Raw genomic sequence first — 121,896 nt, 5'->3', positions numbered from 1 at the left:
TGTAATGGTTGAGTAGACAGGGGATGTTACGTATGGGAGACTGTTAAATTATTTTAATAACGTGTCTTGGGACTGACTATGGTTCTGGATGGATGTTTGTCTCTGCTTTTGCCTGCTGAATTTCTTGTCAATGACATTGTATGGTGATGAATTCGAAGTGTCATATTTCCTTACAACAAGATTTCTTCCTTTGACACAGCACCTATACATGAAAGTATACTTTTGTAATGATAATTTTGATGAGAAGGGTTAGCTTATGATCTCAGGGACGAAATAAATCATCACATAAGTACAAAAATGACATCTTTCATGAAGACATTCAAAGGCCTCACGCTGAGTACTTTCATTTATACTACTAAAGCTTAAAGTTAAATTCTTGTCTGTTGATCAGAGGCTCATTTACCTTTTAAGTTTGAAAGAACATCCCCACAGATCACCGATGTGTTTCAAAAACATGGCTCTATTGCACACTTTCTCCTCATCACAACAGTAATGATGCTCATTAATCATAGCCTTGTTTCACATAAACTTGAGATGCAGCAATTAGTGATGAGTCACGGCACTCATTTACTCTCAGCCTCCGAGGATCCACAGTGCAGCAGATTAGGCATCGTCTATTGACCAATGAAAGGCCAGGAAAGGCTGCTGTATGTGGAGTCAGAAATATAAAAGCGCAGTGGCTTCAACATTCATGTTTTGCGAATGCTTCCCTCCACACATTGACTCATTCATGGGATCCCGGAAAGAAGATCAAAAGAATCTTATGAAAGCTGCGGGAGGGCTTGATCCTTCAGCTTGTCTCTTGACGTAACTCGCCTTTTTAGGGGCAAAAACATACAGTACATGCTAAATAAGAAGCTTTTCAAAAGTCAAGCCAAGTCCAGTGGCCATTCACTGTGGACCAGACGTGGGCTCAGTGCGGGCCATGGGCCACATGCAGCCCTTTGCCTCTATTCAGTTCAAGGTTAAGCCATAAAAGCAATTGTACTTTTTTCCAGTACCATTTGAATTCTTAATACAACTCAATTACTTTTATTTTCTCCTTATTTTATGTCCCTTTTTCTATCCACATAGTTTGTGATAATTATACTGAAATGTGAATTATTTTATTGTACTTTTATTTTTTGAAATATTGTAGTTACTTATAGAGTTACTATAGAAATATTATAGAAATAAATAGGATATTATTATTATTTAATCCTCCAATCAATATTAATGTCTGTAAAACCAAACAGTATATAATCAAATATCACATTTAAAGCGCAGAATGGTATGGTGTAACGTTTTTTCAGATTAACCCTTTGTTTTTCCAGCAACATTTTATTTAATTTTAATGTATTTTTTGATAATTAAATTACATTTTCTTAAATGAATTTTCTTTTGTCCTTTCTTTTGACTGGAATGCGCAATACAGGATTCACAGGATAAAATGTGGACCCTTACGAAAATGTCACTGCCCAGAACGATATTTCTCCAGGACTTATGGGAAGAATTTGAAAGCCAAAAGGGGCCATTTATTATTTTTGATATGTACAAAAGCAACAAGCCCTGCAGTCCTGTGGATTACACTTCATTGTGTTCATTGGTGAAGTAAAGATCGACTGTACTGCTCAAACGGTATCTCTCTGAAGTGTTTTGACATCAATAGTGAGATTTGACAAGGCAGGACAAGTATAGCTATGGATTTCACAACTAAATATGAACACAATCAAAAGCTGTGTAATTTACTCTTTTCCTTTACTACATTTTTAGTTTAGGCTAGCAATTAAGGACATAGGTTTTTGGGATCAAAATAGCAGCATTCGAGATGGTTAGTGTAGCAGTCTCCATTCACCTCTCTCTCCTCCATTTTAAGTGGTGCACCACATGCTGCCGCTGTAAGGGATGGCGTAATGAAGTTGTAGATGAGAATCGAAATGCCAGCTTGTGCTGAGTGAAGCTTAAATTGGTGCATCAGCCAGTAAAAGCCAGAGTAAATAACATGAGTCATGCTGCCCAAAGCTCAAAGTTGTGTTCCATCCCTGCCGACAGGCTCCAAACAGGGAGCTGTGATGCCAGATTTCAGTGTGGGGGATCATGATAAGTCAAGCACTGGATTACTCGACCACCACCGCAGCAGTGTTTGTATGTGTCTCTACTGTGTGTGAACACATTCTCTGTGTTTTCATGCTGGGACTAGGGATGAAAACATGATATGGTTTCTGGCACAAATTACTAATTTTTTTTTTGTCCATTTGAAGCAGCTGTGTACATTTTGAACGTGTTGCTTGTGTTCAGCAGGTATTGTGTGCTTCGCAGTGCTTCAACTTGATGTCACAGAGTTTCTAAAGGCTGACAGCTCTATAACTATAATGAACAAACTGATAGAAAGAAGAGCAGAATGGAAAAGCAGTTTGTAAGACCACCTTTTCTCTGTCTACTTGACACTTGTGTTGACACTTATGACCCAACTATCAGTAGAACAATGCTATTGTGCTTGGCTGACCTGTATAACAATGTTTCGGGGCAGAAATTTCAGGCTATTGTTAATTAAATATGAGCTTCCTCATCATGACACATTGTTTGAGGTTCGTTGAAGGAGACAGAGTACATATTTGAGCACTGATTTGAAGGCTTTTATTTTGGTGACATGCTAAAATGTGAATACAAGTAGTCAGATGCAAAGTGAAGCCTGGTCTCATGAGACTGGAAACAGTTGTCCTCTTTATACTGGTATTAACATCCAATTAGATTCCATATTCTTGTCAACGTGTACATGGAAAAAAGAGAAGAGTTTGACCACAGAATTTGACCAAAACGTTAATAGTCACTGGCAGCCAAATATGGTTCCTCGAATTGTTGCTGTTATGGTCGGTACATATGTGTTAGATTGTGACCAAACAACTGCCATTACTCAGCAGTTGCATCAGTTCCATGTAGACACTGTTGGTCATCTCCTCATGTACCTTGAGAAAGAAAACTATCTGGATTAATACTCCGCTAGCTCTTGTCATATAGGTTAAATTACCATTTTCCACAGAAATTGCCAACGTGTGAACAGAATAGGAAGAGATTCAGTTATGCATAAGGCTTGTGAGAACAAATCTACCTTTAAATAAGCAACTGCAAACTACATTTACATTAATGGCATCATAACGCTGTTACAAGATGTCTGGTAGTGTTGTAGTCTAGGTCCAAGGGTTGTCAAGACCATGTCGAGACAAGAGCTTACTGTGATCAAGGCCAAGTACTATAGACAAGCATAAATCTGTTGGTCATATAGACATGCACATTTATTTCTACCTGCAAAAGAAACGCATATGAAAGTTCTCGGCTCGGTTTGGGCTTGGTCTTGGCCTCGCCCTCCTCTCCAGTCTTTGTATACGCTGGTCAGTCTTGACTACAACACTACGGTCTCCACGTCAAACATCATTAACAACAAGACAGTACATCATAATGAAGATCTTGAGCAACTCTTGTATTAAATATGACTAAAACATCAAGCCAGTGAATGACTAAACCATCACAGGGCAATATTAATTTGGAATAGAAGGATTCAAGGTTCATATGGAAATATATTTTGTTGAAACGGTAAGGCCAACTTTAAAAACTATTTCCACTGTAGCAAAGTTAACAGCACAGTCAATTTCGAACACTTCCAAGTTTCTGTGGAAGACAAGTATTGATTCTTTCAAAGTTTAACGAGAGGGAACAAAGACTGAGCGACAATAAACCCTCTCTCGCTGTGCACAATAATATAAGCTGCGCTACGCATCACACTTATTCACACAGTTCTTTGGAAAAATCAACCACCGGAGATACAAGTTGGGCTCTTTCACGCTTTCTAAAAGTGAAATGATATTCTGGGGAGGACCCCCACAGTGCTGCTGTTGTTGTTGACTTTTGGAGGCATATTTTGCCCAGCAACTTTATCCAGATGACTCACCCAGCTGCAGTTACGCATGACCAGCTGAAAAAAAAAACTGGAGGAGTAAGGTGGAGCGAGCAGATGGAAGCAGTCAGATAAAAGGTGTTTGCTTGTCTGGGGTGGGCATTGAGACACTTGGACAGGGCCACATGCAGTCGTGCACCGGGACCATGCCGAGCTCCAGGCTCCTCAGCGGGCTGCTCCTCTCCGCCCTCCTGCTGCTCAGTGCCGCCGCGGAGCCGCAGCTGATGGACGAGGAGTCCGAGGAGGAGCTGAGCCCGAGAGCACTTCGGGACTTTTACCCGAAAGGACCAAACTTGACGAGTGAGAAGCAGCTGGTAAGAGCCGAAACTCTGACATGAGCTGAACTTTTTTTTACGAGTAAAACGGTAACTTCTATACCATTTGAATCTCTCTTGAATTAATCTTCGATTTGTACCTTTTTGAAAGCAAATGTACACATCACTGTTCAGTTTTAAAAAGACATTGATAATGTTAGACTGATTACTAAAAGGACTAAATTAAAACAACTCAATTATTCTATTCTGACAACGGAATTTCCTCCAAATAATTATAGTTATAATAATACTGACATGCGTTGCCTTGTACGACGTTTTAATTTATATTACGGAGTACCATCGTGTTTGTTATTCATAAAAAAATCACACAATAATGACATTGTTGCGGAATAAAAACCATCGAATTGCATATTTACGGGGCAATTGTTAAAAACAGATATTGGTAATTGCGAAAGAAAAAGTGTACCTGAAAGTCTCATGGTGCGTTTTGTGTCCCTTTGCAGCTCGGTGCGCTCCAAGAAGTCCTCGAAAAACTGCAGACCAAGAAACTGCCAATGTGGGAGAAGAAATTTGGACAAGTCCCAACGGTACTTTATGAATCGCTAAGAAGCATTTTGCCATTCTGATTTTGTGAAAGACTCAACCCTGTGTTTCCTCTCAGTGTGACGTTGGAGAACAGTGCGCGGTGCGGAAAGGCGCGCGGATCGGGAAGATGTGCGACTGTCCCCGCGGAGCTTTCTGCAACTTCTTCCTTCTCAAGTGCTTATGAGCCCAGATGTAGCGTTTTAATTATTTATTTACTTTTTTGGACGAGCGCTGTGGTATAGATGGGATGACTAACTGCAGAAAGAGTTGATGTAAATAAGTAGTGACCATGTCTGGCACCACACTAAACACTCACTGCCAATAAAGACGTTGTGCAATACGCACTGCAATACACACATGCACACACCCCCAAAATAATTTCAACTCTTGTCTGCCATTTGTGTATACATTAAAAAAAAATAAAACAACAGGTTTTGTAAAGCAGTCGAGTGACATCCTCTTCTTCCGGCCCTCTTTGAATGGAGATTTTCTGGAGAACATCATCTCATTTCACTTGAAGATTGGGGTGTTAAGAGTTGGCAAAAAACTCTTAATACCCCCAACCTGGCCTGGTGCTATTTGCACACAACCAAAACATGTGTAGTGAAATGACCACTGCTGATATTAAACTGAATCATGATGTAATCGCTGTTTTAGAGTTGTTAGTCTTAATATATATTTAGTTTATGCTTGATGAAGATAGTTTGGTTTTCACTGAAAGAGGCTAGAAAGGGCATGATCAGAGAGGGACAGCTCATGTGAGAGGAAGTTACACTGGAGACACATGTTGGATGAAGAATGTCAGAAATGAAAGTGCCTGACAAGAGGAAAAGACGAAGGCAACCAAGGAGGTTCACGGATGTGGTGAAGGTGGACATGAAGAGGGGTTCGTATAGAGGATGCATAAGGGAACTTCAGGTGGATGAGACTGCCCATCTGCGGCAACCCCTGAGTGGCAAATATAGAAATATTTACCCTGCACATCTGCAAATAATTTGCCTTAACAATTACATATGTGGTGACTTGAATCATGAGGTACATATATGAAGAGCATGAGAGCCATTACAAAGTACAAGTAAAGTGTCAGATTTGTCTTCCAAGTTTGAGTCATAAGTTTAGGGAACATATGAGAGTTCATAGGTTTCAAAAGCCAGTGTGATACAAGGTTGTCTAACTAGTGTTTCATACATGGATTTGACTGGACTCCATTAGTCCGACCCTTACTTCAAACAAAAGTGATCAGTATAGGGCCCGACGTCATTGCACTCCACCCCTACCTGGCCTTTCTTCATGATGAAAACAAGCCTCATGGCAAATGAACAAAGCATAAACAATTTAGCGTGCCCTCTTGAAAACTCAAAGTGAAACAGGAAGTGACAGGTTTGAACAGGAGTTAGGTAAGCTGCTTGTTTGGGTTTGATAAGGAAGAATGATGCAGACCTGACGTCAGGCTCCAGTCTGGCAAGCTGAAAAGAGATTGAAATAACTTGCTGTGGCTGCCAAAATGACACGAGGCAGCTGACACAGGAACTGAAGCTCAAATTGCACAACAGAAATTTTAATTGGTGTAAATAAAGAATCTCATCCTTCCTTCAACACATAACATCATGCACGAGTGTTGCGTTCATTTAATTTCACCAGTAACTGCATTATTTTGTGAAGTTTGTCCCCCCCACCCTTCCCGATGTCCTCCAGCTTTTCTATTTCTATTTGCTTAAAATCTATAGGAATTGATTTGGTCTATGACTATAAAGAAGTGTAATTCCATTTACATTTTTCTGTTTGAGACTTTCCAATAAAGAGCATGTGTCAGTCTAGTGTGTAAAACTGTGCTAAGCTTTGCCTCTTTAAATCAGTATAGCAACATATTCACACTGCATAGACAACATTTGGCCTCAATGTTGAGAAGTGAAGATGAATGGGTGGAAGGCTGCCATTACATTTCACCCAATACTACCCTGGATTTACTTTATCTACTAGTATCTAATCCTAAAGATCATTTATAGTTAAATGAAATGAGCTCAAAAACCATCCATCAACCAAAATTAAAGAATGGCAAGAAAAGGTATTTAAAATTTAGTTGTTTTGTAGAATATAAATAAAAATTAATGAAATTCTAATTACACCATGAGTGTAAGTGTTGTGCACGAGTGCGAGTGGTGACCAGCAGCAAAGAGACTCGACAATGAGAATACGATTAAACAATTAATTCACGCAGTAACACAAGAGCAGCCAGAAGAACCGAGGGCTTCACCAAACCAGGAGCAAAACGGAATCGAGGAATAAATCTGGCAACAGAGAGCAAACAAGAATCAGAACAGACATGGGATCACACAGCTGTCAATCACTCGTGGAGTACAAATAAGTTCAGCAACAGAAAATACACAATGATCAGAAACTCAATGTCAATAAAATATTAAGTCTAGTAAAATGCAATAGAAAGTAGCGTGGTGGTCAAAACTCACGGCTGGGAAAAGGGGAGGAAATGCATCAAACAAACTGAGAAAACAAGAACATAGCGAGGGAAAACTGACAGCGCCTGGCAGACCCTTCGGTTCTGCCAGCTTAACACTAAGGCAAAACAGACCAAGACTCAACAAGAAAGAGCCAAGTTACAATCGAGTATAAGAGCAGGCGAGTTGATTGCACCCCCAGTCTCAGGTGTTTACCATTAGCAGATCAAGCTCAGGCGGACATAGATGGGAGAACTCAGGAAGTGTACCAACAAAATAAAAGTGGATCTATGAGAATGCCGCTATATTAGTTTCCCTATTCCTATACAGGCATACAGAGGCACTTAGCATTCTTTTTACTTTATTTATGTCTTAACTCATCTTTTTATTTTACATGTGAAGCACAATAAATCCTGCTAAATTGTGGACTACTCATTAAAAGATATTATAACAAAACAAAAGGCATCCATTGAGAAGGACTGCTGTTTATAAAAGGAAACTCCTCCTCACAAGGAGTACAACTTCCCCAAAGTTTGGTTACCTGAGCTGAGGCACACATGGGGACAGGTCTCAACTGAAACATGACTTGCGCCCACTAGTGCCCACTACCAGAAACAGAACGAGAAGTTTGGATTGGACATTTTGTTACAATTTGTTACGATAGGTATGGGTGAATGGTCGCATGTGGCCACACTTTGCCCATCTGTGGTCTCTGGGAATCAGATGGTGATCTAGAACGTGACCAAGGGATAATCTTGTTCTGTGTCCCGTTGTCAACAATTCCTAGTATTTTCATAAAAAATTGTTCAAAACCTTTTCCTGTTTTGGTTGAAAAGAAAAGGCAAAAAGACGTCTGAACACACAAAGTGGTGCTCTGAAAGTTAACTCCATGAAAAGTCAAAAGTTGTGAATCCTCCCTTCAAGCGGGTGTTTCCATTAACTTAACTGCTAAAAAACGAGGGTAACGAAGTCACAACTAGTACAGCACAATTGTACTCTAGAAGGAGTCGTTCATTACGAAACTTTGTTGCACCTTGACAAGATAAGCCCATCGGAGAGTAGTGGATAATTGCTACCTTCAAGATTCAAAGTAAAAAGTGGCAGTTGAACAGACTTGCACTGGCTTCACTTTGAATAAAAGATAGAGCATAGTGGGTTTGACATCACTTAAATTCTATATTTGATCCAACATCTATTAATAATTTAGGAATGTTGTGTGTGGGTGTGTTTGCCAAGTCAACAGGGAAGATTGTTCCGTCAATCACACAAACCGCACATCGGGAGAAAACTTGCTATCATCATTAATATTTCACAGGTGAAGGATTCTCTTGAGGTCCGACACCTGAAGGAAAGACCACAATCTCCACTCCCCACTGACTGCTAGGATCAGGGGTGTGGAAATGACTTCTCACAGTATCTAATCTCTAACCGGGAAACTTCCGAACCAATACACACTTCGTGTCCGCGAGGACTCATTCTATAGAGAGGCTGAATTCATGGTGGCAAAACATCAGTAGTGGCATTCTGATTTGCACATTAGGCAGGAGGTTGTGGATCACGATATCTCCCACAGTTTTATCAAATCCCAGCACTTACTCTAGCGACTGATTCATAGGGCAACAAGAAGGCAGTGACATTTGGCCGACTTGACTTCAAGGAGGGCCGTACTTTCTCATGACACCAAGGATTTGCGGTGGAACTCCACAGAGAATCTACCTCCAGTAGCGCTGCCAGTGCTGGTGTGTGGCCTGGCTTATTGCCAGAGCAGCCTTTGCTAGCACATCCGCTGTGAGTGGATGACACTCAGGTGAGACGTGACAGATGGAGGTTGACGACTGCAGACTGAGGCTCGGGGATTATTGATGTGGTGATGGATGGAGGCGCAGATGACAAATGACCTCTTCTGAAATAAAGAGCACTCGCCTGGAGACACTGGTGGATATTCACTGCTCGATACATCAGCTCCCTGGTGTTCTCCAGGCTGTGAGGCTGATGCATTACATGTGATCACACATGGGTCTGTGTGCAGCTGCCACTGTGGCCATTATTTGCATTCATTTATTGGACCATCCAAAGTGTCTCTGTTTCTGGGAAAAGTTGGCAAAGGAAAGCAGACAACTTACATCATGCACACCAGTTGAGATCAGCAAACATAGTCATAACTAAGGATGTGATGCGTGAGCCATGTATGCACCTCCTGGATGTGAAGTCCATTGTGATCCTTTAGTTTGATGTCAGGACCCGTTCAAGATTCAAGTCCAATGTTCCAGTTTCAGCCCCACGTGTAAACTGACTGGGGAACAGTCAGATGTCCACCGTCTCTCACATCCCCAATGTATCACTCATGGGCCTTCTTTTCTTGGAAGGACTGGTCTTGGAGAGACACTTCTTCACATAGAGAGCAACTTGTTGAGGTGGTTAAGGGGAAAGTTTTGACCATGCAATTATGCATAACAAGGGGCTGTTTTGCCCCTTGCACCCATTGCAAAGATCCAGTGGCATGCAATGGCATGGTCGATTATTATTAAAATGAAAAAAAGCTGAAGGCTTTCAAATTATTTGTTTGCAAAACTGTGGCAACCCGAGCTCAGTAGGATCAATATTAAAGTCATGATAATTGTGGTATTCATATATTTCATGAAAAAAGTGGTATATTTGATGACATTATACATATGAAAGTGAGTAATGGCTGGTTAGGATATCATTGTCTGGCCTAACAATACACCTGTGTTGTTTCAAGGTGTAATAGTTCCACATGAGCCTTCCTTATATTCACACAAATCCCTTGTTTAAAAGACACCCTGTTTAGTGAGTGTGAAAATCACTGAATATCCATCAGACATCAGCGATCAATGAAAAAAAAGAACTAAATGAAGACCATAAATAACATAACAAAAATATTTCACCACTCCTCACCACTTTAAACACAACTAAAACCAAAACACAGTGTAAATAGAATTATTGGCTGTTTTTGAAACAAAAACAAGGGAGGTAGAAACAGGACTTGACAGTGTGACTGTGAGGGCCGCAGTTCAAATGTAAATCACTGTATATTAGTGTAAAACCATTGACGCTTCAACTGCCCCAAACCAATATGGGCACCTGAGAGTTCAACGTGTGAACAAGGGAGCCCTCCAGTGGTACATCAACATCAGTGGTACCTCGTTTGTCTTCGTCACATGTGTAATGGAGTGAATGAGGGAGCTCACTCATCTGAACGTACACATTATCAGCAAAACAAAAAACAGATCAGTTTCATTTCAGTTTGATCAAGTGAAGCCGTTGGATCTCTAATGTCTAAAGTACTTAGTTTTGATGTAAAATCTTGATGTATAGCTTATGACACATTGCTAACAATAGATGTTTTAGTTCAGTTTCATTAAAAGCACATTACGGTCTATAGCATCATGAGCTCGGTCTCTGTTGATAACCCTCATAATTCAGTACAAGAGGCGTAAACAAACATCTGTTAGATAAGTTAGGTTTTCAATTGCAGTGTCAATCTGAAGTGTGCTGCCATGTTTTTTACGTGGCAAGCAAGAGGAAAAACAAAATCAATATCCTCTAAAAGCAGCCGCGTAGAGTGTAAAGGGCATTTATTTTAATACAGTAACACAAATTGAAGAGAAAAAAAATGTTTCAAGTCAAAATTGATTTCTTTTGTTTATTAATAAAAGGGGCAAACAGGACCAGAATTGTAAACACACAAAATTGAAACCAGGTAACGTCAACACAGGGAGGAAAAGTCTAAGCAAAACTACTGCATCTCAGCAGTGGCATTATGGCGAGTGTGTTCGCTGGTCAAGAGATGAAGAACCTCAGCAGGAGATAGTTTCACATAACCAGTCATGGAATGAGGATTCTTGTAGATTTCGCAGTGCAGGAATCTGTTGTAACAAGTCAACATTGTTGCACCACATGAGTGAAGCGCTTCAACGCTGCTTTGTGGGAGACAATAAAGGTGTTAGACAACCACTCCTGTTAAGAAAGGCAACTAATATTATTAACCAAATCAATATATTCAACAATGAAATGAACATTGAACTTAAAACACTACTGTATTAAAGAAAACTGGCACAACTTACAAATGAGCTTGTTTTAGAGTCAGTTAAAACATTGATTGAAAAACGAATAAGCAATGTGTAATAAACTTGAGGGAACAGTTGCAACACTGAAGAGTGTCGGAACATTTTTAAATCAGGAGAGCTCACATCATTTGTATGTAATTCTTCTTTCAGCAAGGCAATCGCCTCAATTCAGAGTAAACAGAAATTGTGAAAGAAACATTTATTCAGAAACTATGGAAGATGACAAAACAGGACGATTAGAACCCAGATTTGAACCTGTAAATGGACCTAAAAATTACCTGAAGAACTTTACGGAGTTTGACTCCCAAGTCCTGTTAAGTTGCAGCCTGGTCCCGATTATATGCAGCAGCGTCAACACTACAACTTCACTCACATGACATTACATTTCTGTTTGTGTGACATACAAACAACTATTTTCCAGCCGTTGTCCTAAAAAGGGTAGCTGAGAGCAGGAGGAAAGCCCTGAGTCCGAGGTTGTTCATCCAGCAGAATTAAATCCTCTACATCCCTTTCTTTGTAGCGCCGCCTGGCGATCTTTACTGTTACTTTTCTTCCCTGAAACACTTTCAGAGCTTCTTTGGAAGCCATTGCCCTAGCTGCAGCTTCATCCCGTCCGTATCCAGTGCCCATGTAGACAGTCTGGCAGCGGATCTCGCAAACGTGCCCTTCTTTTTGAGCACAGCCTGCGGGCAAGCCTTTGATATCCTTGAGTGGCACAAACACACAGGTCAGGGTCTGTTTACAGGACTCCACACAGCTACGAAGTATTTCAAAGTGGTCCAAGTTTGGACCGAAGCCGCCTGCCGACACCAGCTTCCAGGCTACAGATTTATAAAGGCGGTTGAAAAAAGGCTGGTGCTCCGCCGGAGCTTGAGGGGTGGGTCCAGATTTTCGTGTGCTGGCTCTGCCTGCAGGTCGACCCTCAGACTCATTAGATCTGCTTTTTTTCACGTAGCTGTCAGCATCAGCCTCTGGAAACGAAAAGGACAACAAACTTAACAACGGAAACCACACATGGAATAAGCAGCTAATGAGGAAACCAACTGCAGGTGTGGGAGTGAAAATATGGACGTCATTACAGTAAAAGCTGCGACAACAGCACAAACAAGCGTCGAGCTAACAAGAAAGAGCACACACATCTCCACAAACAGAATGGACAGAAAGTCAAGCGTGGCTTTATAAGATAACCCATCATTAGCTGTGCTAGTGTGCTTCTAGTCCAGTCCATATTAGAGTTGAAAGTGATGTTGTACACAGTGGGATTTTACACCCAGGACAACTTCAGTGTTTTTCCTCACAACTGACAAATCCTGAATAGCTTTTAACAAATAATGTAATCCACTTTCACCAGGGACCGAATTTTTTTAAGTTATTGCTGTAGACGTAATGTGAGGTCCAGCGAAAACATTTCTTCCCTTACCATATGTGGCCGCCCGTTTTTCTCTGACCACGGCTCCATCTTTTGTTGTTCTGTAAACTGGAGCATCCTTGACAACGATGCCTTCACCCATTGCCTTTAGCTTTTCCATAACAGTGGAGGGGTAACTTGGATGGGCAGAGAAGAGAATGTCAGTCAAATTATAACAACTGAAGAAACCAATGACAAGTCCCAGAATTGTTTCAAAAGTAAAGCTCATGGTTTTGTGAGCACAACTGGCAGAATAATAGTGATAGTTTAATTTTCAGCAACACGTGAAATACACAATGCCTTTAATTTGTTAATTAAACAATAATTTTTATGACACTGGCGTTAAAGAAACAGTATCCGGCTTACGGAAAAACAAAAAATACAGTAGTGCCTTGGTTTTTGAACATCTCGGAATTCGAACAAAAATCTCTAGATTTTTTTGCTTCAGATTTCGAACGAAAATCCAAAACTCAGACGCCCCCGAAAAAACATAACGTGCGTGGACCGATCAGCTGACCCACAACGCGCTTTGTTATTGTGTATAACGCAGCCTCTGTATGCAGACGTGTCCCGTTAGCTACATTTGTTTTTCTTCATATTGAGGTGTAAAACCTTTCCTGTCTCCGCACTGGACCGTGGTAGAGTGTCACAGGGGAGGTGCTCGCTCTCAACACCTCCGAGGCTGGAGCACACACTCCAGGGTTTGATGTCCTGTTGTGGGCTGGAGCTGGGACAGGGATGAGGCGAGTCTGGGACAGAGCGTTACTTGGTTTATGACTTTGTCACAGCCAAACTGCACAGAAGCGCACATTCAGAGCTGGACACGCACCGGACACCTCTTCACTTCTGGAGAGACGTCACTCACTCGGCAACCCCTCCCACATGCAGCGGCCAGCCTATTTTAAGGCTTAAGGCTTTTCTTTTTCCATTAATTGTAATGGGAAAAATCGATTCAGACTTCGAAAAAAATCGCTTCTGGAACGGATTGTGGTCGAGAACCAAGGTACCACTGTACTTGACATCTTAAAAATATAAAAGTTTTGCATATAGTAACACCACACTGTTTGCAGATATAGATTTGCATTGAGTAATGTGATCTACCTGCTTCCCAGGAAGACATGATTGGCCCAGGCTGTGGACATAGAAAGCAGCATGTCCAAACTTCTGTCACAGACTCCTGGCTTCACAGAAGGGTAAGCCTCCATATTTTTCAGGATAAACTCCCTCCGAGCACGCCAGTGTTTGCTGCTCTCACTGTAGGTCCTGAAGGTTTCCACCCACTTGGCCACCTCTGGATTCTGTTCTAGGTACTCTGCAACTGTGTCCTGTTGACTCCTCTCACCCGCCATCCCTGGGGAAACAAAACATGTAAATGAATTTGGCAATAAACATAAACAAAAATATGTACAATAGGACAAACAGCTTGTTTCTTGAGAACACAACTCATCAGAAAGTACTGGTAGTTGGAATTGATGACATGCTTGTCATATTTTTTATATTTAGGACAGCACTCCAATGGAAAAAAAATCAACATTAAACATATATTTAAGGACCCATTCCTGATATTGTATCAAATTGTGATTTGCAGTGCCATATGCATTTGAGCACAGCTCCAACATGTCACTATTGATCTGAAACAATTCCTCTGCAGCATTACATCACATCATCGTCTCCAGAACACATCAAAAGAGCAATTTTGTATTCAAGTTTTTATAACAAATGTACACATGCAGTGACCATCTCATCTCTCTCATCAGTGAACAAAATTAACCCATTACGTATTTATCCATAAATAATTTCACAGATTTAACTTTACCAAGAGACTCTCACACCAGAGAGTTTTTGTACACACATAGCATACAGAAGCACAGGGAGGGGGGGCTTCACCCTATCTAAACAATCACATGGCTGAGACACATTGTTGTACATTTTGGACGTTGAAGTGGGCGTCTATCGATGTTGAAGTTTTGTGGTTGTGTATAAGTGTAATAAGTGAAATGTGAAATGAAAGTAAAAGCAAAAAGTCGTCCGTTCTCGTCACTTATTTGTTTCGATGCTGGCAGCTGACTGTCCACACTGTGGAGGTGTGACCCACGACTGGATGTAAACTCTTTACAAAATGCATTCCACTGACACAACACACACGGAACCACAATCCTATCAAGAGTATATTCGAGTGTGTTTTTGAGTATCAGATATGAATGCATTTGAGGGTGCATTGTTATATGTACTAAGACATGGTATCCAAATATGAACAATGTTATATTAAGGTGACTAACTGTTCAAGTTAACTCGTGGTTTTGTTGCTTAGTAATTTGTCTTCTGTTAGTGAAGTGGTCAGTAGTCGTGAAAAGGAAAATACAAACAGAAATCGGAGAGAAATAGTCGAGGACTTTGGAAGTCTCGTCTAAGTACAGTCGCGTACATCTTTTCACATTTTGTAAAAGGCAACATATTTACCAAAAACACATCTAACAACAGTTTTAGTAACTGTCGAGCCTTTTCCGACAATGGGTTCAAACTATTGGGCATTTTGAAGGCGGCTTTGCTCAAGCGTACTCATGTCTGCTTGTGTTAGCATCCTGGCCATTTAACAAGTTTCGATACATATTAGTTAGCTGCGACACATTAGCCACGCGGATATCGCGTACACAATATACAGCGACAAAGCTCCTACGACGGAATAAAAACCAAAGCCTAGCAAATAAACATCCCATTACTAATGGTTAACAAGTGATTGTAGGAAATAAAAAAGGCACAAAACACTGACCCGTCTCCGTTGCGAGGTGTTGCTAGCTACTACATGACAGAGTGATGACGACAGATTGAAGGCGTTTTGAGTTTTGATTTAAAAACTACATTTCCCTTTGAACAATAGACTTGCAGTATATGCGAATGAACGTTTGCGTCAAATTCATTCGATAGCTGATGTAAACACAAACCACCTATTTATTATAGCGTTGAACATAAGATAATGGTAGATCAGATCTTCCAACAGTAAAACTAGCACAATATACCCATCGTCCTCTCTGCTCTGTGACGTCAATGGCCTGCGACACTTCCCGCGGCTGTTTTGACGTTTCAATAAGATGTTTAAATTCTGTGTTTTTGGACTTAAAACTGGTCAATATTAAGTAAAATGATCCACGAATTATTGCTAGCATTGAGTGGTTACCCCGGCGCAATTTTCACGTGGAACAAGCAAAATGGTTTGCAGGTAAAGATGTAAACGCTGTAGTGCACCGCATCTCTCGTGCAACTTAATTCTGTTCAGATTAGTTCAGTTTAAAGCATATACCTGTTTCTACACAGACGAGAAAGGCAATAATATTATAGTTTGACGCTAGCATATCCATTAGTAATGTGAGGCTCGTTTCTAGTTTGTTAAAGAGATTGAATTGTGTAGAGCGTGCGTTGTTAACCATAAGCTCTGTTCTACCCAGGTTTCCCAGGACCTGCCATTTCTTCACCCCAGTGAAACCAGTGTCCTGAATCGACAATGCAAACTTGGCACTGATTACATACGGTTTACCGAGTTCATAGACCAGCACACAGGGCATGTCCTTCAACAGGTAAGTGCCTTTGTTGAGCATCATCATACACAGATTTCTGCATACTTACATTATGTTCAAGTATTGTAAGTCCTTGTTCTGGGGAGTTCCCTGTAAAAATCTATTGGTTTCAGAACAAATTATTCTTCAGTTTACATCCCGCCGACAGCTGAATGAATGAAATCACATATCCATCCATTAACATATTATGAACAAAATTTGTTATGAAAGAACTATTCATGAGGTGTAATTTAAAATTCAGTAGCAGCAGAGGTCTTGAACAGCCACCAATGCTCATGAGTAGCTACTGTACAAGCCTGTTATAACTATATGTTTTCATACTTTGCATACTTGCAAACAATAAGTTGTTTTTTTTTAAATAATGAATTCATGTTCATGTAGTGTAGTAAAATACTGGTGTGATCGTTTGTGTCATTATGATGACAAAATGTGGTGAGACTTTTTTTTTCAACATTTGTTTTGTAAAATTTATATATATATATATATATATATATATATATATATATATATATACAGTGCATAATACTGTTAATCAAACCCCAAGTATAAATTGGCAAATGTGCTAGTTGGTGACCTTGACATTTGATTTAATGAGTGAATTCAGTGTATTATTTTGTTTTTAGGAGCATCACTCCAACCAGCCCAACCAGACAGGACTCCATGGCACTTACTTGAGTGCGTTTTGCACAGGACTGGACTCCATGCTGCAGCCGTACAGACAAGCCCTGCTCGACTTGGAGCAGGAAGTTAGTCACTTTAAATGAATGCAATTTAAAAAGGCATTGAATGTTATTCTTATTTCACCGGTTTACTTTTCAGTTCCTTGGAGATCCACATCTAACAATATCCCACGTGAACTACAAACTCGATCAGGTAAGTGTAATATTTGCTCTGCATTTTTACAATTAATATTAATGGACTGCTTTGTGCTTTTTTTCTTTTTCTAGTTTCAGCTGCTTTTTCCGTCTGTGATGGTGGTGGTAGAGACAATAAAATCACAGAAAGTAAGCTGAATGTTTACTGACTTATTGCACCACTCATTTCAGTCTTCATTTCAAATATTAATCTGCACTACATTAGTGTGAAATAATAGTGAAATTAATTTTGAGAGCAGAAAGTTGAAAGCATATGGACACAGTGATATCTTGACTTTGCCGTTTCAGATCCATGGTTGTCAGATCATGGAAACGGTGTACAAGCACAGTTGTGGTGGACTTCCTCCTGTCCGCATGGCCTTGGAGAAGTAAGTCCAACTAGTACAGACCTGGGCAAAGTGCGGCCTGGGGTCCAAATGTGGCCCTTTGACTGTATTTATCCGTCCCTCCTGGAGTCAGAGTAAAACTATAAAACTGACATTGTTGTTGTCTCTGACATTTTTGTCTTATGCATTGTTTTTTTTTATTTCTTGTCCCTTAAAATACATCAGAATTGAAAGTAGATTTTGAAATGAATGACAATCTTTAAATGGAATGTGGTTTAAATTAAATATAAGACAACAAACCAACATTTTCTGTGTCTTCATTTTTAAAGTGTAACTTCATAATCACACATGATTGCATCACTTGATTATATTTTACATTTTTTTTACCCTCCTCTCTTTGGGTTTGACGGCCCCTCTCAACGGTCACATTATATAATCAGGCCCCTATGCACATTAAATAGCCCACCTCTGAACTAGTAGATCCAAGTTGCGTGAGAAGATCTTGCAATTGGTTAAGAAATGTGCTTTTTACTTTTGATGTTACTGTGTTTCAGTTTGAGTGCATTTTGGGTTTTTTTCTTCTTGTTCATTAGTTTATTCTTTATCTACTGTCACTGAAATTTCATCTAAGGATAAAATGGCATCAAATCTGTCTTTAACATGGTGGTAGCATACTTGTACTGTATACTACAATAGATATCCAAACACAAGCGCATTAAACAGATGCTTGCCCACCAAGTTAATTTTAATACTTTCAATCTTCTCACTATTAGTTCTGTGCTTAACAGGATCCTGGCTGTGTGCCATGGTGTTATGTACAAACAGCTGGCGGCTTGGATGCTTCATGGATTGTTGCTGGACCAGAGCGAGGAGTTTTTTATAAAACAAGGTCCCAGTGGAGGAGGTGGTGCAGCTAACCAGGAGGAGGAAGAGGAGGATCTTGGTCTCGGAGGCTTTAGCGGAAAGCAGCTGAGGGAGTTGCAGGACTTGGTGAGAATCGCACGGCTAAACAGCAGTCAGGGCTCTGTCTGAATTCTTTCTGCCTGTGTTCACAGAGGCTGATCGAGGAGGAGAAGATGCTGGCTCCTTCTCTGCAGCAGTTCTCCTTGCGGACCGAGATGTTACCGTCGTACATCCCCATACGTGTGGCTGAGAAAATCCTTTTTGTGGGCGAGTCAGTGCAGATGTTTGAAAACCACAACCATGGTCCATCTCGAGCTGGTAGTCTATCGCTCATGCAGTGGCAGGTTCTCCGTAACACGACAAAAGCACATTGTTGTTTTCTGCCTTTCAGGCTCCATACTCAAGCACCAGGAGGACATGTTTGCTGCTGAGCTTCATAAACTCAAACAGCAACCTCATTTCAGTCTTTCAGATTTTGAAAATCTGATTGATCATATCCGCAGCACCGTGGCAGAGGTGAGCTGGCAGTGTGCTACCTATAGAAGATGTTGAGAAAATCTTATTTTTTTTTCCTCTGTTCTTTCTAGCATCTTTGGACTTTGATGGTGGAGGAGTCAAATCTTCTCGAGCAGCTGAAGGTTTTTTCCCGTTGTTTTTTTCTCCAAGTCCAAAAGATTTCAGCCTAACTGTGGTCGTACTTCCTTCCATTATTAAAGATTATTAAAGATTTCTACTTGCTGGGACGCGGTGAGCTCTACCAGGTCTTCATTGACTTGGCACAACACATGCTGAAGACACCGCCATCAGCTGTCACAGAGCACGGTTAGTACAAATGTTGAAGTTTGTTAACGGTGTGATAAAGTGTACTGCTTTATCATCACTTTCAGTGAGTATTCAACGTACCTCACTAGTAGTTTTCTGATTGGAAAGGTGAGGCAAATAAAGGTGAATTAAGCATGATATATATTGTAGTTTCTGATGTTTGTTTGGCAGATGTGAATGTGGCATTTCAGCAGGCAGCTCACAAAGTTCTGCTGGACGATGACAATCTGCTGCCTTTGCTTCATCTCACTGTCGACTATCAGGGCAAAGAAAAAGGTGAGTCACTGGAGTAGTGCGTTTATATGGTTGAAGTGCGAGTACAGCGTGATGTGGCGCTTTAATATCGCCACATATAAGATGATATGAGCATGGTTTTGGGGTGTGACGCTAACGTCAACGTGTAGCGCCATCTGGTGGTTTTATCACCAAGTGTCTCCCAAACGACATGCAGGGACATATATCCAAGAGAGGAAGTCGTTCTCATGCAGATGCATGTTCTTTAAAATCTATAATGAAATGACACTCTCTTAATAGAAACAACAGGTGCCAGAGATGGAGCAACTCCACCACAAGACACATCCCCGCGTGAGGTCCCCCTCACTGGCTGGGCCACGCTGGGTCTCATCTACAAGGTCCAATGGCCACTCCACATCCTCTTCACCCCTGCTGTTCTGGAGAAGTCCGTACTTTGTCCAACTGTTTTAATGAGAGGTTACTTCCCACTAATTCTGTGTTCTAACCGTCCACCCCGCTGTGTTTAGGTACAACGTTGTGTTCAGGTACCTGCTGAGTGTGAGGCGAGTGCAACTGCAGCTGCAGCACTGCTGGGCCCTGCAGATGCAGAGGAAACATCTGAAGTTCAGTCAGACAGACATTATTCTCTGGAGGCTGAGGAACCATATGGCATTTTTGATTGACAACCTCCAGTACTACTTACAGGTGATTCCTCGGCATGGTCCGTTTCCTTAAACTCATAACAAACATTTATTTCTCCTATTCAAAAGAAACTTCCTAAAGGGCTCACATTATCTCACCATTTACTGTGGGGCATTAGGCCTCTTTTCACTGTCTTTTTTTCTCACTGTATTACTATATTTCCTGTGGAATTTTGTGTCCCTCATTGTTTTCATATGCTGCAAACTTGAAACACGTGTACGATTTTTGCTTGCCTCCTATTCCAGGTAGATGTGCTGGAGTCTCAGTTTTCTCAGCTGCTCCAGCAGATCAACTCCACCAGAGACTTTGAGAGCATCAGACTGGCCCACGATCACTTCCTCAGCAACCTGCTGGCACAGTCCTTCATCCTCCTGAAGCCTGTGTGTATTAAATTCAGGTTCAGTCTTGTTTCAGTTCAACACTTCATCTTCTAGACCGTCATATTCTCTGCTCTCAGGTCTTCCACTGCTTGAACGAAATCATTGAGCTCTGTCAGAACTTCTGCTTGCTTGTCAATCAGTGTGTTGCACCACTGGATGAGAGGGGAATGGCCCAGCTGGACCTACTGGGGAAGGTGAGGCGGCGTTCTGTTTCTTACCACGGTAAAAAAAAGAGCTCAACTGTATGCTTGTTGTCATGCAGGGTTTCAAACGTCAGTCCTTCCTGCTGTTCACGATCCTTTCACGTGTGAGAAATTCTCAGATCAACTCAGACCTCGCCCAGCTTCTCCTGAGACTGGACTACAACAAGTACTACACCCATGCGGGGGGAACCCTGGGCAGGTAGGACAAACTCATTATTGAACATCAGGTACCACAATTACACTAATGAAAAACCTAACTTTTTTCCCTTTCAGTGTTTGAGCTGACCATGACCGTCTTACTGAAGCATCACATCATACAAAGCATCATGTGCTAAGCCTGAGAACTTCAGAGCTCACCAAAGTTTGGAGACCACTCACTCCCAGCTGTGTCAGTAATGACAAGGACAGAGAGCATCTGGGCAGAAATTAGACTGGACAAGATTAGCAGCTGCCTGACCGCTATAAACATGCAAATACTACATATACTCTCTACACACAGCTCTGCCAGAAATCCACAGCCGTCAAAAACGTGTTCATCCATGGTTCAGTATTAAGAGAGTCATTCCTCCTTGATTGATTGTTTCTCCATTTGGATTGTTTGATGTATGTGCCTGTTTCACTGATCTGCCATGTAAATATAAATACCAACCCCAGTAAAAGCAAACATGAAACAGGTCACAGTTTATTATCTGATAAAAACAGCAGATTATATTTACAGCAGGTGCATGCGACTAAAATGCAACATTTAAAATGGCTAAAGGTGCAGTGCACATGTGGACTGGAATTATGAAGAAGATGATGAAGATGTAGTTGTTGAGGAGTAGTTGTGATGATACTGAGGTTTGCTGTTAAATTCCTGACGCTCCCCAGTAATGAGACTCTGGATCAGCCACTCGGCAGAAACGAGTGGGATTTTCTGCGAAGTTACATTCTCCTGCAGCGACGGTGGACAACTCTGGTCCATCAGTACCACGTCGAACTTCCCAGCAGCAGGAACGTCTGCAGATAAAGAAAAACAGCTATGTCTACACTGTCTGTGACTGTTGCCTGTTTAAACCTTGTATTAAGTAAATATGTTTCAAGTCAAGTTTTTAATGAGTATTGACAAGTACTTGACCTATATTCTCACCGGTGCCATCTTTGTCCGGCTGGAAGTGACGAGTGGAGGAGGCTCCACCCATGGTGGCGAGCTGAGCCAACAGCTCCTCGGGCTTCTCAAACACCAGCAGGAACTTGAGTGACTTGAACGGAAAGCTGCGAGGATGCCTGATAAATGAGATGAAAATGCAGAACAAAATGAAAACAGGGAGATTAACAGAATTATGAACAATGGAGCTACTTTTGACATATTAGCAGTCAACAATAGATGATCACTCCTTACCACTCCACTGGAGTGTTGTCAGGCCCGATGCCTGCAGGGAGCAGGTAGTTCCGATAGTTGAGCAGCTTGTTGTCTCGGCAGCAGTCTCGCACCCAAATATGTGAGACACACGGTACGCCACTGGCCAGGCACAGCAGATACTTCCGGGTCCGGCAGTGCTGGTCGGCGATCAGCAGGCTCTGGTACGCGGCTTTACACTGGATTTTGGAGGGAAAAGGTGACTTTTTCTTTCAGGAGATTTGAAACATCTCTAGCTGAGTGTCTGCAGGCCACTTTATTTTATGTAGGCCTTAATAAACAGTCATTATACTGAAGAAAAAGATGCTACAGTGTCACCTGTTCTTCATTGAAGTCTGGAAGGATGAAGCCTCCGCCAGCCTGCAGCTGAGACTCAGTATACTTCTTGTTGAATGGACCCGTTTGTACATAATCTGTGAAATTGATCGCAACATCACTGAGTCCTGCTAACATTCTTAACTCTTAACCCGTGGTCCTCCGGCTCACCCTCATCATCGTCGCTGCTGAGCCTGTTTGTCAACCTGTCGCTTTCAGAGGAGGCCGTCAGCATGAAGGCAAAACCCATAAACAGGGACGTGTTCTCCGGGAGAGGACCGTGAGTCTCAGCCAGGTCACCTGACTGACCAGGGAGGTCGGTGCCGCTGCCCGAGGTGTTACACACGCCAACCCGTGGAGCTGCAGACACACCACACAATACCAACAATTTATTCCACTCATCTTTATAAGCCTTTTCTAGCCAGCCTGGGTCAATGGATTAGTTCACAAAAATCCAAACATTAGACATCTAACTATGTATATAATAATAATGTAATAACCAGAAAGGTGTGGGCAGAGCAGTGTGCAATAGAGAGATGATTTAAGTGAACTAATCGTTCAAGTTCTAGCGAGGCTCAGCATCTGTGACCAGACAGAAAGACTATCCAAACCCCACCACCTGTGACCAGCACCAGAAGAACATACTGTTGGTGTCTGAATTACCGAGTCGGCCTCAGTGGAAGCCAGGGGGCAGCAGAGGAAGAACTCGGGACACATGGAGGTCGAAATGTACAAAAATCAAACATTACTGTTCACAGAGCACGATTAAACGGGACTCATTAAAATGGCTGTGGATCTGCATTCACTCTCCAAGAAAAATAAAAAACGATTAATGAAATAAAAAGTAAAATCTGTACAAAATGTTATCAGTTAAAAGCTCAACAAACCCTAAAATATCTACAATGTGATCTAAAGCTTTCTTTTGGTAGGCGAGTCTGTACCGGCTTTGGCGGCCGGCAGGCGGCGGCCTCGTTTGACCGGCGTCCTCTCATCGTCGGAGGACACCGCCTTTCTCTTGAAGGACGTTCCAGGAGTTCGTGGACTACCCAACGTGGAATGAGAGGTGGCGTTGAGGCCCCCAGTTCCGACTCTGCGACGTCGCTTCCCCTCCACCAGGTTGTCTATGAACAGTCAATAGGTAGCGTAAGAAACAAAATGACAGTAGGAAGGCGCCACACTCGTGGCCTCACCGAGGCTGATGTCAGAGGCTTTGGCAAGGGGAGTGGAAGGCTCGTAGGGGCCAAGACTGTGTTGCTCCCTCAGCCGGTTTCCCTGCTCCAGGGACAAAATCACTGATGTCCTGTTGTACCACTGCTTCTGTCCGTCCTTCTCCACACTGTAGAAGAGATCCTGGCCCTCCGTCCTGTAGCCCTTTACAACACCTGCCCATACACAGACACGTGAGGACCGGATCATTTTCACTTCATCACAGACGTCCAGGTGTCTCCGCTCCTCACCCACGCTGAAGTACTCGTCCTCCAATAAGGCAGTGACCTCGGTCTCCAGGGGAATGGGATCGCAGAGGAGAACGTCCTTGCCAGGCACTTCGCACTCGTAACCGTCATCGAACCGAAGGCGGAATCTCCCCTCCCCTGCGTCTTTGATTATCCGTCCAGAGTAGAAGTAGCCGTTGGATGACCACTTGGCCACAACTCGCAGGCCCACCAAGCTGTTGCTGCATGACCTTGCCTGGTCAGGAGACGACCTCAGCAGGTCGGAGACAGTGGGGCTCACGGGGTGGTGTGGAGACTGGAGGCGGGTGTAGGGCTCATCCTCTGATGAGGACAGTGGGGGGCCGTGAGGCCCGAGCTGCTGCAGTGACCCAGCGCGTCCCCTGTACAGGAGGAAAAAGTTTGGATCAACATGGCAAATAAACGGCTGTGATCTGTGGAACCCAGCAACGTCTCCTTTTAGATGGTGGTTAATAGAATGAGGGGATTTGTAAATGACGACTGAATGTCTCCCGCTCGGCTAAAAAAAGTGGGTGACTGCAAAGTGAAGGTCGGACAAGAAGAATGTTAGCAGCGGTGAGTGCATGACTGCAAGGTGAGCCTCAGCGAGACTCACCTGGAAGAAGGGGAGCAGGATGGGGGCCGACCCCTTCTTGCCCGTCCTCCCGCAGTGGGTGAAACGAAATCCGTGGGTGAGCCAAGGGTGCTAAAGCCTTTGTCCTGTGTGACTAGGCCCCTGTGTTTCTGCCCACCTCCCCTCCTGGGGCAACACAAACACAGAGCGGACACGTAGAGCGACAGATCATGGACCTACCCTGACTCAGATTTATGCCATTGCTTGTGTAAGGAGATGCAACGATCTCTGTGTGAGAACTCAACTCTACTACTATTCATATGAATCTGCACTGAAAATTGAGTGCCTATTTAATCTACCATCCCTGAGACAGGAGTCATCGGTTGTTATTAGCGTGTTATTACTGTGACTGATCCCGCTGTGAGTTAATGACTTAGTTTAGAGAGTCATGCTGAGGAAGAAAAAGCAGGATTGTGCTCAACGAAGAGAAACTTTCATTTCCACGCCACAGTAGCCGAGGCAGTACCTGGAGGACTTGGTGCCACGGACGCCAGGAATTATAAAGTCCGGACGGGGAGGTCCAGTTGTGCTGCTGGTTCCTCCCGAGCTGTGCTGGAGGCTCGATGCTTTGGACGACAGGGAGCTTATATCTGCAAGGTCACCTGAGGTCACAGAGGAGCTGCCAGTGCGACATGGAGAGATGTCGCTGTCCAACACTTGACAGTCCACCACAGGCTCCTCGCTCTCCTGGGAAATTCAAGACCAAACCCATCCTTTACTCAACTAGTCAGCGTTATTATTGCAACAATACAAGTGAAATTGCTGTCATATTCGTAGTGGAACTATTTTGCTATACATTTGCTAAGCAAGCAAGCGACAATATTATCAACATAATATTAATATCTACCTCAGTGACTTTGCGGTCAACCTCTTTCCCATCCTCATAGTACACGTCAGTGATGATCCGTGTGATGGTGGTCCGCACTTCCTGGATGGTGCGGACGTGTCGACGGTGGGCGGGGCCTGCAGTTCTTCTGAAGGACGGAGTATCTGCGTCCTCCTCCAAGACAATACAGATTTGCTTCACTACATTCATCATATAACCACAGAGTTCTTCACAACTTGTACCTTGTTGCCTGGAGAGCGCGGCCCTACTGCATCCAGACTGGTCTGCTGGGAAATGGATCGATGATGGTTCTGGAAGATGTTTTTATTCAGCATTAAATACGATTCAGAAATAAAAAAAAAAAAAACAAGAGGGATGACATGGACTCATAACAAACCTTGTTATTGGACGGGGTGGAAGTGGCTGTGTTGTCAGCGGACTGCTGGGCAGCTGCCTTGTGCGGACCATCAGCTCTGGACAGCTCGGATGTCACTTCTTCTGATGGCTCATTAGGCACAGTGGAATCTTTGACGTTCTCTGGAGGCTCTTGTTGGCTGTTTGGGAGACTGTTGCACCCGAGCGATGAGGACTGACTGAGTCTCTGAGGCGACGCAAACAGCTCTCCTCTGCAAACAGAAAAAATACATGTTTTTTCTTTGGCGTCCAACTATAAATGGCACAATGTTATCATGCAATGTAAAGGCTGCGAAGGGACAACCGAGTGCACCTGAATATAAACCACGCCCACAAGATTTAAGAAGACGAGACGGAGCTCCGGAAACTCCGGAGCTGTGGCAGAAAGTCATTGCCATAATACAATGGGCGAAAACAGTTCATTAATGCCAACAAAATGCATGTAATTTCATTGGACTAACATGAAGAGGCTCAAAATCTTAGTGGCATAAAGCTCGCTTGACGGTAAAAATCTATGCATTAGCCACATCGTTGTTTAAGCCTGTGAGAAAAAAGTAGCGGCTTTTAGACCAGACATTATGCTGCATGTTTGCTGTATGCATTTTGGAAAGAAGTGAGCAGAAGTGAAACCCTATTGAAAATAGAGGACAAGATTTCACCTTCCCACTCAACATGACCCAGGAGAATACTCGCGGTGCTGAAAATAACCTCACAAGTAGGTCTCTCCTCTCCTCACACGTTTGCACGAGCACACGCACACTGACCTCACACATAATAAACCGGACTGTCTGCCTTTGATCAGTTTCCTGTTCGTCCCACCTGAAGGGTTGTACATCTCCTGCAGCTGGACTGTCATCCCTGGTCTCCTGCTGTCGGTGGACCTGCCTGACGCGGGTGAACACCGACGGGCTGTGGGGACGCGAAAGCAGTTTGAACCCACAACACAACCATCTCAATAAAACTGACCTTAGACATCATTCGGGTACATTTATTTGGATTAAACTGATGCATGATCTGAATACATATACAATATTTTTAGCAGTAATTGAATTGAAATGGGAAAAAAATGCCCCAGAAGACATTCTAAGGCATTTGAGAGTTAATTTATAAGAAATATGCACGGCTACCTGCTAACAGCCTTGATGTCAGTGGTAACCTTGGCAACAGATGCATCCTCTGACAGAGACGGCTCTAGTGGAGAAGACAATTATTCTGTAACTGTAATACGTCCATGAAAACAGCACAGCTGAGCGACACAAAGGAAGAGTCGTCTCTCACTCTGTAGGCTGAAGTTATCCGAGCTGCCTTCTTCCACCGGCGTCACCAGCTTCATCCTCAAACTCAGCTTCCCTTCGCCTGCAGCGTCGCCGCCGCTCTCACCACGACCCATGTCACCGGCTGCCATCGCTACATCCACTGAGACGTCCTCCACCACGTCAGACTTCTCAGAAAAGGAAGCTGTTTCTACACAATAGTGAGAGAACCATGACCAACCATTTGGATTAGTGCAGCACCTGATAAGGTGGAGACTTACCAATGGGGGTGCTGTGTCGGTGCGACCTCTTCATTTGGCTGATTAACGGGGGAGTGGCGGCAACAGCAGGGCCCATCGACTCCCCCTCTTTAGGTAGAGTGAAGTGGAAGGAGATTTCTGCAGAAGACCAGTTATTGGAACCTTCATTTAAAAGTATGTCTCTACTAAAAACCTCATCATGGACTCCACTAACTGAAGCTCCTATGACAAGAGACCTCTGTTCATTCAGACATAAAATGAAAACCAAATGTGTTGACTGATCTTGTAAGCCTACCTCCGGAGCTGTCACTCAGACTCTTGTCCTTTAGCCCTTCTGGTTCTGGATCCTTCATCTTGGTCTCCAGACCGTTCAACACTTCAGTCACAGACAAATCGTTGCTCTTTGATGGTTGAGCCGCAGACTCCACTTCTTTCAGTACAGCGTTCTCCTGGTCCATGCTCTGCTCCTCCATGGGCTCTGGTGACAGCACCTGACTCTGGGACAGAACCAAAGCCACACCTTCACCTTCCACCGCCCTCTCATCGACTTCTTCCTCCATCACCTCCTCCTCTTTTTCTTCCTCCTTGTCATTCTGACTGCTACACACAGTGTCACATCTCTTCAGTTGTGAGTCACTGTTTGCGGTCTTCTCATCAACTTCAACACGTTCCTCTGCCACGTCTGTCTCTGTTGTCTGAGCGATCATGGACTGTGATGCCTGACTGCTGGGAGTCTCCTGGATGCACATGTCTACAGTTAAATCTACCGAGTTGCGCTTTGACTGAGAGCATGACACCACCGCAACACTCCCATTGTCTTTTACATTTGTGGAGGAAATTGGAGCGTCGGCTGCCGCGGGTGTCTCGGCAGCGATGCCAGCTTGTAAATCAGAGGACATCCCGTTGCTCTTATGATCATGGTGTGAAAGCACACTGTCGCTGGTGTTCACACCAACCGGCTCATCCATTTCTTCTATCTGCGTGGCCTGGCTGTCCTCCAGCGCCTCCTCTGAATGTCTGGCTGCCGGGCAGCTGCTCTCCAACTGGGCAGAAAGCTGCAGAGGCAACGCAAAGGTTGCAGCTGATTCCAGCTGCTGAGACTGAGACTCCAGAGGTAGGGAAGGAGACTTCTTATCGGACTGTTGGGGACTCTGCGATGCAGCAAAGACATCCTGAAAACAGACGGGAAAGTGTGTTATGTATCTTTATTGAATTCATTATAATAAAATGGATATCATGTTAAATATGCCGATCAGTAAATGGTCCAAAGTCAAAAGAATAGCATAATTATTCTTTTCAATGTGGCTGTAATGGATGGCGTAATGTTGCTCATAGTGTGTGTAATGTTTATTACTGTCGGTTAATTATGTCAACAGATGACACTGAAAAATATGATCTTATTATTGGGTAATTTAAGTCTGGCACAGAATTCTAATTAAAGGCTTTCTAATGTCATTTAAATAGGAATCAACAGTAGAGAGCTCCTTCATCATATTCAAATACACATTTCTAATCTAAAATCTTTAATGTTAAAGTTATGTGCCTGGGTGTGTGGGTGTGTGTGTTGCTTGAAAATTTGCCAATGAACTTACACAAACTCAATTTAAAATCACAACTATAAATATGTGCAGTGTGTCAACTGAGGTTGGCATCAAGCAGTACTTTCTTTAGCCAGGTAGTACATGAAGTTTGGCCATTTTCAATCTCTTCTCAATTGTTAGTCACATTTCACGTTGACATCTGAAAATGCAGGAATTGTCATGGATCAAAATCCAAGCCACTATGTTCAGAAAACATCTACATCCTGATCTCACTGAAGTATTTTTTTAGATGATCTCAAAGACAACCTTAAAAAAGGATCCACATACATGAGAGAACTCTGGCTGTGAGGGAAGCGAGAGCGTTCGTTCCAGCATAAAACCAGGACAGTTCTGGGACAGAGGAGTTGACGCAGAAGGTTGGGGTTTGGAGGCAGGATCTGTATCCATTGGCTCTGCCTCCTTCTCAGCTTCTCTTCCCTCTAGAGGCAGTGATGTGTCCATCGGCTCATCTGCGCCTGAAAATTAAAACATTTCTGCATCACGCTGGATTAAACGCCTAATGTGAAATGTGCTGGTTCTCACAGAGTTTATTCTCTAGCTCCGTCGGTGAGCTGGGAACAATTAGTGGGGTGTGGCTAAAGTTATCTGGCGTCGGTGCAATACAATCGATGGAGGACCTGCAAACGGATACAAAGTTATTTCCTGGGTTGTTGCTGTTGTTGTTTGGGAAAGTAAAGAGATGACAACAAGAGAGAGATATTTCACTTACTGAGACAGACTTTCCTGCACCAGAGTTTCATGGCCAGAAAGATGAAGAAGGTGGAGGGTCTGTGCCGGCGTGGATGTTGGGAGGCCCTGTTGCTCTGGCTCAGACACTGTGCTGTCCACCGCAGCACCTTTAAAAAGCCAAAAATCATGAGAGAGCTGAATTAATGTAGTTTCGCAAGATGCCAAGCAGTATTTACTACTTGATAAACACCATAACACATCAATTTCACCTTTTGTTGCGCATTAAAGCGCGCAAGTATAAGCTTACAGTGTTCACGTACCTGTCTTTTCAGCGTCAAACATGTCCTGCTGCGAGGACTGAATGTCACAGTCCTGTTGATCCAGCTCACCAGAGTTCTGGTGGCTTTCTGAATGCAGCAGAACCTGGACACTCAGCTGCCTCCCTGACTGACTGTGGTGTTCTGATGAGCTGCTCGAGCTGACCTCAGATCTGGAAGCAAGATAGTATTAGTGAGTATATATTCCCTATTTACTGAAGAGGTTCATTCAATTGTAATGCAAAGGTGAAAACCTCAGTGCTTTGTGGTCTTGACTCTCCGAGGTTCCAGACTTGTTCGTCTCTGTTGATTAAAGGGAACTGTTGTTATCACACTGGATCAAAACAATAACGATCAAAAGAATAAGAAAACCATTTATACCCAATTTAGATGGATTCAAGTCAGTAGGCTGAGAGACGTCATGACAGTTCTCTGCTTCACCACAGAGATCCTGACTCTGAGAGAGAGCAAGAAGGCCAAACTGCGAATTTCCCTCTGAAAGACCCGGTGACAGTGACATTCAGTTTAACATTCAGAGACAAGTTATAAAAGCCTTAGATTACCTTCAGACTGACAGTTTGTTGTTGAGTCAGCCCCAGACTCCATGTCTGTGTCGGAGGAGCACCTGCAGTGTCAGAGGTGGAAATACGTCACATTACTGGATCGCTGTACAAAAAAAAGGAAGTTACCTTTTGTTTGGAGGGGCAGGGCAGATGCTGAGGACCTGGCTCTCTTCATGGAAGGCTGAACAGGAATCAGACGTAGCTTGATAATCTAAATAGAGTAGTGACACCATTATTCATTTGTTAAAGTAATGTCTATTCCACATGATCATATTTGGACATGATTCTTAAGTTTACCAGTATCCTACTGACCTTGATGGCTGTTGCTATCCGATTGGCTGTCAGTCTGAGAACAAGTGTTTGGTGGTGACGCAATCAGTTCCTGGAATGAGAAGAACAAAGTAATAATAGAAGTAATGAATGAAGGGACACCAAAACATCATGAAGTTGCCAATCCTGACATTCATAGAGAAACAGAGGCAGTGTGTCTAGCAAACAGAGCTAATAATTAAATTATTATTATTAAATTATTTCAACATGATAATTACTGCTAGTTAACTTTTGAGAACACAGTTGCTGCCTTATAAAAGTGTCATATGCACAACATGTGCTGAAAGTGGGGCACCTCAATATTCAGTTGGCATGGTTTGGAATCTTCTTGAACTGCATTTTCTTGCACTCTCTGCACTTTATAATATTATTTCGTTTTAATTTATTGTGATATGTTGACTACAGAGGATGTTACGAACATAATTTCCCTTGAGATTAATAAAGTTTTCTGATTCTGATTTTCCAAAAAGGCTAAAGCTTTCCAAATAATGCCTTTTGTTTGTTTTGACGGAACTGTCTGTATAAAAAAATGAGTACAGATTGGGTGATTTTTTGGGGGGGGGCAATACTTAAGAAGTATATTTCTGGACGACAGTTAAACAAAACATATATGTATGTTTTGACCACAGGTGACCTCAAGCAAAACAAGCTGGATCTTGTTCTGTACACTTTCACCACATCTTCTGAACTTAACTGCTGGGTTAACAACGCTCACCGTCAGAGGAAATGTGCAACGTTTGAACACAGGAAGCGATATAGATATCCATAATGGAGTAGGCCAGGTGCTTATATACGTCTTGGCAATCGCGATCATGGATGGATGGAGTCGACTTTTGATTTAAAGGCACAAGCTCTCAACCCAAATATTCGAATGCCTCGTGTTAAGCCGTTTTTAGTCAGTCACCAATACACAAACAATGGTTCGATCGGGCTCACCAGAACCGGGCTGCGAGATGAGGGCTGCAGGCTGGACAGGCGCCGAGCCAGCAGGGCTCGGTAGCTGGTCTCCGGGTCGTCTTCCAGCGCGACGCTGTCCGGCTGCGAGTCCTCCACGATGAGGCACGGGTTCTCAGGCTGAGGCAGGCTGGAGTCCAACTCGCTTCCGCTGGGCTCCATGGGATCAAACTGAGAACGGGACAATGGTGCTTCGGTCCGGTAAGATGTAGAACACAGGCATCAAAGTGCACTAGCCGGTTATTGTTGTTGACTGCTAAGTGTTAGCATACTAGCTAAAGTTGGAACTCCGCCCAAGAGGAGAACGTCGCTGTTAAAAAAAATGAGTGTGTTATGATTTCCGGGATGGTCACACACGATGAGCTTTTTAACACAAGTGTCGGATTGAAAACCAAAATAAAAATAAAACCAGTGAGGTATGCTGTGGCATGACCGTGCTGGGCATGCGCATTCGGACACACCCACCCGGACTGGCGGTAAAATCGTTAAAGGGCACGTTATTGGTCTGGTGTCCTTGTGACGTCACCGACCCCTCTGCTTGGTCTTATGGTTGTAGAACAATAAATTGGGCGTAGCACAGTGGCTTTAACCGCTTACGTCCCACATACAGTACGTGGAGGCAACAGCTTTGCCGTTCAGCACCATGTGACGAGTTTTTTTTTAATCTAATAGCCACAACTAAGGAGACTGCCCCCACCGTCTTGATCGCGATACAACAACATTGCAGCTATTTCAGTGAGCAAAAGACGGAATCAAAATCAACACTACATACAAACACAAGAGATTCATTGAACATCTCCTCGACAGTGACAGTTGTTCCCTCAATAATAATGACGTTATCTTTCCAAAATGATTTGAAATTGAAGTCAAACACATTTAAAGTTACTCTTTAATTAGAAAATAGACAGTAAAATAATCTCGACTCTCATTTAATGTAAATATTCCGTTTTTACTTATTATTTGTCATCAGTTTGGACATACAAATGCTAAAATTGTATAAAATGTCTATAAAATTTGACTTCAATGAAAGCGAAAATATGGAAAACATATTTAAATTCATGGGTAACCAGCGACGGGGATCATTACTTTCATCTATTTTTGAGTCATGGTCTCAAAATGAACATTTACTCCACTTGGGTCGGATGCTACTGTAGCCTCCAGCAAAGCGCTTGCTGCCTCAGGGTTCTAACTGTGACTGACAGGCATAGCGCAAAAAAACCCCAAAAAAAACAAAGATCTGACACACAGCGTTTGGCTAAATGAATTGAGCAGTAAAAAGCAAGTGAAGAAAAACTGGCAATGTCTTTGAATTTTATCCCAGGACACTCCAAGTTATTACACATCATGTGACTGATTTAATGTCTTCATTTCTTGAAATTCTGATGATTATTATTAGGGTCAAAAGTTACAGGAAGGACATGGTGTTGGTCAGGAATTGAACTCTTTAATCATGATGCTCTAAACCAAAATTGGGCCTTGCGCTCCCAGAAGGAACTGCAGAAACCTCTGTTTTCATGCCAGTGGAAACTGATTTATGGGTGATCATGACCACTTTCGTCCACCAGTCAGGCACCACTGAGCAGGTCGTGCTCATTAAGCACACATTTTTCTTTACCATCCGCGATGCCATGAATGTACAACACAAGCTTTATGATGGACAATTTATAGCGATTGCCTTTATTTTCATTCATTAAAGATAAAACAGCAAATCCAAGGAGGCGCACGCAGTTCTGTATGCCACAGTCCAGGAATTGCTGCCCACAATTTTTGAATTAACAGCCTTTGATGTATAACTTTTATCATCACTTGACAGCAACTGTTTCCATGGAAACACCAAAGATTTGGTGACACCACAGCCTATGCAAATCAGAGGGACCCTGCTGTTGGAGGAGAGAACACACAAGCGCTCCAATCAGTTTCCCTGAATGAGGCTGCTGTGGGGACAAGTGGAGCATATAAAGAACAAAATGAAACCCTATTCATCTTCCTGACGCCGTTCACATCCACTGTACTACAGTCAAGCAGATTTAGTGTATGCCGTCCTGCATGCACTCGTGATAATCTGACAAATCATTACGACCACATCGATTGATGTTTGAGTCCCTGATGGAACTAGCTTCAACACTCATGAGTTTTAGTGCAAACAACAAAGCATGGCACTGTAAATGTTATAATCCACAAAGTCAATATTATTTCCAACATGTCCATTTTTTTAAATCACCTTATGTGTACTCATTGTCAATACTTTTAAAATTTGATGCTGTCTTTAATGAGTGAAATGGTGTCACCTTGGCCCTTGAAAATCGGGGTTATATTTTACTGTTGTTTACCAGGTGGCCGTGATCTTGGAGCTGGTCTGAATATTAATGTAAGTATTGTGATGTGTTCACTTATGCATGTTTGTTCTATTACTGGCCAAATGATCATTATACATTACTGGTTTTATAGTGTTGAAATCCATTGCTAGTTGAGAATGAGGGGTCAGATTACAGTACGTTGCATATTTTTGCCTGTTTAGTTGGAAGTAACTGATGCCATGTGCAGTCTCTTTGTTGTGCTGACGTCTTGACCAGCACAGTCAGCCTTGTTCATGGTGACCACCAGCAGCAGCAGCAGAGGTGAAGAGGATTTACATGACTTCTCTTCTTCAGTTGCGGGAAGAATGGCGGCAAGGTTGAGGACACGCTCCCTCACCGTTTAACCCCGGAGCGAGGATTCACGCCCCATCTCTCCTCTGTAACCTTCCTGACCGACTCCGAGCAGTTGAACGTCATTGCTGCGGGTCGTCACGTCCTAAAAAGAAATGCGCAGCCACGTCCCCGAATTGTCTCCGAGCTGCCGGAGATGAGCTCAAGACACCGTCCCTCTCCTCACGCCAACAATCGCTCACCACACCACGCGAATAACAAGATAAACGCGCTTACCTGAGTGATGGAGTGTGGCTTTAGTTTGTTTTGACCCCCGCGGACGCGTGCGTTCGTGTGCCGAGTGTGCGTGTGTATGTGTGTGAGTGAGTGTGTGTGTGTGTGTGTGTCCGACACCGGCGTCTTCCTGCGCGCCTCCGTGTTCGCAGGGATTCTGGGTGTGGAGACCCACGCAGGAGGCACGTCCACAGCGTGGGATCCATCATCCTCATCTGGATCACACGCACGTTTCCTCCTGATGGGTGACATTAAAAAGGAAAATATCCTTCTTTTATATCATTCATAAACAGCCTTAACAGTCTGATCATAGTTTTTTCATACAGAAATCAGGGGAGTAATGATTCAACTTTTGAAATGAGCCTCTAGTGGAGCAAGTTAGGTGATTCAGACAGAGCTATCAAAGAGAGCTGAGCCAAAAGGCAAATGTCTGCGACAGCAGATGTTCAACATACATCTATGGACAAATCGGCAGTGATGTTTCTGGCGTGTTAGAGGTCGTTCAGTGAATAAGCAACATATCTGTGCTTTGACTACTTTTTATCATCCCCATCATATTCAGCCTAAGCTTTGTCATCTGAAGAGTTGGCGCAAAGTCTTTTTGAGAATTTCCGAGCGCATTAAGATGCTAACAGAATCCATAACAACGGCCTTGAGCTCCACTGCCATTCAAACCCGAGTAAATAATAACAATAAATTCTACCTTAAACCTTAAAATCTACCTTAAACCTGCGAATGAAGAACTCATAGTTGACGCACTTAGTTGACAAGCTCATTTGAAATATTTTTTATTAGTATTGCATTCGCTGTTATACTCGCTCTCCCTCTATTATGGGGCAGTTACACTCTTTAACCAATCCTCTCCAAAAAAAATGCATACAATTATTTTAAAATTCAAATTAAAAAATGGCCGCGATGAACAGCAATAGTTGTGAATGCTCCCTCGAGCGTCCACCCTTAACAATATATTAATAAATGATGCGGGTTCCTGTTAACTCCAGCAGAGGGCAGCAGATCGACATTCTGCGGAGCTGCTGCTGTGAATGCTGATTCATGATGTCTCACCTTTCATGCGATGAACTCTGCGACACTATTGGACATGGTTCCGCCTCTTCAGTTCCCCCTGAGAAAACGCGCTGGGCTTGTTGTCATAGTAAAAAAGTCGGTAGATTTTCTCTGGCAGGCTGCACAGTATCAGCGCTGTGTTCTCCTTTAGATTACATTAGATGTACTGTAAAACCATGATCTTGGTTGGGGTGTGCAAAATGTTAGTGGAATGGTGATCTCAAGCATTAGGTCGACATGTCTTAATATGTGGTGTTGTGTTTTCAATTATATTGCAGTAATGACAGAGTCATTTGAAGGATCGTTTATAGCAGTGACTCCTCATGGCGTCTCTGCCCCCGAAGACCATTGAAATGAACTTACGATTGTTTCAAGAAAATAGGTCAAATGATTTCATCACTGTGTTCAGCCATTGAATGGTGGTTAAAATACATTCCCTAAAACACTCTCTTTTGCTAGTGCTTTAGTTCCTCTTTCCCACTGCACCTGGTGAAGCAGAGATCACAATGCCTGCAGCCTATTATAACCATTCATTTACGCTGACTGTGCGCTCTTGTTATTCCCAGCACAGATGAAGCAGTGTTTTGATCACAATAGGGGCCCAGATGTGCCAGTCACTACCAGCGCTGGATTCTTTCAGGGGATACAAATAGAAGCTTTGTTTTGCGTATTTTTGGTCCAGTCTGTCTTTAAAAGAATCAAGAATGAACTCAGTAACCCTGGTAACGTCTCAGAGGTTCTCTCCGTTTAAAGGAACATATCTGATTTTCATTGGCTTTTAAAATCAGAGTGGATGTTACTCAGCGGGAACATCTCCACCCTCATCTTCTCCTTATTCATCAGTGGAGACTGTGATCCGACAGCCGGCCGTATATCTTCTCAGGTGGTCGCCAATGAGGCGTAATGTCGTCAAATAGTCACATCACCGCAGCCCAATCCAGTCTGCACCATAGTACAGAGCCTCGCCCACCAGCCCTCCCATCTCCTCCTGCTCAGTCATGGTACTTACCTCGGATGCAGTTGTCATGGAGATGGAAAAGAGCTCCGCGTCTACTGGCGGCCCTGTTACCATGGAAATTCCCACCACAGCCTCTGTCTCAGAGGAGTCCAGGATTGTTCAGGACCATGGAGAGCAACATGCAGGCGTCGCTTCTGAGCACAGAAACTATCGCATGTTGATTGTGATCGGAGAGATTTCCACCGGTCACCACCTGGACGCTGCTCGGAACCAGATCACACATGGTAGGTCAGCAGAGGGGCAGTTACAGCTGAGTGACTCCAGAAAAAAAAAATGGTGGTGGTGTAAGAACATGCTAACTGTAACTGTTCGTAGCCTTTCATGTGAATGCTGTCATCTAGCTTAGTTATAGCTGGAGCTACTATTAGCATTTTTAGTTAACATTTTGATAGTTTATTGTTGCCTTTATTTTATTAACATCTGACTAAACTGTCCTTCTGTTGACACTTTATTACTGAGAAGATTTTTACTACTTAACTCTCTTTAAAATGGCAATGAACTCCACACATAACTCATGCATGGTTTACCTCTGGTTTGTCTTGACACTGACATAAATAAATGTTAATTGTTTTTCTCATTTCATTCCACACTCATTGTCATGTTCCTCCCCTCAGGTCTACAGTCCTGGAACGTCGACCTAACAGTCTGTGACCTGAACAAGGAGCTCCATCTGTTTGAGACCCGGCATACGGCTCAGTTCTCCTCACAGGTCAAAGGTCAGTCAGGAAAAGGAAGTATATTCTTGATGCCTCAGAGATTGTAGTAGAGATGTGTATGGTGTTTGTATACGATAAGTGAGTGAATTCCTGTTCAGCCATTTTGTTGCAGACAGCAGGTGACAATATGGCAGCCAGCGAAGTTCACAATATAGTTGCTGTTTGTCATATATACTTGGGTCTTCTGAGTATAGTATAAGCATGTAGCCAAGTCAGATTCACGCAGTAGATTCAAGCTGTGGAAATGAGTGCACTCCTTAGAGATAAGGTGAAAAGTAGTCATCTGGCAGAGGCTCAGAGTAGCACCTCTGCAGCTGATTGTGAGGAGGAACCAGTCGATTTGCAGGGTGGAAAGCTGCTTGGGAAAGTGAACCATTGTATACCAACATGAAATTGGATATGTTTGGTTGATAGTGTGATTGAGGATAAAGCTTCGGGAAATGCGTGGAGAAATAGGAGGTGGTCAAACGTCTTGGTTTAGCTCTGAGTATGGACGCCTGTGACAGTGATGTTGCAAATGGGCGATTTTGAATTTATTTGCAGTATCATGATCGAGCAAATGGTCAGAGCCAGGACCAGAGAGTGAGTGTCCCTCATACCATGGACACCACCATGCAAACAAGAAACTGCTTAAAATGATCTCTGTGTTTAGCAAGAGTGACCACGTTCACGTAACCATCAGATAATCTGGAGGTAGATAAGAAGAATGGTTCAACTTTGCTCTCAGGAGAAGAAGTGTATTAAGATTAAGCGTATGGAGATTAAACCAGAGGCCTGAGATGGTTTTAAAATGAACTGAAAAAGTACTGTCTTTAGTACAGAAAGCCTACAGAATGGAGATTTGTGGATCCGGTAGGGGAGGTGTGGAGATGGATGGAGCGAAAAGCAAGATAATGGAAGAGAAAGGAGTTAGAATGATGAGTCATTAGCTATTCTGGGTAGCTCCTCTGCATGAGCACACACACATGAACACACACGCACGCACCCATGCCCTCACACACAGGATTGTATTTCAGCCACATGTCTAGACGGTCTGTACTGCTGCAGATTTTGCTCAAAGTAATCCAATATGATGTAAGAGATTATTCTGTCATTTGCTGATGTGTTCCTGGAACAGAGGATTCACATTGACACGCTTCTCTCCTCCCACCGTTGAGTCGTTCTTTAGCATATGTACACAGAAACGTTAAAGAGGCTATGAACCTCTCACCTGGACTTCAACTCTCTGAACCTGCTACTGTATGCTGCCAGAGCCTCTCATCATTACGCGGCAGGAAGGAGCTCGAGCCAGGAGTAGCAGCTTAACTGAGACAGTCTTTAGGAGAAGTCATTGAAGTGTCAACAATTGTCAGCTTCATCGCACTGTTTGTGTGTACACAAAAAATGTGTGAATGAAGTAGCAGTTCTGAAGTCACCAGACACTGATGGGCTGAGTGCGCATGAATGGCATGATGGGAGTGACTCACATCTCAATGAAATGGACGACCGTGTTGAGTTTGGTCAGATGGCAGCCCAGCGAATCGAATTATTGCCTGAGGCTGGAAAAGATCGGACGCTTGAAATACATCTACAACAGCTTTGTCCGACTGTGGGAGAGAAATTCTCTTTACTGTGGTACCTGGATAACGCAGTTTTACCTCTACTAAACCTGCATATAGCCATTTAGCTCGACAGTGACCGAACCTGCTGTACACGTCTGCGCAAACTTCTGCTGAAGTGATGACAGTCTGGTAACATATACAGTCGAGAAGTTGTGTGTGTGTGTGTGTGTGTGTGTGTGCTACGTTGCTCTTTGTCGATGAATGAAGCTAATTCACATTGAAAAACATAGTCACTGAACAACCTTTTTGTAGCTGATGATACGAACCCGCTGCTCTTTCCAAACAGTGTTGGTCTTGGTTTGGGGTCAGATCTAAACTCTTTTCTCTCATATTCAGTTATGTATATTCATGTATTTTATACATACATTGGTTAAAGTCCATAGAGAAGAGCATCAACTGTGGCACAAAGACAGTTATGGGGAGAATTGTGTGTCGATTATGGACTATGTTGTCTATCTTACATGGTGAGGCAGATCTTTCAGTTCTTGTTTGGACCAGCAAATTATGAAACCATTGGCTGGTGCAGTCATTTGTTGGAAACAAAAACACACTGACTCACATTTTCCAAAATGTGTCTTTCATTCTGTTCACTGAGCGTTTCTTGCGTCTCTGTTTGCATCGCTGTCCTTCTATTGAAGCGAATGTATTGCACAATCAATAGTGGCCTCAGGAGAAGAGGAGGACTGGAGGTGGTGTGTTTATCCTGAGAGAGAGCGTGTTGCTGAGGCTGCGAGTAAACAAATGATTTGCACATTTATATAAGACCGTTATGAGCTGTTTTCTTGTGCGATTGATGGATTTACTACCATCGGAGTTCTAGAGTTAACAGTCAGGAATACATATTTGATTTAATCCTTCAAATCCTGAATGTTACTTTAAGTGTTGCAGTGCACTATGAGAAGAGTGTGTTACCAGCAGCCTTTCAAACATCATGACATAATATTACATCTCATGTAACTAAACATCGGTATTGAACTGATATGCATGTGTGGCATGTTCAGGGGCACGAAGGTCATATTGGAAAAGTGATTGATTTTTTTTTCTTTTTCGCCACCTTCTAATTAAAGATCAAATCACCCGATTGGTCATGAGCCTTCTCTTTTCATGCTCCGATACCCAGAAGGCTTGAGAGAGTCTTCAGATCTTTCCCATTTTCACTCAAGGAAAATCCATAACGGGATTTAGTTCTGCAGAAGGGCCGAGTCCGAGTGTAAATATTCTCTCCTCCACGTCTGTGACTTGAATACTGATGAGCAGGGCGGAGGAGTGCACAGTCATCATGGCTGACAGACCCACGACACACTGAACACTCCAACCCACCCGTGGCACAATGGCCATTCTCTTGTCATCACTCTGCTCTCTCTTCCAGGGTGAATTCATTTTGAACTGGGTAATAGAATTTAATTGACGTGGCAATGCTGGCGTTCAAATGCTTCTGTTTTGTTTTTTTTTCACAGCCAAAGGTGGTAGGGAATTCATTAACAGCTCTGTTTTCGTCTTCGCAGCTGCTTAAAGCTGTGTGGAAAATGAAATATGCAAAAGGTAAAAGCCAATAAACGTGGATTCATTCTGACGTGTTTTCAATAACTGGACGTGTACATGCGTTGTGGACAGCGAATTTTGAATTTGATTGGTTTGAACAGTGGGAATGTGTTCTTGCAAACCCTGAGAGGAAATGCTGAGATTTATTTATGTGGGGTCTGGGTGTCAGATTTTGTTCTCAAGTAAGGGGACAGTGGCTTTGAGCAGAGACACTATTTCATTTCTGAATTATTCCCCATAATCTAGTGCTTCTCTCCATATAGAAGCCTCTTCATACGGTTCCAGTGCCTTATTAGAATAAGGAATTATCACATTCACTTTGACTTTTCTTACATGTCTTGCCGGAAAACCAATGGGATAAACACATTACTAGATGGATCGGACTGGGTAACGCACCCACGTACGAGAAGTGGAATTTAAGTATAGAAGCTGTGGGCTGCACATGGTTAACCTTTATTGCTGTATGCTGTATTGCTTTATTGTTGTAAGTATGTTCTTAAGTTGATGATTGTAATAAGAATTCAAACTGTTGCAGTATGTTACGGCATAGAACTTTTCAATCTTCAGCAAACTGTGTTGCATTTGTGACTTTCGAAAATGGCATTTTATAAAGTATTTTTAAAGTACTTTTTTTTTTTTTTTTTACAAATTTTTAAAAATTATATTTAAAACGCAGTAACCTTTTTTGAACATAAACATAAACATCTAACGCTCAAGATGTTTTTACATAAGTTGGTGATGGTCTTTAAAAAGAGAGAGGTGAACGCAGCAGATTTACAGCTTAACGCGCCATGTGACGTTGTCAGATCCCTACAGATGTCCTGTTCCCAGAGGAGCCATCCAGCATTATTGACACACAGTAATGTTTCTTACGTCATGATGAAACCTATATGTGTGTGTAGAGTGAGTGCCTCTGCGAATGAACACATCCATCACTGTCTCCATTAGTGTCTCAGTGACACACTAGGTTGAGTGAGAGTCCAGACAACGGTGCACCAAACCAGGCAGACTTACATTGATAATCTATTAATTTTACAGATATTTTCTTGGTGAATAGCGTCATTTAAGTAAATAATTTATGAAAAGCGTTTTTTTTTTTCTCAGTTCACCCTGTGAACACGCACACAAAGACTGAGTGGGCGTTTGTAGTGAGTGACAGCAGACCAAAGCTGACGGGCCAAGTCCAAATGACTGATGGCTTCAATGGAGCGGGAGCAGCAAGAGGCTGCCTCTAATAAACACCGGTCACTCCGAGGCCAGCACTTCACACACACACACACACACACACACACACACACACACACACACACACACACACACACTCCTCTCATGTACACGCAGCACTTTTGCTGGCATGGAGACAAAAGAAGGAGAAAATGGCAGAGCCCACAATATCCACAGAGTCCTGGAGGAAGATGCATCGTGAGAGGGCTGTAATGTAATGTTGCACTGTCAGCACGTTTACTCACACACTAAGTCATGTTCCGCTGTCGCCCCCTTTTCCCACCGCCATGCTCTCTGGGGTATTGGTTGGTTGATGGCAACAGGACGGCTGGTTATTAGTTTTTCCTCCACTCCACTTGGTTTACAGTCTCCGTATTGATTTGGGGCTCAAATACGCAACTGATCACTGAGATCTTTGAGGAGCAGGTTGCACCAGCAAGCTGGGATCTGATTGATCAGCCCTGCAGGGGGCGGTGGGGGTGCGCAATCTGTGTCAGAGGCTGCAGTTGAAAATTTAATGGCATGCCTCGCAGATTTTCTGGCATGATACACATCTCTTGTTTGGGGTACAGTGGAGAGAAAGACTGCTGATCAATAATTCAGCAGCCGCCATTGATCCCACCCTCAGCATCTCTGCATTCAGGTCCGTCCATCTGCTGCTCCTCTGACACTCATCCGGACCTGAGCGCACACACCCACTTTCACTGAGGGAGCTGCATTAAATGACTGTAACATGAACCCCAGAGTCAAGGAGGTTTGTGTTGCCCTTGAATGTAACGAAGATATTAGCCTGATATGAGACTCGATGGGAGACACCAACAGACATGTCTGTATACACTATTCACAATAGGTTTGGGACATTGAGATGTTCTCAGTGGATTTCATACTTTTTGTCACACTTCAGTGAGTTTTGTGATGGGGGGCAATTGTATCACACTCAGGACAGACATTTTGTGTTTTCCACATAATGTTCTCACTGTACACAGTGCACCTTACATGTTGGGGCCAATACCAAAGAATACAACAAAAAAAAACCTTTTCAATGAGACATCATTTCACTTCCAGACAAAGCATTGGCGACCAACTTAACCTTAACTTTGGCTTCCATACCAGACTCCACTGCCACCGAGACCGTAAGCAGGGGTTACAAGACAAGCAGTGGCCTACCATCCTGTTCAGTGATGAGTGTTGCATCAATGTTGCTGGAGAAGCCAAGGTCAACATGGTCCCCAGGGTTGGCTTTGGTGAAGGATGTGCAACGGTCTGGGCAGGCATCACCAGTCAGCGCTAAATAGATTTGGATATGGTAGAACAATACTGATATGAAAATATGAAAATTCACTGTATCAAGATCAAATACACCGGAAAACCAGGCAAATACAGGTAAAAATGAGGAAATACAATTTCAGCAAAACAGTGAGAACATTGTGATTAAATATAAAATGGGTCGTTCTTAAAGTAGGCAGTGAAACAGTTACAAAGAAGCTGGATACGTCCTACCTTAGAGTGTGTTCTCCCTGTTGTTCTGCTTGAGCTTGCACAGATTAATCTTGAATATGTTGCCTTCCACAGCCCAACATAAACATATATGAAGAGAATAACTTGTGAATCTCAGGACAAACTGTAAACAGTACAGAAAGTGATTGTTTGAACAGTATGGGACCCGTGTTTCACTTTTATCTAATTCCAGTTTCTCAGTGGTTAGCTTCAAAGCACATAATTTGGACTTATTTATTACTGACCCAGTACATACTGTAGTCCTCTGGTGTCCCTCTTGAAGTACAAACATTCATAAGCTTTTCCATTTTTCATCAACCAACCTTCAGACTGTTTTGCACGTTTAGGAAGTTTCCAGACAAACTGGTAACATTCAAACATAGCAAATTAGACCAAAAAAACGAACAAAAAAATAAAATAATAATTTAAAAAAGGCTGCTGCAGGCCACATAAAATAACCAGGTGTACAGAGTCAGAGTTAGAATTGCCCCAAATCTTATTTCTACATGTGAAGAACGTATCAGGATCTCACACAAGATGGACACAAGAACTGAGTATGTATACAGCAGCATGCAGGTGGTATGCAGGTAAATATGGACACAATGATACCGTATATGTCCAGCGGCATGCAGGTACATACGGACACAATAATACAGTATATGTCCAGCGGCATGCAGGTGGTATGCAGATGTTGGGTACTTAAATCAGTTAAAAGCAGGCATCCAAAACTCATAACAGAGAGGCAGAGTCAACGGGCCAAATCTCCGGAGCTGGGAAGCTATGAACTTTTGTTACACAAGGACCCTAATAAACCATGAGTCATTGCTGTCAGGGAGGAGCAGACAGAGAAGCAAGAAGGTGAAGGAGAGCCTGGGTTTTTATAATGAATGAGCTGCAACACACAGGTGAGAGAGATAAGGCAAATTAGTTGAGTTGGAAAAAAACAGAAAGCCCTTGACCCCTAACAAACAAAACAAAACACCAATTCCGAACCATCGTCTGGAATATTTAGTGTCAGAGCTGCCTTAGAATATGATTCATCTTCTGGTGTCCACAGATGATGGTTTCCATGGCAACAATTACTGAATGAGTGCTTCTCATTTAAGAATTTTGCTATGAACTCTCAGAGACAGTAGTGGCGCAGGAGATTTGAAATGAATGAACATGTGTCACTATTGCATCACCTGGAAAGATAGTCTGTCTCTCACTGACTGGAATGCCTTCAGACTCACACATTTATGGGCAGATGCGCACAATGTTTCACAGTATTGGAGTCGATATATTCTGCAAGGTGAAGCTGTGACAACAGAGGATGTAATGTAATGTAATGCAGATATTCGGTCTTCTGCCATCACACAACTTGTTGCTTGACAGCTCAAGAAAGTTTTAGACTGGTACATCATGTCCTCATAATACTGAACGCAGCATGTGCTAATAAACTGATGCAGAAGCCTCGACTGAACCAGACTCAGAAAAACATGCATGATGAGAGAAATCTGACGGTTGCCATGCAACTTATCGTCTGAAGGTAGGAGTATGAGTCACTGACTCGAGATTATGAAATTCAGTTTTGGGCCATGAATAATTATCTTTGTGTGCGTGTGAGCTTTGAATGACTGATATACTATGAAGCTAGCACAATAGACTGGTGGTGAAAATCTTGTGATGCTGGGAAGTAAAAAGAAGTAGGACTTTGTAAACCAAAAATGAATGTCTCATTAATCACATGACTGCCCAGTGACATGTTTGCAGACGCAGTTTTGGGTCGATCTTGCTGAAGCTGAGCAAATAAAATGAAGCCAGAGAGGTGAGAAACCTCCAGCAGCTGCTGCGAGCTGGTGTCTTTCTCTGTGTGAGAACTGTAAATGATGTCATGATGGGCGGGTTCTGGAGAGGCGCAGACTTTCAGAGGTAAGAAAAGAGGCTCGTCTGGAGAAAAGGGTGCGGCCGCCGCCAACCACGCGGCCAGCAGCTGTCAGACATTGTTCCGTCATCTGATATGACAATGATGCATTAATGCTGGTGCCTCTCCTGCCCAGGGTTACATTTCAACTGCGTTTGCAAAGTCCAGTTAGAGGACCACTTTGCACTAATGGACACCAGCGAGGTGTAATTAAACAGGCCTGCGACTCCACGTGCACAGCCTTCATGAGAAACACTACTTTAGACGCCATACGTTTGTCAGGCAAACGGACGCAGGCTACAGGTGACGCCTTAACATGCAGCACACCACTGAGACGTTATCAGAGCCTTCACAGTTTTGGAATCACTTTGGTGATTCTGTTTAGAAAGAAACAACACATGTATTTTATAGTTTTTTTTTTATAAGAGCCAATTGACACACGTCAAAAATAAAATCACATTCATGTGATCTGAAATAATCACGACTAAAAGAGAGAGAGCGATCTGCTCAATGAAAATGAAAAGAATTCTATTTATGGATCAAAGGCCATTTTATGTCAAGAACAAAAGGTGTTTTATTTAAAGAGGCAAAGGAAGTTAAAATAACGTTGCCACTGACTTGTTTTCAAAGGCCCCATCTCTGATTCAGCGTTTCTCTTTCAACGATGAGCCAAACCTGAGATTGTTGTCTGGATCTGAGTCTATTTTGGAATCGTCCTGGTGGCAGCAGCTGTTTGAGTCTGCGACTGGAAAAGTCCCAGCGATGACACATCTGCATGCAGACCATGTCTGACGGTGTCTGTCAGCTCAGTCAAGTGCTAACTTTACCCACACAGTCAGAACGGACTGGGATTTAAAACAGAGACAAAATGATCTGAGTTCAGCTGTTTCTGATCAGTTTTTATTCAGTGCCTCAGCAGAAGTTCATTGTTGTGGTAACACAATTTTAATATTGATCATGATTATCTAGCAGCATTGTTGGATCATTGGAACCGTTTTTCATTTGCTCGTGTGCAACGACATGAGTATCGGCTACATTTTAAATCAGACCGTCACTTAAACTGGAAATATTTGGGGGCAAATTTAGAACTACGGCGTGAATATTGACTGCTATAAATCCATTATATAGTAAAACATTGCAAAACAACAGAAACAAGAAGTGGTTAAAAATGTGTTTAGTGGATACAGATTACCGAAAAAAAAAATAGGTAAAGGAAAAAGAAGAAGGTGAAAAAGCAAAAGAAAAATTCATCATCGCGTCATCGTAACGGCGGTTTTAACGACACGTTCCTGAAGGCATCACCACCCGCTCTCTGTCGAGCAGCAGCAGGCCGATCCTTCATCCGTCCTCCTCATCCTCAGCAGCATCCCCGCCCCTCCCACTGCTGCTGCGCGTCCACTGAAGGACGGTGAGACCGTGAGACCCTCCACCGTCTCGGTTCCGTCCAGACCCGCATTTGTCGGCCGCAGACGTTTGTTGGAAAGACAGAACCACTTGTTTCGTAAGAGCGAGTCGCTAATCTGGATCGAGCAGATGGTGGAAGGTTGAGTCTGGTTTCATTCGTCTGGATTCTCGTCGCAGAGGACGTGAACTACATGATGTGAGTAGTTATGAACCGTTTCATCTCTAACGTGGGCACCGAACCACGGTTTCATAGCTATATATTGACGGCAAATTGTTAAAATGTCATTTTAAAATATTTTCTAATGTTGTCAATATTGTAAGTCACTACGTCATTCATAGCCTGTTCAGATTATTATTTTCATTATTTAAATTTACACCTCCCAACTAGTTGAAAAATAAATACATAAAAATCATAGGAGCGGGAAGAGGAACAACAGCAATGAATAGCTTTTTTATTTTTTTACTACACATTTATGCAGTTGTATTTCCTTTTAGTAAAAGAAATTATAATTTCACAATAATAAAATTCAAAGTGTTACTATTTTATATTCTGCTCACAAAACAACAATAGTAGTAATAATAATAATAAATGCTTTTGAACCTTCAAAAGTCACATTTGCACAAAGTATGCTTCAGATTACTGTGAATGTAACCGACTGGCATCCAGTGATGAGTTGAAGATTAAAATGGAAGTGGTCTGAGAGTGGTGTTGTCAAGTCCGAAACATACATTTTATTTATTTATTTATTTTTTCATGTCAACATTAAGTTTTCAATAATGCATCAGTGTTGTGTTCTCCCAGTTGTGGTCCATCTCTCCATTGATGGATTAGTATTTGATGTGTCATTTTTCACCAGTCAAGTGCAGAGCTCAGTCAGCTGAGACTCTGAGTAGAGCTTGTGCTACTTCACAGAAATATACAAACTCATAATGCATGTTTGGTTTTACCTGAAGCAAATATTCAGGGGATCCATCTCCACCTTGTACACCATCATCAGACATATAAAGTCCAACCGTTTCACTCACCATTCGGAGCCAAAACTAACTGCTCTTTCCCTGCTGCGTCACTCTTATGCCTCCTCTCTCTTACCATTGTTTTGGAGCTGCTCTCATTTCAGTTCAGGAAATTTGGGTGACCTGATTAATTGGTCTGGAAAACCAGCCTCTACTGACCTGAAGGCCACAGCTGAGACTCCCTGAGATCTGGTGCTGTCAGGCCAACGCAGCCTTTTTAACGTGAACGCTGTGAAAGGGGGAGGATTATTGCCCAGCCTCTAAATAACCCTGAAATGATGCAACCGACGAGACAAAAATGATGTAAAAATAGAGCAGCCAGTGGGTTTAATCCGGACGTGTGTGTGGGTGAAGCAAATTGTTTAGAGACTTACAAGACACATTTCATTTGAATTTAGCCAATGACAAAATGTGAGGTGGCGGAGTGATTAGCGCTACAGGTCGTGGATTCAAATCTGATCCATAAGAATCTGGGTCCTTCCTGTGTGGGGTTTGCATGATGTTCCTGTACTTGCGTGGGTTCCCTACGGGTGCTCCGGTTTCCTCCAACACTCCAAAATTACCCAGTCATTAATTGCTGCTTAAATTCCCATGCTGCTGCACAGGTTTGCCATTATTTATCATCACTACCTTCTTTGCATGATGCTGTTGTCTACTAGTCTTTAATAGTTCTGGAATTTGAGGAGAAGATCTGTGTCTACTGTTGCAAACTGTTAGCTAATAATCTGCTGTATCGTGATTCACAGTGCTAAGGGTCATGTATGACAATATGACAAGTCAATATGAAGAGTCAGTTTTCTTCAGCTGCTTGTTGATGATGGGCCAACTGTTGTACTACAGAATATGAGACTGCTGTTAAACACATTTTTATTTAAAACTTTATATAATAATAGAAAACATTGATATTAAAAATATTTAAATGAATGTGTGCAAAAACATATCAGGATCCAGGGATCCGACGGATCGCTCTCTGTTTGAGCTCCGACCGTGCATCAGAGACAGAATGCCGAGGTCAGCAGGATGAGGGAGGATGGAATCTCAGGATGTCCAGTAACTGCCAGAGATAAAAGTACTGGTTTGGTTTCAGTATGGCGCCCAGCTGTCTGCTGGTGTTGCATTAAAGTGGAGACGAGGATCTGAATCTTGCACTGTAATTTAAATGGAATACGAAATAGCAAGATGTAACGCCCACTGAATCCCCACTAAATATGTATATAGATATTTAAGGGGATTCCAATTATTTTGGGCTTTTGACATGAGTAAACTCTTGAGTTATGAGCTGGAGATTTTGAGTAGAATCCAAGATGGCCTGTAAACAAGAAATAGAAAGAAACAAATACTCTAGTTTTGAGTTCCCTCTTTATCTGGTGGCTTTTTTAGTTGCAAAATGACACCTTATTTGCTCCAGTCAAGCTCAAGAACAGCTCTCTTGCACATTGCCATCTTGTTTTCTGACCTTAGGGACTGGATGGCGCTAAACTTGTGTTGTCATTCCCAGCTCAGACCTCGGAGGTAAATGGAATGCACCACAAGTTCTTCCCGTGCTTGCCTGAGTCTGCTCCGGCTCAAAACCCAGATACTCCTGTTTCCTCCCACATTCCAAAACACTGCGGTTAATTGGTGACACCAAACTGTCTGTAGGTGTGATTGTATGAGTGGTTATGTGTGAATCTGTGCCCTGCTATGTGCTGCTCGCCCTCTAGTGGCTGGAATAGTGTTGAATTTCCTTTCATGGTTAACCTGCTGTAAAAAGATTTCTGGTTCTAATCTATGTCAACATCAGTTGTTGGTAGTGATAGATGGGTGTCATGAAACATCGTCCCAATTTTTAGAGCCACTAGATGGCACTGTCTGCTGTATAATGGGTTTAATAGGTAGATAGATATGAGTTACATGGAAAGTCATTTTCATGAATCCTCATCAACTCACCAATAGGTAGTTGTTGAACTCAAAACCTGGTTCAGTTCTTTGTGTAGTAGAACACACAAATGGGGAGGATTAAAGTCAATGTCCGTCACAATCAATAGTTTTATATTTATCATAGAGAAATAAACTCAGCAGTTATGATGTCAGCAGTCATCTCTGGTGGAGAGCCGTCTGGTCAAAAGTCACAAAGAGGGGAAACAGCTGAGACTGCCAGAGTCAAGATGAGGGAAATTCTGGCGCTGTGGTGGAAGCTGACCCAGGATTAAACAGTGGAAGTGATTGGAGGATTTCTTGTTGAGCCCAGGAAAAGTGGGGACCAGCCATTATCTGAAGCGCAGATGAATGAGGAAAAGTCATTTGGTTAAATGCGCCACTCAGTTAAAGGCATTGCAATTGTGCTCCATTCATCCGTGAGGCCGCGCACATGTGCTTTTTAATTGCATGAGCACGTGCTGATGGAACAACAGGTGAGGTGTGTGACAGAGTTTGAAGTGGCTGACTGTGACATTTAGAGAGGTGGGAGGACATGTGGTGGTGTAAAGGGCAACATCGACTCACTGAGTGAGGTTTCTGGGTTCAGCTTTTTCTAAATACATGCAGGTGTTTACTGCAATTATAAAGACAGACAGAAGTAGATTTATAAACAGCTGAATGAATAAGTCATCTGAGGCAGGCAGCTGAAGAAGTGGTTTGTACAACATCATGGCTCTCAACATGAAACCAAGCAGTTGGAGGAATAATGGGTGCTCAGAACTGTGAGGGTCAATGACAACCTCTACTGTCTCTACTAAAGCACCAATGCTTTTTAATGACTTGAGATATTTGATGGCTATCATTCATTTTTTAAAGAAAGGGCCAGATTGTAGTATTTGGCAGTGGAGCAGCATCACTTTTCCAACCAATGAATCAACAGAATGTGAGTAATGTCACAGTTCTCTGTGGTCTTCTGCACGAGGAATCTACCTGGTATTTCATTCTGCTTCAAAAACTGGGTAAAGCCTTGTTCTGTCCATGTTCAAGGTCGGGTTTGACTGTTTTGCACTCACCTTGAACTCCGGCTTGAAGTCCCGCTGGCCCTGGATGATACAACGCTCAAGAGCACCTGCCTGCTCTGAGTTACTAATCCAACATCCAGACCTAAACAGACTTTGTTCAAGTCGTCGAGAAGCTACACAGTGTTTTCTTGTATACTCACATATTCATACAGCAGATTCGCATCCAAATTAACTTTCCAGTGTTAGTATTCAACAAGTAATATCTAGAAACAAAATGGCTGCCTCACACAAAATCTTCTGTTCGACGTAGACAGAAGGACAAGGATTACTGGCTCATCTCTCATCAGAGTAAGATTGTTGCTGGATTTCAACTCTTGTTTCGGACAACATAAAGTCCAGTTTTATATATTCCAAAAGGCGCTGATCAGTGTTACAGTATGTGGCAAAAGGATCCGAATCACTTGACGCCATCTCAGCTGCACAGAATGATAGATTCATCTGCAAAAGTTCATACATCAGGGATTGTTCGACCAAAAGCTCCCTGTTTGAACAGGTTTGTTGTGAAATGTTTGCAGGGTAGGATGGGTCTGCTATAGCGTGTTGCTGCCATCTTGAAAAGCAAACCAATCCACCAGTTCTTTGAGTGAGTTCTATTGACACACTTAGTCCTGATGATGAATTTTACATATTGTGTAGACTTATTATCCAAACTAGATTACTCAGAAATGTATGGACGTTGTTCTTACTTATTCTGTTATATGCTAATGTTGCGCCTTGCTAACACTGCAGCTAACTCTTCAAACATGGAAAGGCAACATAGGGCTCCTTTAGACTTCTAGGCATCGAAATGACGATGAAAATAGAAACCTTTTTTAATATTCAATATTGTAGTGGACTAAAACAGTTGCCTTTCACCAACAGAGACATCACTACTTTTAATTTTTTTGGGGCGGTTGTTTCCTCTGGTGCTGTTTCAGAGTAGCGGGAATGAATACATTTGCTGTATTAACATGTGGCAAAAACGCAGGACAAAACATCAAAGCATTCTTCGTTGCTCTTTTTACAAACTGGCTCTGGAGAAGCTGCCTTCACGCTATTACAGCACAGACTCTTCAGCAATGGAAGCAGCGGTCTTTACACGCAATTTGTAACAACAAAAAAACAGACAAACAAAAACAAGATGTCATAGTGAGAAAATTGATTCATCTTTGTATGATTCTGAGCTCCAACACAAGATTCAGATTTTTGCCAAATACTAGTGTAGTAAGGGAAAACAGACTTGCCGTGCTATAACTCTACTGACACCTCCAGGCGAAGCTTTGCATCGCTGCTGTGATTCTAGCAAAGGAAGAAAAGCAAGCACTTTAGTGTCTGTTCTGCGTGGAGCGAGGAGGACAATCAGAGCTTTGTTGGGTCATGTGAAGGTCATGTGATGAGTCTGATTGACAGCCATTGTCCTCTGAAGTGAATGCAATAATAGCGGTGACATCAGCTGGGGAAGTGAGAGAGGAAGGACGATTGGGTCAGTCTCCTTCACCTGGACAATAGGAAGTCCTTATTGTACATAACATAGCCTTTGCATTCATGATGAGACCAAGGATAATGGCTGGAGTGACCATTAGAGAGTTTTTACGTAAAGTCAACCAGCTCCTGATCCACACCTTGGAACTGCTTAAAAGCATTTTAAATATCATAGGTTCCGTTTAGGTGACATTTAACCAAGGCTCATGTGGCATTTGAGCGTCAGAAGCTTCTGTATGGCATGGAGTGGGCACTGAGTACATCGCTGCTTATAGATCAGAAGCTTCCCATCATGCACTGTTGTACAAGTGTGTGGGCTGGTTTGGCTTTTCATTTCTTCAAGTGCTGCCGACACCCCCTCACTATTAGACATGTTGCTTACATTTTTTGTTTTTTTTTCCAAGCCAGGATGATACTGCAGCTTCCATCCATTACAGCTAAGACATTTGATGTACCCAACATTTTCTCCTCTAAAATGACTATTTAGAGGTAAAGCTTCATGATGCTTTCTGGGTGATTGGGAAGGATGCCACTCAAAGTAAACTGACCTTGTTGCGTGCATCATTGGCATCGTATTTGTTGCTTTGCTGGAGTAAGCCAAAGGGAGCATTCCATTTTCCTGATCTCCACTTTCACTACCCAACCATGGGAGCCTCATGATAAGACGCCTGAGTCACCTAAACAGGGGTCTCTTAATGTGGAGGAGCCGTTCTTTTCTGAGTCCTTTCCTCCCATTTCAGCTCAGCTCTTTCCTCAAAAGGACAGAGCAGTACGGTGCCCTCGGACTGAAGACCGAACAGTGGAGCTCACATGCCTGAGATTACATTCCTGCTAGACAAGACCCAGAGATGCTTAGGCTCCTCCACTTGTGGCACTGACTCCAGATTCCATCCTCTGGGTGTGGGGTGCAGGCCAGGAAGTACAAGATCTGAAATAGAATCATCAGAAACTAAAACATCACGTTAGTCCAACCATTATTTTCAGCGTTATTTTTTTCTGCAGTGGCTCAACTCTGTGCAATTAGAGCTGTTGATTTTCATCCCCCACCGCAAAACCATTAATCCAGCCACGGGTTAATCACTGAGCTCGGTTAGCAGCAGAAGTGAGCAGATAAATGAGGTCATCTCTTTGAGTCACGGTGAAGTTTGGAAAGGTTGAACATGAGTCACAGCCATCAGCTGCAGATCAGCACCTGAGCAGTGTTTGAAATGAACCCAGCTTTCTCCTCGAACATCTGTGAACTCTTTTGACGGAGATGAATGCATTGGTTTACCCCCTGGACACCCCCTCATTGACAGCCCTGAAGGTCATAGTTATTCCCCAGTCCCAGCTGACTCGTCTCAGGAAGTCAGTCCCAATGACCTTCATGAGTGAGGAAGACGATTCGAGACCATGGCTGATGCTAAAAATAGATCTGTGAACGGGCCGACAGCTCAAACCGCTGCCGCCCTCAATCTTGCCTATATGATGCTCTGTGCATACTATCATGCAGCAGCGGAGGCCTCCCCTCCCTCCCGCAGAAATGCTGCAATGCGTCTCCCTTAGCCAAGACTGGGTCAGTGTAACTCGGCTTGCAGCATCAGCCAAAGAGCTGTCACCATGGCGACAGCCAATCAGACAATGGTTACAAGATATTTGTTTCTGTTGGCTGTAAGAAAAGTAAATCTGTCAGTGGAGTTAAATCCGCGGGAGGCGTCGAGTTGAATGAGTGGAAGTGGAGTGTGATGCTCATGTGCACATATGTGGAGGGTATTCAACAAACGCTGGGTGACGATGAGGGATTTTGTCGAAGCATAATAAGCATCAGAGAAACCAGCTAGTTTTTGGAGGACTGCCTGACTGTCTGAATGTTTGAGAGTTCTTCATGTTTCACATGCTTATGAGAGAGGGACATAACAGAGGAAAGGGATTTAAATGTTGTCTTCATGCTCTGAAAGTCCACGTGTCTCCTCAGTATCAACAAGTGTCTCCTGGAGCTCCTCAGGGTCCTCTCTTCATATATACCCATAGATACTCACGGTCTCCAGCCAGTGGTCCTCAAAGCAGGTCGTCCACAGAACTCTTTTACCTATTACAAGGCCTTAGGTCATCCTGAGTCATCTTCCATTATAACAGTTTTCCTTCAGCATGTCTGAGGATGACTTTCTTGGTCCCATTCCTCTTTTATTTTGAACCTTAAGTGTAAGTTCATCAGTACTGTGATAAATCTAAATAACTGTGAAATTATTTATATATGTTAAGATGGCGTTTCATCTTGCTAACACTGTAGAAAGCACAAAGTAATGATAAGGCCCCTTTAGGTGACATCAATATGCGAGCAAGAATCAGTCTTTAATGGAATAGAAAAAAAACAGAATAGAAAGAGGTTATATCCCAAACAAATGATCAGAAATAAACCTGAGATTGTTGCGTCAAATGTTTCGGAGTCTTCATCCGCAGTCTGGAAAACATGGCTGCCCTTGTTGAACCCACAGCTCAACGCCAGAGTAGACCTCAAAACAAAACCATCTCCTTTTTTCTTCGGCTTGTAAAGGTCACCCACACACACATCTCCTCTTCACTGTCATGATTCATCAACACATCAAGCTTTTTGTGTAGTCGGAGCGTCCAGCTGAGAAGGACGGATCACACTGTACCTGTCCTCAACTCTCTTTCAGTGCTAGCAGCTCTCGAGTAGTTCTTTACAATGGTTTCACTTATTGCATCAAATGGGTCTTCACTTGCAACCCCTCAATTCTGGGCTTATGTTGGACACCCCTGGTCGCTCATGAATGATGCAATAATAAAGTAAGAATTACACCCGAGCTCTTCTGGAAAAGTAATTTGTTTCTGTTTTCTTTAGGCCAGAGGATTCTGCAGTATCAGAGTGACGTTCTGCAGACAGTGGTGTTGGTGAACCCATCAGAGGAGACAGTTTCTTCAGAGGTGAGCCCTGTTTTTAGGCATAGTTATCCCTGATTCACGTGTTTGGGCGAACAAGCAAACGCGTCTCAGCTGGAGTTGGGTTTCGGAAGCTTGTGTGAGGATGATGCATGTTGAGAGGGATAATACTGGCAGAATGTGATAACATTTCGAGCAGCATCCATGAAACAAAAGCAGTTCCTTGAATGCTCTTTCCCTCACTCAGATTTCGTCTCTGATCACTGACTTTGCGGAACATAAGTTGCTGATATTAAGTGGACAAAGCCCAGGACAGGAAGGAGACATACTTCTGCAAGGAGGACCTTTCACCTGGGAAAACCTCTCTGAGATCATCTTTAGCCCCCAGGTAGGAAGACGTCACATCTCTGCTGGACCCAAATGGGCGATTGGTATGATGCTGTTTTTATTTTATTTTGTAGGTGACTGGCGCTCTCTCTGAGCCCTCTTCAAGACAACTGTCCACACTCACTGTTTGTTGTCAAGGGGAAGGCAGCTGGAGCTCCTTAGGCCAAAGTCAGGAGCAGCAGCTTCTTGAATATCGCCTTAACCCCGAACCTTACCTCCCAGAAATGGAGGGAGTGAAAGAGTTCACAGACTACATCTCAGAGACAGTGGATGTGCCGTCACCCTTTGAGCTTCTAGAACCTCCAACCTCAGGAGGGTTTTTGAAGCTGTCCAAGCCCTGCTGCTACATCTTTCCTGGAGGACGAGGAGACTCTGCTTTGTTTGCAGTTAATGGATTCAACATCCTGGTGGATGGTGGATCTGACCGGAAAGCCTGCTTCTGGAAGTTAGTTCGACACCTTGACAGGATTGACTCGGTCCTACTCACACATATCGGGGCGGACAACCTGCCGGGCATCAATGGGCTGTTCCAGAGGAAACTTGCAGAACAGGAAGAAGAGCGTAACCAAGGGTCTGGCTCGAACAGCAATGGAGACTGGATGAAGAACTTGATCTCCCCTGAGCTCGGGATTGTGTTCTTCAATGTCCCAGAGAAACTCAGAATGCCGGAGTCCACTCTGAAAGTGAAGCGGAGTATTGAGGAGGCATCGCTCACGCTTCAGTACCTCAATAAGCTCGGCATCACACCGGAACCTCTTCACCGGGTGGTGAGCAACACGATTGAACCGATCACGTTGTTCCACAAGCTTGGCGTGGGAAAGCTGGACATGTATGTGTTAAATCCTGTGAAAGAAAGCAAAGAGATGCAGTTCTTGATGCAGAAATGGGCAGGAAACAGCAAAGCCAAGACCGGAATCATGATGTCTAATGGAAAGGAAGGAGAAATATCGGTTCCATATTTAACATCTGTCACTGCCTTGATAGTTTGGATTCCTCACCGTCCCACTGAGAAGATAGTCAGGGTGCTCTTCCCTGGAAATGCTCCACAGAATAAAATCTTTGAGGGTCTTGAGAAGCTAAAACACTTGGATTTTCTGCGGTACCCTGTAGCAACTCAAAAGGACATATCATCTGGCGTTCCGCCATCGATCATCAAGCAAACAAAAATTAGATCAAGAACCGACAGCAAAGAGAGCCTCAAGTCCTCACCCAAACCTCACTCTAAAACCACAAAAAAGGAGGTCAGCGGGCAGGAGGAAGACGCTAAAAACGACTCCACTAAAGAGAATAAAGTAGAGAAGAAGGATGAAAAGAAGTCCAAAAGTGAAAATCTTAAAGCCACTAAGCAACAAAAGAACAGCGAGGTAGCGCCTGCAGCTGGTAAGTCGGAGAAAAAGAAAAAGGTGCTCAGTCAAAATAGGAGCTCCAAGATGGATGAAAAGAAGGACAAAGAAAAGAAAGAAATTAAGAAAGAAAAGGCAAAGAAAGATGATAACATCAGGAAAGAGGAGAAAAAGGAATTGAAAGCCAAAGAGAGCAAAAAGAAGGACCCGAGTAAACCAGAGCTGAGAAAAATGACAAAGCCGGAACTAAAGCCACTTACTCCAGAAGTGAGGAAGACTCTGAGCAAGGCCAAGAGTCAAACAAAACCCAAGTCAGACAAAAATAAAGTCCCTAAAGAGGAAGTTTATGATGAAAAGCCAGTTGCAAAAAATATTCTGGAAGAGGTTGCAGCTGCTGCTTTGGCTGACAGGTCAATTGTTTCCTCCCCTGAGGACCTCACTGAAGACTTCGAGGCTCTTAAACAGGAAGAGGTTTCCAAAAGTAAGATGGAGCCCCTTCAAACTGAGCAAACTCAAGGTGGTGAAGTGCAAAAAGAAGCAGCTGCCTCTTCAACATTGTTCCATGAGGAGAAAGTCGCAGTGTCAGCTGCACACACAAAGCCTCCTTCACCAGAATCCCCTGTTAATAAGACAGAGAGCCCAGTCAAAGAAGTGGAAGAACAAGTCCCACCCTTTGAGACAGAGGAGACGATAGGTGGCTTTGACAAAAAGTATGACGAAGAGAAAATGGAAAAGTATGAGAAGTACGAGTCAAAGGACGACATGAAGGACGCGTCAAAGAAGAGCGAGAGCTCCGAGGAGGAAGGTGACGTCATCGAAAAGGCTGAGCTCGAAGGAACGGAGGATGATGAGGTGTTGATGTACAAAGATGAGGAGAAGAAGAAGGAAAAACTAGCGAAAGAGTCAGACGGAAAACAAACAGAGCAAAAGCAAGCGAGTGCCACCGCCGCCGTCGTGCCAGCAGTGTCTGCCTCTGAGCATCTCTCCTTCATCCAAGATGAAACCATCCCTGGCTACTCAGAGACTGAGCAGACAATATCTGATGAAGAGATCAACGAAGAAGCGGAAGATAAGATCCCTCAACTGCGCTATGATGATATCTCTGTACCTGACATCCCTGGCACATTTGAGTCCATGCATGGGATAAAGGAATTGAAGACCTCTGCGGTATCTGATGTGGATGTTAAACCTAAGATCTTTGTAGGCGCCCCTGAACCTGAGCTCGCACCGTACCCCGCCATTATTGCCGCCCCCCTGGCAGAGGAAGAGCACATCTCCTCTGCAACATCCATCACAGAATACGACAAACTCTCCTCCTTTGCCACATCTGTTGCCGAAGACCAGTCCATAGCCTCTGTGACAGCACCACAGACGGAGGAGGTGGGAAGGACCTCCCTCATGCTCGACACCAACAGCGGCATGCCGTTACGCGCTGAAGTCACACAAGGAAAAGACTATCTTCATTCCGCCGGGACCATCTCCCCAACTTCCTCTCTGGAGGATGATAAATGCTTCAAGTCTCCTTCCCCGGATGAGTACCAGCCCAACATCCCAGATATAGAGGGTGACTCAAAAACCAAAGCATTCCATGAAGATGAAGATGAGGAGGAAGATGAGGATGAGGACCAGACTCCTAATGTTGACATCCCTCTGGGCAAACTCCAGGAAGGTTATGAACATGCTGCTTCCTTGTTGCTTCAGGAGAAAGATAAATCTCCCACCACAACAGTTTCTCCTCCTCTTTTCTCACCCACGCTGACTGCAAGCAAAAGTCCGCCTGCTGTCAGCACTACAGATGAAGTGAAACCACTTTCCCCACCTTCATCTTTCTCTCTTGGATTAGAATCTCACTCCAGGCAGGATAGCGAAGAAAGATGCCTGAGTCCAGAAGACAGCACAATGAAACTGGCCTCACCTACTCAGTCTGTTCCCACCAGTAGCAGCTACTCCCCCACTGAAGAAAAGGCCTTCAAGATCGAAGATAGAACCGACGTAGCACTGAAGGCTGAACCGCAGAAGACTGAGAAATCTGTCACCATTTCTGATAACGCCTCCTTTATCGGTGTTCCAGGTGACAAGACTTTAGGTGAAGCATCTGAGGAATCTGAGGAAGAAAGTGATGATGAAGACGACTTTTACAAAAAGAAGGATTTACAGCCAACCCAAAAAGCTAAGCTCATGGAGGCGAAAGAAGGATGCTTCCTGGATGATGATTTTACTTTTGAGACAAAGTCTGAAACTAAGCAAACAGAACCTGAAGTCCCAGAAACTGCACCGCTGCCTACTTCAGTGGTTATAGAGACACCAAAACCACAAGTAGTTTACTCAGATGATGATGAGGAAGATGATGAAGAAGAAAATGATGATTTCCCAAGTGGGGACAAGCCCAAGTCTGAATCAGTGGAGCGGAACAAAGAGGAACTGACAAAAGACAGCAAAGAGACAGCCAATATGTCTTCACTTGACCCAGAAAAAAGTGTTCAATTCAGCCTGTCTGAGTTCCCGGAGAAGGAGACAAAGGAAAAGGCCATCTACATCAGACAAGACACGCCATACGTGCACGGCAAGACGTTCTCATACAGCGACATCTATGGAAGCAAAACTAGCTCTGTCGATTCTGATTTCTATCATCAAGAGTCAGTAGAGAAGCCTGAGAAAGACATTCCAAAGTCTGGGCAAGTTGTAGCCCGGTCACCTGAAACCGAAAAACACAAAGTGTCAGAAAAGGAAGCGTTTGTTGCTTCATTTGAAAAAGAGTCGACTACATCACCAAAGCCTGTCTCTGGATTCGAGTCTGCTCCATACTCGACGAAGTATGAAGCTGAAGAAAAGGAGAAAGAAACAATTGAATACCATGTGGCGAGCCGTTTCCCCTCCGTGGCAGACAGACCAGAGGCCTCGTCCACCTTGTTGTCGTCCAGTACTGACTCCTACTCTCTCAACAAACAAACAGACTTGACAAAGCCTTTCTCGTATTCACTAAGTGGTGTTGACCAAACAGCCGCACTTGGCTTGAGCGACAAAGATGGAAGCTTTGAGATTGACTTGCAAAAGATAACAGCTAGAGATGAAGAGGACTATGATGTCCATGATGATGACACTGATTCTGAAGAAGAGGAGGATGACGAAGAGGAAGAAGAGGATGTTGATGAAGATGCTGCCGGTTCTGATGTGGAGAAAGGTGCAAAAGAAAAGTCTGAGAAGGAGGATTTAAGTCCAGTTAGTGAAATAAAAGTAGTGAAACAAAATAAGCCTGAATTTCTTGTTTCCATGGCCGGATATGGCTTCAACAGTCAAGGGACACCCGTCACGAAAGAAGGTTCCCCAATGATGGAAGACAGTTTTCCTGTCAGGAAAGAAAGTTTCCCCATCGAACAAGAAAGTTCCACTGTTACGAAAGACAGCGTCCACATCACAAAGGAAAGTTTTCCCGCCACAGACGAAAGTGTCTCGGTCACGGAAGACAGTTTTGCCCTCAAAGGAGAAAGTTCCTCCTGCATGAAGGAAAGTTACCCAATCACAAAGGAAAGTTGTCCAGTCACAGAAGAAAGTGTCCCTATTATGAAAGAAAGTTCTCCCATCACAAAAGAAAGTTCTCCCATCACAAAAGAAAGTTCCTTTGCCACAAAAGATAGTTCCCCCATCACTGAAGAAAGTTTCCCTGTCGCGAAAGAAAGTTCCTTTGTCACCAAAGAAAGTTCTGTTGCCACAAAAGAAAGCTCCTTTACCACAAGAGACAGTTCCCCCTTCACTGAAGAAAGTTTCCCTGTCGCGAAAGAAAGTTCCTTTGCCACAAAAGACAGTTCCCCCATCACCGAAGAAAGTTTCCCTGTCATGAAAGAAAGCTCCTTTACCACAAAAGACAGTTCCCCCATCACCGAAGACAGTTTCCCTGTCACAAAAGAAAGCTCCTTTACCATGAAAGACAGTTCCCCCATCACCGAAGAAAGTTTCCCTGTCGCGAAAGAAAGTTCTTTTTCCACAAAAGAAAGCTCCTTTACCACAAAAGACAGTTCCCCCATCACCAAAGACAGTTTCCCTGTCGCGAAAGAAAGCTCCTTTGCCACAAAAGACAGTTCTCCCATCACCGAAGAAAGTTTCCCTGTCGCGAATAAAAGCTCCTTTGCCACAAAAGACAGTTTCCCCATCGTAAAAGAAAGTTCCCCTGTCACCGACGAACGTTTCCCTGGCAAGAGAGAAAGTGTCCCATCCTCACCCAAAAGTGATGAAGATGAAGCTAAAGACTGTTTGTCGTCAGTCAGTGTAAAACCAATGGATTCAGGTGCAACAAGTTCCTCTGGCTACTCGTCAGAGTTCAAATACTCATGTGAGGGCGGGCAGAAAGAGTCTTTCTCAACCAGTCAGACTGACAACAGAGAGAAAGAAGATTTCGCTTTGAAATCGCCAGGAGACCATTTCCAACAGCACGGTATGGCTGACTTTGAAGTAGAGAAAACTGCTCAACCCTTGAGCAAAGCTTCACTGGACATGACCTATAGCAATGCTCCAATGGCTGCTGCAGGTTATTCGTCCTCATCAGCTTATAGCTATTCCTCTTCCACTTCGGGCTCCTTCTCCACCAGCCGTCAGTTTGGAGAAGAACTTGAGACCCCTGCATCAGCAGAGCCTCTGTTTGAGTACTCCACGTTTAAGGAAGAGCATTCTTTAACCATGGATTCTGCTTCCTCCATGTCAGCTGGCACCAAAGACGATTATCTAGAAGTGTCTGAGAAGCAGATCACTCCTACCACCACAGCGGAGTCCACCTCCAGTTTAGCTCATTCGTCACCCGTTAGCCCATTCGAGGAAGTCAAATCTTTCCCTTCCGCTACTTTTGCTGAGGTCAAGAAAGAGTCCACCACATCTCTGGGAGGAACTCTGGACAAAGGTCCTCAGACAGATTGTTTCTATAAACCGGAGTGGTCTGAAGTGTCCAAATTTGATTCTGCCAAAGGCTTTGAAGCCTCCATTGGTCACCAGGCCTCTGAATTGGCGGTTGAAAAAGAGGCTGCTAGTGCTGCACTGTTTGGTATCACCTCTTCCCCTCGGCCTGAGATCGAAGGAAAGCATTACTTTGAGGAGACCGAAAGCAGCGAGGAAGAGGATGAGGAGGCTTACATGCGGGAGATTTCCCAGAGGCCTCCTTCAAGCGTTCTGGCATCTGGTTTGCCAGAAAAGGTTGTTGCTCCTGTATCAAGTGCAAAAATCAGTAGTCCACCTGCAGATGCTCTCGGCAGCTACATGTCCTCGTGTCTGAAGTCTAAAGAGCCGGAACTAAGCACATGTCCAACCATTCCAGGCGCAGCCAGCGTTGCTGCTCCCAAAGAACAAGCGGAGGGTTACAGAAGCTCTCATGAGTGGGAGCTGCCAAAGGCCACAATAGGAATGATGCCAGGAGATTCTCCACCTCATTACCGCCATGAGGATGAATTTGAGGAGGAGTGCGAGACCGAGCCAGAACATCCCGCTCGCCCTCTCTCTCTATCCTCTACTGATCAACCGTTCCACTCAGCATTCTACGCTGAAGAGTGCAGCCAACAAGGACATGACGACGAGGATGACGAAGACAGCGATCAGGATATCGCATGTGCACATGTGGGAGCCACGTCCTCATACGCTAGCCGCACCTCGCCTGGATACACGTCGTCAGAGTACAAGCAAAACAAATCTGACCTCTCGCCTTCCTTCATAAACCCTTCCATGCGTCAGCTCTGCAGCGACGAGGAGGATGAGGAGGATGGGCTTAGAAGTGACCAGTCCCAGGAGGGAGATGAGCACGACCTGTCCGTTAAAAGAAGGGGGCACAAACAGCCCCACCACCATCCCACTCAGAGCAGGGACAACAGCTCAGTCCACCAAGCCGGTGGTGTGTCAGCAGGCTTTGGTCTTGCTACAGAGGAAACGCCGCCCACGTCGGTCAGCGAGTCACTCAACTCTCAGTCAGACTCCGATTTCCCTCCCGGCACAGAGGAGTACCCCTCGGCCACCGGTGGAGGGAACATGGACTCGGACGAGGATGCAGACTACATGCCCATTGATAAAATCACAGCTAGTGGCGGAGCAAGTCGCCACACTCCAACCAGGAGTCGGGACCCTGCCCCGGCTCCACTTATGGATCCCTATCCTCACCCTCCGCACCCTGATGTGTGCATGGTGGACCCCGAGGCGTTGGACAGCAGCCCTCTGAAGAAAGAAACTAAAACTAAAGGACTGAAGAAAGCCTCTGGAAAAACTAAATCGGCATCCCCAGCGAGGCGCAAGAGGTCATCCATGACTGTCAAGCAAACGTCGTCTCCTCGCAGCCCTTCACTCAAGAAGAAGGAGGCAGACAAGAGTTCCAGAATGTCCCGCCTGTCAGATGGACAAGGTTCCAAAGACGACCTCTCAAGGTCGAGCTACAACCCTGGCAAAAGCCTGACTAATGGTGTCAAGAGCAGCTCTGGTAAGAAAAACCTTACCATACCTCTAAATCACTGTTTAATGGTTTCGTCACTCACTCATCTGTTTGTGTTCCAGCGTCTCAAAAGTCTGGCGCTGCTGGACTCCCTATTTATGTAGATCTCGCCTACATCCCCAACCACTGTAGCGCTAAAAATGTGGACACTGAGTTCTTCAAACGAATCCGCTCAGCGTACTACGTAGTCAGCGGGAACGACGCGGCAGGTGGTGAACCAAGCCGGGGAGTCCTGGACGCCCTGCTGGAAGGAAAAGCACAGTGGGGATCAAACCTTCAGGTAGCACCTTAGCTCAGTCACGTATAACCTTATTCACAATCCTTAGGCGTCGAAGAGCGACTATTCTCCATTGTCCTTTGTTGACACTGAAGTCAGCCTTCTGTGTTGCATGTGGACTTCAATGTAGATGTCACGTGGTATGTGCAGCACCTTATGTGGCTCTGGAAGTGTGTGAGGTACAATGATGTATAGAGGAGTGCCACCCCATGGCTAACCCTAACCTCTGTCTCCACCACCTAATGGTCATCTAACAGGTCATGGTGGATTGCAACGTGTACTTGGAATAGTCGCTGTTTCAGTCCTTGGGAGTGAGAATGTTTTGTTTATGTTTGGGTTCCTCCTACATGACAAAGAAACATGAACTGACAGTCATCTTTTGGCTTCTCTTCAGGTGACTCTCATCCCGACTCATGATACCGAGGTGACCCGCGACTGGTACCAGCAGACGCACGCCAAGCAGCAGGAGCTCAACATCATGGTTCTGGCCTCCAGCAGCACCGTTGTCATGCAGGACGAGTCGTTCCCCGCCTGCAAGATTGAGTTTTAAGCCCCCTTCTCTCTGCTCTCCTGTAGTTTTGGACTTTCTCTAGAGCCTGATATGCAAGTCTGTCTCTGCATTTCTGTGAGGCGGTGAGCTGTTTCCTTTCTTTCTGGAGTCATTTTCAAACGGTGTGAGGCTCTTGTCTTTTAGCTGATGTCAGCCGACGCATCGCAGCAACATTCCTGTGGAAGTTTTGAACGCAAAGTCAAATCTAGAATTATATTTATTAGTTAACAAATTCCTGGAGGTTTCTGTTTATTAGCGCTAGTCTTCCAATTGGCCCACATCAAAGCACAGACTTCCACATCCTTGGCACTTGGTTTTGTCTGAGTTCTGAGTAGAGTAGACTGAATAGAGAGCAGGAGTCACACGAGTGTGTCTTCTCACTCGAATAGGGACAAGACAGCGATGAAATACTGACGTTGATTTATATTTCCACAGCGGTATAAGCATCACTCCCTGTGGTCCGGTGCGGTTTGTACGACAGGCGGCACTTTGAGAGTTGCTGAACTGCTGCATCATGTATTCCTAATTCCCTATGGCGGTAATCGAATGTACAACATACAGAACATGTGGTTGCGAGGAGAGATTGTGTTGGTCTGCTGATAAGAATTTGCTGTGGTCTGATTGGTGGTCCGACTGTCACCCACGTGTGCCTTTTTGTCCTGATGTGTTGGAAGGACAACGTGACGTTCAACAGTTTTAGGCCTGTCAGTGCACAAAAGTCGAATTCTGCTAATCCAAGAAGCACAAAAAAGGTGTCCGAATCATGAAACCTGATTTTAAAAATACAGTATATTAATATTGTTTTTCATTGTTGGTTCACCTTCTTCTGTTTTTATTATTTGCAATAGATAGGGATGGACTTATTAAGTTATTCGGCTCAGTGTCTAGTAACCCAAATTCAAAACTAGGAGGAATCCACAACTTACATTAAAACGAGTGTAGGATTTTATAGTTTTGATATGGTTTAATACATTTTATCTCTCCAGGTGATGACAGGACCAACACGCATCCGCACTGTGCGATTTACAACACTTTTACGTTCTTCAGTCTGACGCATGAGCAACAGATGCATGTGGTGAGGCGACTAACTTACCCAGGGTGATTTGAATGTGAAGATGACCTTCGCCCTTTATTGGGGGTGAGACTCTTGGTTGCCTTGGTTACGGTATCGTAGACGCGAATCATGAAAAGAACAAATCAGACAAGTGCAACACAAGCACTGACACTTTGCAGAACACTTGCACTTTTGGTTTACTTCTAGTACTCCCGGAGAGAGAACACGCAGGTTTACTCTCGAGTTCAAAGACAACTGCGGTGATTGTAGGAGCAGCTGACGCTTCTACGATGACACATCATCACTAAACTGCATTCCCGTTCAACACTATAACAACGCTCACACTGGTTCTCATCGATAAAGCCGTGAACTACATTAGCACTTCATTTCTGTATCGTGCAACACTGATCTTATATCCGTGCTGGTCAGACGTCTTATCTGGAACCTATCCTGACACAAATCATCTTTTTTGTTTCTGGTGAGCTCTGCTTATACGTGCATGTGTAGCTCTTGAGTTCTCTCGTATTGCAATAGTAACGGAAAGAAAAAAAAAAGAAAAAAAAAACAGACTTGGCATAGAATTTTAAAGATGTATATTTAAGATGCTCGGCTGCCCGTTATCGAGGAGCCACATGTATTCTGGCTGTGTTGTGCTGTAAAGAAAAGCCTTGTGATGTTTCTTTCCCCCTCTTCCCTGCTCTATGGTTTCATATATGGTTTGGAAGTGCAATATTATACCTTCAACTGCTTAAAATAGTAAGGAATAGATGAAAAAAAATATTGTTACTAAGGAGAATAATTGTGGCGATCAATAAACATTTACTGAGGTAAGAATGTCTTGTTTTTTTTCTGGATACCCCAGGATCTAATGCTCTACTCGATCAGAACATTATGACCACATAAAAGCAGCAAGGTTTCTCCTGTAGGATGATCAAGCTGTAGCTGTCACTGGAGACCAGCACCTGCCCTTTGATCACAAGTTTGGGTTAGTTGTTTGGGTAGTGGCCACAGAGGAAGTCTCTCCCAGGCACTGCAGGCAAAAAGGTGAGAAACACACTTAACAGGTCAGCAGTTCATCACACAGCAACTCTCACACCTAAAGACAATTTAGAGCAGAGGTGTCCATCCAGGACCTCAAAGGACCAGGGTGGTGCAGGTTTTTGCTTCAGCCCATCATGTGTCTGAAGGCTGTAAACATTTGTCAGTCAGGTGCTTCTTATTTCAGCTGACACCTCATTGACTGAACTGCATGTGCTTGAATGGTTGGAACAAAAACCTGCACCACCCCTGGCCCATTCTGGAACTGTGTGGACACCCTGGAACTGTGATGTAGAGTCACCAATCGGCATGTTTTTGTACCGAAGGATCTGACGAAACCAGCACAGGTACAGGACGCATACCAGCGCCCACAGAAGGGTTCGCCTCAACTTGGGAATTAAACCAGGAACCTCCCCGCCACGAGGTGCAGTGCAGACCACTAATCTCTCGCGCTGCCCATTCACTGAACTTGTATAAGGAAAAAAACTGTGTAGCTTTTGGATTCAAGACTCAAAGACACAATAATGTTGGTGACATGTTTTAATCTGACAAGGCAAAAGGACTCACAGCTTTGACATTTGATGACAATGTAACATCCTAAAAGAGAGCAACACAGCAGCGTGTCAGCTTATCGACCTGACGGCAGGGCCGCACGCCCGCCTGCTACATCGCCGCCGGCCACAACAGAAGCTCTTTCCTCAGTGAACAGGGAAGCGGTTCAAGCCCGTACAACAAGGTGGAATTACGAACACACAGAACAGCAGGGGAGACATTAAAATTTCTGATAAATGAGTATTAAAATATTGAACTTCCCCTGTGATTGATAAAAATAAATATGTCTCCTTTAATTTACTGCTGATTATATTACATTTTCACGAGGGTTAATGACTTTGGCAGTTAGCAGTGCAAATGTTACTCTAAGGTCCACAGATTACACTTTACAGACAGTAACGTCAATCTGGCTTGGTGTTAAGAGTTTCATTAAGGGTGCAGACCAGCAGACACCGTGACTCGGTATGTGCCGTCATCACACAGGAAAAGGTTTTAGTAAGACGGAGGTTAGAGCTTCACCGCTGAAGCGCAAAAGTAAGAGATTACCATAGCATTAATGCACCGATTTTTAAGTCACACAACAAAGCTTATGGACAGAGCTGCTGACAATCCGGTGATGCCTTGCTCAGAGACACTTGTGTAAGGTTAAACCCTCACAACGGAGGGAGCAGCTGAGGAATGAGAAAGGGTTTCTCACTGCGCTGACTAACCATCAACCATCTATGATTGTTCGAGCGTCCATTGATTCTAAGAAGAGCTGGAGGATGGACAGTTGGCTCTTCTCTCTAGAGGTCAACGCCAGAAATGAATTGCTTAAGCAACACAAATCTGGAAGGAGGTGAGGACAGATTGTAAGACGAGGCTACTAACATCTGTAACAGATGGGAAAGCAGCAACACGCCACCACAGTGCTCTTACAATAGCAGTGTGGGACGTTGCTTGAGGGCACTAGGGCTCGGCTGAGTGAGTGGCTCCCACCTCCAGGCTTGCCTCTTCATGTGAGGGGCTCTCTGGACTGTCCATCCAGAGCTCCAGAGACTCCTGCGTGTCAAAGAACTCATCGTGGCCCTCGGGGGACTGAGGCGTCTGGGAGCTGGAACCAGCCTCGCTGCTGCTCTCTCTCAGCTCCAGCAGCACAGGCAGCGGCCCAGGAAGGCAGTAACCCTCCATCCGAGCCAGCGTGAGCTCCGACAGACCGGGACACGGTGTGCGAATGCTGGGCTCATGGACGCCGCCAGTGGATGGATCTATAGATGCGGAGACCAACTCACTGGCTTCCTGTGTTTTCTGCGAGTCCTCGCTGTGCTCCACGTCGTCTTCTGGCGAATTGTTGGGCGTCAGGGGGAGCTCTGAGGGGTTTGGCACGGAGGCGGGGCATGTTGGCTCAAGTGGCTGTGACCCGACTGCAGGCGCTGGCTGAGTGGTTTGAGAGCCGTGGGTTTCCTCGCTGCTCTGAGGAGTGAGGGACATCTTGTCACTGAAACTGAAACGTGGAGACGTGTCTGCAGTGGTGGGGGAGGACGGTCCAGCACTGGACACCGTGCTGGAGGGGCCGCTGCTGTCTGCATGGGACAGAAAAAAGGTTTGGTTGTTATAAATCTGTTGTCATGAATTCTGTGAAGTCTCAACTAGGGCTGTGAACATCGAATTGCAAGAGAGACTGCAAGAGAGAGAAAAAAAAGATCAGAATAACTGACTAATCGTGTATAAACTTGCTTTTGCAGAGAACACTTTTTCAGTGCACCAACTTCAGGTGCACCACACTACACAATGTAATGTCATAACCAACACACCCACGTCATAATGCGGTAAGGATCAAGTGCGTTCTTAGTCGAGGAGCCGAAGCCTGGAGAGCTAATGCTGCCATGAGAGAGCAGCAAACAGACGTGGATTGAGAGATTTCTCTGTCCGTAACCCGACAGGCAAGGAGTGATGTCGAGAGAGACCTTGGTCAAACAAACAACTAGAGCGGCTTCCTTTCTGGGTGCAAACATCTGGTGACACAAGCCTCCAGACCTGAGGGAGTGACAGACATCTAGACATGAAAGGAAAAGAGCCTGGACTAGACACTCTGCCACATTCTGGCACCATAAATGAAGACACGATGTGACACAGTTTCTAGATTATAGCAGCAAAGTGGGTGAACCAATGATACGTCCTGCAGCTCTAAAGTCTTCATTTCTGTCATGTCCAGACTCTAAGTCGTCCCTTTTCTTCTCATGGTCTGAATCCTGTGGCTTATACAACGATGCAGTTAGTACATGAATTTTTACTGGATAAAGAGCTACAAGCTGCCAAAATATTGAGCTCACATCAAACCGCGGTGTCAGAACTTTGGAGATGCGGACGTCACTTACACCAAGGAGGTCTTTCAGATCGAGACCTAAGGGAGACTGAGGTGGAGAGGACTCTCTGGGGGATGTAGGAGTCCACAGACGGATGGTTGTGAGCATCAAACATGGCTGATATAGCTGGCAAGAGAAACACCAAAAACATATTAAAACCGAGGACTGTGGACATGCGTTTTTCCCCACTATTCCTCACCTCTTTTTGTTCTGGTGTGTGGATCTCCGGCACTCTCGACGATGCCTGTCAGGAACTCATTGACCTGCTTCAGTGACAGTGAGTTGTGCAGCGTCTCCAAAGGGTAGATAGAGGGCACCATGGAGCACCCTTCAAATCCTGTGGCAGAGGAAAGACACCCGCAAAGGCATCAGCCCCCGGTGATTCAGCACCGTTGGTGCACTGGCTCAAGCCTTCATCCTTCAACAACAGCCAGACACCACGCCTCAAAATTCTACCCTCAAACAAAAGTCCTGCCTCACTGTCACTCAAACCATGGTGAACTCCTGCCAGCTGCTACACTCCACAACAACATCGGCCAAGTAGCAAAAACCATGCTGCACATCCAGGTCACAAGACAACAATCAAACAAATTAAAACCTTTGTCTTTTAACAAAAGCAAGCAAGCCTGGGTCCCTCGCCTCCCTGCGCTTAAACCTTGTCTCACCACACACACACACACACTCTCACACCAAAGCTAACAGCCGACACTTGTTACAACACTATTAATTCACTGCAGGTCACCAAATATCAAACCGCTGGGCCCTTTCACAACTCTTTCAAGGTTAATTTACAAAGACCATCTTCACAGTTTGCTAAAGGTTCAGTCAACAAGCAGGACTCTCATGCTGGGCAAGGTCAGGTAGCAGGAGACAAGTGCTCAGGAGCAGCTGATAAAAACAAAACAACAGACTGATAAAAATGTTTGCGATCGTGTCGATGAGTGATGGACAGAGTGAGGAAACAAAGTGAGCGCACATGAACCTGAACTCTACAGTAGAAAAAAGGCACATTAGCTTCAACGACGGGACGCAAGGTGAAACCAGCTGACACTGTAAGAACACAGAATTTGTCCTACTGTAGCAGGTGATTTACGTGTAATATGGACAGCAAAAACTGTAATTATCAGATCATCTGTTTGTTGGCATATCAAACAGTTCTCATGAGTTCTACACATGAGGGCTGGTGGTTCAGTGTGCTGACTATACTCACACAAAGGGGTCTCTAACTGCAGTGCAGTGATACAGATTTAAAACCCTTGTGTATTTCCAACTTCACCGCAAAACACAGTACCATTATGATGGTGGTGGATGAGGTTTCAGCACAGTTATGATGGTGACTATACTTGGATGATGTAGATCACTGCAGGAGATGGGGCTCACGAAGTGGAGGTGGAAACTCATCACCAGGTTAAAGCAAAGATATTAGTGGCAGAACTGCAGCTGGCAGTGCGCATCACCACAGAAACAGGCCAGCATGCAGAGAAACACCCAAAGGCAAAGCCAACCACAGAACAAGCACAGGCCCAAATAAACCATTAGCGGTGGTTGGACAGGGCAGGGGAGGCTGGGGGTCGTACAGCGGGGCCAGGGGCTGACCGTTGAGGTATTCTAGGGGGTCCTGGCCGGTGATGAGCCAGTTTCTGAAGAGACGGAGGTGGTAGGAGCACTGATGGAGGTGGTGGGCGAGCGCCCCATCCAAAGAGAGGTGATGACCTAGGCTTAGGTCGGTGGAGAAGCACCTCAACAACTGGGCCACCTGGTGCTCCTCAAGGGGCTCTGGGGAAGAAGAGGGAGAGCGAGGAAGGACAGCGGAAGAGGAGGAGAAGGAGCAGTGTACAAGACATGAAAGAATACAAGGCAGCGAGATGAGGAGAGTTTAGTAGGAGCAGGGAGGTGAAGGACAGACTAGAGCAGAGGAGAGAGTGAGGAGGAGGCTGGTGCTCGTGTGAAATTAAATGTAAATAATGAAAGAGGCAGGAGCCGTTTGCAGCACCCCCACCCACCCCAAAAAAAACATGCGTTCATTATTAGAGGTGACTTTGCTGTAGCCTAAAAAAAGATAAACAAAATGGCAACTCTCCATCACGGCAACACTCAGACAAAGCTTTAGCCACACATATCAAGTTGCTCCTCTGAGGTACCCAAAATGTCATTCACACTGACTAGGGATGGGCGATATGGCCAAAAAAAGTTATCGCGATAAAGGTTGTAAATCCAGCGATAACAATAATTATCACGATAAATATATTTTCATTCTATCCCATGTGTTGGACACTACAGTCTCTCTTGAAACTGTTCGATGATGAAACTTATTAGTGGAGTTTGTCTCCAACATCATTTTTTGTTTATGTTTAAATATACAGTAATAGTTAACTAAGTGTAGAGATGAGAAATTCAATGTTTCATGTCTCTGGTAGAAGCCGCTTGTGTCCGACAGACTGCTCTGCCAGTTTTATTTAGGGGTTAAATTGAGCCGTCTGCCTGCTGTGTCTCACGTCTTTTAACAGTCTCTAACTATGGACCAGTCTGGACACATTCCATAGATGCTATTGAAGAAATACTAGACACAATGTGAATAACTGATAAATAAATCATTTACTCATATTCTATTCTCCAAATCATTATACAAACTGTCAGTCCTTTGTCTTGTGTGATGAAAAACCTTTTCACAATTCTCTCTCCTAAAATAGCTGTTTTTCATTGCCTTATTGAAGATTTTGCTCATACTTTTACCGCTTTACAATTTCTTCATGGTCCATAACTGACTATTGGCCAAGGTCCGTCCAATAGCCATTTTCACCACGGTCTTTCGCCGAGGCACCAGCGCAGCGGCAGAACCAAGGCAGACGATTGCGTCAGAAAACCTATGAGGACCACTCTATCCAATAAAATAAACATGGATCCAGAGACTCAGAGTCGACCAGTGTCATTATCAAAGGTTCTCTGTATCAAAAATAATACAACTACAATCGTCCACCAAAGTCCACCACACTCTCCACAACTGTCACACGCCGGTGGTGACTGTCAAACGCTGCGGAGCTGGAAAACGTGGCGCCTGTCACGGTCTCGTCATGTTCATGTGTGCAAGTCCAATGCAGCGAGTGAGTCACATGTTTATCGAATTTATCTTGAGATGCAGAATTGTCATTGTGGAGATTGTGTTTGGCGGTACATCGTGTACGATAAGTTATCGCCCATCCCTAGTACTGACTTGATGACCACATTATTCATGAGAACCAACCAAAGAGCAAGAGATAAATCCATTTTTTGGATGAAGCATGACGGGTCAAAATTAAAAGCAGCCAGAAAAAAAGGACGCATCAATTTATGAAGAGTCTCCTGGCCATATTTCAGAGAAACTCATATCCTGCTCAAGAATGTCAGACTGCCAACACACACTTGCATCACTGCAAAAACTCCATCACTGTACCTTCCAAAGTCCACCTATGAGGTGGGACCCGAGCTACTGCGGACGTGTCATCCTTTGTCCCTGTGTTGAATTAAACATGCAAGTGGACAACGTCAACCATGTTAAGGTCACTCCAATTCACTCATAGAACTGATCCTAAAAACTTGTCAGAATTACTGCCGGCAGTCACCGAAATTAACTGTTTTTAGATTATTTCAAGAAAACATCTGATGCCCCCGACAGTCTGTCCTGTTCCTCAACAACAAGCCGTGACTGCCCCGCCCTCTCACGTGCGACACCAGACCCGATCAACAACAATCAAACCAGAAGTCAGAGCACACACTCAACAGAGGTTCAGAGCACATTTGACAAATCTGAATAAAAGTAAAATCATATCAGACATTCCACACCGCTCTGATTGAGGGTCCACTCTCCACAGTCAGACAGAACAAACACATATGATGAAGTGAAACACTAAAAAGCAATTTGGTGGTTTGGGATTGATTCAAAAAACGTGAAGAAAAATGAAGTCAAATCAATAAGAGTGTGATGATAAAGAAGAGTTTAACTCAACTCCACGTTGCAACTGATCGTGGTTCTGTCAGCTTTCACTTGACATATGGCTGTCAACAGAATATTCTCCGACAGTAAGATCAGCGGTGGCATGGGGAGGGTTAAACGCTTGTGGTGACGTCAAATTCATTCAGAATCTCCAAAGATGGCATGTGTCTCATGTGCCAGTGCACACATGCATGATCCAGAGGACATTTTGGGATAATGGGGACACAGCAATGCGCCATGTAAAAACAGGGTTCCCAACCTTGGCTCTAGTTTAATAAACAACACGTTGCATAAAAAACAAGAGAAAAAAAAAACATTTTTGATGCGAAAAATGAAGGCAAATCCAGGCTAAGCAGCGCTATACTCCTCAAGTTCATCGTCACTTGAAAACCAATTGACAAACACTTGCAGGTTGAGTCTAGTGGTATTCAAGATTAAATTCAGAAACCTTAACAGATTAGAAATAATTAATGCCAGTCATGTGCATCATAAAAAACGTGACAAAGTTTGAGTGGAGGTATATTTGACAGAATTTGCCTTGGGCTGAATTGAATATGCTGAAACACGGCGGACTACACACTCTGCAGTTTAGCGGCTCCAGCTCATTTACAACTGGGAATTGCTGTCCAGGAATGGAAGCAAAAGTTACACACACACACACACACACGCACAAACAGACACACACACACACAAAAAAAAACATTTTTGATTCAGTAACTACCTAGTCCAACGATGACACCGTTAGTTGGAAGTTAATGACATTCGAACACTGAGTCTAATGCTTGTGAATTTAAAAACACACAGCTGAATAAGCGTGGCTTTAATAAACAAGCAAAAATAAAATAACATAAAATTAGTTCCGGAGTCAGTATTATGTCATGAAATACCATAGCAGACGAGGTAAGTTCAGAGAGGTGATTTGGGTAACCATGGCAACCATTGTTTATTCCGTGGGTCTTAAAAGATTAAAAATCAAGATAGTATCACTTTAAAATGAATTTATAAAGGGACAAAATAGACAAAGCCTTATTTAAAACATCATTTGATCGTGAGAGGAAATAAACGTTTTCACCACTATCCAACATTTGGTTATTCATAAATGTATCATTTGGACGTAAGACTGAAAAAAGGACAAAGCTGAACGGGAGCTATATTTGCCAAATGGTTCTACTGGTGCAAAGCTTTTTTTCAGCCAAAAAGATTGGGCCTTCAGAACTTTAAAAAAAAAGTCTGGGTTTCTCAACAAATAGTTGACCAGTGGGAACCCTGGTTAGAAAGAGGATGTCATGTTTGTTAAGTTCCCAAAGTGAGTGGATACAAAAAGAAGAAAGGATCCATAGAACAAAAAAAAAAAAAGTTGAAATGTTGAAGGGCCACGTTGAACGAAAACTTTGAAGACATGCAAGACAGAGGAAAGTGAAGTGGAAAATATACTTGAAAGAAGCAGACGTACCATTAGTCGGATGCTTTGCAAACGACACAGAAAATCGTTTTACAGCCGGCATAGACAACAACTCTGGAGGAAAAAAAATGTACTAGTGTTACGATGATCTTCTGAAACTGGATATCACCTTGCATTGCTGCCTGTTTGAGGGATGAGCACGACTTCTAAAATGAAAGTGTAGAGGTGAACTTTGCAAATACTTAAAAAGGAAAAAAAACATGATGTCATCATGAATAACGATAAAGGTTAAATGTTTGAGGTTGTCCGATTATGGCAGGAAGGGTAGCGCTCAACTAGTTTATGGGGGAATTAAAGACAAAAACAATGAACATACTTGGCAACAAGACCATGGGTACGGCAACTGAACAGTAAAGGCAACAACAGCATAAACACCTCTATCTACATGGCCTCAGACTCAACTCACCCTCAGTCACCATTTTAAAATACGATCAACTAATTCTGAACAGATATTAACCAAATTTCCTATAAATCTGGCTCACAACATTAAAGAAGTAAATAAAAAGAAAAAAAAACCGAAATAATACATTTTTATCTACAGAAGGAGGTGAGAACGCAATCACAATCTCAAGTGAAATGACGACGACACGAACAAAATGTTTCCTTTGGTTCTTAAAATGACTCAAGATGGATGACACACCAGCAGCAAAGCAACACGTTAGACACAGTCTGCATGGTTCCACATTGACACCTAGTGGCCACACTCGCCTATAACATGCAAAGAGCTCATGGAACACTCACGGTGAGGGGAAAAGAGGGGAAGGAAAATCTCTGCTGTAGTGCACCAAAACAGTTGGATGGATAGGATTCACATATCTGCTTTTCAGGGGAAAATAAAAGATGAACGCTATGAAAAGATGTATGATGAATTACATATGCGAATTATTATTATTTATTATTATTTATGCTCCCAACAGTCGTCCAGCTGATTGATGAAGATTTCAACGAGCCTACTTTGTTGACAATTGGATGAAGTTCATCATAAAAAAATATCAATCAAATGGGCATGGATCATTTACACTTCCAACTTGCATCAACAATACAACAACATGAGCAGATCGGTATAGGACTGAATGGGAACTGCAGTTTAGATAAAGAGAGATTGAACTCAAACCATAGATAACAGCAAAGATAAGATAACAGCTTTACACTTAAGATTGATCTACGGCCAAAACAAACATTTTAGATTGCGTTTCCCTTGCCTAACTGACACATAACAGTGTATTTTGTACAGTTTAAACTATTTGTTTTTCTCTTGGCACGACACATTTTCATTAGAGCCTGGCTATGAATGTCTATGATGAATGAACTCACATTACATGGACAAAGTTGAATACAATATGAAAAACTTATATTATTCCTGGGAACCATTTTATTCTACGCATTTTTTTTTCCAATGCACTACTTCTAGCTCACATGAGAAAACTATTAAACAATGGTGAATCATGAGTTACTGATCACTATGGAATAGGCAAAAAAGAGTGATGATAATGTGGACCGCACAAAGCTTGTTACCAGACAGATGGGCTACACTCGTGCAAAGGCTGTAATATACTGCATTTATGGATGCTATTCAGAATTTAATTCTCCACTATGACAAAGGAAAACCACCGAAGCCAAAATCATTAAGCAAGACAACCCTTAGCCACCTAAACACATATGGCTTCCAGGATCCATCACATCCGTTTAGCAAAACTAATTCCATCTGAATACTCTGAGTCTTAATTTACAGTTTTCAGCATTAAACCTAAAGTTATTTAATCTCCTGACAAAATGGATCCGCAAATATGTTGCACAGACCAGACTTCAAATAAAATCATCAACAGATGCAAAGAGGTCCTGGACTGATTCAAATTCACACAAGAATTATTGTGTGATCCATAATTCAAAACTTTTTGAGCCAAAACAAACGCTTTGCCATCTTTTGTTGAACGAGCACATCTCAAATACACAACAATCATTTATTATTAAACTGGAATCAACGGGAATCAAACAAACACCCAAAAGAAAAGTGGAGGAAACAGGACGAGTCTGTCAAGTTTCGGCCAAAGTGCCTCCACTGGACCAGCATGTTAATGAGAAACTACAATGTATTCTACTTATAAAAGGGAGGGGCATGGGGAATCGAACTGCTGGTGTGGATATTAGGATGGAGATGGAAAAAAAAATGCTGAAGCCATTACACGATCTAAAAAAAAAAAATGACGACTGCATGGTAACAAAACGTGACACAAAAAATAGATATACATCTCTTGTACAGTACTCCATCACGCAAGACGTCACACACCAAAATTAACCCGCCTAAACTACTGCATTATCTGCTCTTGTATTTTTAACACATACCGTCTTTGTAGGACAGACTGCCAGCCGAGAATTTTTTGCGGTGTGCACGAGCGTAGTCTTGAAGGTTAGGGGCGCTAGAGGACCCCCCTAGGACAGTGGTGCTGAAGAGCCCGGCACACTGAGAGCCTGCGAGGGGGGCGGGGGAGTTAGTCACTGCTATATCACATGCTGTAAACTTGGGGGGGGGGAATAAAAAAAAAACGGACGGACGGACAAAGAGATAAAAAGAAAAACAGAAGAGCAGAACGAGCAGCAGAAGAGAGACATAGATAAAGAAAGAGAGAGACCCAGAGGAGACCATGCCATTTGTCCCAACATCTAATCTTATATTTGCACCTTCGGCACCAGATAAGCACTTTACACCACGAAGTTCAGGCAATGAAGCTTAAAAAAACAAACAAACAAAAACAAGAGATTTAGTTTGATTGCAAAGTCATTTTAAGGTGAACTCTCATTCTTGAGAATAATTACAACAGAGTGAACACACAGACAACATCAAACAACTGGACCACAATACTTTCAAACTTAAAGTGCCCATCTTGTTAGCACCAGCTCCGCCATCAGACTTTTTGAAAAGAATAAATTCAGGTTTGTAAGTAAAATTCCAATTAATGTGTGATCCATCAACACAAGGTGCAATGACAGCATATTATTTCAGGACATACCTAATCCACTTTGCTTCATCTCCGGGGATTGACGAGAGCAGAAAGAGAAGAGGCGGTAGCTGCCGACTTTGGAGGACGACGTCTCAGACAGGACCTGGTGGAGCATCAAATAGAAAAGCATTTAGCAAAACCATCTCACCTTGAACTGCTGAATTTTAAGCCATAATAGTGGCTATAGAAACACATAAATAAAGAGAAGCAGGGTTCATCCCGGGATGTCTTTTCCCAATGTAGGGGGTGTTGAAGAGAATTTTGTCAGGCCTTAACACTCTACCTAAAAAGGCAGAGTTCTGCTCGACAGATGTGTGAGGAAGCGCGGACAGAGCGAGTCACACATTGATTTAAAACAGCTGAATAGGGGTCCCCGATGTTGCTAAAGCACTGGGGGAAAACCTGAGAAGAAATTAATGTCAGCCGTAACAATGACCACAATTAAGACCAGAGTTTAAATTAAGAACAAAAGCACGAGTCATTTCACTGAATATATATTGGGCAATGACACAAAACAAACATAGCTAAATATAAATAATGTTGGATGAGTAAACAAATTCAATACTTCACCTGAAAATAAACACAACTTCGTCTAAATAAAAGGGACTTTAGAAAACAGCTATACGCTCCTTATCCCAAAACAGATATGCCACCACACAAACAAGATACAAAGAGAGACTGTCAAAGCCTATTTTAAGAGGTGCACCTGCTTACATTGGACTTAAAGGGCAAATGGCTTGATGACTAGCGGCTGATTAAATCAGTATGCAACAGCAATGGCTTTGGCATAGAAGACAGGGTGTCAAGTACGAGTGAGCTTTAGAACAGAGGTTCAAGGACTTGAATTGCGCAGACCCTGTGTACAAGGCTTGATGTTTGTCACGTCCATTTCATGGGAGCGGTTATAATCTGGGCCGTGTGAATGACTGCACCCTTACCTCCATGGACCCAGTCTTGTGGTTACGAATCAGTGGGGATCTCCTCTGTATGGTGATGGGCTCAGAAAGTGGTAAAGCTCGGTCGGTCTCATCGCGTGACAAGTCTTCCAGGCTGCCCGGGTCCGTCTGTTTCTGCCGGATTAAATGTATATGAGCAAAACAGACCCAACAGCGATCCCAATACAGCAAAATTGACAGGTCAAGTGTGAGTTACCTGGCGTGCCACCTCTGCTGATGCAGGCCTGAAACCAAAGCCGGTGGGTGCATTTTCCTCCTCTTCCACACCTTTAACACCAGGACTGAAATGGAGCTCCACATGGAATCGCTCCTCTGATGAAATGTCCTTTGAAAGGAGTAGCAACAGAACATGTCACAACTCATGACATATTGGATTTGTAAGCTTTGAATAAGAAGAAATATATGGCAGAACTGAAGACAAAAATCGATCAGTTCAAATGGATCAAACTGAAGAACAAAAGCGCTAAAATGATCAAGATTTATCCAACATCAAATCAGTGACCTTGATTTATGCTGTTCGGACAGGAATTCTGTATCATCTATCAATGCAATTTGCCAAGTTGTGAGGGGTCCACATTGTACTACTAAATTGCATACCTCTTGTAAAGGTCACCAAATGTCAAAAATCTTTTCTTTTTTTTGTTTTTTTGTATATCCATGGATTCATAACAAAAACAAGAAGGAAGATATACCTTATTATTATCCTCATACAGCATGATGACGATCTGAGTCATATAGTTGAGTTCAGACACGGCACTGAGGTAGTCCATGGCTCGCTTCCACTGCTGATCCTTCTCCTCCTTTTGTAAACCCAAACAAGTCACGTTTGATTTTCAAAGATATGGATTGATGTGAAAGAGACGGATATGGCATCAATCAAACAGAAATGGACAGCAGAAGAGCCCCATTGACAACTCTTCATTATTGAATTCATTCAGGTTTGACAGCTTACGTCAAGCAGGCCTCCATAGCGGAAGATGCTGAGCAGGGAGTGGACATGACTCTCACTGGTGAAATATAACCGTGTCCTGACGTGACGTCCGGGAGACATCACCCCTCGAGAATACCTTAAAGGATTATAAATTAATTCATAATCAATAGAAATGGAGCCGTTCCGTCATGAGCAGTTTACGCACAGGGGGTGAAGCTTGTTGACGGACTCGTCCTCATGCGTCCTTTGCAGGTCAAGCTGGATCTTTCTGACCAGTGGAAGGCAGTAGGCATATGCAATGTCCAACTTCTCAACTTTATTAATACCATATTCCTACAAAGAGAAGTCATACAATGTCTCTGGTTATAAAACGCATAAGATCTACTTTCCTGTTTCTCGTCTTCAGTCTCACCTGTGGAATTACAATGTCAGCAAGAGCCCGTGAGAGTCTGAACAGCTCCAGCGTGTCCTCCAGTCCCAGGGAAGCATTATGAATCACATCATATTTCACACAGTCGTAGATATCTGGGATTTTACTGATGTCATAACGGCCATTCTTCATGCAGAAATCCCTCTCAAGTTTGGACCAGCGTTGCAGCATGAGCTCCAGGGTTTCACTGTGGTACAGCTGCAAGTCTGAGAGACAAGCAAGACCATAACCGGTGAAAACTCCCCATATCACTGTTGTTTTGCTTCGTCACAGAGGAGCAGAATTAAAAAAGTTTATATCAATGACTGCTCTGAGTCATTGATATAGTGTTAATGACAATCTGACACAGTTTAATAAACACAAATGACGACAGTTGTCCATCAATGGAAACAGCTGTTCAAAAGTTATTAGATGCAGTAGTACGAAAACATCTATACATAGGCGGTGATCCCAAACTGTCTTAGTCATCATTGCTTTTTACTTTTTGAAGTACTGATAGACATCAGGTGCCAAACCATAACTACCCCAGCTTATCACACTCTGATAAGCCACTGTGGTTGGTGTGGTCATACAGCACTTCAGGGCCATCACCTGCTTATTACCACAGTAAACTAATTTGTGTTTCAAAGCTTATCTCAATACACACACATTTAATGGTCAATAAAACAATCCTCACCTTTTAAATTACATCGCAGACAAATATAACTCACCAGCTGACTTGGGAGAGTCTAGAGAGTAAGAAAACTTTCCCTTCCTCACTGCAGGTATATAGATAAAACACACTCATCAATGTTTTGACAGGACAATACAGATCCAAGGATGTGTGCACAGAATTGCAGCAGCTGATGAAAGCTGCACAGATACAATAAAATCCTGATATCAAAATGTCTACCCTGAATAGATCCTTGATGAGAAAACTAAACCCTCCACCGTGATCATGGTGCTTCAGCTCTGTATTAAACTAGGTGATTATTTTTATACATCGCCCAGGAACACAAGGAAAAAAAAGTGACCCGCAGAGCATTACGAAACAATCATTTATGTGTGTAGATAAAATATCATGAGGAGAAAGTTAGAGCAACTGTAGAAATATCTGCAAACCAATTGTAAAATATATATAATAGTTTTGCCCGATGTGTCAAAAAAGAAATTTAAATAAACAGCAAATACTGCCGACAGACAGAAAGACATGCAACTCACCTCCTGATTTGGGGTCCTCCATTTTTTGTCGGATCTGGGAGGTCAGACTCTGAATGAGGGTGTAGACCTGGTCACAAACAGCCACGGGATTCTGGACTATTTTCATTGAATTCACCAACGAGGCACTACCAGTTGGAGCAAGCTGTTTCACACACATAACACAAGGACTTCGTTAAAAATATAAATGCATGATTTACAAAAAGATAAGTACTGGTATGATTTAAATTAACTGGCTTAAACGTTTCCTGAACACAACAATCAGTTCATATCTTATTTCAGAGCTTCAATAAGGTAAAATATCCTGGAACTGTATCAGGGTAGAGACAAACATACGTCAAATGTTTATTATAGTCTTCATACAAGCTCTAGATCCAACAACACAATCAGACACTTGCATCAGCTGCGTCAATAAAACACAAAGACCCACAAGCAAGTATGATCTTCAGGTAACATTTCACAAGTCTCCAATTACCATATCGTAGTCCTCCTCAGCAAAGTCCACAGTGGTTTATTATGGTGTTCTGTTCATACAGACTACAACTTAGATCCAGTGACACTATCAGACTCTGGTATCAGCTGAGTCAGTAAAACACACAGACCAGCTTCCTCACAAACAAGTCAACTCTTCTGGTAACATTTCATACGTCTCCAATTACCCTATCGTAGTCTTCATCAGCAAAGTCCCGGTCCTTCTGCAGAATCTCATGAAGTCTGGCTTTGACACGATGCTGGCAACCGCTTAGGGAGTCACTGTCGCTGTCCAGCAGCCCGTTCATGTTAGCACTCTTCACCATCTGCACCAGGATGGGTGTGAGCTCGCCCTCCAGGGCCAGCAATCCCTGCAGTTCAACAAAGTGTTTCATCTGGTCAGATAATGTCACAGTAAACCCCCCAAATATTACTGATTAGCATCACAAACCGTGCACTACTTACTCCATATTTATGTATTCAAGACCTACCTTTGCAAAAGCTGCGGCAGTCATCTGCACTCTGCCTTCATCAGAAGCATATATCTTCAGGTCGTGCCTGTAAGTGCTGTGCAGCCGTAGCAGACCACAGCCTGGAAAACCTGCGTAGTCTCCTACGGAATTACAGGGTTAAATAAAACACCTGCGATTAGAAACACTGATCACAAACTTCCGTAAACATCAGATGTCTGCTGCAAAATACAATGTTTAGGCACCATGTAGTAACAGGTATGGATGGGGAGAAGAACAAAAAAGAGAAACCATTAATGAACATTGAGTAATAAATGGCTTATTTACAGTTAATATCTATGCATTATCATGTTAACACTTCGTGACCACTTACAGAAACTTTGTAATGCCTAATAATGGGATAAAATGTTGGTAATTCACGCATAAATAAGTAGTTTATTAATGGTAATATAAGTGCCCTAATCGTGAATAAAACAATTTATATTGCTTAACCGCCTAAACTTACCCAGGATAGAGTTTTTTTGTCCTTCAACAAAAATTAAGAAAACCAATTTTCAACACATTCAAACAAATTATTTCAACAGATTTGCTTGAAGTTCGGGAAAAGATGAGGAGCCACTGTGCAACTCGCTAATAATTACAAGAAAGGCAGTTATTCAAAGAAAGAAAATGTGGGGGGAAATTGACCGTAAAATGATGGGTATGAAGTGCATTGTTATTGAAAATTAAAAGATGAACGGAACATGACGAAGTGAAGCAGACAAAGGAAATGAAGCAGGATACAACACAGAAACTATATAGCTAATAATGATTTCACATATAAAAGAGAACATTTCATTCCACTCTTTAACTCAATCCACAAAAAAACAAACAGCAAAAGCAGCAAAACAAACGTTTCAGAATCTATCTCACCTTGACCACCGGGGTACATACAACGGAATGCTCTTCCAAGCTCTTCGGCTTGTACTCTTCCTGCAGGGGTGAGCTCACCTCCCCATTTAAGTACCAACAGCAGTGAAGGGCCCTCTTTTCTGGAATCTAGGGTTTTAAGAAATGCACTTGACATAAACCTGGAAAAATGAAGCAACTATATTGACGTCTACCTTCTTCTTCACTGGATGTTTTGGGTTGCCCATGGGGCAAATAAGTTAATTGCACTTTCCTGTTGATCCCAGAGAAATGTCCATACCTAGAGAAGGGGGCAAAGGCTAATAAATAAATAATAGAAAAGAATAACAAATCCATTTCAGTCCCTACAGTAGGCGCATAAATATGTTGACTAATTATCCACATTTAGCTTTACATGTGCACTTGCACTTTCCTTCTTTCGGCCCGATTTAAGAGACAATAGTACAACTTTAAATACAATTTCACCTTAATCGAAGGGACAATTTGTTTTGCTCAAACTGCCAGAACTTGGATTTATTGTCACATATATTTTGCTCACACATCCTTAATAAAAAAAGATCCACAAATATAAATGTGCAGTATGCACACAGTGAATTTACTGACGCAGAAGAACATATATGGTTAAAGATTTACCTTTGGTAACAACGTTCAAGACAGTAAAACCTGAACACGACCCAGTTTTGTACCACCTACATTTCGAGGACGGTTTTAAGCTGTTCCAGTTTGGATGTCTTTTCTTCAATCTCACAGTCAGTGTCCTGTCCCAGTTCTGCCAACAACTGTCTTGTTATGTCCAGCACCTCCTGTTGAGACACAAAGAATTGGCCGTCAGATTTAAGAGATGTCACTGCCATAATGTCCCTTCAGGATGATACTTAAAAAAAGCAATATACTGTCTTGAAACACTGTTTTTACCTGCAGTTGTTTGGGCTTCTTAAGTTTTAATTTCCCAGTTTTGTATCCACCATATTTTTCAAATAGAAGAAAGAACCTGAATTGCAAACACATTAAGCAAATGTTAAGTAAAAAAAAACTCACATGGGACTCATACTCGAGTACTGAGATAAGTATAAACTTACATGGGATTTCGAACTTCCATTTTCATCTTCTGCTTCGGTGTTCTGTCTCCATGTCTGATGATCGCAATGACACAGCGTAGCTCCATCCTAAAAAGTTCATGTTTTAAAGTCAACGCTGCAGCTCCACCCCACGTCATACTTAAATATATGCATACAGGCTAATGATTTTTAGAATTATTGTAAAGATTTGGTCAAGAAGACCACAACTAAGACGGGGTAAGACCAAGTCCAACACTGAAAACAAACACACAAAAGCATTAGCCTATTAGTCCAATTGATTTTTTTTTTAACTAGCATTACTTTCTCACTATTGGAAATGCTAGATCACCTGCAATAGAATCTCGAATGATTTATCAGTGGCGAGGCACAATGTTTGTAATTTTGGAAAACTTAAGAGATGAAACGTGTTCATTTGTAATGTGATAAAACCTTGAAAACAAAGCTAATTATTGATTACATTGATGGTAATTCATATAATGTACTGTATTAACTGGCAGGTAAGTGGCGAGATGGCAGGTTTTCAAAACAAAAAATAAACTTGGTCGTATTTTAATGCAGTAATTTTGGATATTTCTGATTTGAAAACACAGCACCTGTGGTCTGGACAAAAAAGAAAATCATGAGCCAATGTGAACAGAGACCAGTCAAAGTATAAATGCAATCTATTCAGAAGCAACCAAGAACTTGGTCATGTGGTCTAGAATCAAGTACTGTCACAAAACACATTACACTAAACTGCAGCAATTGTGGATGACAGTTTTACTCACATGGTTCCAGATGTTGTCGGCACTATAGGGATGTCCTCCGCTTCTGTAGGAATGGACCATGGAATCTGAAACTGCGGAGCAAGCTCACGCATCACAATATTCCTGCAAAATCATAAGATGAAACACACTCAGAACTTGTAAGCCAATCTACCAAGTGATGGCTATGAATAAATAATACCCAAGGATTTTGGCACAGTCGTCGTAGTACTTCATTGAGTTTTTCACAAAACTGAACCCATTGACATCACACACGTACGAGTGTCCATTTGCACGCAGAAGGTCAAAGCCACACACAGTTTGCTGCAATGACAAAATAAAACAGAATTTGCAATATTATTTTTTAAAAAAAATTACTGAAGCAAGAAGGTCTTTCTCACCTTAAATGCCAGGCAAACTTTACGGGCGACTAGTTTTTCCATTGCAGACAGCATGACAGGGTAGCGAACCTCTTTGCCCTCACTGTCTCTCTCCACCTTCCCGTCCAGAGCAGGCGACTTCCGGGCCTCAGCATGAGCATAATCAGGCCCAACAGTGTACACCTGAGGAACAGAAGCATCTACTTTTAAATCTGCTCAAATCCACTAACTACAATTGCTAGCGGCCACTTCACCATACAAGGAAGATTTTCAAATAATACAGATTGAATGTTGAATATTCTCCACACACGATGACCAACAAACAAGTACCTTCACATCGGTTCCATCAGTCGGCATGAACTCCTCATAGATGTAAGAGCCAGTCTTTCTCACGCTGCTCTCAGGGGAATACACACTACTTCTACTTCCAATCTACAAAGATATATATTTTTTTAAATATTATTATGTTTCATTACTTCAAAAGAACCAATTAAAATCATAGTTTCGAATTTTTCTGTTGTGAAAAACAATTACACAAAATCACTTAGATGAGAATATGCTTCAGCAGAGACATGAACATACTCAGAGCATTCTGAAGAGGATACAGTGGTAACTCTACAAAGCATCATAAAATATACTCACCTTTCTAAAGAGGCGTTGGCTACCACCCCCAGCAGAGGTGGGATAGTAGATATAGACGTTATGGTCCTCGGCACAAACAGGCTTCTCCACAAAAGGTTTCTGGAAAATTTCTCCATTCACTTCCACATGGTCCTCTCCTTCCACCAGGTTACATTCTGAAACAGTTTCTCAATATGTCTAATTCATAAACTTTACAATCACAGCTGATGTAATTTAATCCACACCAACATAAATCTATCATCTGACCCTCATCTTGGATTAAAATAGCAGCCTACGAGGGCAATTCGATATTGAGGAGCTTCACTATATTCAGGCACCGTCCAAAAATACAATGATAAATGACATTTACCGTCTGGTTTATCTGGGTCACGGTTCAAAACTGCATAACGTGGTAGATCGATTCCTTCCTCTTGCAGTATTCGATAAACCTCTCTCCTAAAATAAATGAAAACACATGCCGCCATTAGAAAACAAACATGGCTAAAATGTATTAAGAATCAACCGAGGCAGAACTGCGTTGAAAATATTTTGTACCTGTCTTGTATGAAGTACTGCATGTCCAGGTCATTGATGTGCAGAGGGTTTCTGAGTTTGGCGTAACTCACTGCCTTATCCAGTGGGAACCCTATATGCAGAATTGAGTTCAGAGTCAAGATTTCTGAGAGTTGCAGCAAAATATACTGACCATAAAATCTTGGACTGATTAACAAACCTAAAGACAGCATTTCATATAATATACAGGGTGAAAAAGCAATCGCCTGACAAGTTCTTGATAGATATGAAATATATATTAAAGCCAATTTTACTTTTATAGAAGTAGTTTGACAAACTCTGACCATTTTTTCCTTTCCTAACAGAAAACATAACTCACTTCCAAGTTACGCATGTTGTAAAATTTTCAAACATTTATTTGGTTTGATGTTTATTATGTCCATGTGGAGGAGAATAGGACAAACTACTTAGTTCTGATTTTAGAAGTTAATGATTGCATAGGCTAACTTTAGATGCTGTTTACATAGGAGTTATTGCCTTCTCTCACCCTACATGTTTAAAGATATTTAGTTTTCTCTTTTCTGTTTTATGAAATACATTTTTGAGATTAGATGCAGTGGTGCACTGAGAAGCAAAAAAAAATAGATGGACCAAACGATTTTTGTTCAGAGATAAAATCATTTTGTTTTAGTAGAAAGGGGTGTGAACAAGCAGTATTTTGACCCGACTCTGAAAATTACATGTTACATAGAGTTATTCAACACATCCCATCCCATCTACATGTTTTGTTAACTCTGCTTGACCAAATACATTTCATCCTACTTGGCTACCATTTAAAAAAATGTAAAAACACGCCTCAAGAACATGTTAGTTTGTTATTTCCAGATGAGACAAGCAGTGATAGTACAAAATTTAGTTTAAAAATGGTTCATGGAAAAATGAGACCTACGTTTTTTTCTATCAGCAGTTGAGTGTGTCTGTGTATCTGCTAAAGTTGTACCCTTTGAATGGAAGGAGATAAGGCAGTCGCAAAGAGGCCATTTGTCCACAGGCTCATTGAGAATGACATCCTCGGGAAAGATGACAACTGTGATGTATTCAAACTTGCAAAGCCTCTCCAGGATCTGGGTCATCGGCTTGGACTTTGACTTCTTCATCATGCAGCAGATCCCCACCACAATCTGTCGCTCTGGAGGCTGACAGCGAAAGGTGAGAGTTAGTGTCAGAAGAGAGAAAAGTTGTAATAGTCAAAAAGGTTTTTGGAAACTTTTGATCACAGCTCTAAGTAGCACAGCATTCCCACCGAGTCAGTGTCTTCGTTGTCCTCATACAACTCCATGTCTGGCCTTAAGCTCTCGTCCAGGACCTCGCTCTCATCCTCCTCGCAGCCCACAAAGAATTTGGGAGCGCCACGCCGGCTCTCACCCGGGCTGTTGGGCTCTGACATCACAGTCCTTCGCGGCAGCCTTCAATGGCCCACCACGCCATCGTACACCAGCTCCGCCCGCTGCAGGAAGGCCTATAAGCCTTCAGTAAGGGGACACGCCAACTCAGCCTTGTTGTGGCACCAGAACCACGGGATGTATTACAGAGCAAGACTGGCAGAAAGAAACCAAAATGGCAGAGCTAAAGATTAAAGAGACACAGAGAGTCCTGTCAACCATTTGACAAATATCTCTGCTTAAGTCTCCTTTTACACACAGACAAAGCACAGTGTGATTTGTCACAAAGTTTTATTTTTTAAATCTCCTTTTTTTCTTTGTCTTTCCTTCATTCATATGCAAGTCCTGTATGAGACAAAAACAAACAAAAAAAACATTCTATTAATTTTGGTCATGACAACAGTTTCTCTGCAGCAAAGGAGCAAGAATTGACATCATACATCTGTTGAGTTCTCTTGTTTTTAGCTGTACTCTAACACATTTTATATAACAGCATTTACTTACCAACTAGAAAACACAGAGATACTTCTTTGTTTTGGTTTGGCAAGTATATTCAAGGAATTAAATACAATATGCATAATACTAAACATGGACAGCAAGAGGAAAATAAATATATTGCTCTGGCTGTCAGCTGCTGTAAAGTCTTTACAGTCATGGAAGACAAATGTATTTGAAGAACAATAAGAAAAACAAAGTATAAATATGAAAAAGGGCGGTAAAGTTACTTCCAATCTGGGTGCAGTATTTAATAAAAATGAAGACTTTTGGGGGGTTGGCTTTTTAGACGAAGTAATTGTAGATTTCAGGAGCTTTGTTGTGATGACACAACTAAGCGCTGCAATTAAAGTGCCGCGCCTTGTTTTTAGAGCCATTACTACAACTTTAGTCCCTTGTTATTAAAGTTACGACCCGAGCATTACTTAAAACATATACCGAAATAATACTGTTTGCCGTATAAATAATAACAGACTCTTGCATTTACACGAAATGAATTATGAAACTTTATTCTACGATGTGATCGTCTTTCAAACGCATTCTTCAGTGTGCTTAAGCGTACATTTACCTAACGTCCAAACAAATATGATGCAAGTAAACACATGAGCGTTTAGCTTGCAACAGGAATTTTAGACGGAAAAAAGCAAATGTAATTGTTCAAAATTTGGCATTGCAGTCAACAGTTGGAGGTTCAGACGTCAGAGGTTCGCATTACTGTGACGGTAGCACCTTCGTGTCATAAACAGGCGAAATCTGTCATCCATGCAAATTGCTCGGCAATGACAATGCCGCCTTATAAAACAGCGACACACTATTGGACCTCATAAACACTGGTTTACGATCTATAAACGGTGGCTACATTTAAAACGTGACATTGTCAAATGTGGCTGCTAATGTTAGCATGCAAGTCGCCTAGTGGCCCGACTGCAACCAACTGTGGGCAAGTCTTTGGAAGAATAAATGCACTCGTATAGCGCGCACTTTGGTGATTATAACCTTGTGGCGGTGGCCACAATGTATGTACCGTTATGCGTCAGGAATAAAAAATGAACTCACAGTGCTGATGGAATGTTTGCATCGCAGCCGTCATGATCGCTTGTCTTGGTCGAGACAGCCAGTAGAGAGTTTCGTTCGAACGAAGTTGATCAACGTCCGACAGAACCAATCAGAAACGAAAACGCATATATGTAGGCGGGATGTGGAATATACAAGCCAATCAGATAAGGACCTCAATGAAACGTGCGTAATCCAATCAAGAACGCGGACAAGGACGCCATCATCTAGCATAATAAAAGATGCAACATTTAATTGCTTCTAGCGCCTTGAATTACTAAATACATTTACATAATGTCACTGAAAAAAATACTAAATAAAGTAAAAGGGACCGTAAAACATGAGCAAAACAAGTTTTAGACTTAGACTTAAAATATTTTTTGGGTTATTTCAGCAAAAACAAACGCTTCAAAATGTGGACATGTTTGCATTTTACTCATGCAACGCGCAGCTCTCGTGAGTGACAGGGGCCAGATCCAATCAGCTTCACAGATCCCACCAAAACCTTCTGCACGTCACTCTTGCATTCAGTTGCAGCCGCCATGAATAGGGACATAGAGCGTATAGCGAGTAACCCACAGTACAGCAACCGGGTTGGCCTGCCCTCAGCGTTTTTTAATTTTGTTTACTTCCACTTTTTATATAATTTCCCGCACCCACACTTACGCACTCGCATTGTTGCATGCGCAAGCCTACACAGGACACGAAACGCCATACATTTCGCTTAAAAACACATTCACACACACGTACTGAGAATTTATATCGTTAATATAATGACTTTTAAAAATAGTACTAAACTACCATGCAATCACTTGAACAAGCAAGCACTGAATCTGTACATTCCATGTAAGTACATACTGTGAAACTCTGCAGCACTCAATTGCCACATCACCTTAGAAATGCACCTATTTTGGTCGTGTGTTCTCAGTCCACCTGAAGTGGGAGTTAACCTCTCCAGCATTGTTTAGTCGGCAAGGAGAACTGCAACTGCACTTGAAATGCAGTTGAATGATTCAGTCCAGGTCAGAACTTTCTGGTGTAATAGCTCACAACTTGTTTCACCAGCTGTTTGCATGAGTGAGAGCAGTCCTGAAAACAGCGTCTTGTAAAATATGAAACCCACAGTACATGCAATCGAAATATAGTTGCACACAGTTGCACAAGTACCAAACAAAGTCAAAACCTTGATTGTACGCACATAGAGTTATATGATTCCTTGAAGTCAGGATTTCTAAACCTATCCAAGTAGTATTTAACATTACTCCTTTTGGTACCCACCACAAAGCCTCTCTGTATTGAGACCCACAACTGCCCACCACCCTCATATGTCTCCCATTTGCCAGAGCGAGTAACACCCCACTGAGAGGTCGGACAAGGACAAGGAAGCTTATTATGAACCCAGATCCACTTATCCCTCTGGACTCTGGGCTAAGCTTGTCCTGGGTATCTGCTGCCTCTGGGTCCCCACAGGAACTGGCAGCTATTCATTTGCATTTAGCAAGAGAACGTCTACCCATTCCACCTTTGAATAGGATTATTACTCGATAGTTTCAACATTCTCAACTGGAGAACAAAATCTCAGAGTATGACACCCATCCAAGGCAATAAAATCCAAGCAGCCCTACTAAACAAGCAGAAAAGTCCAGAGCTGACAAGGGCAGGGGAAAAAAGAACTGGTTGGGGCAATTGGGAGATTTGAAAAATAAAATATATATATATTTTTTAATTAAATAAAAAAAACAATACCATACCAATACCACAAATACCATTATAAACCTTCGTTCATTGCAGTTAATGGGTTCGAGCAGTGATGCCAAACTCAAGGGCTGTGGGCCACATCAAGCCTTCTGTGTAAATACATACACAGTACATGTAGAGTAAGATAATGCAAACTAATAAGCAAGATAATTTTATAATGTCATGCCAGTGTAGGTACAGACTATGTCTAGCTTGCAGCTAGCTTTACAGTATGTGTCAAGGCTCCCACTGTCTGATGTTGTTGCCCTATGCAGTTTTGCGCAGGGATTTTTACGCTTGATGATTAAATGACACTTAAATTTCTAATGCAACTTAACTTCATATGAAATGTTTATATGCATAAAAAGCTGAACCTCGAGTCTGAATCCAGGCTGCAATATGTAAATAGCAAATGTAAATCTATTCTATGTAAACTGTGTGTCACAAGAAACATTTATATCAACAAAAGATATAGCTTAAGAATATGATGCAGCTCTAGTTCTCAGTGAACAAACTTCTTTCATTTATTGTATAAGTATGCTTTGGAGTTGAGGTTAGGGTTTTACAATGTCAATTTGTGTAATTTAATAATAAAATGTAAATAATCTTGAGCCGCTCGATACCATCAATATGCATCAGACCTGCTGTCACAGAGAGCAGCTCAGATTCTTTCACAAGGCTCATTATTTGGTCGACTTACATTGCACATTTTCACATGTGATGAAAGCTGCTATTAAAACGTTAACTTGAAGTGTGATTTAATAATGATTTTCTTTCTTTCTTCATTTTTTATACCCCCCACCACCCTCCAAAACTGCATAGCGTAATGTCGTCAGATGGTGGCAGCCCGGACACATACTGCAAGAAAGGCACATTCTGTACAGAAAGCGGTAAAAATCATCCATCAAACCACATGAAGAACAAATCCCATAAGGCAGTGCAACAACTTATGCTGTGTGAGATTTAAATAAAATTTGTATTTCTCCATCCACATTACTCTAGAGTTTCAATTTTGCAGTTAATTCAGTTGGTTGTTGGGGGAGCCTCTCTCTCCCTCTCTGTGTTGCCTGAAGGAGGTTATTCCACCGCAGGCACTAGCGGTTGGAAAGAATCTCCTGATTTAAAATAAATAAATAAATAAACTGGTTTCCCTTGCCTGCCTGTGGGTCTATGGGACCCAGCTAGGCATAAATGTCACCTTTACATTTATGAATTCAAGTTCTACAGTATAGTTTTAGGTACAAGATTTTTTCAACCAATATTTTTCATTCATATTGAAAATCTCAATGTACATCACATAAACCATTTGCATAGATCTGAATGAAGGCCAAAAATTACACCCTGCTAGGAAAAAAAAAGTCAACATTCTAAATGGGAATCATAAGGAAACTCCCCCTATCAAGGGGCTACAGTGGCATGAAGTTATTTTAACGTTGAGAACACGTCCTGTGTGACCGTGTCATTTAAAAGCAAATAAAACACATGTAAGACTTCTTTCAGTGGGTGATGGCACGTGTTTCTACTGCACTGCAGTTGTATGAGTCATGACGCGGTCACTTTCCCCAGATTGGACATAGTTTTCTTTTGGGTGTCTCCCCTGCGTTGCTATTTGGGTCGTGAACTTGCTCTTCATGTGTGTTAGATATTAATTTCAATGTGTCTATATTGCACTTATTGAAATGTTTTGGGTTTTTTTTGCATAAATACTAAACACAGCCCCCCATTCACCCCACTCCTGGAAAAAAAAGATATTCTCACCTCAAAACATGGGCAGATTTAGAAGGACCAAAGAAGAGCACACATTTTGTTTATTTATATGTATAGCACTTGTTGAGAGTCCTAGCATAACACTGTATGTGTAGAAAATGTACAGTAGCAGTCCAACTAAAGTAAAGGTCACCTACTGCATCTGACATTACATGCAGTATTTGCTTACAAAAGCTATTTCTCACACTTGTTATATTGCCTTTTTTAGATTACATAATTTGGACACTCACACACACCCAGTCTGTAAATTGATGTGCAAATATGCCAAACGTGGAAAAAGCTAAACATTCTTGAGGACACAGAAGCAGGCACAAACACCGCACGGTCAGACAGTCTCTCCACTCCTCTTTGAAGCCCAGTCCAGGTCGTTGAGTCACTCTACACCATTCAGATTTAAATCCAGTGAGGCTGAATCAGAGAGATTAAGTGCTTAGTTTAATGTGGAATAGCCAGTTTCACACCACTTCAACATCTGAACTCACTCAATGATGAAGTGAGATATCGTTCGAAAGTGTTGAAGCAAGTTTCCTCGTGCAAGTACTCAGTCAAAAAGTGTGTGAGAGGACAGCTTTGTCAACCGATGCATGTGTATGTGTGTGCAACCTTGCACAGTTAAATCCTGGTGTCTGTATAAATTGGAAGTGAATATTAACACAGGATTGATACAATTTCTGGAATGCAAACAGAGGTGAAAACTGAGGAGCCATATTTAAGATTCAGGAAATAATGTTTCCAGAAATGTTTTTTTAATAGTGCTCAATTTGTTTTTGTTGCAGGGGGTTATTTTTTATTTCATTTTCATTCATTTCATTATCATTTTTAGTGCCACAAGTAGAGATGCAAAGTATCTGGCAACTGAATAATTTAAACAAGTAAGAAGCCATACACCTGAGAAACAGGGTGCTTTTATTTTGAAATCAAGTGCTTCACACTCTTCACTCAGAGGAACTTTTCTTTCCCTCTGTGGTTTTACAGCCAGCCTTGGACCCCTACTCTTTTTTTCAGCCAGGAATCCGGCAGCCTGCTCCCTCTAGCATTTCTTCATTAAGAGTTTCAGTCACAGACTTGTAACTCCAGAGCATCCTCGTGCCAAAACAGTCTGCCGAAGACTTAGAAAGGTGTGGTCGGGTTTCTACTCAAGGTAAGACGGCAATTATTTATCAGCTTAATCAATATTCGCCAAAGAAAGCACTGTGATTTGCATTTTGTGTTCGAGCATTTTGTCCTGACCATGTTTGTGGTAGCTGGATTGTTAATTAAGTAGGCCTTGAATGCTTAAATGGAGGACTAGTCTTAAGGCAGCGTTACAAAAAGAAAGGTCTGCTGTTTACCCGAAAAGTGGAATGGAGTGTTGAATACATTCTTTGTTATTTATTGGCTTTGATACTAACAATGTTGAGAACTGACATTTAAAAATGTCAAGGACATTGTGCTGTACTGAATATTTGTATTTGCTTGTATAATGCTGCCACACCTTTTGAAACAAAAAAAAAGATTTTTCATAATAATATTGAGAGTGTGTCAAACATTTTTTTATCGGCCACTGAATATTTTTTTAAATTAACCAATAATTAATCTTTTTTCTTCTTCTTGTAATTCACTGGAAATACATATTTTCCTTGAATTTTAAACATGCAAAGATGAAATAGAATTTGCCGAAGTTAGACTTAAATACTTAATGATTAATCCAGGTTCTTCTGTTTCATAACTTTTATTCCTTTCCAAACGAGAAAAGTTGTTCAATTTCGTTGCAAATCATCAATTTAATTTTGCACCTCTGTGAGCTTTGGCTACTTTTATTTATTTATTTTTGTTTTGACAAGCAGACAAAATAAGACACAAGAAGAAGTAAAGTAGATGTAATATCCTAAAGTTACACTACGTGTTGCTGTGTTGTACGGTTTAAAAAAAATCGTCTTAATAGCAAATGAATATACTTGAGAAAAAAAACCCGACCTGAATAAGGCATGTGTGCATGCATGTTTACTCAGTTGCTAAAACTATGCAACGCATTTTCATCATATGAGTAACTAAAGAGGGAGGAAACATACATGTACAGGTGAGGATCAAAGACCCTCTCTGGCTCCAGCGCCAGCCCCATACTCCCGTCATGTCTCCGACTTTTTCAAATCTCCTGCCTGAATGTGAGCACTGTTGTGATGGAAAGGACAGAGCCTGGAATATACAGTTTTGTTGACATAAGGCCCGATGTCGTCAGAGCTCCCATAATACAGGCTTCAGTGGGAACAGATCGGGTCTTATGGTGCCGGGTCTCTCTGGGAGTGGCCCTGACCACAGGAGCTGAATGAGTGCAGTGTGGAACCAGCCTGCAGGACCCCAAACACAAAACTCAGCAAATGAACTGTCACTTGAAGTTCAGCGCCACCTCTGAGTCACAGGACACTCCCCACCAGTTAGAAGCTTGTTTAAAGGTGTGAGAATGCTTCAACCTTCTTTGTCGGTTGCATTTCAAATGATTGCAAGTCTAGATTTTCACGTTTTGAGGGGTTGAATATTGCCAATGAACAAACAGACAGGTACAGTGAGGAGCGTACCACTCTCCACAGGGGTGGGGCAAGTTTGGAGGGGCATATAAAAGCACACTTTCAGGACATTTTATGGGCAATCTGATACAATGTAAGACTGTTCATTTATTTTTTTTAAATGGCTGCTGACTAAAAGGTTTCAGAACAAAGTGTTTTCACAAGTTCTGCACTTACAACATATATGAGAAGATTTATTAAAAAGACAACTAAATCAGAACAATAGTGAGTTCACATAATGTCGACCAAAATGTTAAATCGCTGCTTTTGGGATTCTTCTGCTGTTCCAATGAAACTAACAGCTGTCGACATTGAACTTTTTGTTGTGCACAATGAAGACCTTTAGGCCTTCCATTGTCTAACGTATTACTCATACTCGAAAGAACAAAAATTGTACAGTGTGTTTCCAGACAAATGAAAAAGCACATAGGTGCCGTATAAATTCAGCTGGATTCTGGATAAACTTTGAAATCAAGTTTCTTGAATGGACTGTGCTGGTGCCAACTTGTGAGCTTTGAAATTCAACCATGATGGAAAAGAGACTGAGGGAAGGTCCAACAGTGGAATTGAGCTTGTGCTGACAAAATAATAGGATTATTGTCAAGTCAAGTCAAGTGTTGCAAGTCACTTTAATTTGTTATTAATAACAAAGAACCTCACATCTCATGTCTGGTCTATCTATCTGATCCAGAATTTTCATAAGTTGTCACATGCAGTACTTGACCCAAATGCTTGTAGTGACTAGAGACTGGGAGACTCAGACAATCAAGGTTACAATTATCAGTGTTTATTAATAATTACGCCAACAACATAAATACGGAAAACAATAGAACTACTGGGAACAAATGAGAAGTCAGCAACAAACATGGCAAAAGGAGATCAGAAATAGCTGACATTTCTGAAATCAACGAAAGTAAACAGTGGATGTGATGGTCACAACTCACGCATAATAGACAAAGAACCAAAAATACACATACTGGAAAAACTCAATACTTACAGGCAGAATGAAAGAATAAGGGAACAAAAAAGCGCATGGAGGTTCAAACAAACACTCACAGTAAAAAGTAACAGAAGCACAAGCACCAGAGAACAGAAGGATAGCAAGAGCGGTCAACCTTAGCATCATTTTAAAATGCTTGGTTGACATAAACCAAAGGTAGGTAACGTCTGGCTATTGTCCCAAGTCGCACGTAGAAAAGCTGTGAGACAAAAATCAACATCTTCCGCAGATTTGGTTGTGTATTTTCATGTCTTGTGATCCACCTGAGCTACCTTTGGGAAATTCAGGTTAATGGCAATATGTCATCTATCGTGCGACCTGTTAGGAGTTTGGAGTATCGAAACTTATATTGAAGACTGGAATTAAACATTTCCATTTACAAAACCTTGTTGAGAATTTCTACAAAATCAAAGAGCAAATTCTGTTCAAAGTTCTGACTTGTATCCATGTAGCCTCCCACTTATGAGTAGTCTGCCTGGAACATGGATTCTGAATTGAGTTGAAATCACTTATCAAATACAAAGTATCATTTTGACTAGTATATTTTGTAATTCTTTCTTCCAGATTACAATGTTAAAGTGGACTCTCCCTCTGTTCATACTTCTGAAAGTCATCTCGGCATCTTTCGACTATGTGTACGAAGAGCGCTCGCTCCTGGGTGAGGATAACTCCCACCACCACATAATATCTTTATATGTGCAATGTTTTCCATGTGAAACGCTAAATCTAAACATCACATAACCCACACAACCATATTTCCTTCACAGACCCAGAGGATGTGCTCAGCGTAGGTATTCCTCTGGCTGACCCACAACGAAGTCTACTTGGAGAGAGTTTGGAAATACCATGTTATTTTGAGGTGTGAATTTGCAACTTTTGTAGAGAGAATTCAGTCACCGGGTCATTTATCCATCAATTGTCATAACATTTAAGTTTTTGCGATATATCCATACAGGATCATACAGTTCCAGACCCTGGAGCTCCCCCTGTTCGCCCCCTTTCTCATCGAATCAAATGGAGCCGCATTACAAAAGAAAAGACAACAACCATTCTTGTGGCCTTGGAGGGAAAGGTGCGCATAAGTGAGGACTACCTGGACAGGGTTCAATTGCTAGGTTACCCCACAACCCCAACAGATGCCAGTATCAAGATAACCGAACTGCGGTCTAGTGACACCGGAGTTTACCGTTGTGAGGTTCAGCACGGGATCGAGGACAATCATGGCGACGTTCGTGTTGAGGTTCTTGGTGAGAAAATTTTAAACCATTGCATTAATATTCAGTTAATATTATTTGTTTATCATTACACTGTGCAAAAAAAAAATTTTCTGATTGCTGGCCAAAACCTTTTCTTGATTTCTCAGGTACTGTATTCCATTATCGGGCCATTACTGGTCGCTACACATTGACCTTTGAAGATGCAAAGGCTGTTTGCCAACAGAACAGTGCAGTTTTAGCTTCTCCAGAACAATTGCAAGCAGCCTATGATGACGGATTCCACCAGTGCGACGCCGGCTGGCTCTCTGATCAGACAGTCAGGTCAGCTTATTTTGAAATATAGAACAACTCTCACAGAAAAAGTGACTTTTTGTTAAGAGCCTCACCAGCATCCATCTAACTGCTAACTTTGACACCACACCTGCAAATTCATTTTTGGATTATATGAACGTCCTTGTTGACCGACAGCAAAGCAATTTCAAAATGTTCCTAATGCCTGATGCCTTATATTAAACTTCTTACATTTTTTTTTACCAAAGGTACCCAATTCATGACCCTCGTGTCAACTGTTACGGAGATAAAGAAGAACTGCCAGGCGTCAGGACTTACGGTGTCAGAGATTTGAATGAGACTTATGATGTCTACTGCTACACAGAGAAAATGATAGGTACAAAGCTTTGGGAGTTTTTGGAACAAAATATTAAGAAGAAAATCCTGACTGACTATGAGAATGCTAATTCAACAAATCTGCCAATATCAACTGCACAGGTCGAGTCTTCTGGGTGGCATCAGCAGAAAAGTTTACATTCTCAGAAGCCGCAACAGCATGCGCAAGTAAACGGGCACAACTGGCGACTACAGGACAGCTGTACTTGGCCTGGCAAGGCGGGATGGATGTCTGCAATGCTGGTTGGTTGGGTGACGGAAGTGTACGTTACCCGATCAATATTCGCCGTCCACAATGCGGTGGAGGTCTTATAGGAGTGCGAACAGTTTACCTGCATACAAACCAAACAGGATACCCATTTCCTGATTCCCGCTACGATGCATTTTGCTATTCAGGTACGACACAGGTAGAATGTAATTCCATGTTCTCATTGACCAAAACTTAGTTGCCAATCATTTAATTCATAATGTCGTTGCCATATGGCTACAAGGTAGAAAAGTAAACACCAACTGCAGGTACAATCCTAACTCACCCAATAATAACTCTTTTTCATTTACGACAGAGTTTCCTGATGAGGAAGGTTCAGGAGTTACTGATGAAGAAAATGGGGTACTAAGTGTTACTCCAATCACACAAAGTCCAGAAGTCTTCTTCAGGAGCACGACGACAGCAAGTGAAGTGGTGGGAGAGGTGGAAACTCAACGTTCTACGATTGTAGATGTCACCTACACTGAAGCTCCCACTGAGATGACGCACTTACCGAACATCACTGAGATAATAACAGACATAATACACCCAGTAACTGCACCCCCTGTCATCGACAGAGAACCCACTAAAGGCTTTGTGATGCCCACTACTGGTGGGTACAATGAATGCTGTCACACACGTCAAAAAAAGCTAACATCGGCTTTTTGTATCGTTGCATAGGGGTCATTTTCCATTACCGTTCATGGTCAGGACGGTATGCCTACACCTATGTTGAGGCTCAGATTGCCTGTCAGAGTGTCGGAGCCTCCATTGCGACTCCAGAGCAACTGCAGGCAGCTTATGAGGCTGGATATCACCAATGTGACGCCGGTTGGCTCCTGGATCAGACAGTCAGGTACAGTAGCTCTAATGTATTTAAAAACAAACAAATATTTGAGAGCAAACTGATGCAGGCTGATCCAACAGGTACCCCATTGTTTCACCGCGGGAAAAGTGCGCCGGAGACTTGGGCAAACTGCCTGGAGTTCGGTCCTATGGACTAAGACCAGCAGAAGAAAGATATGATGTGTACTGCTATATTGATGGAATGAAAGGTAAAAAAAAAAACACAGACAAAGTTATGGATATTTGTATTTTTTATTGTATTTTTATCAGCTTTAACTGCTATCTTGCTTTTTTCAAAGGCCAAGTTTTCCATTTGGCTTCTGCTGAAGGTTTTACTTACGAGGAGGCTGCATCCAATTGTCGTAAGCAGAACTCTGTCTTGGCCTCCACGGGTGAGCTCTATGTGGCGTGGAAAATGGGCTTCGACAAATGTCGCGCTGGCTGGCTTGCCGACCACAGTGTCCGATACCCTGTAAATAATCCACGTGCCGAGTGCGGTGGAGGAACGCCAGGAGTACACACTGTGTACATTCACAGTAACCAGACAGGCTTCCCCCCCACTGACAGCAAATATGATGCATATTGTTTTAGAGGTAAACATTTCATTGACTTCAGAGGCAGCATGTTTTAAAAGAATTCCTCACTGTATTTTTCTTCTCAACTTGCAGTGGATATCCAACTTATTGCAAGTGAAACTGGGCTGAATGTTACAGACATTCAAGAAGCCATCCAAAACATGACCCTAATTACCAGTTTACTGAGGCCTGGTGAGACTTTTTTCCCCAACTCATCGATATGAGTTTTCCTGAAATCTATACTCACAATGTCTGCTTTACTGAAAGTGTTCTAAATAATGTTGTCTTTTAGTGACTCCAAGCATTACCTCTCCCATCGCTGTGGACTTTTCTGGGTCAGGCTCAGGCTCCGCGGACTTTGGTTCAGCATCTGGAGACTTGCAGGGTTCTGGTGGCATATCCGGATCTGGAGGCATTTCTGGATCTGGAAGCGTGTCTGGCTCTGGAGAGACATCTGGTTCAGGAGATCCATCGGGATCAGGATACGCTTCTGGCTCAGGAGACAGAGCTGCTTCAGGAGACCTGTCTGGCTCAGGAGACATGTCTGGCTCTGCACAGCTGCCCAGCTCAGGCGACCTGTCTGGTTCTGGAGATGAGGTTGCTTCAGGTGTCAGCTCAGGAGAACATCCCACCTCAGGAGATGCCTCGGCAGATGGGTCTGGATCAGGCCTCGATGGAGAGGGATCTGGGTTCACTATTTTGTTATCAGGTGATAAAAGCTTTTTATCTGGAGATGGCTCAAGCTCAGGAGGACAACAAGAGGCAGGAGAGGGAAGCACTGACATCCTTATTTTCCCTGCTTCTGGAGAAACATCAGCTAGTGGTGAATTGTCAGCCTTCGGGAGTGGATCAGAACACACTTCTGCTGAGAGTGGATCTTCTTCTGGTGAAAGTGGCATGTCATCAGGTTTCTTTGCCTTTTCTGGTTTTAGTGGTTTTCCATCTGGCTTTTCGTTTTCGGGAAGTGCGAGCGGAGAATCCGGATATTTTTCAGGAAGTGGAAGTCCACAGGTCGTTTTAATCGATGGAGGAATGATTGAATCATCGACTCCTGTTACAAACAGAGAGCATGAACTTGGTGGTGGTCTACTAGAATACAGTGGATCGGGAAGTGGGTCCGGAATACTCAGTGGTGATGTCAGTGGCTCTGGAAGTGGCTCTGGACTCTCATCTGGTGTGTCATTTTCGGGATCAGAATTCATAGATGTGACAGAGACATCCTCTAAAGAACAAGAGGCCTCAGGCACAACTGTCTACTTTGGACTGGGAAGTGGTGCACAGGAGTCGGGCTCAGCAAACACTGAATTTCCATCTGGATCAGGATCGGGATCTACAATGTCTGGATTTAGTGCTTCAGGAGCTCAGTCATCAAGAAGTGGGTACATCGGTACTGTTACATTCTTAGATTCGCAAAGTATGAGGGTACAGTCGACAATAAATACGGTCTCCATGGAGATGGGACAAGGGGTAGTTGAGTACAGTGGAGAAGGCAGCAGCAGTACTGAGATTACAGCCATGACAACTTCAGGTCTTGGCGTGGATGTTTCAACACAAGCAGTGCTTCCCATCCCTCTCGGTGAGATGGCACAAATAGAGACCACTACAGGTCCAGAAGAGGATCCAAACATGGAGGAAATACTCCTGACTTCCAACCATCTCTACATGACTGTTGGACCAAGACTAGCTCCCGCAGGAATTATGGCCCCTGTAACTTTGACCACACCAAGTTATGGGAGTGATTTGAAGCTTGAATCAACTGAAGGTAGGAACTTCAGAAGTCAATAGATGAGGTGTCTGTGAAGCACAAATGTGTGTCCTTTAGACTGATTATAGTGTTGAAGTCACGTGGTCCATCAAAAAGGTTTACTTCTTGTTTTTAGGAAACATTGATCCGTGTCATCCAAATCCATGTGGCATGTCATTATGTGCTATTGAGAGTGGGATCGCTGTATGCCATGGTAAGTGCAACCCCTAATTTTCACATTTGCCTTTTTCCTACTTTTGAAAACAGCATAGTCACTGTGTCATGATGCTTTCACATCTCCTGTTTTGTCAGACTTGCATGTCTTGTATTTCAGGCTCGCAATGCAATGTCGTATTGCTAGAAGGTCTTGTCGTAAGGAAACAGTGTTTATAGAAGGTCTATGACTTTAAATGTATGTTGACTGTGATGCCTTGCAAAGTCTCTGAATGCGTAATGTTGATTACATCCTCCATGTTTGGATTTGTCATGTTTGTCTTCAGCTCATCATGCTTGCATGCTGTTGTGTGTACATATATATTGTTGTGTATATATATGTTTATATACACACACACACATATATATGACGCACACACTGCACACCGTAACGCTTGCTTAACAAAAAATGTAGAAGCTTTAAAAGCACAACCCACTAACCCCCACTAAAGCAGTAGTATCACCCCGCCCCCTTTTTTGCAGAAGTAGACGTATGTCACTCCAACCCTTGTGCCAATGGAGCCACCTGTGTGGAGACTGCAGACTCTTACAAATGCTTATGCCTGCCCAGCTACGGAGGGGAACACTGTGAGATTGGTACGACGTGAGCTTCAGCCCGAGCAAACTAACTAGAGCTTCACAGAACTGCAACAATGAGAGAAGGCATTACGGGTCACTCTGACTTGGTGAAAGTCAAGTGAAATGCTGTATCATGGTTGTCAAGTAGTTCAAACGCCTGAGCTGCAAAATAAAGGATGACAAAAATATGTAAGAAAACGTATCGGCAGTCTTAAAGCGTGGTTAGCGGACGATTATGCAATCGTTTGTTGGCAAATGAACAAGTCGAAGTATTTAGTATGCTCAAAGCTTTCACACAGACTTGAAAGACCCACCATTAGTCGCTGAAACCCGATGACCGACAGTGCAGTGAATGATGAAATTCACTGCCAGAAAATATATCCTAATGAATGTTGGCCACTTGTATTTATATGGCTATGATTTTCTTTACTCCCCATCATGCATGTCTTTCACTGCTTACTGTAGCCTGCAGTAGTCCGATAAAATTAATTCATTTTGTCAACTATCAGTTTTATGGTAAGTATGTGAGTTTCTGATGCGATACATTTGCATCTTAATGTGTATAGACTGGCCTCTTGATGAGCTCCTTTGAGTGAGGGGACTGAATGAAGGGGTGAAAATGAAAGCTTGGGTCTGAACAGAGAATTGTTGCAGTGGTTTGTTGTGAGAAATGTCTGCAGTTGTGATATAACTTTGCCTCTCTCTGAGAGACTTAAAAATGAAACAGAATCTCCATCATGATTTGGTCTGATATGTTCTTTTTTTTAAGATTTATTAATACTTCATTCAAATCGTTTTGCTTCCTTCCCTCCGCCTGGTCGCCGCAGATGAACAGACGTGTGAAGAGGGTTGGACTAAGTTTCAGGGCAACTGCTACTTACACTTCTCTGACAGAGAGACGTGGCTAGATGCTGAACAGCGCTGTCGAGGCCTCAACTCACATTTGGTCAGCATTATCACGCCTGAGGAGCAGCACTTTGTCAACAGTGAGCGCAGATACACGATATGTCAGTGCAAACTGGACCAGAAACTCACTCACTTCTGCCTCCCACAGCAAATGGCCAAGACTATCAGTGGATAGGCCTGAATGACAAGACAGTGGAGAATGACTTCCGCTGGACAGATGGAACTCCACGGGTGAGCATAGAATCCATCTCTCTAGACAAGAATGGGGGAGCCACACTGTACTTACAGGACTTAGTAAGAAAGGAATCACATTCAATGAACACAGAATATCTCAACTAATTTTTCACTCTACTGAGCAATTATGCAATTGAATTTGAGCACAGACGAGTCTTAAAAAGCATTATACATTTCATTTTGTTAAAGCATCATCATCTAAACCAAATTTAATTATGCTGATAGATGCTTCCCATTAAGATTGTCGCAGAAAAGTACTTTCTTTTTTCACTGTGAAGTTCATTTTTATGATTTAATCAAAACATTTGGATTCAGCAATATGAGAACTGGAGACCGAATCAGCCGGACAATTACTTCAACTCTGGTGAAGACTGTGTGGTCATGATCTGGCACGAAAATGGACAGTGGAATGACGTCCCCTGCAACTATCATCTGCCATTCACCTGCAAGAAAGGACCAGGTAAGCAACAGTGTTCTGAAAGATGCTATATAAGTAAAGATCTATTCTTATGGCTAAACTAGATCAGTGACTTTATATCAGTGATTTTATAGATGTATTTTTGTGGGGGTACTGTTTTAATTTTCTGTGTCAATTTAATATTTTGCCAAACTGATATGAGTCCACCATCTTGCAATCATTTCAAATACTTCAAGGAAAAGAAAGCAGAGAAAAGACTAGATGATTTATTTGTAGTATTTAGTTGTAGATGGAGCCTGTGGAGTCCACACGTTTTTCTATTTAACTTGGAACCACCGATCTGTGGCGACGACTATCAGGTGTCATATGGCAGACGTGAGACTGTGATGCAGACCTGGCAAAGTGCGGCCTGGGGGCCAAATGCGGCCCTTTGACTGTATTTATGTGGCCCTCCTGGAGTCAGAGTAAAACTATAAAACTCACATGGCTGTTGTCTGTGACATTTTTGTCTTGTGCATTGTTCATTATGATGCAACTGAAACATAACTTTCTCGTTCTATTATTTTTCTTAATTCTTCGTCTTTCCCATTCACTATTTTAGGAGTGTTTCTTGTCTATTAAAATACATCAAAATTGAAAGTAGATTTTGAGATATATGAGACACATCAAGAATCTTTAAATGGAATGTGATTTAAATTTTAAAATTTAATTGCCCACCTCTGCTGTGATGTGATGTCTGGTTTAGAAACAGTAGGTCAAATGGCTCAAGACTCAAAACTGACCTCACCAAAACAAAGACGTGCTGGTGAAGGATTTTCTCTCTAACCATGTGGTCTTGTTTCAGTGTCATGTGGCCCACCACCAGAGGTTGAGAACGCTCACATATTTGGCATCAGAAGGGACGAATATTTTGTCGACTCCATTATCCGCTATCAGTGTGATCCAGAATTCAGACAGCGCCACCGACCAGTGATTCGCTGCAAAGCAGACGGGCAGTGGGAGGAGCCGCAGATTGAGTGCACTGATGGTGCGTGAGCTATTCACGTCAACAAAACCTCACAGATTTATGGCCACTATTTATCAACAAAAACTAACCGGCATGTTTTTGCGCTGCAGTGAAAGCCAGAAGAAGAAAACAAGACAGAGGGGGCGAGGAGGAATCACACAGCAACATTCTGCAGTAGAAGTGGAATATAGAAATTATTGAAAAGGATACTTAGAGCACACAGAGTTTATTTCAGTGATGTTATTGAAAGAAAAACGTTTATTGTGTTTTATATTGGCCATATTAAACCCTCAAAAGGGACAAGAAAATATGAATGATAATAATGGGATTTCAAACAAATACTGTGATTTTGTGTGACCAAGACGATATCCTATGATAATATATTTTAGCAATATTTATAAACAAAAATAATTGTACTAAGGATGGTAATATATTTTCTTTCAACGGTCGCTGTGTTTCTGTGTATTTTTGCTGTTAATTAACTGGATATTTTCAACTGATTCCTAAATAAACAAGCAGCCACATATTCTATTCAACTGCTAAAAATAACATACATGACAATTCAAGGGTGTCCACAGGAATAAAGCACAAGGTGGTATATAAGTATGGCAATATAATGTACACAGTTTTTAGTCTGTTTTCAAAAAGCAGCTGATACAACATCACAGCAACATGTACAATGCACAATAAAGGAGAATAGTTTGAGAGTCATTTTGTGTATTCAAAGGATCAACATGTTCAGAACATGGGGATGAAAAATAATTCGGAACCATGGCTGTTCCTGAAATCTACAGAGTGAATAAGCAAGTAAAAAAGTTGTAGAGACTGAAATTTGACCAATGCAGATGTTCTTTTTTGGCTATAATGTTGGTGTTAATTCTACATTTGGTCACAACCTCTGCAGGACTGAGTCAGAGATTGACACACACAATACATTATTGCTGTGAAAGAGATGTGAAGAGTTTTTGAGCACGCAGATTCACTTTTGTGATGTTGTATTTGTTTATTTTAAAAAGTCAAATATTCCACAAAGCTTTGCAGTGCAGATAGCCTCTGTGGACTCTCTTTAATGAGCCTGTTGTTTATTTCACGAATGTAATTTGTAATGCTCTGCATTTGTTTATATTTCATCTATGACTGCTCTTCAGTAAGAACTTGTTTCACGGTGCATTGTTGCTGATCTTGGGGGGCTGTGCCTCCTTCAAAAGTGGCATCTGCTGTGTCATAAACCAAAGCTTGAATATGAGGTTCCGTTTGTTTGAAAGTGTCTTCACCAATTAAGCTCTTGTCTTCACAACAACTCACAGTAAAAAAAAAAAAAGCCAAAAACTATTGTTTCATTAAAATGTCTGCAACGGTGAATGATATACTTTGAGTCATTTATGCTGGTCACAGGTGAGAGGTGAGGGATGCCAGACTGAGATGGTTTGGACAAGTGGAGAGGAGGCGGACAGGGGGAGGAATGTGGGGTACGTGGAGGCACCAGGTAAAAAATGACAAGGAAGACATTGCAGTTTGAATGTGGCAACCGATTAACTTGCAAGAAAATGGCAGATGTGTGTCATTGTCAAATAGTTCATATTGTACTGCTTCTCCACAAAAGCTACTGTGACTCCAAACCATTTGAAGACATGAATCTGGTTTACACATATTTAATTAAATCAACATACCGTATAGCTGTTTATTTTAAATGAAGCAGTGAGTCTAAGTGGATGTACAAAGTGAACATACACTAAATTTTAAAAGGTGGAGCCTTCATGAACAAACAAAACAAAGACACATCCATCATTCAAGGAAGGTCAACACCCAGATATTGGTAGAGAAAACAAACAGACCTTTCAGCCTCTGCATCTTAGAGAGCCCAGTGTTCCTGTAGCAGCCTCTGACGTAAACAGAATATAACTCTCAGGCTCTGGAATAATGAAATTCCCTTAAATTTCTGTTTGCCCAGCAGGGTGTGTTGCATGATGGAGTAAATGTTTCCTTGTGTCTAAAAGGGTTCTTGAAAAGAGTGGGGTGTGCCCCACCGTGCACTCAAGTTCAGGTTTTCCTCAGCGCTCTTCAGCCAGTTTAGAGCCTATGTTTATGAACTCAGAGTATGAATATACAACACAATCAATTGTTTCTATCTCTATAAGATGTGTAACACTGAGTCAGTTCCCACCAACATTTAAGTTCTATTAACTCACTTTAAAAGACACATATGGCATATACTGTATATTCAGTAAGATCTCAACAACACTGAAACAGAATCAACATAGCCACAGTATGTCTTTAGAAATACACACTCTGCACCAGGAATTTAGACTGACGGTTCTTAAAACAGTGAACCATAGTTTATTGTAATTTCATTTTTTTATTTTATTTCAATGTCATATACCTGTATATATATATATATATATATATATATATATATATATATATATATATATATATATGTATATATATATATATATATATATATGTATATATATATATATATATACACACACACACACATATAGACAGATAGATATACTTCTTTTTTTACCTTATGGTCATGACATTATAAACAAGCATGGGATTGGCTACAGTACAATAGTCGCATTATATTTAAACACAGTACTTTATTGATCATCTCAAATATGCATTTCATTAGTCATCAGTTTCTGTAAGACGTCTTCTTGCGCCCCAACAAGCGAGAACCTATCAACACTAGGCACAGAGTCGACTTTATTGTGCATTGTTCCTAAAGATATACAGGGTAATATCGAGAAATAACTTGGCAGAACACAAATAAACATGTACGGGCTGTACAAACTGGTAGTGCTGTTCACACATGTCGATAGGTGGCAGTGTTCGCGTTGGTCATATGCGCTTAGCGGGAGAAGAAGAGGACTTCCGACGCTGGTATGTTGGGTAACGATAGCTTTCCAAGAGTTTCTAATTCTCATTGCTTATCAACGTTTACTCGATGACTTGAAATAAAAAGAGCCAAGAGCCATGCGTAGAGGGTCGCTATTTTTCAAATGTACATGACGCTGTACATACACACCGACGTGTATGATGCTTAGAGGTGCATAATGGCGCAAACCCATATTCAAAGAAATACTTTTCCTCACTAAATTAAGCTGACTGGCATAATAATAATTAATACTATGATACAATAGCAAAAATGTGGCAGCATAACCACCGTACCTTCATGTCACAACACCAATGAGCTGCCGGTCTTGCGGGCTTGTGTACAAGCTCGTTGGCCAGATATGTGGTTGCCCTGCGTTCAGCTGAACCTGTCCATTGAGACTTCAGCGCATATGTATGACTGTCTGAATTTATTTACTTATGGTCATTTAATCGACCTGATCACATTTCAACTGAAATTGTGGTGATGTTTGAACAGTGGTGATCAAAGGAAAATTTCTCATTATGTGGTAATTGCTTTTCCCCTTAATTGTGTTTTCAGGTTTAAGTATGTAAAAGTATCATAATGTGAACAAACTGCACATAGTTATATTTATACAACACGTGACTTGAGTTCTAATTTGTAATATATATTTGTCTTAAGGATCATGGACAGCATTGTTGCTTCGACCCCGTCGACTCTCACCTCTATCCTTTTATCCTTGCTGCCCCGCGGTGTTGCTCTGGGGCCGTCGGAGATGTGTGAGGGCAGACTGGGGCTTTGGTGGGTTGGCCGACCACTGCGCCCTGGATGTCTGCTGAGCAAGGAAAATGAGACAGAGTTGGCGTGGGCACCTCAGACTGACGCACAGGTTCCAGGAGAAGATCACAAAATGGTCACTGATAAGGTATATTCACTGTGGTGATAAATTAACACACTGTTTAACACCATGCAACCAGAAAAGCTGTTTTCATCATCCAGATACAGGCAGGATTTCACATGTTGCAAAAGTAATATGTGAAGCATAGCCTACAGTCTAGCAGCAGATCAATGTCGCAAATAATGCATTGTCTCAACTCTCAAGCAAGTCGTCATACATAGTTGTTTTCTGATTTGTAGGACTGCTTGTGCCTTTGTATTTTAATACATGAGTCCATATAGCTATGACTTTTTGCTTTGCTCCTGTTGGATGAGTCATGGAAAATTCTCTACCAGAAATTTCTTGGTCAATACGTTGGGACAGTGACATCTTAACTGCTCAAAATATAGTTAGTTTTTCCTTCAGAAATTATCTGATTGTAGTGTCAGTTGTTTGTATTTATAACCACTTGTCAGTTTCGTGTTTAATAATTGGGAAATCGACTCCTTCTTTTAAAGCTGCTTGCCTTCATTTGCATTCTTCATTTCACTTGATGCTCATGAGGGACCAAAGCTGTCATCTGCACAATTTGTGTTGCAGGTCCTCAAGGAGTCAACCTCTGTTAAAGATGATTTTCACCAATCAGCTGTCTGGATTGGGTAAGTTACTGTATCATGATAAATTCAATAATGAATTATTGCAGCTTGTTTGTTTTGGAAAGCGTGTCATGTTAGTAGTATTTAAATAACATCTAATGCTGATCAAATGAGTCAACAATTATTTCACAGAGAACCTGCCTCAAAAATCTACATTTTAAAGTATTTTTTTTTATTTCTATGACAGAAAGATGCTGTTTCACTCACTCTTTATCACATTTATGTTCATTTACAAAAGTGAAAATATAGGGTCTTAATCTTTAAACAACCAAAAAGTGGGCTGACAGAGCAACCTATCAACAATAGTTTCAAGACTCACATCGAGCTGTGACACATTGGGTATGGTTTGAAAACATGAACTTGAAAAGGTTCACGTGATGAGGCTAATGAAAGAATGCAATTTCCAGAAATTAATTTCAGCCAGACATAGCAAAAAGTTTTTTTTTTCTTGTAGACTAGCGTAGGCGTGACTGAAAGGTTCAAGGAGAGTGTCGGATTACATCACAGATCTACACTCTTCCCTGTCTTGTTTGCTCCTGCCATGGACTGATATACATGTTGAGAGAGTAATGGTGAGGTGAAAGAGAAGCTGGAGAACAGAGGAATGAAGGCCAGTCCCACCAAGACAGAATGTATGTATGTATGTAAAGCAGCTTCATGGATGTGATAGAGGAGCTCAACAAGAGGATAGATGTGACTCGGGAGGATGCTCAAAATGGGTTAGGTGGCAACACCTGACAGAGAATGCAGAACAACAAAGAAGATAAAAAATCCCTGGAGCTTGATCCCCAAAAAATATTTTGACCACACCCATAACTCCACTGATGTTCATTAAATGAACCATGTGATGTCCTCAGCCAATTCAGATTTTGTTAGTCCCACTGTGAGGACAGTCATGGATAAGACTAATTGTCACTCTGCGTGCCATGATGCCAGCTCCTCTACTCTCCACACACTCACAGCATGCACACACAGTTATTTCTCTTTTAAACCTGAAGTGCTGTAGTCTACCGCTCTCCCAACATCTTGTCGAGCCCTGGGCAGCGTTCTGATTCACCGCTGCTTTATTTCTCCTCACTCTAAAGAGGATCTTTGAATTGAATTGGTAGCTGCTGAAGGAGTCACGTAGGAGAGATTCATTGTAATTGTTCTGATAAGCAGCGTTTGTCCTCTGCTTATTTGAGTCGGTTTGAGCAGACCTTTAAAATGATTGATGTGTGTAATTATTTTTTATAGCTTCGCCTGTCTGGTAGCAAGCAAATCCCAGTGGAACGTATTAGTGCAACATGCAGACGTGTGTGAAGGCAAACCGGCGGATGTGTGTCTGCGCGTGTGCCGGGACATCCAGCCGGGAACAGAACTGCTGTTGTATGAAGACACCGTGGCAACAGACACAGGTGATCCAGGAGCTACGGTTTTTCCTCACTCCAGCTTCTTCCCTAACTGAAGAAGCCATTCTTTAGCCCTGGCATTTTCCTTCAACCTCATTCAGCCTGTTCCTGTTCCAAACGTGTGATATAATGATCTTGGAACAGAACCCCCTGTCAGCGTGTGTGGCATAGTGCGTGTGGTGAAACTCAACTCACAGGCCCCGAGGCTTTTTTTTGCCCCATGACTTGGACTTACTTAAAATCTTGCCCCTTGGTGAATGGGTTTGATATGCCTGACTCCCTGTTGCATATTGCAAGGAAGCTGTACTCACTCAACACCCACATTGGAAGCTTTATTTAGTGTCATTTTGTAAGGGACTTATATGTATGAGGTTTCTTTGACCTCTTTTAGGTCCACATCCTTATGACTGAAAGAACTGGATTACCGACCTGTCAGAACTGGGTCACTGTATTACACGTTGGTGCTTTTATTTGATGTAATTGTGGTACTGGAATGATGATAAGATAGATGATGTGGGTTTAGTTTGGTAGGATTGTCAATTAAAATGGCTGGAGGAAGTATTAATAAAGTGAACAAGCCAGCCACAGAGGGACACCATGATGGCTCTGTTTCCCCAATGAAATATTAATAAAAGCTTGTGTATAAATGAGCTGGGGTTGCAGAGTGTTGTCTTCCATTCAGCCCATGAATCATTGTTAGTTTGCTAGTGCGTTTACTTAAAGCTTGTTGGGACTGAGATGAGCTGTGCGTAACCTGTATTTGTCAGATACTAGCAGGGGCTAGTTCTGTAACCGTAGCAAAAATGCAGTTAAAGAGCTGTTGTCATTTGTGTGTATATGTGTATCACCAGAGAGCTACCAAACAAGACATTCTGGCTCAAAAACCTAGACAGATGAATGTGGATGTGCCAGAAGAGTGAGTTTTATCATGTCTATTCATAAAGTTGGCAGGTTTACATCTTCACAGTAACTTGTATTCTGTCAAAAGGATGATAGTCAGTTCATCAGAACTACCATACAGTCATGGTGTATTTATGCAGCTGTAATAAAATACAAATAAAAGCATAATGTTGTCACTTTGGAAATGAAAGTTTGCTGTTAATAAAGTGACTGAGGAGAGAGGGAAAGGTTTCAGGATTTTTTTTATTGCTTAGTTTAAGCCTGATGTGTTTGAAGGTTCAATGTGATACAGCTAGTGAAATTGTGAAGTGTTTTTATTATTTTATTTCTCTCTGAACAGATACAGTGGGACACTGTGGTGACATCACTGAAAGGGCATCACCCCTGCCAGAAAGAGAAGAAGACCCACAGAAGGAAGACAAAGATCGCAGTAGACAGTCGATAATTCACAAACGTGATCTTATGAAGGCCAGAAGAAGGAAGGGCATCCACTTACAGACAGACAGGCAGGGCCAAGAGGACAGCAGTGTCCCATCTCCTGTCACAATATCAGCTGTCAAATCTGTGTCAGAGAAACAGCCACCAAGCCCATCTGGGTCTTCACATGTCCGCTGTAGCCAGCGCTTGGCAGCGAAGCCACGGCAAATTCACTCTCTGTCCAGCCGAGTGAAACAACCTCTGACCCATTCAGACCAGGCCAGACAGGCTAATGGACAGGAAATGATCATAGAGGATCTCCAGTCTTCCCCTGAGGAAGTGATGCCAAGTGCTGTGGAAACAGATTCCGAGGCTACAGGAGCCAAGTTGAAGATTAAACAAAAGACCAGAGAGCGACGTCATGAGTGTCCGATCTGTGGAAAACGGTTCTACCAGGTTGGCCACTGGAAAAAGCACCAGTTCACTCACATGACAGAGAAACCCTTCATGTGCCAAGAATGCGGAAAATCCTATTCTTCGTCGGAGAGCTTCAAGGCCCATCAGGTAAGTCAGCTGCATGCATTCCTTACCATTTTATTTGAAGTATTCTTAGTTTTTTCATATGTTGATGAAACATTTGGATAAACTAATATTACGTGTTTGAAGTGCACATGGCGCAGGGTTGACCAATGGATTTTTCCCCAGCATAGGGTGTCAGATTATTACTCTGCAGAATATTTATTGCAAAAATTCGAACAGTTTTAATATTTACCATATAAAAAAAAATATGTATTTTTTCATTGAAATAAGTTAAGTTTGAAATGAATTGATATTAATATAAAATGACGTTTTTAAATTGTGAGTGTAATGTTGTATAAATTCACTGATATATGCGGAGAACTATCTGCCAAAACTGTGACTCACTTATTTGGACAACAATAGAAGGTCTGTCTACTAAGGTGTTTTGGAAAATTACACCACGTCATCGAGTGTTTGTTTGTTTGACAGCCATAGTCCAACCCATCAGACACTGCAGCTGTTTACTTTTGTGTGGCGACAATAGCCGGCGCGATAATCCCTGCATCCATCAATAACAATTATGTTTTGCGAAGATGAGTCACCGAGGAGAGCGTCCCTTCTCTTGCCCCCATTGTGAGAAGTCCTACGGCCTGAAGCGAGACCTCAAAGAGCACCTGGTCCTGCACACTGGAGAGAAGCCGTACGTGTGCGAGCACTGTGGCAAAGCTTTCGCCCGTCGCCCCTCATTACGAATCCACCGCCTCCTCCACTGCAGCAAACTGATGTACACACAGCCACCTAAGGTAGGTGGCGTTATTATCACTGTCCAACTGGCAGTTACAATCTGTGGACGAGGTTGACTATAGCCCAATTGTGATGTAAATGAACTTTCCCTTAGATACTCCAGCTATTTAGCATCTGAATTCAATCTGTTTATTTTTGTCTTCGCCTGTGGCAGTTTGAATATTTAAAACAAGCTTTCGTTTTTCTCTCAGCTGCAGTGCACAGTCTGCTCTAAGCTGCTGGCTACCCAAAGTTCCCTCAGAAATCACATGAAGCTTCACACCGGCCAGAAACCACACGTCTGTCAGCACTGTGGCAAATGTTTCTGTCAGAAAGGTAGCGGGGAGATTAAGGGCTAATTCTGGATGGAACTTGCTGTATTTGTCAAATATCACACAGACACTGTCCTCCTTGTTGAACAGGGAACCTTGAGAGCCACTTAAGAGTCCACAATGGCGAGAAGCCCTTTCTCTGCGCCCTGTGTGAGCAGGGCTTCTCCCAGAAGCAAGAACTTCGGCGACACATGTTGAACCACACCGGGAGCGGATTCCTCTGCAGCTACTGTGGAAAGTCCCTCCGCGACCCTCACACACTCAAGTCACACGAGAGACTGCACACTGGGGAGAGACCACACCGCTGCCCCATCTGCGGAAAAGGTTAGAACTTTTAAAAGGGAAGAAAATTAAGCGCAAATCCTGTGTTTGTACAACAAGGAGTCTGACTTGGATTTCAGTTTAGGACCCCACAAAGCTGATTTTGAGTTATGTATGATGTTGTAATTATTTTCCAAATGTTGCTTCAATGATTGATTTTTTATATATATTTGTGCTTGATCATCAGGCTACACCCTGGCCACGAAGCTGAGGAGGCACATCACGTCTTCACACCAGACAGAGAAAGCACATAGATGCTACTGCGGCGCATCTTACACCCTGAGACAAAGTTTACTTAGACATCAAGCGCAGCACAAGAAAGACGAGGAGAGGCAGCAGGACACAGAGCATGTGGGAGCAGCCAGAGACTTTGCTTCACATCCCAGACCTCTGAGAGGAGTCAAAAGCAAACCAAAGAAGATTGTGCTTCCTGAGGAGGCTCATGAGAAGCCCCGGCTTTTGATCTGGAAGAGAGAGCGGGGTAAGGAGGGGAAACTAGAGTGTGGCCACGTCGGGGTTCAAGAGCCATCCCCTGACATCCAGCAGGCTGTTGTCATCGTCCATGCGGACGATCTGACCGCATCGAACTACAGCCCTCTGCTCCTCAGCTCGGAGAGCCCACTGCCCTCAGGGAAGGGACACGGGCTGATGGAGGTGGTCATATCGGACGCTGCAGACCAGTGCATCGTGGTCCAAAAGCCAGAGACAGTGGGAGACGTTGTTATTGTACAGGAGGAAGGACTCAGCTCTGTGGCTCAGACAGTGGAGATTAATACCTGCTAGCCTGTTTTCATTCTCACTTTTTATGACTGCGTTCTTCAAGCTAAGTTAAGAACCTGAGGTCATTTCCCACGGGTGAGCCGGAGCTGACGTTACTACAACCTTTTCCAGTTTGACACAAACCAGAAATCTGGCTATTCACTCAGACCTCAGCTTGTTGCTCCCAGTATTGATTTGTTCTGTCTTTATTTCTCGCCTGTGGATGAACTTGTCTCTTGCCAGGTTCCCATTTGCTGTAAATGATTGAGTAGTTGCAATGAAAAGTTTTATCGAAATATTCTGTGCCATTTTAGTGAGTTTGTCAAATCAAAATTACAAAGTTTGCAAAACAAAAAAGAAAAACTCTGTGCTGTATGATGCAAAACTGTCATATTAAGTATCATAGTCGCATACATTTGGAGACACAAACGAAAATCATGTCATGACATCAAACAATTCATTAAATAAACTACGATAAGTCTGCATTACACATAGTTACATTTAATATTGCATCAACAAAGTTAATTTTCTTTCTTGCAGTCTATTATGGGAGTTTTAGTAGTGGGAGTACTTTTTAGCTGAGAGGAACTGAGAGTGGACAACATGACAATGCTGCTGGCTATTTATTAAACACAGACCAGCACCCTGCTCCATGCAAGTGATATTCATATAGAAGATAAGAATAATAAGAATTTTAATTATATCCAACCACACTTCCCCAACAGCAGTATTATTGCTTCAGATGTGTCCACTGTGAATATGAATAGTTTGGCTTTAATTCACCACTTTTCTGGAGATGCAAAGAAGAGAATTTAAATCAGTGATAGAGAGCTTTGGTTTCAGCTAAGAGATATATCATCAGGAGCTATCACAATCACAAAGATGAAAACAATCTAAAGAAGAGGAGAAGTTACTAATGGCTCGATTATTATTATCTTTTTCTGAAAACTAAAAAGTCAGTATCGGATTTGAGTCTAGGGAACTGATATGTAGTGTGTGTTTGTGTGACATTATTTCAAAAAACTATGTAAGTTGTTTAGTGTATCAGAATCAAGATTATACATCTTTATTTAAAAATATAAAATAAAGCCCAAAAGTTTGAGTATCCCAAAAATTATTATTGGAACTATCATACATGACTTAAACTCAGTAATGTTAAGACTCAAATGTTAAGAGTTACCAGTCGAACTACAGCCTTTTGGATCAGTTTTTTTTTTTTTTCCTTGAGTGAATGAGAGTCTGTGTGTGTATGGAAATGCTGAAATTTTTGATTTGTTTACTTGACCTTACAGTTTGAGTCAAACCTCAGCGAGCTGCAGGACAGAGGTCGACTGTCGGCCTCATGCACACAGTGATGCACTTGATTCAGGAGACTGTGTGGGCTCAGCTTTTGAGCTGAGGAATTCGAACCAGACCAGTCCAAGCATTCCTGTGTGAGACCTCCCCATTTTCACAAGTCAAGCATCACGAAAGGTGTAGCCTGGACATCGTTCCATCAGCTGGAACAATACCCAAGATGAAGACTTCTCCACTTGACACTTGTCAACTTGATGGATTTTTCCTTGTTAAGTCTGGTAGGTAACTCCTGCTGGACCACAAGGCAGAGCAAATAAAAGGCTGCCGACTGTCTGCTTCATAGAAACTAGAAGACAAAAGCTGAAAGTGACAGAGACGCTGAGAAGCAGACAGGCAACCCATAAATAAATCACAGAGCTTTTATCACTCCTGCTGTAAATTCAGAGGCAAAACATCAGACAGACAGGTTATTATTTGTAGTATTCTCATTCAGCACTGCAGCCTGAATATTTTAAATCCTGGTATGAAGACTGCAGTCCCTGAGCTTTAACTCCGGAGCAGGAAAAGTAGACAGTTTATGTTCTATTGGTATGTATCAAATACTCAGCACTAACACTTAAGGCATCGAATCTGCATGATCTATGAGTCAAAATTAATGCTTGACTTACTCAGTTATGAAGTACCACAATCATGTTTGGTTCAAATAAAGAGATTTATTTTACCATTTGTGTCTGCTTTAAACATTGGCCTGCACAAGAGCCTGGAGGTAACAGATTCTTATGCAAGGATTCTGTTGATAGACTTCACCCACCTTCATCAGCATTGGTTTTACCAAGTCGGTGAGACATACTCTCTGCAAATGGATAACCCACCAGCCAGCTGCACCTTTTACGGACGACAGTACCTTCATTGGACACATTACGGAGGATGGTCAGATGTGCAGCTATTGACCCTGCAGCAGGAACACTAACCACTCTCAGTCCCATCACCATGAGTGGCTCTTCTCTGAAAATTGTTCACCTGAACTAGGAGATGAAAAACATAGCAACCATGCGAAAATAAAGCCACAAAAACTACCGTAGTTTCAGATTTGATTTTAACACATCAAATTCTCAGTTATTATGCTGATAGTTACTACCACCCTGTTTGTTTTTACCCACTACCATTGCAGTATCTGTGGAGGGGAGAAACAGTAGCTTCAGCGAAACCAGCGTCGATATAAAGTGTTGTATTTCTCACCGTCGATCGCAGGCACTCCTCAAACCTGCCAATGAAATTGTGAGGTATAACATGAAATCAATGTGGCGTGTGTTGTACAATGTGAGTTTGTTTACATGGAGGATCAGCACAGTTCTCTGTCGCACAAAGACGCCTGCTGCTGACAGGCTGAAGTTGAAGCCAGCAAATCATCTGTGTATGGCTGCTCGGTAAGTATTATTGATATTGTGAGTCACTTTGTACCTTTAAGGAACCCAAACTGAATGCACTCATAAAGCCCCTGCTGTGTTCACAGAGACAGAGCGTGACGATGAAGCGATCGTTCTGCAGCATTGTTACATGTCCTCGTCACAAAATGAAACTCACTGTATCACCTGGAGACGGAGATGGCAGTTTGGGGTGCGTAGAAAAGACAATGACTTAATACATTGTTTTTTGTTTTTTGTTTTGTCGTCACTAAGGACACAAAGGAGTGAATTCATCAGGTTGATATTGCGTTTTCAAATGCTCAGTGTCTCGGCTCACATCTTCACTGCGTGTGATCCATCTGAGGTCATCAACGTCCTATTGTCTTCACCACTGTCCCAGTTCATATATGAACACCCCAAATTCAACCTAGTGTAAGACAGTCACTTCCCTGAGATACCTGAGATTTCACCTCTCGTCCTCAACATCACCATGTTTCTTTTAAACTTCACCTCCACAGTTCGACTTTTCACTTCCAGCCAATGAATTTCAGAGGAGGGGGTTGTTTTCTTTAAAGATTTAATTCCAGGCAATCTCTGAGCTCCCTTCAATTTTGTGTGTTCTGTCGTGCAGGCTTCACGCTGCTCCTCTAAACCACTGTGCGGCAGCGCCGTGAAACTTCAAAATGATTTAGCGCTTCAGGAGCCACGAGTTGCTCTCATTCATGTGTTTCCACGCAAAGCGGTATTGAAAGTGTTTTGCTTAACTGCCTGTCTAGGTGCACGGTCCTGACACACAGAGCACATTTCTCCTGCCAAATATAGAAAGAAGGACCGGAGAATCGATTACCACGTTTGATTCATTTTCATTGTTTCATGATTCACCAACAGGCTTTGACATGATGCTGTGATTGTTCTTTCACACATCCATTGTTTGTTCTCAACCAGACAGAATATCTGGATGACAAATAAAGCTGTCAGACTGCATTATTAAGCAGCTATGCATGGCTCACAGGGGAACATATCCTCGCTTGGATTCTGGCAGAGCCAGGGTCTGCTTTTTACACGTGATGTGGTGCTCCTGGCTCCGTCGGAGAGAGACCTTCAATTACCACGGGCACGGTTCTCAGCAACAACTTCACTGGGCCCAAAACGCTCAGAAGCTCTGTCCAAGATTTTCTTTTTTTTTTTTCATCAGGTCGGGGGAGTTTTGTCTCATGAGACTCTTGATGAGTGAAAGAATGATGATGGAGGCTCCGATCAAAAGTCACATTGGTTCTGCTGCCTAGTTGAGGCGTTGTGCGCTAAAAATAATGACATGAATAACTAAATAAAAATGTCATTATTTTCTGCATATTTATTTGAAAATATCAATTATATATGCATGAACAGATGAGTACATTTTGGTAGTTCCATCTAGACCCACAAATTTCATGAATATTCATGACTCAGTAAATGCAAAGTTGCAGTGCAAGCTATCGAGTTCTGGAAGACTACTGCCCTCTGCTGTTCTCTTGTACTCATTGCTATCAATGATATTTCAAACACCATCCAGAGTATTAAATTCCTTTCCTGGTTAGAACCAGTTCAAAATTTCCAGATTCTCTGGAATCGTAGTGTGTACAAAAGTATGGCTTTGTTCCGTTTGCAGAGACGATGCGAGTGAACCCCTTTGACATCATGGTATAACGATGAAAAAGTGTTTGATCGCTGAACTAACTGCTAGCTTGGCAGTTAGCATGGAGCTAACTGTTGTCCGTCAGTCAAAGCAGCGCTGCTGCAGTGCGCGGCGCTCGTCTTCCCACACACTCACAGCGAAGAAGCAGGACGCATGCACAACTTCCAGCTGTTTTTAAACCTGATGCGCCTCTAATAAGACCACACACTTTCACCACAGAACAATGGAGGGAGTGATCTGGACCTGCGACGCCAAAGACTGTTTACTGTAAGACTGTAAAGATTTGTCTGAAAACTCTAAGCTACAAAAAATCATGCAAAAGAGAAGTGATGAAATCGAAAGAGTTATTTAAAGTAAGTAAATACATACATGAATGATGATATATTTTGCCATATTGTCCACCCATTTCTGGACACATTTGAAACAAATACATTTTCTGCAATTATTTTCTGCAAATAGCCTGGCTAAATAACAACAAAATAAAGTGTCAGTTGCTACAGATTTTCACATCCGAATAGAGATTTTCTATACGACTTTAAGCACAAGTGCGCTTTGGCCGAGGTTCCTTTGGTGGTGTGCCTCAGGATTTTTTCACTGAATCATGGGTGCTGTGGCTAGAAAAAGGTTGTAAAACACTGTTTTAAACAGTTCACATGGACCAATAAAGTCCTCAGTTCAAAAGAACTGATTCTTTCTGTCAACTGTTTCTGTCATGGTTCAGGCTTCACAGAGGAGACTCATTTTGTGCAACACAGTAAACCGAAATTTTAAAACATCTTTTGTTGATCCGGATTTGTCTCTTCAATAACTGACAATTGTCATGAAACAGTTTCAGTGAGTAGTATCTTAACTTGAATTGCTCTAATGTAAAACGCTGCCTAAATCTATTTATACTAAATGACCTTACGTTTTTGTCATTGAGAATCGCTGAACAAACAAATTGTTAATTGATAATGGAATCAGAATGGTTGAAATCATTTCCCATCCCTGGTCAGTACTTGACAATTACAGTTTATATGGAGGAGTTTGACATACAATGCGAGAGGCCAACTGGTCTAGAAATGTGGAGAGGACAGACGAGGGACATGTTGGACAGAGAATGTGTTTGATGCAGGTAGGATAGTGAGGAAGACGACCAGTGAAGAAGATGAAGATGGATGTTTCACATGGTTGCTGCTATATGTATGGATGCATGTGTTCATTTAACTCAGCTCACTGAAGAGCAGGGCTTAAACTGACATTCTCTACTCAAAACAGGCGAGGGGAGCCACAAAACCAGCTTCCTAATGTAAGTCTGCAACTATTTACTCCGCACCTGTGAGCCAATCGATGTCTTATCTGCCACTGAAGAGCATTGCAAATCTTCAGGCTGCAGCTTTTGCACTGTATCATTGATTTTTTTTTTTAAGGACATCTGCTCTCTCTCCAATTCTTTGTCAGCATTAGAAAAAACCCTCTTCACGCCCGCACTGTCACATCACGCTCGCCTGATTCACCTCTGGGGCTGATGTGATGGCACCACGTCGGTGTGGGCCGCATTAAAGAGCTGAAGTAAAGCATCGATGCAGGCGGGTTGCGGTTCATCTGCCCACACGTTTCACTTCAGTGCCAGCCAGCTAAATTGGGAGCAGCTTGCCTTTAAATTTCAGGTTTAATTATTAGACCGAGTGATCCATGGTCAAGAATCTGTGGGGAAGTGTCATCATCTGTCCTATCACTTATGTCAGAGGAGAAGCTTCCTCCCTGGTGTCAGGGTGTCTACTTTGTTCAGCACCACATTACATTGTCTCCAATGCTATTGACAACAGGGGTCTGATGTCGATCTGCCACTTTCGTATCCCATAATGATTTTGATATATGGTAATTATGGATGGTGCCGAGTGACGTACATTGAAATGTTTTAATCATATTAAGTAATATATAAGGACTGAGTGTATCTTATGTTTTCCCAACCGCTTTGTTGAGATACATGGAAAATATTTTCATTCCACGCTATATTCACTAAGACAGTATTGTGACCTGCCGTTATGTGTGTGTAAGTGGGAAAAAGACAAAAAGCAGAGTTGGAGGTGATTTGATTTCCATTGGACAAGATTGTGGAGAGGTTTGGAGGCAAAGTTAGGGAGGAAAGACTTTTTGGCCACACACAGAGGAGAGACAGGGGACCAGGGATGTCAGTGATGGAGCTTCCAAGTAAAGCCAGAAGAGGAAAACAACCATTGAGGATTAAGGTCATGGTTAACAAGGACGGGAAGAGGATTAGCGTGACAAAAGATGATGATCAAGAGTGGGGCGATGTGGAGGAGACTTTGTGTGGCAACTTCTAATGGGAAATGCTGGAAGAACAGGAAGTAATATCTTTGTATTTTTGTTTCTAATTCATCATTGTTCTTTTACATGCTTACTTTCTAAATTTTATATTAATTTGTCAGTCGTTGCTACATATTTTTATTTACTGCCCTTCAATATAGGGGAAATAATTTATTTCCTGCACAGTATGTACCATTTTGGTGCATATTTCCAGTCCCGATCTTTGTCCTGGCAGCTAGAAACTATTTTTTATTTTTACTTAACATATATACTTTTTATTTTTTGCCTCTGTCTCCAAGGACATTCTCCACTGTGCAATTAATTTCTTGGCTCCTCACAGCAAAAGTCTGCTCTTGCTCAGCTGGACAACCAAAAGAAGTTAGTTTTCTGTCGAATAAGCAAACTGTAACTAACAAAACAACATCACCAAACCAGTTGCAGAACAGAAGAGCTCTGGGGGGATAAAGAGGAGAATGATTCAACCAGTCAGAGCAATACAATAGACTAAAAATCTGCACTCTTCCATTCTTGGAAATGCAGACCCTTGATTCTGCCTCCATAATCCTAATTTGGCTGAATAAGGAACATTTCCACATCAAAGT

General features: G+C 42.5%; 8 protein-coding genes and 2 long non-coding RNA genes across 30 annotated transcripts; 5 read left to right on the top strand and 5 right to left on the bottom strand.

Annotated features, from left to right (window-relative positions):
* The first annotated feature begins 3,969 nt into the window (after positions 1-3,969).
* On the top strand, positions 3,970-5,259 carry cart3 (cocaine- and amphetamine-regulated transcript 3). The gene is made up of 3 exons (XM_053865647.1): positions 3,970-4,245; positions 4,710-4,793; positions 4,868-5,259. The coding sequence occupies exons 1-3, from the start codon at positions 4,057-4,059 to the stop codon at positions 4,973-4,975; spliced, it is 381 nt and encodes a 126-aa protein (XP_053721622.1). The 5' UTR covers positions 3,970-4,056; the 3' UTR covers positions 4,976-5,259.
* Positions 5,260-10,915: 5,656 nt separating this feature from the next.
* Positions 10,916-15,754, bottom strand: cdkn2aip (CDKN2A interacting protein). Its single transcript, XM_053865432.1, has 4 exons — positions 15,511-15,754; positions 13,842-14,091; positions 12,753-12,877; positions 10,916-12,303 (listed from the first exon to the last, which is right to left on the bottom strand). Exons 2-4 carry the CDS (start codon positions 14,087-14,089, stop codon positions 11,762-11,764), a joined length of 915 nt encoding a protein of 304 aa, XP_053721407.1. The 5' UTR covers positions 14,090-14,091; positions 15,511-15,754; the 3' UTR covers positions 10,916-11,761.
* A 32-nt stretch (positions 15,755-15,786) lies between these two features.
* On the top strand, positions 15,787-22,559 carry tubgcp4 (tubulin, gamma complex associated protein 4). The gene is made up of 18 exons (XM_053865431.1): positions 15,787-15,957; positions 16,184-16,312; positions 16,936-17,058; positions 17,132-17,185; positions 17,260-17,316; positions 17,476-17,555; positions 18,302-18,503; positions 18,569-18,734; positions 18,808-18,932; positions 19,004-19,054; positions 19,133-19,238; positions 19,410-19,514; positions 19,773-19,917; positions 20,000-20,177; positions 20,420-20,554; positions 20,632-20,748; positions 20,817-20,956; positions 21,031-22,559. The coding sequence occupies exons 1-18, from the start codon at positions 15,880-15,882 to the stop codon at positions 21,035-21,037; spliced, it is 1,998 nt and encodes a 665-aa protein (XP_053721406.1). The 5' UTR covers positions 15,787-15,879; the 3' UTR covers positions 21,038-22,559.
* On the bottom strand, positions 21,410-34,880 carry tp53bp1 (tumor protein p53 binding protein, 1). 3 transcript variants are annotated; one of them, XM_053865409.1, is made up of 29 exons: positions 34,668-34,880; positions 31,726-31,914; positions 30,772-30,841; positions 30,586-30,670; positions 30,460-30,521; positions 30,278-30,391; positions 30,151-30,199; positions 29,900-30,069; positions 29,620-29,746; positions 29,433-29,527; positions 29,178-29,365; positions 27,605-28,481; positions 27,331-27,447; positions 27,075-27,260; positions 26,924-26,987; positions 26,616-26,705; positions 25,780-26,008; positions 25,625-25,693; positions 25,404-25,556; positions 25,023-25,243; positions 24,539-24,682; positions 23,929-24,305; positions 23,662-23,853; positions 23,413-23,592; positions 22,643-22,831; positions 22,475-22,569; positions 22,139-22,335; positions 21,887-22,023; positions 21,410-21,756 (listed from the first exon to the last, which is right to left on the bottom strand). In XM_053865409.1, exons 2-29 carry the CDS (start codon positions 31,903-31,905, stop codon positions 21,542-21,544), a joined length of 4,872 nt encoding a protein of 1,623 aa, XP_053721384.1. In that variant the 5' UTR covers positions 31,906-31,914; positions 34,668-34,880; the 3' UTR covers positions 21,410-21,541. The 3 variants fall into 3 exon arrangements, with proteins under 3 accessions (XP_053721384.1, XP_053721385.1, XP_053721386.1); XM_053865410.1 differs by lacking the exon at positions 34,668-34,880 and having other exon boundaries at positions 25,404-25,553; positions 31,726-32,226; XM_053865411.1 differs by lacking the exons at positions 24,539-24,682; positions 34,668-34,880 and having other exon boundaries at positions 31,726-32,225.
* A 1,856-nt stretch (positions 34,881-36,736) lies between these two features.
* On the top strand, positions 36,737-65,869 carry map1aa (microtubule-associated protein 1Aa). Its single transcript, XM_053865408.1, has 7 exons — positions 36,737-36,971; positions 37,362-37,463; positions 54,933-55,015; positions 55,218-55,358; positions 55,432-63,142; positions 63,217-63,434; positions 63,826-65,869. Exons 1-7 carry the CDS (start codon positions 36,755-36,757, stop codon positions 63,979-63,981), a joined length of 8,628 nt encoding a protein of 2,875 aa, XP_053721383.1. The 5' UTR covers positions 36,737-36,754; the 3' UTR covers positions 63,982-65,869.
* On the bottom strand, positions 48,499-50,844 carry LOC128758928 (uncharacterized). Its single transcript, XR_008414554.1, has 2 exons — positions 50,770-50,844; positions 48,499-50,711 (listed from the first exon to the last, which is right to left on the bottom strand). It is a non-coding gene; the product is annotated as an uncharacterized LOC128758928 (long non-coding RNA).
* Positions 65,870-66,584: 715 nt separating the features above from the next.
* ppip5k1a (diphosphoinositol pentakisphosphate kinase 1a) lies at positions 66,585-89,202 on the bottom strand. 16 transcript variants are annotated; one of them, XM_053865412.1, is made up of 33 exons: positions 89,095-89,202; positions 87,405-87,888; positions 87,051-87,297; positions 86,144-86,234; positions 85,959-86,044; positions 85,610-85,764; positions 85,298-85,399; positions 84,989-85,150; positions 84,790-84,911; positions 84,612-84,713; positions 83,845-83,931; positions 83,681-83,756; positions 83,459-83,568; positions 82,960-83,045; positions 82,769-82,894; positions 81,878-81,999; positions 81,575-81,757; positions 80,919-81,060; positions 80,429-80,476; positions 79,701-79,924; positions 79,494-79,621; positions 79,310-79,424; positions 79,050-79,157; positions 78,554-78,682; positions 78,340-78,471; positions 77,411-77,504; positions 77,082-77,129; positions 76,746-76,871; positions 74,394-74,456; positions 70,567-70,746; positions 69,170-69,307; positions 68,983-69,096; positions 66,585-68,187 (listed from the first exon to the last, which is right to left on the bottom strand). In XM_053865412.1, exons 2-33 carry the CDS (start codon positions 87,546-87,548, stop codon positions 67,574-67,576), a joined length of 4,404 nt encoding a protein of 1,467 aa, XP_053721387.1. In that variant the 5' UTR covers positions 87,549-87,888; positions 89,095-89,202; the 3' UTR covers positions 66,585-67,573. The 16 variants fall into 16 exon arrangements, with proteins under 16 accessions (XP_053721387.1, XP_053721391.1, XP_053721389.1 ...); XM_053865416.1 differs by having other exon boundaries at positions 87,102-87,297; XM_053865414.1 differs by lacking the exon at positions 89,095-89,202 and adding an exon at positions 88,048-88,292.
* Positions 89,203-93,601: 4,399 nt separating this feature from the next.
* LOC128759391 (aggrecan core protein-like) lies at positions 93,602-106,182 on the top strand. Of its 2 annotated transcripts, XM_053866281.1 has the most exons (20): positions 93,602-93,736; positions 96,703-96,796; positions 96,906-96,997; positions 97,094-97,385; positions 97,502-97,676; positions 97,895-98,022; positions 98,124-98,417; positions 98,585-98,881; positions 98,950-99,124; positions 99,196-99,323; positions 99,414-99,707; positions 99,783-99,881; positions 99,982-101,451; positions 101,570-101,647; positions 102,130-102,243; positions 103,053-103,211; positions 103,280-103,362; positions 103,681-103,825; positions 104,628-104,810; positions 104,900-106,182. In XM_053866281.1, the coding sequence occupies exons 2-20, from the start codon at positions 96,709-96,711 to the stop codon at positions 104,965-104,967; spliced, it is 4,362 nt and encodes a 1,453-aa protein (XP_053722256.1). In that variant the 5' UTR covers positions 93,602-93,736; positions 96,703-96,708; the 3' UTR covers positions 104,968-106,182. The 2 variants fall into 2 exon arrangements, with proteins under 2 accessions (XP_053722256.1, XP_053722257.1); XM_053866282.1 differs by lacking the exon at positions 102,130-102,243 and having other exon boundaries at positions 104,900-106,181.
* LOC128759393 (uncharacterized) lies at positions 103,409-108,747 on the bottom strand. Its single transcript, XR_008414576.1, has 3 exons — positions 108,704-108,747; positions 108,376-108,487; positions 103,409-103,808 (listed from the first exon to the last, which is right to left on the bottom strand). It is a non-coding gene; the product is annotated as an uncharacterized LOC128759393 (long non-coding RNA).
* LOC128759392 (zinc finger protein 408-like) lies at positions 107,657-114,953 on the top strand. 3 transcript variants are annotated; one of them, XM_053866284.1, is made up of 9 exons: positions 107,657-107,678; positions 108,334-108,577; positions 109,130-109,188; positions 110,422-110,582; positions 111,817-112,457; positions 113,006-113,215; positions 113,408-113,531; positions 113,618-113,851; positions 114,036-114,953. In XM_053866284.1, exons 2-9 carry the CDS (start codon positions 108,338-108,340, stop codon positions 114,629-114,631), a joined length of 2,265 nt encoding a protein of 754 aa, XP_053722259.1. In that variant the 5' UTR covers positions 107,657-107,678; positions 108,334-108,337; the 3' UTR covers positions 114,632-114,953. The 3 variants fall into 3 exon arrangements, with proteins under 3 accessions (XP_053722259.1, XP_053722258.1, XP_053722260.1); XM_053866283.1 differs by lacking the exon at positions 107,657-107,678 and adding an exon at positions 108,087-108,199; XM_053866285.1 differs by lacking the exons at positions 107,657-107,678; positions 110,422-110,582 and having other exon boundaries at positions 108,359-108,577.
* Positions 114,954-121,896: the final 6,943 nt, after the last annotated feature.

Source organism: Synchiropus splendidus, chromosome 5 (assembly GCF_027744825.2).
Source record: "Synchiropus splendidus isolate RoL2022-P1 chromosome 5, RoL_Sspl_1.0, whole genome shotgun sequence".
NCBI classification, from domain to species: domain Eukaryota; kingdom Metazoa; phylum Chordata; class Actinopteri; order Syngnathiformes; family Callionymidae; genus Synchiropus; species Synchiropus splendidus.
This window is presented reverse-complemented; position numbering and strand designations above follow the sequence as displayed.

Bases quoted from the DNA above. Each gene is read 5' to 3' on its own strand.
- cart3 (XM_053865647.1), top strand. From the start codon at position 4,057: ATGCAGTCGTGCACCGGGACCATGCCGAGCTCCAGGCTCCTCAGCGGG. The intron at 4,246-4,709 runs GTAAGAGCCGAA...GTCCCTTTGCAG, and splicing joins TGACGAGTGAGAAGCAGCTG to CTCGGTGCGCTCCAAGAAGT. The intron at 4,794-4,867 runs GTACTTTATGAA...GTTTCCTCTCAG, and splicing joins AATTTGGACAAGTCCCAACG to TGTGACGTTGGAGAACAGTG.
- cdkn2aip (XM_053865432.1), bottom strand. From the start codon at position 14,089: ATGGCGGGTGAGAGGAGTCAACAGGACACAGTTGCAGAGTACCTAGAA. The intron at 12,878-13,841 runs GTAGATCACATT...TGCCCATCCAAG, and splicing joins CATGTCTTCCTGGGAAGCAG to TTACCCCTCCACTGTTATGG. The intron at 12,304-12,752 runs GTAAGGGAAGAA...TTTCGTTTCCAG, and splicing joins AAAACGGGCGGCCACATATG to AGGCTGATGCTGACAGCTAC.
- tubgcp4 (XM_053865431.1), top strand. From the start codon at position 15,880: ATGATCCACGAATTATTGCTAGCATTGAGTGGTTACCCCGGCGCAATT. The intron at 17,556-18,301 runs GTAAGTCCAACT...TGTGCTTAACAG, and splicing joins GTCCGCATGGCCTTGGAGAA to GATCCTGGCTGTGTGCCATG. The intron at 19,055-19,132 runs GTTTTTTCCCGT...CCATTATTAAAG, and splicing joins ATCTTCTCGAGCAGCTGAAG to ATTATTAAAGATTTCTACTT.
- tp53bp1 (XM_053865409.1), bottom strand. From the start codon at position 31,905: ATGGAGCCCAGCGGAAGCGAGTTGGACTCCAGCCTGCCTCAGCCTGAG. The intron at 30,070-30,150 runs GTTTTCACCTTT...TCTTGCTTCCAG, and splicing joins CAAGACCACAAAGCACTGAG to ATCTGAGGTCAGCTCGAGCA. The intron at 26,009-26,615 runs GTGGGACGAACA...TTCTGTTTGCAG, and splicing joins GGAGATGTACAACCCTTCAG to AGGAGAGCTGTTTGCGTCGC.
- map1aa (XM_053865408.1), top strand. From the start codon at position 36,755: ATGGAGATGGAAAAGAGCTCCGCGTCTACTGGCGGCCCTGTTACCATG. The intron at 36,972-37,361 runs GTAGGTCAGCAG...TCCTCCCCTCAG, and splicing joins TCGGAACCAGATCACACATG to GTCTACAGTCCTGGAACGTC. The intron at 55,359-55,431 runs GTAGGAAGACGT...TTTATTTTGTAG, and splicing joins AGATCATCTTTAGCCCCCAG to GTGACTGGCGCTCTCTCTGA.
- ppip5k1a (XM_053865412.1), bottom strand. From the start codon at position 87,548: ATGTCAGAGCCCAACAGCCCGGGTGAGAGCCGGCGTGGCGCTCCCAAA. The intron at 83,046-83,458 runs GTAGGTGGTACA...CCCCTTCTCTAG, and splicing joins CTTAAAACCGTCCTCGAAAT to GTATGGACATTTCTCTGGGA. The intron at 79,425-79,493 runs GTGCGTAAACTG...TAATCCTTTAAG, and splicing joins GTCAACAAGCTTCACCCCCT to GTATTCTCGAGGGGTGATGT.
- LOC128759391 (XM_053866281.1), top strand. From the start codon at position 96,709: ATGTTAAAGTGGACTCTCCCTCTGTTCATACTTCTGAAAGTCATCTCG. The intron at 102,244-103,052 runs GTACGACGTGAG...TGGTCGCCGCAG, and splicing joins AGGGGAACACTGTGAGATTG to ATGAACAGACGTGTGAAGAG. The intron at 104,811-104,899 runs GTGCGTGAGCTA...TTTGCGCTGCAG, and splicing joins GCAGATTGAGTGCACTGATG to TGAAAGCCAGAAGAAGAAAA.
- LOC128759392 (XM_053866283.1), top strand. The intron at 110,583-111,816 runs GTGATCCAGGAG...CTCTCTGAACAG, and splicing joins CACCGTGGCAACAGACACAG to ATACAGTGGGACACTGTGGT. The intron at 113,532-113,617 runs GTAGCGGGGAGA...CTTGTTGAACAG, and splicing joins CAAATGTTTCTGTCAGAAAG to GGAACCTTGAGAGCCACTTA.